This window comes from Hemicordylus capensis, chromosome 5 (genome assembly GCF_027244095.1).
Source record: "Hemicordylus capensis ecotype Gifberg chromosome 5, rHemCap1.1.pri, whole genome shotgun sequence".
Classification (NCBI taxonomy): domain Eukaryota; kingdom Metazoa; phylum Chordata; class Lepidosauria; order Squamata; family Cordylidae; genus Hemicordylus; species Hemicordylus capensis.
In genome coordinates this window covers 106,815,339-106,959,517 of record NC_069661.1, presented here as the reverse complement: position 1 = coordinate 106,959,517, position 144,179 = coordinate 106,815,339, and the positions used below count along the sequence as shown (strand labels likewise).

At 44.3% G+C, this 144,179-nt stretch overlaps 2 long non-coding RNA genes across 2 annotated transcripts; both read right to left on the bottom strand.

Annotated features, from left to right (window-relative positions):
* Positions 1-52,758: 52,758 nt before the first annotated feature.
* On the bottom strand, positions 52,759-74,028 carry LOC128328000 (uncharacterized). The gene is made up of 2 exons (XR_008308938.1): positions 73,891-74,028; positions 52,759-52,954 (listed from the first exon to the last, which is right to left on the bottom strand). It is a non-coding gene; the product is annotated as an uncharacterized LOC128328000 (long non-coding RNA).
* A 34,421-nt stretch (positions 74,029-108,449) lies between these two features.
* LOC128328001 (uncharacterized) lies at positions 108,450-133,738 on the bottom strand. The gene is made up of 3 exons (XR_008308939.1): positions 133,691-133,738; positions 110,392-110,566; positions 108,450-108,753 (listed from the first exon to the last, which is right to left on the bottom strand). It is a non-coding gene; the product is annotated as an uncharacterized LOC128328001 (long non-coding RNA).
* Positions 133,739-144,179: the final 10,441 nt, after the last annotated feature.

The following is a 144,179-nucleotide window of genomic DNA, read 5'->3' as shown; positions in this document are numbered from 1 at the left end:
TGTGTGTGCTCTGTCTAATCCTTTGTCCACCAGCCCTTTGTGACTCTCTGTGTGTCTCCTCTCTCTGTCTGTCTCTTCTCTTGCCTGTATACTGTGTGTTACTTCACTTTACTTTCTTCTTAATTTCCCCCAATTTTCCCTGTTCCTTGTCTGTCTGCTTTTCTCCCCCCCCTCCCCCCCTTTCCCTTCTCATCCTTTGGGCCTACCCTCCCCCTCCCCCACTCCCACCCACTGCATCCTCATTGCTTTAAATCTTCTTCCATTAATTATTGCTCTTTGTCCTGCCTTGTTGTTGTCCAACTTTTTGATTTTCACATTGCATTCCATTGGTTTCAGTTATATATTGCTTGCTGGTTTTGCTTAAATTGTACCATTTTGTTTGTTTCTGCTGACTGCTGCTGCCCTGCGAGTTGGTTCCCTGAATCCCTCCCCCCCACCCCCAGAGGATTCTGTTGTTGTTTCTTGTTGTCCCATATAATCAGTTTTGGTTCCCTGCTCCAAACTTGCCCCTCCAAGTCCAACCACACCCCACCCCAACCCCACCCCATCCAGCCTTCTCCCAAGTTTGCTGCTGCCAAACCGAGTCCAGTTTTCTTTGCTTGGTTCCACTTATTCATTTGCTATTATTAATTTGCAGCAATTGTGGTTTCATTGTCTCTGTTCACTTAGTGGCCCCCCTCAGAGTCTGTGTTTGGTTCCCCCTCCCCACACCCCCACCCCCAAGTTTTTTCTGCTGGTTATAGTCTTTCTTTTAATTTTTTTTTTAAACTTCTGGCTTGTGTTCTCTTGATATATATTGCTTTATATATTTTGCTACCCTCCTCCTCCTCCTCCCCCCCCTGCCTGCCCCCCCCACCCTCCCTCCTCCCAGACCCTACCCTAGCCCAGGCCCAGCTCCTCCCCCAACCACCCCATCCAGCCTAATCGCTGCTGCTGCCCGAGTTGTTCCAGTTTCTCCTTTGCTGTTTGTTGTTGCCCCCTCCCCTTCCCCCCAACACCCCTCTGCCACACACTAGCCCCCAACCACACACACCCTCTCTGCTCCCCCCACCCCACCTCTTTTTCTCCTTGCCCCTGACTCTCTCCACTCACCCCAGGCCCCCTGCCACACACTAGCCCCCAACCACACACACCCTCTCTGCTCCCCCCACCCCACCTCTTTTCCTCCTTGCCCCTGACTCTCTCCACTTACCCCAGGCCCCCTGCCACACACTAGCCCCAACCACACACACCCTCTCTGCTCCCCCCACCCCACCTCTTTTTCTCCTTGCCCCCGACTCTCTCCACTTACCCCAGGCCCCCTGCCACACACTAGCCCCCAACCACACACAGCCTCTCTGCTCCCCCCACCCCACCTCTTTTCCTCCTTGCCCCCGACTCTCTCCACTTACCCCAGGCCCCCTGCCACACACTAGCCCCAACCACACACACCCTCTCTGCTCCCCCCACCCCACCTCTTTTTCTCCTTGCCCCCGACTCTCTCCACTTACCCCAGGCCCCCTGCCACACACTAGCCCCCAACCACACACAGCCTCTCTGCTCCCCCCACCCCACCTCTTTTCCTCCTTGCCCCCGACTCTCTCCACTTACCCCAGGCCCCCTGCCACACACTAGCCCCCAACCACACACAGCCTCTCTGCTCCCCCCACCCCACCTCTTTTCCTCCTTGCCCCCGACTCTCTCCACTTACCCCAGGCCCCCTGCCACACACTAGCCCCCAACCACACACACCCTCTCTGCTCCCCCCACCCCACCTCTTTTTCTCCTTGCCCCCGACTCTCTCCACTTACCCCAGGCCCCCTGCCACACACTAGCCCCCAACCACACACAGCCTCTCTGCTCCCCCCACCCCACCTCTTTTCCTCCTTGCCCCCGACTCTCTCCACTTACCCCAGGCCCCCTGCCACACACTAGCCCCAACCACACACACCCTCTCTGCTCCCCCCACCCCACCTCTTTTTCTCCTTGCCCCCGACTCTCTCCACTTACCCCAGGCCCCCTGCCACACACTAGCCCCAACCACACACACCCTCTCTGCTCCCCCCACCCCACCTCTTTTCCTCCTTGCCCCCGACTCTCTCCACTTACCCCAGGCCCCCTGCCACACACTAGCCCCCAACCACACACACCCTCTCTGCTCCCCCCACCTCTTTGGACCGCTGCTACTGCTGTGTCCTCCCCCCACACCTGAATCCCCCCTCCCTGCTGCGCTGCGCTTCTCCTCTCTCCTCTTTCTCTCTATCATCTCTCTTTCTCCTCTCTCTCTCTTTCTTTTCTCTCTCTCTCCTCTCTTTCTCTTTGTCCCTGCCCCCCCTCTCTTTTCTCTCTCTCTTAGTCTTTTCTCTCTCTGCTCCCCTTCACTTTCCACCTCCTCTCCCACAGCTGCAGCCGCACACAGTAGCCTACCCACCTGGCGGCTGCCATCGGTTTTTTTTTTCTTTTTATAGTTTTTGGTTGATTTTGTCTCTGCTTGGGGGTGAGTTGAGCGACACAAATAGTGTTGTCTCCTCACTTCTGTCCCTCCATCGTTGTTGAACTACCCCGGTTGCCTGTGTGCCTCGTGCGGCCGCCCTGCTGTGTCTCAGCCCAGGGTGGCTGGCTGGCGGCGGCGAATCCGTGACCAGCAGTGAGTGGCAGGAGAAGGACCGGAAGAAGAGGGGTTAGTGCGTGTGCGATTGTGCACCTTTTGTTGCCCCTTTCTCTCCCTAGCTGGCGGTTTTAAATAGGGACACCCCTATTCTGAAATGCATTTGGGTGTGGGGAGGAGGGAGGGAACCTTGGAGAGGAGATGTACTGTTGTAAAACTTGTGTCTTCATGCCCATGCCCAGTAAAGAAATTGCTGCTGTGTGTTGCGTTGCATTGCATGCGTCTTGCAGGTGGTTTTTGAACAGGTGCCTTCCAGAGTGCTTCCTTGCCTCTGGGGCAGTCTGAGTGGGGTCCAGGGTTCTGATGCGATGCTGCCACTACATGCTGGGCCCATGCCATGCCAGAGTGCTTCCTTGCCTCTGGGGCAGTCTGAGTGGGGTCCTGGCTGGGCTCTGATGCTGCCACTACATGCTGGGCCAATACACACGTATGATGATGATCATGATGTTCAATCCATGAGGCTGCCATCAAGTGTTTGCTGCTGCTTGCTTGCCATGGCATTGGGCAGGCAGAGTCACAGAGTGGGTGGGTTCAACCTCTGTGTTGGTGTGACTGGGTTCTGGTTTTGGTTGTGTGCAATTTAGAGTCACTAAATAGGCTGCATTGAGTTTGATGCTCCCCCCACAGGAGCATTACTTGAGAACCACCCCCCAGAACCCACACTTTGTGTTCCAGTTCACTAAATAAGGGTTTCCTCCTTTGATCTGCAGGTTCCCAAGCGTTGACTGCATCCCTCCCCCACCCCCGGTAGGTGCTGTGCCCTCCCCCCATCCACTCTCCCCCCCCAAAAAAGCTAAAAACTTGCCACCCACACCACAACTACTCCACCCAACTGCCCGTGCCACCCTCCCACACCGGGGTTCCACCCTTTAACCCCCTATTTTTCTAAAAAAAACCCCTCCCAGACCCATCTCCCCAATTGGCTTGGTGGTTGACTCCCAAATTCAAAAAGGACACCCTCCCCCTCACTTCGATTGGCTTCCCCCCCCATATCAAAAAGTCTTCCTTTCCCCCCAATTGGCTTCCTTTTTTGAAAACAAACTTCCCCCCCGCCGCCTCCAAATCAGCTGCCTTTTTTTTGGCCCCTAAGCCCCTCCAAATTATTTTTTTGACCCTGTCTGGCCTTCCTCCTAAAGTCTCCCTCCTTCTGACCTAGCAGCATGTCTGAGCGCCGTGTGGCGGGCAGGGCTCGCTCAAGGCTGGCAGGCAGAGGTGGGAGAGGCCAGGTGCGGGGTGCGCCTGCGGCACGGGGAGGGAGAGGACGCGGGGAGCCTGAGGACACCCCAGTTCTCCCCATTGGAGAATTCTTTGCTCCGGCCCCATCTTTGGTGCGCAGGATTCAGTTCCCCACGCCTGCTGCCGCCAATCGCGGCAGAGGCAGAGGCACCGTTAGGGCTGTGGCGGGTCCCTCCTCGCCGGCGGCACCAGGTGCTGCTGAGCTACCGCCAGTTGTTGAGGTGGAGGAGACTGTGGAGTTGGAAGAGCAGGTAGAGGGCGGTGAGGACCGTGCGGCTGGCAGCGATGCAGCCAGGTTCTCCCTCCCTCTGGGGCCCCTTCCCCCTATCCTTTCGCCGCTCAGTGGGGCCCCCCCTCGTGAAGCCCGACACTCTGGTGGGGAGCGGTCTGGCGAGGTGGTGGAGGAGAGGCCTGCCTCTCCGATGCCAGTTGAGCCGGGCCCTTCCTCCGCTGTGGAGGGCGGAAGGGGCGGGTTGGGTGGCAGCAGTGGGCAGGCAGCGGCGGCCGCCCCCCCCCTAGGACTGCAGCCACCCTGCGAGAAACGGCCTAGGACGGCGCCCAGGGCGCAGGAGGCCAAGGGCAGTGGTGCATGGGTGCATTTTGAGGTCCCTCAAGATGCCCCATTCCACGCCCGCTGTGTCCACTGCAGGATGCTTGTCAGCCGTGGAAGGGACCCTGCGCACCTGGGTACGACGCCTATGTGGAGACACCTAGAGCGTCACCACCCAGGTCTCAGGGGACAGGCTGGCAGCGCTAGTGCGCCTTGTGCATCTGCCACTAGGGCAGGCAGCGGCAGTGTGCCAGCCAGCAGGCAGGCTACACTGCCCGTCCAGCGGTGGACGCAGTCCTCGGGCAGCCAGCGTATTGTTCGCGTGGACCATCATCACCTCACCCGCCTCATAGGGGAGATGATTTCCACCGATGACCAGCCGTTTCAGGTGGTCGAGAACAACGGCTTCCGCCGTATTCTCCAATACCTGGCTCCCGAATACGTCATCCCCTCAAGGACGACGTTCAGCCGGAACGTGGTCCCCTCCCTGTACCCCCGGTGCAGGGAGCTCGTGTCGGCCGAGCTGCGTGCAGCTCCGGCCGGGACAAGCGTGCATTTCACGACTGACCTCTGGACCAGTGTCAGTGGGATGCACGCTTCTTTCCTGGCCCTCACTGCCCACTGGTGGGGACCGGAGAGTGAGGGGACCTCCGCGGGCGATGCTTCCGGGTCCGGCGCGGCTCCCGATGCACTACGGCACAGGTGGGCCGTCCTGCACGTGGAGACGATGGACACGAGGCACACCGCGGAGGAGGTGGCGGCCGTACTCGACCGCCAGATAGAGGAGTGGATTGGCGGGTGTCCACACCTCTCCCGCGGCTTCATTGTCACCGACAATGGAGCCAACGTTACCGCCGCTGTCGAGACAGTCATGGACTGTGTGAACATACGGTGTATGGCACACACGCTCCATCTGACCGTCAGGGACGCCCTTGGCATTAAGGAGCTGAGGGCGTCCCAGGAGAAGGGGGCCCGCCCCATCGCAGGTGCTGTTGCTGCCACGGCCACGCTTGTGGATAAGTCCCGCAAGCTGGCCGCCCACTTCCACCGCAGCGAGAAGTCCAGGAGACTGCTTCGCCAGAAGCAGGATGACCTTGGCCTTCCTCGCCATCTCATCCCTACGGATGTGGAGACGCGGTGGAACTCCACCTTCCTCCTGTTCCAGCGCCTGTTGGAGCAGGAGAGAGCCCTTGTCGCCCTGGCGAGGGACGAGTCCTTGGATGTCTGCGACTTCTCGAACGCAGAGTGGAAGCAGATGTCCGAGGCGGTGTCGGCACTCGAGCCCTTCCAGCTTGCCACGAAGGGCTTGTGTGGCGACACCACTCCCTTGAGCCAGGCACTGCCCACAGCTGTTGGTCTCGAGAAGCTGATGGGTGGACTCCATATCTCTCTGACCACGCCAGAGGGTCGTGCTCTGGCTGGGAGGCTGAGGTCTGGGGTTGACAAGCGGCTCGTTGATGTGCTGGGAGACAGGGAGGAGTATGTCCTCGCTTGTCTCTGTCACCCAGCCCTCAAGGGCAATGCCGTGAGTGCCGACGACTTGCCCAGGTGGAAGGGCATCCTGGTCGAGAAGGTTAGGGAGGAGGAGGCCGCTAGGGCCCGCAGAGACCAGGGTGTTGGTAGTGGTGCGGGGGCAGCCCTCGCGGCCCAACCCGCACCCAGCAGCAGCATGGGCGGCCAGCCGGCGTCAGCTTCCCCTTCCCCTCCCTCTTCCCAGTCCAGCAGCGCGGCATCCCAGGCGGCGCCATCGCAGCAGCCATTTGCTACCGACTCGAGATCCGCCCAGTGGTTTCAGCGGTTCTGCTATGGCGCCATGCCTGGTATGCGGGAGGCTCGACCTGCCAGGCCCCCCTCCAGTGCTGAGCAATGCGTTGCGCAGTACTTGGAGGAGCCTGTGGAGGGAGACGGCGTGGACTGCGCACAGTTCTGGGCGAGCCGCCGCCAAGTCTGGCCGGACCTGGCGGTGGTGGCTGTGCGCCTCCTCTCCTGCCCCCCAACCAGTGTCCAGAGCGAGCGGGTGTTTTCACGTGCCGGGGACGTGGTGACACCCTCTCGCTCCCGCTTGGACCCTGGTCTGGTGGAGCAGCTGGTCTTCCTTAAGGTGAACCTCCCCCTGTTGGGCTACCCCAAGCTGCAGTTTGAGACGGGCGAGTGATTACCGTGGGTTGCCCCATGGTTGGTCACCTGCCTGGCTCGAACTCTGTGCTTATCCCTACCCTCCCCCCTTCCACCTCTAGCTGAGCTGACGTGACAGATGCTGAGCCGTGCCAGCCAGTCGCAGCGTGTAGTGTGCCCACACAGAGATGCAGTTGTAGTAGTAGTTGTAGTGCTGCGACTGGCCAGATGTTTACAATGCCCACGCCCACCTAAAAAGAAACCCAATGCTGACCAGCACAGGCCCTTTATCTATCCACCTGTCAGCATTTGGGGACCTGGCGTGGGCACGGCACACCCCCCCAAAGTAGCACAGCCCACGGAGTACTAGACTTAGCGGCAGCGGCGGGTATACGTTCAAAAATGCAGTGTAGATATGTAAATACTGTATGTAAATAAACATGTAAATAATTTTTTCTTTAAAAACCCCATGTCAAAATCAAGCCTCAAAATTATGCAAAAGAAAGAAAAAAAGGTGACAAAGGGAGAACAAAATGATGAATGCCAAATGAATTGATTTTATTGAAAATGTCACCAGAAATCATGTGTGGGGGGCTTGGTTTACATGGAGAAGATGATTGGGTGATTTTTTGAAATGAAACGAATGAATTATTATCATCTTATGTTCATCTTGATTGTGGTCACTGTTGATGTTGGCTGATGGCAAAAAACCCAAAACCATCAGAATAGCAATGAACTGGCTGCCAACACAACATATTGATTGATAACTGTGCAGGGGGGGAATTGGGTCTGTGTGTGTGTGTGTGGTGCAGGCTCAGTCTGTCTCTTCCTGTTGTGTGTCTGTCTGTCTGTCTGTCTGTCTGTGTGAATGGATGCCTAGCACTGTCTCTGTGTGTGGATGCTTTCTGTGTGTAGTGTGGTGTGTGTCTGTCTACATGTTTTTTTTCCTCCCCCCCATGCCTCCCTCCATCCTTCCCCTCTCATCCTCTCCCCTTCCTCTTCACCACCTTCCATCCTCCCTCCCTTCCAGCCCACCACCGCCTCACCTGCCCCCAACCCCGGTCTGGCAGATGATGAGAGTCTGGTCTCTCCCACCGAAGCACACACGTGAGCACGTGTGTGCACAAATATGTGGCTGACCAACTCTGAGCCGGACCCTCCCCCCTTCAATCCCCTCTACATCCCTCTCCCCCTCCCCTTTCCTCCCCCCTGCCTCCCAGCCTCCCTCCCTGCCTCCCTCCCCCCTCCTAGCTAGCAGCGCACACATACACACACAAAACACCTGTGGTGGCAAACACCACCAGCACACATGCACTCACACTGGTGCCACCACCTCTGCCTTGGGCCTCTGTGTCCTTGAGCAGATATGTGGTGGTGGACCAGAGAAGCATTTCTTTCCAGCAAGGCAAAAGGCATGCACTCACTGCACACGCACACACACACACACACGAAGAGGTGAAGACGAGAAGAGGCAACTTCTAGAACCAGCAGCAGCAGGTGAGTGTCGTGTAATTGTGTTGCTTCCCAAGGCCACTGCCCATGCTCAATGCTCAGTCTGCTGAAACTAAAGAACTAGCTACAATCACCCTTCCTCACATGCAGCTCAGCTCAGCTCAGCTCAGCTGCACAGCACACTGACTAACTAGACACTACAGCTGGTGGTAGAAAAAACAGAAGTCTAGATTCTAGAAGATGTCCTGGTGGATTTTAAACTTTCAAATCTGTGCTAGGATTGCCTCGCCCGCCTCCTCCTCCTCCTCCTCCTCCTCCTCCTCCTCCTCCTGCCTGTAATTGTGCCCTCTCCCCTTGCAGTTGCGCCGTCGTGATGGGTTGGTGATGTGCGTGCGCCGTCTACTTGTTAGCTCTCTCCTCCTCATGTTGGCTGGGCTTGCCAGGCACTGGCTGGCAGCAGCTGTTGGCTGTGTGCTAGGCTCAGGCTGTGGCGCGCGTGACTGGACTGGGAATGTTATTGTAGCGGCAACACTGGTTGTGGTGGTAGCAGTAGTAGCTGTTGTTGTTGCTGGGCTGGTGGCTGCTGGCCTGTGCTGACTCTGCGCACTTGGTCTGGTCTGGTCTGGTCATTGGGATGCAGATGTAGGGTGTGTGTGCATCATCCATGGGGAGCATCAGAGCAGAGCAGAGCAGGTTGGCTGGCTTCTGTCTGTCGGGCCTAGTCAGTGGCAGGCACTGAGTGAGGCGGTGGTTCCTTTGGGCATCACGTCACCCATCATGCAGAGCGGCAGGTCTGCTGCTCTGCTGCTCCGCCTCCTGCTTCTTCTCTGTGTGTGCTGCTCTTGTGCTTAGTGTGCTGCTCCGCTGCTGCTGCTGTGCTGGCAGGCAGCACAGCAGTGGCCTTTTTGTTAGATCAGAGAGTGGGTGTTGTCTCTCTGAGTGTCCTCCTCTTACTTGCTTGGATAGGAGTGGTGGTAGTAGGTAGGCATTAAGATGGACTGACTAGGTGTTACGTGTTAGGGCGCCCAGAGAGAGGGGCCAAAAAGATGGGGTGGCAATTGTTGGGTTGCTCCTAGTATTATTGGTGAATTTTTGAAGAAATTTTTTTTTCCATTGGCTAGAATGGGGGTTTAGGGCTGCCCCAGACCCACCTCTGTGGGGTGGCAGCACCACCAAAGTGGGTCCAGGGCCATGGCAAAAATGCCCTCAGTCCCTCCCAGCAATCCCCGTAGAGATAGGAGTGATGGTTCTGTTGTTTTTCTGAGGTGTTCTGAGTGAGTGTGGATTCTGTGATAGCAAATGAGAGTGGATTCATGGTGTCTCATTGGAAATCTCATAAGCTATCATAGAATCTACACTCAGAATACCTCAGAAAAACAACAGAACCATCACTCCTATCTCTACGGGGATTGCTGGGAGGGACTGAGGGCATTTTTGCCATGGCCCCGGACCCACTTTGGGGGTGCTGCCACCCCACAGAGGTGGGTCTGGGGCAGCCCCGAACCCCCATTCTAGCCAATGGGAAAAAAAATTTTCTTCAGAAATTCACCAATAATACTAGGAGCCACCAATTGCCTTGGGATTTTTGGGGTGGAGGACACCCATGGGTGGCTACCACCCACCCCAGCTTTTTTGCCCCTAAGGGCTCCACATTGTGAGTTATGGGCAAAAATTTATTTTTTGAAAAAAATTTGTAAAAAATCAGAGGAAGGTCCAATCGACTTGAAATTTGGGTGGCAGGTAGAACACAATGTCCCCTTCAAAACCAGCCACTTTTTGTGATCCGAACCGGTTTGGTTCGGATCCGAACCGGTTCGAAACCGAACCGGACCGGGGGGGTGGTCTGGCAAAACCAAAACCGAACCACCCCGGTCCGGTCCGGACCCGGTTCGGACCCGAACCGAACCGGGAGAACCGGTTTTATGCACATCCCTAGAAATTTTGGCTTTTTACCCAGGCTTTTATATGATTGTCTCTACGGCTGCTTCTTTGTATTTTGTATGGTTAGATCGTTCTTGTATTTAAATCTTTTTAGTCCGATCTATGTTTTTGTTTTCCAGCTTAATATTTCAATTGTGTAATTTTTGTAGTCTTGTTTTAATTTTTCTGTGTGAACCGCCTTGGGCTTGTTTTAATGAAAGTTGGTATACAAATTTAACAATCAATCAATTAATCAATCAATCAGTCTTTATCAGAGGGAGAGCAGCTGTCCCTATCCAACCTCAGCACAGTATCCCTCCAGTGGTTGATGCTGGTGTCTACTAAACCATTATGTTTCTTTTTAGATTGTGAGCCCTTTGGGGACAGGGAGCCATCTTTATTATTTTTCTATGTAAACTGCTTTGATAACTTTTGTTGAAAAGCAGTATATGAATATTTGAAACAGATGTAGGAAAACCAAACTTAGTTGAAATCAGAAGTGTGCACAGACTGGGGCATATAAAATTTCACGTGTTCATCATTGTGATGCTTTAAATTAATAGCAGTACTCAATTTCTAAAGTCAAATATGCACTTATTGAAAACAAAGTTATGCTGTAAAAAGTGGTAGTTTTAATGAATGATTTGTAGACATCTGTATGTGGCTCAGTCCAATTTAATATCTTCAAATATATAATTGGGCTTGGTTTTAAACTTTTCTTCTTCCAAGACTTGAAAGTCTTTCCTACTATGGCTTTGCTCCATGGTATATATACAGTACTTTATGGTCAACTCAGAATGCTAATAGTGGCTGATGTGATGGGCAGCTTTCTATCAATGGTAGGGACTTATGAGGGTAGCTGCACAACTTAAAAGCCAGCCCCAGTGGCTTCTGTGGAGTGACTCTAAACTTCTTCTGGGCAGGAACACAGAGGTCCTTCAGTTGTTTCCAGTGGAAGGAGCATTGTGCTGTTACCCAGATGTCATTTTAAGTTATTTCAAAGCAGCTCCATACTATACTGTCAGGGCTGCCTTTTAAAGTTGTACAGCAGCCCTGGTGAGTCCCTACTATTGATGGAGGGCTGCCCATCATGTTGGCTACTATTTTTAGTGTCAGCTGATTTCTGCATGAAATCTTGAAACAAACAAGACCAAATATATGGCTCTCCACTATAGTTTGGCACAAATGCGTATCTTCATTTTGCCTCTCCTGACTACTGAGACTCACGAGTGAACTGTGATATTTACTGACATGACCAGAATTACTAAACTATGTGAAAATATTTCCACCTATCAGCTTAGGTCCAGCATGTTTCCCTGTGCCATTTGTTCATTCTTCTCAGTAACCCGATTCAGACATTATGCTGTACAAGTATACAGATGTCTGTACACTCGTACATCTGCTTGTGTGAATGGCTTTACCTGTGTTCAAGTTAAAAGTGGAACTGGGTACAGGCCCCTCAAATACATGGTACAGATAGGAAGTGTACTGCCATTATCTGTGTTCAACATAATGTTGAATAACTGTACCTGTGTAAAGATCTGTATCTGCGTACACTGTACACTCATTGTACATGTGTTGATCATAACATGTGAATGGGCCTTGTATGTTTATTGCTATTGTGACATTTCTTTACATATTTTCTAAAATCAGTGCATTACACATGTGGACTTGAGTCATTCAAACTTGCCAAACTAACTTATCTATCAAAATCATGATAAATGTGTGCTTTAAATCTATATTGAGTTTAAAGCTAGTGCTCAAGTAGCAGTAAGAGCTTTACAATTATGGAAATATGCACACAGGCATAGCTAGAGTATTACATACAAAATCAAACAGATTTATTGTTCAAGTGTGGAATATGTTTTATCTCTTGCAGTTTTTGAAAATGACTTTATTTCTAAGTTGGCAAACTTTCTACACAACTAACTTAAAATTAGTGTAGGGCTCCTGAAACAATGGTTTCGGGAACCAGATTCAGTTGGCTATCCCTAATTTAAACTTTGAAGGCAATTTAGGCATGTGCAGAAACCCCCAGATATATTTTACTTTTCTTATAGGAACTCATTTGGCTCCCCCTGAATGTTATCAGATAGTTGGGAAGACACTTGAAATTTGCTTAAAATTAACTTTCTTTAAATGTCAGTGCCAACTGTAGCAACCTGTCTTCAAACTCAAAAACAGTCAGAAGGATGTTTCCCATGCAAGGGAATATGGCAAAAGGATATTGCTGCTGTGATTATTAGGGCTGTGCAAAGCTTCACTGCCTGATTTGATATGGAAGCCATTTGACCCAATCTGACCACCAAAGCAGACCACAGGTTTAGTCTAAATCGAAGTAGCCCTACCTGAAAACAAGCCCAGAGCTATTTGATCGCTGGATTTCTGTGCAGGTGTATGCATCCTTTACATATAACACAGATCTTCCTCCCTATTTGTCAGATCTGTTCCTCTTGAATGAGTTTTCCCCTATCAAGTACTATTTTCCAATCATAATTCTCATCCCACCAAACTTCAGTGTTACCTATCAGATCATATTTGCCTTCCTATATTAGATTTTCAGGCTCACCCTGCTTGTTTCCCATATTCTCTGTGTTAGCATATGGACACTGGAGACAGTGAGTTTCACTCCTACTAGTTTCCCTGTTGTACTTTCTTGTGGATTTCTAAGCACCAACTTTACCATCCTACTTATGCCTTTTCACATGTATTTGGCTTTAGACTTGGTTCGGGACTTTTGTTCCACATCTGCACACATCACTCCCATAAAGCTGCCATTACCCAAATTAAACAGAGGCCTCCTTTGGATGTAACATGGAACCCCATGGGTCCAATGGACCTGCATTTCCATGCCCTCCTCCCCCCGCTCTCCTGCCTGCATTTGGACGAAATGGAGAGCTATTTAACTGCAGTCATGCTGACTGCAGAGAGAAGGGGAAGCTAGTTTCTGGGGCCTCCTTCTTTAACGAAGGACAGCCCTGGCAGCCAATGGCAGCCAGAGCAAGGGAGGAGCTTCCTCCTTAAACTCTGGTTGTACGAGGGGGAAACTGTGGTGCCAGTGTTTGGATGTGATGCTGGAACTGAGCAACCGGCGTTAGGTGGCAAAACTCCATTATGAACCGAAGGTTCAGATTGGAGTTTGGAAAGGGATACCGCAGGTCCATTTTCCTGCTTAATAGCTGTTGCCTGCATTCAGACATACAGCTACTGAAGGGACCTCTGGATTTATTTTACATGTGAATGCAGCCAGAAAGAGCATGGCAGAAGTTAATGATTCATTTGCAATTGCATTTTTTCACATTATCTAATCAACCATTTTCTGTCTGAGTAGGATGGAATTAAACAGAATTGTCAGTAACTAATTTCTGCTTTGAAACTGAATTGACCCATTAATTCCTACTCTGGGGCTTAGGCAACAAAACTTAGGAAGCTCTCAAAAATTTAACCTATGGAACAAGAGGAAAAACAGATGCAGGTCAAAATGAATGAGAGCATCTTGAAATTCTAAGCATAAAATGGCAATCAGTTAACATTCTTCCAGGAACAAAAATAAGATTCTGGAATGAAAAGGGACCTGTGTTTGAAAGTATAGCCTGAAAGCACATCCAGTCCACAATCTACAGGAAAGCTGAACAGGTGCATATTTCATCAATGATGGCAAAATGCTTCTGTCTTGTCTTTTCCCTCTGTAGGTAAAGGGAAGCCAGTGTGGAAAATCTGATGTGCTTTAATGTCTCATAGTTTAAATAGCACTAAGGGGAATATTTCAATAAGGGGGGAAATTTCGTACTACACCTTGAACAATATTGTGAAACAAGCTATATGTAAAGCAGGGGCATAGCAAAGTTGGAGTGTGCACAGAGACAAGATTTTAAACCCCCCCCCCCCCCCCCGGAGCTCAGCTCATGAAATAAAGACATCTTAAATGAGGCTGAATAGTGGTAACAAAAAGCATGTGTGTGTGTATACACACACACACACACACACACCCCTACCTAAGTGCCACAACAGAACATCATCCTAGATTATCTTTTTAAAGGTTTTGTAAATTGTGGATGATGCAAGTCATTTAATGGTACTAGGGAAAGGCATGCTGTTCTGGTAGCTCCAGGTCTGAACACTCACATCAATTTCGGAGGATGAATACAACTGAAGGAAGCCCGGGCGGCTGCGCGGCTGGGGGAGTCAGTCATGTGATGCCTCTGGGGGGCCCCTCAAGGCAGTGGGCCCCCAGACAATTGTCTCCCCTTGGCCTATTATAGCTACTCCCCTGATGTAAATATGTAGGGGGAATTGCTCAGTTTTGTACCTACTTGATCTCAGTTTTTGGAAAAGAAAACATGAAGCTGCCAGAGTTTGTAACTGTAGTATGCCTGAATACACAAAATCACGGTGAAAGGTCTGAAGTTAACTCCAGTTTGCCACGCCAAACTCCAGTTGGATCCTGAGATTGTCTCTAACCATGGTTTTGCCATCCAACTGTTATGCCTGAAGGCAGATTCAGCCATAACTGAGGGTAAGCACCCATTTCCAAACTCTAGTCAGAGAGGCAGCGGTGCAGACCTGCCTGAGGATGTGGCTACTCCATGCTTTTGGCATTCCTTGCTGGCAACTACTCAGGGGAAAGGCCATGCCCCTCCTGTCAGCCGCTATAAAGTTGCCAGGCTACAGGGATGCCAACATGGACTGACCAGCCTGTCAAGCTTCACAGCTGCTCAGGTGCAACAGTCCTACTAGCTTCCCTGTTGTAGTTTCTTGTGGATTTCTAAGCATCCACTTCACCATCTTACTTCTTCCTTTGTCACATGCATTTTTGTCCCTTGTATTGGGCTTTAGACTTGGTTCGGGACTTTTGTTCCACAACTGGACACATAACACTCTCACAAAGCTGCCATAACCCTACTTAAACAGAGGTTGCCTTCGGATGTAATGTGGAACTGCCAGGGGCATGGAAGTCCCATATATATATATCTACAGAGAGAGAGAGAGAGAGAGAGAGAGAGAGAGAGAGAGAGAGAGAGAGAGAGAGAGAGATAGGGGGGTGCCCTAGATCTCCAAATTAGTGGTAGTGGTGGCAGCAACAGGCAGCAACAACAAAGGCTACCGCCTGCGAAGGCGCAGGCACTCAAGCCTTGGAGGAACCCCAAAATTAAGGTTAAAAAAATGTTGCAGTGCCATAGGCTGTTGGCCCAGGATTTGTGGGCACAGCAACATCCTTGGCTGAAGCTGCCTGAAGAGTTTGGAGAGACTTTTCTTCAACAGGTGAATAGGAAAGGGCCTTCTCTGTGGAAGCAGGCAGGATGTGGAACTCTCTCCTTTGGAAGATCCACATAGAACCCCTAAATATTACTTTATGTGCTTTTGGAAAACAGATCTGTTCGGTAGGTTTTTTAATTTATATTGGTGGTCTTAGGGTTTTCTGTTGCTTTCAAGGCTGATAGGTGTTCCGATTATTTATCTGTCCTTTGTATAATTAGTTTTTAATTATATGTCTTTATCCAATTCTGTGTTCATGATCTTGAATGCTCATCATATAGGTAAATAAATATTTGTCCTGTATAACTCTAAAGTGCATACAAAGGACTGCTTCCTTTACACACCCAGCTGAGGGTCTCTGCAAGCCTGCTTGCTCATGGCCATATATATGGAGCACTTGTATCACATATTATTTTAAGTGCATGGTTGGAGGTGCATGCCACCCCATTCTGCCACCATACAAAGAGAATCCTCAGCTAGGTGAGCATGGCTGATAATGCAATGACCCACCTTGGCCTAAAGAAGATCAAACATCATCTCTGTAACTTATGGGAAAGCAATCTCGGGGGATGACAGGTAGCAAAACTGCAGAGTGTTGGATATGGATGTGCACAAATCGCATTTCAAGACATGATTTGGAACATATCCTCTGCCCCTTTAAAATGGAGGAGAGCAGGTGCATACCTGCTCCTCCAATACTTGCTACCACTTTCTGAATTGGCGGTGCTCCTCCCAGCTACCTTCGCATGGCAGTGGCGCTTTCCCCATGCATGGAGACCATGTGCATGCCAGTGTGGCATGGGGGCAGCTGGGTGTGAGCGCTGTCTGCACGTGAAGATAGTTGGGAGGAGTGCCGCCGATTCAGGAAGTCATGGCAAGTGGTTGAGGAGCAGCTCTCCTCCATTTTAAAAGGACAGGGGATGTGTTCCAAATCGTGTCTTGAAACACGATTGCTGCACATCCCTAATTTTGGATCAACATTTATTACTGGTCTGGTTTCTGCTTTAAAAATGTTGTGGAAGCTCTGGACATCCATCTACATCTTCTTTAAAAAACTTGGCAAACAGCAACACTGTCCATCTGTATCAAAATCTGCACAATTTTACATTCGTTTAGTTTAATTTTCTTTTAGTTCTTTTTTGCAAAAATGGGAATAGTTGCATGGTTTTTCACTCCTTTGATACATTATTTCTTTGTATGAGTGGGATGTGGACGGTGGTTTGATTAAATGGACAAAATGCTTCACATTCCTCTCCCACACACATGACTGTCCCTATTTATTATGTGCAGACTAGATATTATATTCATTTTATTTATTCCTAAAAAAGTATATTCTTCTCTATCACAATAAGCCTCAAGGCAGTGTGCAATAAAAAAAATTAAAACAACCAAGAAAGCTAGAAGCACATAAAGATAATAAAAACAGTATAAAATAAGTAATATATTCAAGATTAACTAAAACTCCTCAAAAGTTTTCTGCCTACAAAAATGTTAGTCTGTTTGGTGACCTTTAGATCTTCTCCCAGATGTGTGCATGTCACTTATCTATGAGCAGCTCCCATGAAGGACCACATGGGTAGAGCTGGTTATGTAGGAAGATCTTTTGAGCTGTTGCTATGACTTGACCTCTGTTACTCAAACTGTCTACTTGGATAGCTTAGTAGAATTATTTAGTGTACTTAGTTACCAGATGAATAAAAACACCAGATTCCAAGTGTAGATCTTCAATGTAAAATTTAGTCCATGAGCTCTCTTAAGTTTTGTCTAGTAACCAGCATGAAACTGAAATTCAAGATGACCAGTATCATTTTACCAGTATAATGGTAATAATTATGTAATTCAGAATGTCCAGATCAAAATTGTGCCTGGAATAAATCACACACACCCTTATTCCTACTATAGAATACTTCCCAGCATGATACAAATTAAACATGGTATGAATGTTATAAAGAAAGTCATTGCCTCTCTCAACACAACACAGATCCTAGGGGGGCTGCCTTTGTATGTTGTCTGGAAACTGCAGTTGGTACAGAATGTGGTGGCCAGGTTGGTCCCTGGGTCATCTAGGAGAGACCACATTACTCCTGTACTGAAAGAGCTACCCTGGCTGCCAATAAGTTTCCAGGCAAAATACAAGGTGCTGGTAATTACCTATAAAGCCCTAAATAGCTTAGGCCCTGGGTTTTTAAGAAAACATATTCTTCATCATGCGCTCCATCGCCCATTGAGATCTTCTGGAGAGGTACGTCTATGGTTGCCACCCGCTCGTCTGGTGGCTACTCGGGGACAGATCTTCTTCATTGCTCCCCCTGAGCTTTGGAATGTACTCCCTTTTGAGATAAGAACCTCCTCATCTCTGGCAACTTCTAAAAAGTAACTGAAGACATATTTGTTAATCCAGGCTTTTAATTAGATTTATAGTTTTAATACTATTCATCTAGGGTTCAAAATGATTTTAATGTTAAGGAGTTTAATGTTTATATGATTTTAATTGTAAACCACCCAGAAATTCAAGTTTGGGGCATTATAGAAATATTTTAAATAAATAATAAATAAATAGTACTGGACCAATCCTATTTGCCTTGGCAAATTTTGTACAATAGAAATACTCAGAGACTCAGGGTCAAAGTATACATTTCATGAATTACATAATGGTCCAGAATGGCTTGTTTTTTATTGCCTAAACAATGTAAGGAAAGAGGATTTATCCCTTTACCCCAATTGCATCACCAATCTGGATTTCTTCTGCTCTTTGCCCCAGGAAGTAACTTATTGATTCCATCGCATTTTAGCAGAAGTCTGAATGTGAATAGGAACAAGGTTAGCTGGATCTACTACTGCTACCACTACTGCCAAGATGTTCCTCATGGTTGCCAGCTGCACCTCAGATGGTTTTTCAATATGATCAGAAACCAAGGATTCACAGCCTAAATTTTATTTTAAGGAATCCATTTAAAAAAAAAACTTTGCATTTTTATACACTGCATAATGGTAATGTAAAAATAAAGAAGATGAGTTATTTTAATTATGCTTCCTGACCTATAATTAAAACTTGCTTGGTCCCCCTCCACCCTGCATACATTTTATAGAAAATAATGTCAATGGGAGTGAAGTATTATTATTTAGAGCGTTCACTAGAATGAAATCCTTTTTTTTTTTTTTTTGGAAAGTTTCTCTTCAAGAAAGACATTTGAAGCATTTTGAAGAAAGGCAAAAGAGCTTTGGTAACACTAGCAAAATATTCACATGACCACGCAACCTGAAACTGGAGGGTTCCAATGAGTGCACGCTCCCAATGGGTGTGTTATGTGAAGCTGCCAACAGCCACTTCCTGTACCACTTTACTGAGGTTCTCCTGACTTCCACCTAACTTCAATTCTTGGTTTCAAAAGTCAGGAGAATCTTGACTAAGGCAGTGCAAGAACTAGCAGCTGGCAGCTTCCACATCATGCCTGCTATTAGCGTGTGCTTGCCAGGAACCTCTGATTTCTGATTTACTGCCTGTTGGGTGGGCATGTCAACCTCTCCATAGCGAGTGTGTGTGTAAAACTAAGGTGACAATGGAATTCAGCTAAAGTGAAATTATAACTATTTTTTGTGGTTTCTTATCTGGCAAAATATTTCAGAAATTTTCAGGAATGAGAAAAGACTTACAATGAAACTTGCAAAATTTATAGGGGGAGATTGCACATCCTTCATTTCATACCCCACCTATAAGCAACATGTTTGGTTTCACTAGATTCATTGAGCACCACTAAACGAATCTTGAACTTATCAGGAATGCTACATACTGTACATTAAACAGGCTATTTATTTTCTACATTCCTGCTGATAAAAGCTGTGTGTCTGTATGTTGTGATAAGGAAAGCTATTGCTAGCATCTTACACACACCAGAAGCCCTATGTGTAATTAAATGAAGAAAATTAAGGAAAATAGAAAAGCGAGTAGTTCTGGGTAAAATTGATACAATGGTGATCAGTTATAAATTAGACCCCCAGCACTGTAAACAACTTGCATGACAACGACGTTTTTAGGTAATTATATTCACTTGTGCCTGGGAAACAAACCTCCAGACTTTCATTATCTGATAGTCATATGTTCAGCTTCCTAAAGACTGCATGTAGAGAGAACTTGATGCCCTTTTGAAACTGCTCTTGAAATTTCAGCATGTCTCTGAGAACAGAATGATGCTGTAGAGGCTGTGCTAATGATATTAAAATTAGGGCTGCACTGAATATTCTTCAGTTTTTATTTTCAGTCTGAAAATAATGATTTTGAATGGGGAACTCAGTTTTCAGAAAAAAGAAGAAAAATTATACAAATTTTTCCTTTTCCTAGTCGTGTTTCTTGCCATTGCTTGCCTGAACTGCTGTTTCTTCAGCACCATTTCCTCCTCATTACTGCTTCTTTCTTCCTCCTGGATTAGTCACCACCCAGGAATCATGTAGTGAGATAGCATTGCTGACCAATCAGATTTGGCTACCCAATAACACAGTTGAGGGCAAATGAAACTGAGAGCAAGAAAAGGCAATATAAAGGACTGTTAGGGAAATGTCAGAGGTGTGGGCATTTTTTTGACACTGCAGAAAAGGTTTCCAAAAGGTAGTGAGCACTTTAAGTCCAGCCTCAGTTTCAAATATTTTAAAAGATACACCAGTCTTCAAAAGAAGGAGCGTCAAAAGAGATACTTTTAAGGGAAGCCAGTCTGACATAAAAACCACATAGTGGTATCTTCCTGGGAACATGTAGTTTCCTGTAGAGGGTCTGTGAAATGCCTGCCTGCCTGCCTTCCTCAAGCTGTGTACAACTAATCATAGGTGTACACGGCTTAATCAAAAATCATTAATCAAAAACATCCAGCTTGGCAGGCTGTCCTGTCAAATCACCCTCAAATCACTCTAATCCATTTAGGTGATTCAAGAGCCATTTTGAGGCCTGTTTTTCTGTGGAGAGCTGGGGAAAGGGCCTCAAAATAGTGCTGTTTCTCCGGGGATTGCTGGTCTACCAATTGGGACTGGTGGATAGAACAGCTCACCACTCCGGATTTAGTTTATCAGCCCGCCTTGGAGGAATGGTCTCAGATCAGCCTAAATCCAGAGCGGAGAGTTGGTCTATCTCCCAACCCCAATTGGTAGACTGGTTCTCCCTGAAAAAACAGCACCATCTTGAGGCCTATTTGTCCAGCTCCCCCCAGAAAAAAATAGGCCTCAATATGGTGCTTGGATCACCTGAATTGATTCGGTTTGAATTGGGTGATTCTCTTCAAACCTGAATTGGGCCTTTTATTTTGAGGGTGATTTGATTTGAGATTGAATCACTGGGTCATCTCTGATTTGACCCAAATCAATTCGAGGTGGAATCAAATTGCACACCCCTATACACATTTACTCCAAATACACTCATCAAGGAGCTGTGAATGAACTACAGTTTGCCTCTGCATAATGTATGAAATGGCCAAGGAAACTCTTTTTTCATCTACAAGAATTTATTTTTAAATCTCCCTTGATATCCCACCATATTCCAAATAACTCATTTACAGGAGGCTATCAAACTACATCTTCAGAACAGCCTGACAAGTAGGTTAGGCTGAGGGTTCAGCCCTCTTCAGTCATTATGTAACCATGTACAGCGGGTACATGATTAGAATGTCCACAAGGATGTACCACCAAGCACTGCCCTGCCACTGCTGTCCGTGAGTAAAGCATTCATCTGTAGAGTTACAGTCATGGAGAAGCGTGTTCTCTGAGAACAACAATTGTCTCTGCAGACCAACACTCTGCTCATGAACAGGGGTGGTGGTGAGGCTGTGGCACTTGTGGGGTCTACTTATGGGGTCACGAATACATCAGTATGCCCAATCCCCCATGCTCTATTTGTGGCAGGGCTGAACTTGCTGGTGTACTCCTGTGGGTATTGTAACTATGCAGTGCTGCATAATAACTGAAGAGCTCTTTGTGGCTTCCCAAATAGTACACTTCATGGCTAAGAAATGATTTAAGCTAAAGCTAAGTGAAAATCAAATTCTCTCTTGAAAACTTTCATCCTAAAATTGGAAAGTTACGTGTTTGAGTAAGGGAGAGGTTTCTCAGAAGATGCCTTAGTTTCTTTTATTTTGCTTCTGCTACCTAGCAAAATCCTGGTGGCAGTGGCATTCCCCACAACTCCAGTTGTCACCATGTTTATAAATGTGAAATTTAAAATCTGAAATTCAAAATTAGAATGAATACATTGCTTTTCTCACTCTTGGGGATTGCTGAGTGTGTGTGGGGTTGGGGGGCGCGGTATCCACCATCAGGACTCTATGGAGCACCACCACCAATAATTTTGGCAGGCTTTCCCACTAAAATAGATAAAATTTCCTTCCTTTGTCTGCAAATGGGGCAGCAAAGTCAGTGGCGAAGGAGAACTAAATCCATGTTTTCCTAGTCAATGCGCAACATTCAGTCCACTAAGCCACACTGGCCTATGTGGAAAGCTGTGTTCACATTTGATGCAAAAGATCTCATGCAGTAAGCGTATAAAATATGTCCTAAAATGTTTAAAACAGTGTTGTTGCAACATAATGGTGATCTTTGATCTTTCTTCTCATAAGAAGGTAGCATATGTCTGAAGAGAGTAGAATTCTGTTTGTACTAATTTAAAGAGGTTTTTGCTTGAGAGGCAAATGGATTAGAAAAATGCATTTAATGACCCAGAAAGCCTATTTGTTACTGCGAAGGAAAAGGCCTCTCCTGAGGTTTCACGTCCATTAATAGGCCATTGTTATTTGGCTAGTGGAACAACATACAATATGTAGTTACCATTTCGCATGTCAGAATGCAATTTCTCCATACTCTAAAATATTCTATTTTTGAAAGGGTGTTTGGTGTCTTCCCTGATTGCAAGGGGCACTCTGCTTATAGTAGCAATGAAGAAAACGCACGCACTCATTCACTTACTCACACCATTGTAACAAAATAATTCAGGTCATGTGAGAGATTCAGAAAAGGAACCCAAAGATATGAAAACTGTGTGTGTGTGTGGGGGGGGTGTCAGCTGCAGGTGCATGAATGAAGGTGGAATAGATTATGTAAATAGCTAGAGAAATGTGCATGTGGGGAAAGGATAAAATACAGGTGGCCATCGATATCTGCAGTTTTGGCACTTGCAGTTTCACAGATCTGCAGTCAGGCAATATATCTCCAACCTTGCTATCTGTAGTTCGCACCTTCGCGTATTTGTGGTTTTCAGCAGCACAATCCTACCCTTACATGGTTGTGTTCTTGCTGCATGTTCTCATGGATTGTGAGAGGAGTTTGGAGGAGAACAGTGGAGTGCTTTGGTCTGCATTTTTAGAGTTTTTTGTACTTCTAGAAGCATTTTTTTGGTAGCATTTGGCAGCGTTTGGTATCCTTAGGGGGCCATTGAGAGCCTTCAGGGGCCATTGCTCTGGAGCTTTTGGATAGGGATGTGCACAAAACCGGTTTGCCCGGTTTGGTTTGAATTTGAACCAGGTTCGAACCAGGGGGTGGTGGTTCAGTTTTGGTTTTGCTTGAACCTCCCCCTGGTTCGGTTCGAATTTGAACCGTTTTAAAACTGTTTTGAACCAGTTTGAACATCCAAACATTGGTAGGATGGTAGCTGACACCCAGGGGTACCTGCCACCCAAACCCCAAAACAATCGGACACTCGTACGATTTTTAATGAATTTTTGAAAATTATTTTTATTTTTTCTCATAGGGTATAATGGGAACCGAACCAGCCCATTATTCCCTATTGTGGAGCACCCATGGGTGCCAACAACCATGCAAACCCCGAAGCAATTGGACACCCCTATGAATTTTTATGAATATTTCAAATATTTTTAATTATTTTTCTCATAGGATATAATGGGACCTGAACCAGCCCATATCCCCTATTGTGGAGCACCTAGGGGCACAAAAGTGGGGTGGGTGGTAGACAACCAGGGGTGCCTACTACCCACAAAGTTCCAAGGCAATCGGACACTCCTCTGATTATTGGTGAATTTTAAAATTATTTGGAATTCCTTATAGAGAATAATGAGGATTGCAGCAAATGTATAGCTTCACATTGGGGAGAAAGGGGTGTCCTACAGTGGAGTGTGGTGGGTGGTAGTTCCCAGAGTGGGCAAGGAAGCTATCAGAATTATTTGAAAGGAATTGGGCAAAGGGCTGATTTTTAAGTGATTTTTGAAGTTTACACGACTTTAAGGTTTTTCTCCATAAAGAAGCATGGAGGTGTCAACAAATGTATAGCTTCATGTCGGGAGGAAAGGGGTGTCCAAGAGCAGAGTCTGGTGGGTGGTAGTGCCCAAGGGGGGCCAGGAAGCTATCAGAATTATTTGAAAGGAATTGGGCAAAGGGCTGATTTTTAAGTGATTTTTGAAGTTTATGTGTCTTTAAGGTTAGCAGATGAGAGTGGATTCATGGCTTGTCATTGAAAATATTATATGCTACCAAAGAATCTACACTCAGAACACTTCAGAAACAACAAAACCCAGTACCCCATGGGTTAGCAACCCATGGAGGAGGTTGGCACCCTCGCTCTGGGCCACCCCAGCACCCCCCAAGTGCAGTTATGGGGCTGCTGAAACCTCCCTTCTTCCCTATGGAGAAAAACCTTAAAGCCACTTGTGGGGTGCTGGGGTGGCCCAGAGTGAGTGGTGGTCTAGTGCAAAGAGGGTGGATTCCGCTCTCACTTCTTGATTCTCACACACTCCTCTGTGTGTTTACTTGAAATGAATTTTGTGCTGGCTCTTTGGCCAACCTACCAACCAATCAGGCCAAGGGGCTTGTGCTGCTAAGCGCTGGACTTCAACAGTGGGGTGAAGAAACATCAAGATTACGCATCACTGGAGAAGCTGGGGGAGGCACTGCTGGAGGATCTGGAGAGTGGGAGAGTGGAAAAGCTGAGATGGCCAAGGTACAGTGCTGTGCTCTATCCTTAATTTTTCTTTTACCCTGTCTTTTCAAGGTGATTTTTTGGTAATCTCTCTGGGCTCTGGAACCTAACTCCCAAATTTCCATTGACTTAAGGTTTCATTACCCACAGTTGTAGGCCAGAAGGGAACCCCCGCAAATAATGATTGCCAACTGTACATATTCAAATAGGTCAGGCTGCACAAATTGCTGAATGTAGGTAGCATAGAGAAAATAGAGGAAGCTTGAGGTGCAGTAGGGCAATCTGAGATTGTATATTGGAATGCATTATTCATAATTCCCATTGTTATTTTCCTTTAACAAGGCCTCTGCTTCAATGGCAATTGCTAAATAATGTAGGTCCAAGCAAATATTTAGAAGCACCTTCTCCCACATTAAATTCACTGGTTGACATGACGTGCAGCATTATAGCTTCATAATGCTCTGCCCCAGTGCTGCTGTGGGCTCACAAAGCAGCCCCACTATTCTGGAGAATGAGCAGCTGTGCAAGCAAGCAGTGCTTCCACAATTTTCCCCATTTGCCTCAATGAGAAAAACAGCAGAAGCACTGCTTATGCTACTTTTCATTCTTATTAGTGTCAGGGCTCCTTTATGAGTCTGCAGCAACCCCAGGGTGCACCATTATGGAGAAGTAATGCTGCACATCCTGTCAGCCATCAGTTATTAAGATATTTGCAGGTGACCTTGCTCTGGATGCCTCTTGCTTGGGAGGTCTGTTTCGTGCATCCTCAAAGAAGCACTGTGATACCACAGTGTGTAACTCACTCTTTTGAGAGGCTTGCCAAGGAACACTGCTATATTATATTCAGCAGTTAGTTAAAACATTTCTTTTGAGACAAGTTTTTGAAGGCCTTGCTTAATTTGCTGCTGCAATCAGGATGTGCTCTCTCTTTCTCTCTCTCACTCTGACTAGCTTGCTTCTATCTATTGTTAATTTTTTCAAAAAAAATCGGTAGGTATCATTTTTGGTTGATTTATTGTGATTGCATTACCTGTTGTTGTCGATGTTGTTTACCATTCTGACATTTATTTATTTTAATGGTATGTAGGTTCATAGGTTTGTAAATACACAAATTCACATACACAGTCAATTTAAACATTCACATCAGTTCAATTTTACTGAACAAAAATAGATTGGGGACAATGAATCAAATGCTGGGTTAGAGCACTTAGCAGAATGACCTACTTAACTATAGACAAGTACAGCGAAATAAACTAAAGACCTTCTTTCCTATAAGACATTGTTGCAATCTGATATCTTTTGAAAATAAGAAGTGTACAGGTGAACCCCATTATCTCTGGGGGTTCCATTCTCTGCTGGAACTGCAGATAATGGGCCATTGTGGCAATGGGAATGTGGAGGGGTTAGGTTCCTGCAGGCTGAAAAAATGGGCAAAAACCAGGAGGAAATGGGGGAAACCATGAACAAAAGTGCCCTATCATGCTCTGCAGGTTTTCAGCCTTCCAGGAATGCCCCTCAAGTCCCAAATTGCTCATTTGTTTATGAAAAATCATGGTGTGTGTGTGTGTGTGTGTGTGTGTGTGTGTGTGTGTGTGTGTGTGAATGATGAGCCACAAATTATTATTATTTAAAATATTTATACCTGAGATATACTATCTCGGTAGAGCAGTGATCGTCACTATTTTGCAAGTGGGTGCCACTTTGGCAAAACCCCTTCAATGTGAGAGCCATTTCCCACTATGCTGACCTCTGCACAGTGCTGTGCTTTTCTCAGTTCTGGGGGTGGCCCTTTAAAAGCAATAGAGCCTTCTCTTAAGAGCTCTATGGGGAGAGTGCTAGGATAGACTACTCTTCCCAGCACTCTATGTATGCTTTCCAAGATTGTACAGGGCTCAAGAAGGCTTCCTAAAAGGAGCTCTCTGGCACTGGGCAGAGAAGAACACTGCACAGTGAGAATGGTCATCTCCACCTGGGGCCAGGGAGACTGGACTGTGCAGAGCATTCAGCTTTGGTTGAAGCTCCACAGAGGCCAAATAAATAGTTAGTCAGAACACTGCATTTAGGATTGATTGGGATTGCCACTGGCCCCCAGATTATACAATGAATAATACAATCCTTAGGAGCTACAGAGACTCTCCGTGTTTGCTAGCAGCATCAACAGGCTTTGCAGCCTCATGGAACTCATATGCACACCCCACTCTTACATTGACAAGGTGCTGCACAGTATGTAAGCAGCTGCCTCTAGTATGCAGAGATGGGATCAGGGGCGTATCTAGGGTAGAGCAGGTAGGGCACATGCCCCAGGCGCCACTTGAAGGGGGGCGCCATTTTGTAAAATTATTTTTTTTAAAAAATGGCTGCCAAAAACAAAATGGCCACCGTGCATGCTCAAATGGCCTCTGTGAGGGCCTAGGTCATGCCAGGCTTTGCAGAGGTCATTTGAGCATGCACAGTGGCCATTTTGTTTTCAGTGGCCTTAAAAAAAAAGATTATTTTTAAAAACAGCCACTGCACATGCTCAAATGGTCCCTTCGAGGCCCTATAGGCCAGCGGGGTGAGGGGGAACCTTTGCAAAAAAACCAACCCCGCCTTTAGGAAGCCCCCCAAAGGGGCTACGGGTAAAAATAATAATAATAAATATATAATATAAGACACTGTACACATATTCACATTGCCACTATGTACAGAGAATCAGGGCTTGTGAATACTGAGCTGACGCTTATGACCTAGGATTGTATTCATTTCCTCTTACTTTGCTTCTTGTGATAAGTGAGGTAAATGTGATGTCTTGCTAATATGGCTATTAATGGTGAGTTTGTCTTTGAATCAGTGTGAAATCCTTAATATTAAGGCCCACAGGGAGTTTCTTGCTCTCTTTCTCTCATTTTAACTGTCTTTCTGAAAGACTAGAATATATTCCAAGCAGTGACACAGTTTACTCCGCATATCCTTTAATTATTTACAGAGTATCTGGGAAAAGTCCAATTCTCCATTGATTTTAAGAACTTATGTAATGGTGATGCTACAATGCATAGTAGAGAATTAGACAGGCACTTCTGTTTAGTTTTCCAAGTACACCTCCACATAGTATTTGGGTATTTCATGAGCCCCAGCATACTGAAATTTGTAGTTTTCCAGCATTATTTGGTCTGGCTAAGTCCACTGCTAAATAGGTTTTGAAATATTAAAAGATTAATGAGCTTGACTTGTATTTTTCAGCTGATATTATGGTAAAGTTATCTGAAAGATGGGTGTCAGATGTTTAGACAGGGGGCACAATTTCAGTGTTTGCCCTAGGCGCTATTTTCCCTAGATACGCCTCTGGATGGGATGCAGCATTTGCAAGGGATAAGCAACGGGGAAGGTTTGCTTCACCCTTTTGCCTGCCACTTTCCCCCTGCAATCTTTCTCTGAAAACACTTTCCTCCAGCTAATCAGGAATGTCACTGGTGGAGTTAAGTCGGGAGAAAGCAACTTGGGAGAACTTGCAAGGCAAAATGGTGGCTGAAGAAAAGGGTTAAGCATGCTGCTGTTCACCACTTCTCCACCGCAAATGCCACTCCACACTGGCTATGTGCTTTGAAAGCATACTCAGATGTAGGAAACTGGTGTGAGCTTAGTTGGCAAAGGCGAAGTTTGGCCCTTTGATGAGAACTGGGCAGCTTCGCTGAAATGTAGGCTGTGCTAAAACAAAGGGACAATATCAAAATGGTCTCACCATGTAAACCTATATAATGGCATAAGATTTATTCACTTAGTTTGCATTCCTTTGTAGTATGGATTGCCTAACAAACTGAAATGTACTAGAAAATTGCCTTTGGGAAGAATAGACGTGATAAGCTGAAGAACATCAGAACTGGACAGGAACAATTTTGATACATGTGAACTTTATAAATGTTGCCCATGACAGCCTTTAATCAATATGAAATATAGCAGAGGTCTCCAAACGGTATCAAAGAACTCTGAAAATGACAAATAATTTGCCATTGCTATTAGTAGCACATTTGTCAACTGCGCTGTGTGGAACAATAACATCTGCTGGGTGATATTTTCTGAGTTTCTGCAGGACGGTGATGCATTACGATGTTACTGCACCAACATTTATCTAATCTCTTGATATAGTATGTTTACAAAGCACTAAGATAACTCACTAATTGAAGTTTGTCAGTGATTCTTTTTAAAACCAGAGAAACCTACATTTAAAAAGAAGGCTGGGTGGCTTTTTCATAGGAACATAAGAAAAGTGCCTTATGCTGAGTCAGACGGTTGGTCCATCTTGCTCAGTACTGTTTAGACTGGCTGGTAGTGGCTTCTTCAAGGTTTCGGGCAGGAGTTTCTCTCAGTCCTACTTGGAGATGCCAGGGGTTGAAGCTGGAACCTTCGGCATGCAAAGCAAATGCCCAGCCACTGAACTATGCCCCACCACATTCATAGCAACCCCCCGCCAACCCACACACACACATTACAGATGTGGGGGGAAATGATCCAAAGTGAAACTTCTTTCCAAATTTCAGGGTTTTCAGGATTCCTCCAAGGAGAAACTTAACTTCTCTCTGAATTTTTTCAGAAGGTTTTCCCCAAGGAGAAATATTGGAGACATTCTTCAGGCTGTTTCTCCACATCCTTGTTTTTAACTTGGGTTCTCAAATACAAAGATAAGGCATAGGCTCCTTAATTCCTGTTCCCACAGCTGATGATTAGAGTCGAGACTTGCAAGCATTTCAACCTGGTATACTCACAAAAAGGCCTGGCCAGAATACTTCCAGTCCAGGGAATCAGGTGACACCAAAAGGCCAATTCTGTGCTACTGCCTTGTATAGAGTCCTAGATTTTCTGCATCCCCCCAGTCTAGATAATGTGTCACCAAGAAAGGCCACAGGTTATTCAGTTTTTAGCCTGCCTGTTGCCTGTTTTCAAGTTGCCTGCTGAGTACCTTTCTGTCAACTGCCTCTCTGTTCTAAGCTACTTCTCTGCCCTTGGGGCTGAGTACCTGACTGGCTCTGTATCATCAGGCCCCATAATAGAAGTGCATCATAGTAATGCATCTACAGATGATCAGAGTCACCTGAAAAAGTCCCATGTTTTTAAGAAGTTAATTAGTGCACACTGGGAGTTTTCAACTGTCTAAAAAACTTAAAAGGAAGAATGGAACGTTTGCCCTGATAAAGCCTTGTGGACTGAAGGAGGAAATGCTTTACACCACTAATGAGCAAAGTTAGAAGTGACCATGCTTTGGTTGCTTGGAGACTTCTGCTTTCATCTAATTAACTGCACAAGCTAATAAACAAGTCAGCATAGCACTAAAGGCATATTTTAAAATTGTACTGGGATAATATTAAAAAGTGACCTCTTTCACTACTGGACAGGTCTTATGGGAAGTCATTATATTTTGCGCTTTTAAAACTCCCAATGCTAATTTGCCTATGAACACTTGAATCTTGATGTATAACTGCAGAAGGAGAGAGAGAAATGATTTGAAAGGGATGAATACGTTACTAAAACAGAATTCAAAATTTAGTCCCATTTTATCTTGTTAGACACACTGTATGCTGCTGTTACAAACTTAGGGCTCATTTGCATGTGTGTGTACATAAGCTGATTACTTGTGTGAGACCTTAACTGATGTTCAGATGGCTTTTTCTTTGAAAAATGAATTTTGTGTGTTTGGAGTCAGATATACAATTTTTGCAAGGAAGAGTTTTTCCATATATATCATATGAAAAATATATATTGCACTAGCTGAACCAGCACAGACCATCTGTGCGCTATTTGGGTTGGCCCACCCCCTACACTGGCATGCCTGGCTTTCTGGCTGGCCTGCCCCCCCCCGGTTTGCCCCTCCCCCAGCTTCCCTCCAGCATCCTCCTCCGCTTGGCCCCCTGTGCTCTTCAGGAGCCCACCGCCTTGCCACCACGGCTGGGCCCGAAACCGCCACCGCCTCACCACCAGAGCCGAGCGCACCGCCTCCCTTCCTATTCCCTCCTGCCACCGCCAACACCTGACTCCTTGGAGGGGCTGGGCCCGCCTCCTCCTCCTTGCCACCACCGCCATTTCCCCTGGCAGCAGCTAATGGCCTCCTGTGAGCCTCTGTTGCCCAGCCAATCCACTGGGTTTCCGGGGCGTATCCCCACAGGCACGTCTATGAGGATTAATATAATAGATAGTATATTTTGCATATCATATATAATGTAGTTTAGGCCCAGATGCAACTATGAGTGCTGTTAATTATGTTATTGGCTTTGTCATGTTTCAATTTCCTTTGGAAAATGACAGCCAGATCTGGCCCTTCCACAGACTGGACCATGGCAGACAGGAAAGTGGGCTTTAACTCTACCTGCCACAGATGTGTTCTGGATCAGGCGCCCCCATGAATGATATTTGCCAAGTGGGGAAAGTCCCCATAGATACAAATGACATATTTTTCCCCCACCTTGGTGAACAGCAGCTGAGGAACTGAATTGAGACTGTGAAAAGGGGTAGGGTAAAACCTGTTATCCCCCCCCCTTTTTTTTTAAAAAGTGTGTTTCTTTAAAAATATTTCAATGCTGCTTAGGGATGGGGAAAGCAACTTAATTAAACGATCCACCTTTTAAAACTTAGGAAATGGATGCACTAAGGGTGTTTCCACCAGAACATCCACTGCAGACACTCCGATGCCCTCCTGGTGCATTCCTTTATTGTTTGTGGGACAGTTCATCTGAATGCCCCCTATACAAACATAAATGCTTGTTTAAACAAGACTTCTTTTCACTGAATGGCCTGGGCCATTCAGATGAACATCCTCCTAAGTAATAAATGGAAATACAGGGAGGTGTCAGAACATCCATGGAAGACAGGTTGATGGGTGCACTCTTGGTGCATCTGTTTTCAGACTATGTATGTTGCTGTCGCATCCAAACCTCATTGATTTCACTTTAGTTCTGTACAACCTAATTTGCTCAATAACATTTTGGGATGTAGGGGGTCTTTTAAGAGTTCTGCCCGAGTAGACACCTAGGAAGTCTGAGTGTTCTTATCTCCTTGTCAAAGGCACTTGTGATATTTTAAGTTCCATACCACACAAAGCCTAGTTCTGACTCATATCTCTTGAGGCATGAATGTGCTACTGAGCAGTGTACTGCAATATGTCATTCTCAAACAATATGGAGGGGGGAAGGACCCCCCCTCACTTGTCTGTCTTGGAAGAACCCCCTCAATTGTCTGTTGATGCACCTAACATAAGAACAGCCCTACTGGATGAGGCCCAAGGCCCATCTAGTCCAGCATCCTGTTTCACACAGTGGCCCACCAGATGCCACTGGAAGCCACAGGCAGGAGTTGAGGGCATGCCCTCTCTCCTGCTGTTACTGCCCTGCAACTGGTACTCAGAGGCATCCTGCCTTCAAGGCTGAAGGTGGCCTATAGCCCTCTGACTAGTAGCCATTGAAAGACTTCTCCTCCATGAAGTTATCCAAACCCCTCTTAAAGCTTCTCACTATGTAGGTGTGAATGTTTCACAAAAAGGTCATTCTCACAATGACACTGGGGAGAGTGGGCAGGAAGGCAGGCTCCTACCAGCTCTGCCACTCATGCAGCACACCGCAGTGAGTGGCAGAGCCAGAAGCAAGAGCAGGAAGTCCTCCGGCATCCTGCAATGCACCGTGCCAGGAGTGCTATGCAATTGGGATTTTCCCATTTCCGGGCACTCTTGCCACCTTCTTCTGTGGATGCTTGGGCTGTAGGCAGCCCAAGTGTTCACATGACTGGGAGTGGGGTAGAAGCCCAGATAAAAAACCCAGGCTACCCTGGACAGAGTGCCAGGATTGGAACTGCTGCTGGTAATCCCCTCGAGCAACCCTACCTGGGTAGGGCTGTGAAAACCCATGTAGGTCTGCTAATGTGAATTACCTTAAGGTCTTTTTGTGTCAATATGCCTTGCTAAACCTTTCTGATAAATTGTAATTTTCAGATCATTCAATAGCTAGGGATGTCGAGGAATTCCTCAGATCTAAAGTAGTAGAATTCAGCTGACTTTCTGAATTTACAGACTCCCACCCCCCACCCCACACAGACATTTCATGTCTTGTAGCTTTTTTTAGCCTACTTTCCTTAAATAAAGTAAGCTTAGGAGATCACCTGGCATTCTGTGAGTGTGTCTGTGTCCCCTTATCAACTTCGCAATGCCTGGACCAATATGAACCAAAATGGGTACAGTTGTAGGTAGGGATGTGCATAAAACCGGTTCTCCCGGTTCGGTTCGGATCCGAACCGGGTCCGAACCGGACCAGGGTGGTTCGGTTTTGGTTTTGCCGAACCACCCCCCCGGTTCGGTTCGGATCCGAACCGGTTCGGATCCGAACCGAACCGGTTCGGATCTCAAAAAATAGCTGGTTTGAAAGGGGACCTTGTGTTCTACCTGCCACCCAAATTTCAAGTCGATTGGACCTTCCTCTGATTTTTTAAATTTTTTTTAAAAAAATTCAATTTTTGCCCATAACTCCCTATGTGGAGCACTTAGGGGCAAAAAGCTGGGGTGGATGGTAGCCACCAATGGGTGTCCTCCACCCCAACAATCCCAAGGCAATTGGTTGCTCCTAGTATTATTGGTGAATTTTTGAAAAAAAAAATTCCCATTGACTAGAATGGGGGTTTGGGGCTGCCCCAGACCCGGCTCTGTGGGGCAGCATCACCACCAAAGTGGGTCCGGGGCCATGGCAAAAATGGCCTCAGTCCTTCCCAGCAATCCCCGGAGAGATAGGAGTGATGGTTTTTTTTATTAAGATTTTCTAAGGCATTAAATAATATCTAATTGGAAAGAATAGAATGTGTGTCACTGGGTGAAAGGTGATAAAAAGCCACATAGAGAGACAGTTATTCATTTAATGCCTTAGGAAATCCTAATAAAAAAACCATCACTCCTATCTCTCCGGGGATTGCCGGGAGGGACTGAGGCCATTTTTGCCATGGCCCCAGACCCACTTTGGGGGTGCTGCCACCCCACAGAGGCGGGTCCGGGGCTGCCCCCCAAAAAACCCCAATCTAGCCAATGGGATTTTTTCTCTTCTTTTCAAGAAATCCACCAACAATGCTAGGGGCACCCATCAATTGCCACCCCAGCCTTTTTGCCCCTCTCTCTGGGCGCCCTAACACTTAACACCTAGTACCTACCACCTACCCAAGCAAGATGACACTCAGAGAGACAACACACCAACTCTCTGATCTAACAAAAAGGCCACTGCTGCTGCTGCCTGCCAGCAGTGGAGCAGCACACTAAGCACACACACAGAGAAGAAGCAGGAGGCGGAGTGTGGATTCTATGATAGCATATTAGAGTGGATTGATGGTGTCTCATTGAAAATCTCATTTGCTATCATAGAATCCACACTCAATACTAGGGATGTGCAAAAAATTTCGGGCACAGAACGATCTGTGCCCAAAATGAAAAATTTTGGGTGATTCGGGGCCGAACCGAATCACCCCCGATGTCCGCCGATATTTTTCGGGCATGAGCCGAATCACCCGAATTTCGGGCATGAAAAATTCGGGTGATTCGGTTCACGGTTGATTTTTGGTGAATTTTTAAAGTTTTAGTGACTTTGGGGCAGTTCGGGGGCATAGCATGGGATCTGGGCAAAAGGAGTGGGGTGGGGTGGTAGTGCCTAATGGGTGCAGACTACCACCCCAATTTCAGGGGGATTGGGCCAAGGGCTGATTTTTGGTAAATTTCTGAAAATTTCATGTCTTTGGGGCAGATTGGGGCATATTGGGGCAGAAAGTGGGGCCTGGGGCAGAATAGTGGGGTGGGGTGGTAGTGCCTAATGGGTGGAGGCTACCACCCCAATTTCAGGGGGTTTGGACAAAGGGCTGATTTTTTGAGAATTTTTGAAGTTTTAGTGACTTTGGGGCAGTTTGGGGGCAGAAAGTGGATCTGCCCCAAAATAGTGGGGTGGGGTGGTAGTGCCTCATGGGTGGAGGCTACCACCCCCATTTCAGGGGGATTGGGCAGAGGGCTGATTTTTTGAGAATTTTTGAAGTTTGGGTGTCTTTGGGGCAGATTGGGGGCAGAAAGTGGATCTGCCCCAAAGGAGTGGGGTGGGCTGGTAGATAGTGCCTAATGGGTGGAGGCTACCACCCATCCCCAATTTAAGAGTGATTGGGCAGAGGGGTGAATTATGGTGAATTTATTTGTATGAGGTTTGTCTTCATAAGGTGAAGTGTGCTAAATTGATTACTTCCTCATATTCATAGTAAGTGTGAAAAAGTGAAAGTGGGGTCATGAGAGTTGTTTAATTGAAAAATATCTCATTTGCTATGATAGAATGAGAATTCACACCTCAGAAGTTTTTTCTGAGGTGTGAATTCTCATTCTATCATAGCAAATGAGATTTTTTTTCAATTAAACAACTCTCATGACCCCACTTTCACTTTTTCACACTTTCCTTTACTATGAATAATATGAGGAAGTAATCAATTTAGCACGCTTCACCTTATGAAGACAAACCTCATACAAATAAATTCACCATAATTCACCCCTCTGCCCAATCACTCTTAAATTGGGGATGGGTGGTAGCCTCCACCCATTAGGCACTATCTACCAGCCCACCCCACTCCTTTGGGGCAGATCCACTTTCTGCCCCCAATCTGCCCCAAAGACACCCAAACTTCAAAAATTCTCAAAAAATCAGCCCTCTGCCCAATCCCCCTGAAATGGGGGTGGTAGCCTCCACCCATGAGGCACTACCACCCCACCCCACTATTTTGGGGCAGATCCACTTTCTGCCCCCAAACTGCCCCAAAGTCACTAAAACTTCAAAAATTCTCAAAAAATCAGCCCTTTGTACAAACCCCCTGAAATTGGGGTGGTAGCCTCCGCCCATTAGGCACTACCACCCTACCCCACTATTCTGCCCAAGGCCCCACTTTCTGCCCCAATATGCCCCAATATGCCCCAAAGACATGAAATTTTCAGAAATTTACCAAAAATCAGCCCTTGGCCCAATCCCCCTGAAATTGGGGTGGTAGCCTGCACCCATTAGGCACTATCACCCCACCCCACTCCTTTTGCCCAGATCCCATGCTATTCCCCTGAACTGTCCCAAAGTCACTAAAACTTTAAAAATTCACCAAAAATCAGGATTTTGCCCAATCCCCCTGAAATTGGGGTGATAGACTCTACCCATTGGGCACTACCACCCCACCCCAAAATTTTGCCCCTGGGCCCCTTTTTACCCCCGAATCAATTCGGATTCGGATTAAATCCGAATCCGAACCGAATCAAGGGTGATTCGGGTGACCCAGATTCGGGCACAAAACAGAACAGGGGTGATTCGGTTCGGGTCCGAGCCGAATCACCCAAAATCCCGAATTGCACACCCCTACTCAATACCTCAGAAACAAGAGAACCCTGTACCCATGGGGGTGCCCCTACCAGAGATCTCTGTACCCCATGGGTTAGAAACTCATGGGGGTGGTTGGCACCCTATGTGCACTATACCACCACTTGCTCTGGGCCACCCCAGCAACCCCATGTGCACTTATAGGGCTGCTGAAAGCTCCATTATAACTTATTATGAGGAAAAACCTTAAAGACGCGTAAACTTCAAAAATCACTTAAAAATCACCTCTTTGCCCAATTCCTTTCAAATAATTCTGATAGATTCCTTGCCCACCCTAGGAACTACCACCCACCACACTGCACTCTACGACACCCCTTTCCCCCCGACGTGAAGCTATACATTTGCTGCAATCCTAATTATTCTCTATGAGGAATTCAAAAATACTTAACAATTCACCAATAATCAGAGGAGTGTCCAATTGCCTTGAGATTTTTTGGGTGGTAGGCACCCATGCCTGTCTACCACCCACCCTGCTTTTGTGTTCCTAAGTCCTCCACAACAGGGTATATGGACTGGTTCGGGTCCCATTATACTCAATGAGAAAAATAATTAAAAATATTTCAAATATTCATAAAAAATCATAGGGGTGTCTGATTGCTTCAGGGTTTGCATGGTTGTTGGCACCCATGAGTGCTCCACAATAAGAAATAATGGCCTGGTTCGGGTCCCATTATATCCTATGAGAAAAAAATAAAAATATTTTTCAAAAATTCATAAAAAATCATACGAGTGTCCGATTGCTTTGGGGTTTGGGTGACAGGTACCCCTGGGTGCCAGCTACCATCTGACCAATTTTCAGCTTTCTGAACCGATCCGAACCGGTCCGAACCGGTTTGAAACGAACCACCCCCAGTTCGGTTCGGATTCGAACCGAACCGGGGGTGGTTCGGTTCGATCCGAACCTCCGAACCGGAACCGGTTCGGACCCGAACTGGTTCGGATCCGAACCGGTTCGCACATCCCTAGTTGTAGGGACACCTCAATGGAGTAGTTTGTGATGATGTCATCTACATTGATTCAAGATGGTTGACACTTGAATGTTTGAGGCACAAGTGGGCTAACTTGTAGACCTGCCTAACCAATTTGAACCAAATTTGGAACAGCTGTAGGGGCACATATGGATTCCTCAATGGTGTACTTTGTGATGATGTCATCCACCCTGATTCAAGATGGCAGATACATTAATAGTTGAGGCACAAGTGGGTTAATTTGTGGACTTCCTAACCAATTGGAACCAAATTTGGTACAGTTAGAGTGTAACGCATAGGGACACCTAAATGGCATAGTTTGTCATGATGTCATTTCCCCAGTTCAAGATGGTATGCGTATAAACGTTTGAGGTACAAGTGGGCTAACTTGGAAAGATGGTAATTATCAATTAAGATTATAGTGAAAGGAAAGTAAGCAGATTAGTTCTAACCAGAACAACTTGTTTGTTAAACAGCTGTCAGCACATCACTCTTATCTTGCTCTTAACTAGCTGTTGTCAAGAACTCTAAACAAGGAATGGGGTAAGGTCCTTTTCCAATCAGTATCTGGGCAGGAAATTCCAGCTGAAATTTGCATTTCTACTTCAGCCTAGGACAGACCTCATTCTTGATGTCCCTATGCCATGTTTACCTTGCTAGGCCAGAAAATTTTGTGTGTTGAAGGCCAACACAGCCTGAGGGCATTCCCAGGTATATCAATATGCCTTGCTTTCTATGTTTCAAGGAATTTGTCCCTGCCATGCCTGAAAAGTTTTACCTTGTCAAAATGGGGAGATTTCAGTGCAAAAATTGAGAGCTGCAACAATTTGGCTATTAAAAAGGCAATAGAGAAAATGGAAGAATTAACATGGGTAAACCAGGCTCAAATCTACACAGCCATGATGCTCGCTGAATTACCTTGAGTAAGTCACTTATTTTTCAGCCTAACCTACCTCACAGTGGTGGTTGTGAGTGTAAAATTAGATGACTCCCTAAAGTACTTAGAGGAACAACATGATAGCGATGTGATAGGTAGCAAACATTTTCAAGAAAAACAATAGTTAAAAGTTTTAAAATATTGTTTAGTTGTATTGCTTTGTTCTATTTATGGTAACCATTTAATTTGGCAAAGAAATTATTGGCAATTATTACAGCTCAAGTAGCAATAATTGTTTTCTTTGTTAATTAAATACTTATTTTATGTACTTCATCTGAAGTGTAACAAAGTATTTGCTAATTTTCCTCTATCAAAACCCTTCTTTGTAACTCATGAGAGCATGCTCAGTGTTTGTCTCTCAGGGATGGCTGAGAAGCAGGATTCTTCTTTTCTTTTGCCAAAAGGAAAACAGCAAAGGAAAGGTGCAAACAAAAAGGGCACATAATTAAGACATGAGATGGTGTGCAACGTTCTTAGGAAGCAATTTATAGCCATTAACGACCCAATAATTGTCCTAACTCTGCATATGTTGAAATTTGCCATTCGGTATGTATGAAGCATTTACATCATATAATTTGCAAATCAACAAGTGCTGATTTGAGAACCCCAGCAGTATTTATTAAATTTACTACATAATTATATTTACACAGGATGATTTCAGTTCAGCAGCCCAGCTCAGCACAGGTGTGACTAACAGTCATATTTTTTTCATTTGCTTGTTTCCATATAGTATGCCAAGCATCTACAAGCAATGACTAGCTGTCACATTTTTTCATTTGCTTGATTCTATGTAGTATGCCAGGCATCTACAAGCAATTTATTTTAATTCCCATAATTGTCTGAGGCTCTGTTTCCCCTCTACCTTGTTGGTCTGGGAATCTATTCATAGCCCATGAGGGAAATAGCCAAAGATAAAGGATTTATAATTATATGATTTGAAGTGTATCCACTGAATTTGAAGCTAATAGAACTTAATGGTCAATCTTGTTACCTTTCCTTTTGCATTAAAAATAAAGTGTGAAAAAGAGGAAGGAAAGGGAAAGAAATAAGATGTTTTGTGTTTCACAATTAAAGGACTATTGAAACATTATGAATCTTGTAATGGACAGCTGGAAGATAGGACGCTAGTGTTCACCCTGCTAGTATTGTATTAGGCAATGTATTTTGGGTTGCCAACTTTTCTTGACTGGAATCTGGGCCTGTAAGGGACATGGAGAAATTATCTGAGAAAATTCTCCAGTGGTTCTCCTTGAGAGAAGTCCTGAGTTATCTTTGGAATTTCACTATGGATTCATTTCAGCTGAGGCCAAGGACTTATAGCACCATTAACTTTCTGGTTTCTCCAGTGCTTTAGCTAGTAACATCTGCGCCCAGAAGAACTGGGACAAGTTCGGAGCAGTAATGAACCTAGAAGAGTACTACTGCACAAATGCCAAATTCTCACAGCTCATAAAGACTGTTCAGAGTAGTTGTGCAGAAAACCTGCTACATACTACAGAATTCCTACTGTCTCCTGTCCACCCCACCCACCAGCAGTTTTCCTTGGCTCAGTGTGGTTTTCTGTGTTGGACTGTGAACCCAGGGACAGTTAGAAGCATAGTGGATGCTGCCTATTAAGCGTCTGAGCAAACTGGCACCTCGTGGTCCATTCCCCACCACCTTTGTGCCCCCATAACTTCCTATCACTGGGAGAGGGATGGGTGATGCATGAGTGCCCCCATCCCAGGCCCCCATGCTCCTCCATTGACATCAGAAGCATGCTGGCACAAGGGGCATGGCTGGCTTCAGAGCACACAGTGCTCTGAAGTGCTCATCTACCCCTTTCTCAGTCTGAGAGTGTTCCTTCACTCTCTGCATGCTTCTTTTCTCTCCCTTGCTCTGAGCCAATGTGGTCTAGTGGTTAGAGTGTTGGCTTAGGACCAGGAAGACCCAAGTTCAAATCTCCATTCAACCATGAAGCTCACTGGGTGACTCTGGGAGTCACTTATCTCTCAGCCTAACCTACTCATGGAGTTTTTGTGAAGATACATGTAACCATGTCCACTGCTCTGGACTCCTTGGAGGAAGAGCAGGATATTAATGAAGTAAATACATAAATAATGTTGTAGGTATAGGAGCAGCAGTGTGGACAGACTAAGAACAAACTGCAGAGATGTGGCTACCTGCTTAGGAGTTGACTTTGGGAGCATTGACTTTGCATGGCACACCCTTCAGTTCCACACCTGGGAACAGCTCTGCTGTCCTCTTCCTTTGGTGCACAGTCCGCTTCTAGGGGCATGTGAGTTGGTCACACAAATGGCTTCTGTGCATTTGTGCAAGTAACTAAAATGACCTCCATGCAAGCGCAGAGATGTGCACTGGGCCGCAACCAGCCCGGCCTACTCTGGGGGAGGCCAGCAGGGGTGGAGGAGAGCTGGCACCCCTGCTGCCCCCTCTCCCATGTGGCCGCAGTCACCGCTGGAACCTCTAAGTAGTTATTTACTCCCCTCCTCCCCACTCCACCCTTAGGGAAGCCCCCATGTTCCTTTACTGGTAAAGGAGGATCCTCACTGGATTCCCCTTTACCAGTAGAGCTCCAAGCCAGTCAAACTGGCTCAGTTCAAACTTGAACCAGGTCCGGCTCAACAGGGCACAAAAGCAAGCTGGCGCCAATTCAAGCCAAACCAGCAAAAACAGTTTTGTGCACATCCATATCCACTTCTGATCCCTGGCTAGTTTGCTGCTATTTTGTTTCACACTTGCCTTTTTTTCACTCTTCTATTTATATATTTTTTTAAAAATTGTATGCCATATATATTCATGTTTGCACAACCCTACAGACCTACCAGATGTAACATCTATGTCTGGATTTCTTGGGATTGACTAGGGGTTGCTTTATTTATTTATTTATTTATTTATTTATTTATTTATTTTTGCATTTATATACCGCCTTTCGTTAAAAAGATAACCCCAAGGCGGTTTACAAAAGTTAAAAACATACAATAAAAAGACAATAAAAACATCATGTTAAAAATATAAAAACATAAAAACAGGCATAAAAACAATACAACAAATACAACAAATAAAAACACAAAGAAGCTGCAGTAGAAAACGATCATGTAAAAGCCTGGGTAAAAAGCCAAGTCTTTAAAAGCTTTCTAAAAGCCGTGATGGAGTCCGAGGAACGAATGGCCACTGGGAGAGCATTCCAGAGTCTGGGGGCAGCAACAGAGAGCTTTAGCTCTGGGTTTTTCACCAGGCATGTGTGCCTTGTTTAATCCTGTATGTTTTGTTTTTTTTAAAATAGAGACACGCATTTTAAAGCAGTATTTGCACTAAGGTACCTTTGCACAAGCAGGCAAATCCACTTCAGGTGCTCAGCATTCCACCTTCTATATTCATAACATCTCTTTCCTGTTTTCTTGGTTTTAGCTCTGGGTTTTTCCCTGGATACATGTGCCTTGTTTCCCCTCCTCCTCCTTTAAAAATATTTCTACACAGTATCTGCACTGATGCCCCTGTGTCAATGAGTGCCTTTTCCAGGGTAAACTGCAGCCTATTTGCGGAAGGCCATGAATAAGGACCATGGCAAGTGCTAGCATTAAAGCCCTGCTGCAAACCCATTCCAGCTGCTTCCAGCTAAAAGAAGACGAAAAAGGGGGGAAAGCATAAGTCCACCAGGGCTAACAACACTTTAAACATCACGTGTAATTTGACCCTTTCATTGGCCATAGAAGCTGGGAAGGATGAGTGTTTGAGTGAGGGTAGTGGGTAGAAGGCAGGGAGAGCAGAGGTTAAGTGAATGACTGTGTGTCTGTGTCTGAGGAAGGTAGATATTAGTGCAGTCTATGTTTTGAAGTGCTTTTTCAGACAAGACCACTATATTGCCATTCTGAAAGAGGCTTTTGATTGTAGGCACTGTATCTAAGTATCAAGCAGGGATAAAAGAAAAACAACCCAGACATCGTTAGGCCTCCACGCAAAGCACTTACTCTGTAGCAGCCAAATGAAGATGAAAAAGAAGGACATTATAGAAATATAAAAGAAGAAAAGAGTGAGTGACAGAGAGAGACTTAACAAATGTCAACAGAGAATTCAGTGTGTGACAAACAGAGTTCTGGAAGCAACTTAAGAGTTGCCACCAAACTTTACTGAAAGCAAAATTTAAGGCCAAGATCACATAGACAAGGTCAACATAGATTAAGCTCATTGAATTCGCCCCATAGTATTTAGTGGAAGCCACTGAAAATAAAATCAGCATCTGTGATGATAGTGTGACAGAAGCACTGGGCAAGTGACACATTATGCTGTTCATGGACACAGCACTTCTCCACTTGGGAACAGTTGTCTGTACACATGTATACATTTCTGTGAGAACTTCTGTGCCTGGGATCATTTTCAAAGTCAAGCCAGGGACTGGAACTCTGAAAGTCCAGAAGAAAGAATTCAGATACTGCTCTATCTATGGTGCCTACACTGGGGTACAATCATCTTGGGCCTTGTACCATCTTGTGCTTTGTAACCATGCAGACATTCTCCACTATTGGTCTGTGTATGAAGACAGCAATCATCACATTTTCACTGCAGTTTGGATCATGTGATCTACTCATTACATTTTTACAGTGATCATATTATTTGTACCTATGCATGTAGTCCCTAACACGTATGTCCTACTGTATGCATGAGGAGGTAAGATGTAACACCACGATTTCTATTCCATTTATCATGATTGTGATCCCTCCTCCATACATCATGGAAAATGAAGAATTATCTTCATAAGGTTAAGGAGAGAGAATGTTGGGAACCAGCTGTTATGTATGGAGGGTACCCATCATACTGGACGGTTTTGACACGATCTTTGCTTCAGTCTTCCATTGCTGTACTGGGAGTTGAGTACTCTGCAGATAATTGAGCTCTTCTCATGATCAGTGAGAAGAGCTCCGGGGTGGTCTATGGGGAGAGCGGGTCGCACTCATCCTCCCCACAGACGAGCAGCTGTCACTTCTTGGGCGGGTGGATCACCTGCCCAGATGAGCACTGGCTCCTGCCAGTAACTCTGGGGGTCAGGGTTCAGGGAAGCGCCATCACATGTCACCCCCCCCAAGCTCCAATAATGCACCACACAACCATGCAGTGCATTATTGGGATCCCCTTCCCAACTTGAATGTGCCAGCCGTGGCTGCAAGCACAAAAATGGGGTTAAGGGAGCACTTGGAGGTTACTTAGTCAGGCTTGCCTCCATGTAGTCACCAGGATCGGGCCCAATCCCGGCGATTCACACATGTGTGCAAAGCCAAGCTGGGCTCCCTTAGCCCGGTTTTACATGCATGTATGAATAGCCTCAATATTTAGTTGGTTTTGGCTAGGGCTGAAGTAAAAGGTATTTAGCTATATGAAGCCTTTATGTTATTAAGGCAAACAATTCAATGCCAAATGATCCATTGTGAGTGCGACATAGGCACTGATAGATGAGTAGCGATCTTTCATTGTCTACATTGTCATGCATCAGAGCACATAAAAGACCAAGTGTTAATTTTCATCAAATGCTTAGCTATAATTCATACTTTGGTAATGTTCTCAAATTGTTAATTGAAATCTTTAACCTTGCAGAAGGTTCCTCTCATAATCCCTTGGATGAGCTTTTGCAGTGACAAATGGAGAAGTGACTGTGATATTGCCAGATTGCCAGAACACAATTCTCAATAGAACAGTAAAGTCTGTTGCTTATATAGACTCCCAAAAGATAATCATTGCTTTAGACATTTGGAAAACCAGTTTGGACAAAGCACTAGGAAATATAATGTGGGAAATAATGATCTATTGGATGGGGGAATGAGCAGATGTTCTAATTGGTCTCTCCTAACATGTGTTTCAATGAATTGATGCTGTCTTGTGGTGGTGAATAGTCCAAGCAGGAGACATTTGCTTGAACTGGGTGAAAATGCAGCAACATAACAACTCTCTCAGTTAAGCCAGTATGCTTCCAAATTACCAATGAAGGGTTGGGGTGTGAAAGCGTGACTAAGGCCACCTAGCGAATTAATGACTGAGGTGAGATTTGAATCATGTGTGTCCTTGCTCACAGCTCATGCTCTTAGCCATTACAGAAAACCAGCTCTCAAAGGAAGCAAGGAAGGAAGCAAATGTATAAACAGACAGACAGACAGACAAACAAGGGGGGAAGGACAAGCTAAGTTTGTTAGGGCTAGTTTTCTCTAAAATTTTATTTCTGGCTGTCTACCGAATTGTGTTTGACAGGGCAGTTTGTTTCAGTGGGAGATTAGCTTCAGGTGAGTCACAGAGCTTATGGGAGGGGCCACATTCCTGAGGTGTCTTGGTTTGGAAGCAACTCTTGACAAATCAAGGTTCAGACCAGGGAGATTTGCTCCATGGAGTTTGCAAACAGATATCAAAGAGGTTTTGCATGGAGTTTATTGGGGAGGCACACAAGCAATCCCCCTTTATCACAAAAGACACTCAGCACAAGGAGAAGGTGAGTGCTACCCCACTTTTGTAATTTTCTTAGGAGACAGAGCTTAAAAACTTTATTTGACAACTGAAGCTAAAACCTAGATTTCAATCAGATAAGCTCTATATATTCCAAACAGCCAATAAAACCAGTTATGAAGGTAGAATTCCAGCAGGGGAGGGGGTACTTCCCAGTATATTGCATGGAATGTTGCATGTATGACTATTTGCCTGAGGAAGCAAAGAGCACCTGTCTCTCAGGGAACAAGCCAAGCTCGCTGACCTGGAGAAGCTCTGGGAGGCAGAGAGGTATGTGGGTGAGACCCTCAGGAATGTGATAGAGGCATTCCACTCCCAGGCTGACAGTTTCTCTGCTGCCATGGGAATTAAGGTCTCAGGCAAGGAGGACATCAGTCAGATGAAGAGGGGATGATCCCTTAGAAGGGAACCCATCCTTGGGTGATGCACACTTATCCTCTCACACAGGATACTCCTCTGGGGGTTGGGGACCTCCTAGTAGTGGGTGATTCAGTCATTAGGGATATAGAGAGATGGGTTTGTGACCTGCACAGTGACTTGCCTATCTGGTGCAAAGGATGTGGACATCACATGGTGTCTATATAGGCTCTTAGGTAATGCTTGGGAGGAGTCAACTGTTGTGGTGCATGTTGACACCAACGATGTTGGGAAATTCTTTAAATATATCATAAGCAAAACACTTCCAGGGAGGCAGTTGGACTTGATGATGAGGGCGCAAAAGGGATTATTAAGGAGGATAAGGAGAAGCTGAATGAGTTCTTTGCATCTATCTTCATGGCAGAGGATACTGACTATATATCCACTCCAGAACTGAGCTTCACAGGCTTGGAGGCTGAAGAACAGGGCCAATTTGAAGTGTCAAGAGAGGATGTTCTAAACTATCTTCAAAAACCAAAAATTAACAAATCGCCAGGGCCAGTTGGCACCCACCCCAGTGTTCTGAAGTAACTTATTTATTTATTTATTTATTTATTTATTTATTTATTTATTTATTTATTTATTTATTTATTTTTTATACCACCCTTCCATAATGGCTCAGGGTGGTTTACAATTAAAACAGAAACCATTAAAACCAGCAACAATTAAAACAAAAATATAAATATAAACACCAATTAACAATTAAAACATCTTAAAAACAATTAAACTATCAGAACAATTAAAACCCTGAAAACCAGGTTAGCATTAAAACAATTAAAAATAATTAAAAATCCTGAAAGGCCAGGCCAAACAGATGGGTTTTAAGGGTTTTAAGATGGGTTTTAAATATGAAATTGCTTATCTCCTATCAAAAATATGTGACTTGTCCCCGCAATCAGGCTCTATACCAGAGGACTAGAAAGTAGCTAATGTAACTCCAATTTTCAAAAAGGGGGGATCTGCGAAATTCACGGGGGATTTGGGAAATTTCAGGCCAGTTAGAGTTAGCTTAACTTCTGTGCCAGGTAGATTGATGGAAAGCATACTTAAGGACAAAATTGTTAAACACAGAAGAACTGGCCTTGCTGAAGGAGAACAAGCATGGCTTCTGCAAGGACAAGTCTTGCCTCACTAACCTGTAAGAGTGTGAGTGTGTCAACAGTTAGGTCAATAAAGGTGATCTGGTTGACATAGTATACTTGGACTTCCATAAAGCTTTTGACAAAGTTCCCCAGCAAAGTAAACTTAGCCATCATGGGATAAGGGGAGAGGTTCATGTATGGATTGGTAACTGGTTGAAGAACAAGAAACAGAGGGTAGGAATAAATGGGCGTTTTTCACAATGTAGGGAAGTAAGAAGTGAGGTCCCTCAGGGATTTTGACTGGGGCCGGTGCTCTTCAACTTGCCCATAAATCATCTAAAAGTTGGGGTAAGCAGCAAAGTGGCCAAATTTGCAGATGACACTAAACTATTTAGGGTAGTGAAATCCCAAACAGATTGTGTGGAGCTCCAAAAGGACCTTACCAAACTGGGTGAGTGGGTGACAAAATGGCAAATACAGTTCAGTGTAAGCAAGTGTAAAGTTATGCATATTGAGGCAAAAACCCACAACTTCACATATACACTGATGGGGTCTGAGCTGTTTGTGACTAACCAGGAGTGAAATCTTGGGGTTGTGGTGGACACCTCTTTGAAAGTGTCGACTCAGTGCATGGCAACTGTGAAAAAGGCAAATTCTAGGCCCTGGGTATTTAACAGAACGTCTTCTTCAGTACAAGCCCTACCGCCCATTGAGGTAATCTGAGGAGGTCCGTCTCCAGTTACCGCCAACTCGTTTGGTGGCTACACAGAGACGGGCCTTCTCAGCTGCTGCCCCAAGATTGTGGAATGCGCTCCCTCATAAGATACAAGCCTCCCCATCTCTGGCAATTTTTAAGAAACTACTGAAAACGCATCTCTTTAACAAAGCTTTCTCAGCTTTTTAAAACTTGTTTTTAAGTTGTTTTGGCTATTTAATTGGTGTTTTATGATGTTTTAATTGTTAATTATTATTTTGCCCGGAAACCTATTGGCAGCCAGTGTAGCTCCATCAACAGAGGAGTAACGTGGTCTCTCCGAGATGACCCTTTCAAAGGGGCTTAGACAAAGTCATGGAGGACAGGTCTAACAATGGCAGCTATAGGCTACCTCCAGCCTCAGAGGCAAGATGCCTCTGAATACCAGTTGCTGGGGAGCAATATCAAGAAAGAGGGCTTCTCAGAGGCATCTGGTGGACCACTGTGTGAAACAGGGTGCTCGACTGGATGGGCCTGGGGGTTGATCCAGCAGGGCTCTTCTTATGTTTTAGTGACTACTTCCTGAAACCTTGGAGAAGCCACTGCCAGAACAATACTGAGCTAGATGGACCAGTGGTCTGACTCAGTATAAGGCAGCTTCCTATGTTCCTAAGAACAGCTATCAAGTATTATGGCTGTGTAGGATCATCACAATCACAGACCACATGATCTTTCTGAGAATTGCTTTGCATAAGACTTTTCTCTCCATAGGATAAGCCATTTTGTGACATGTTGTTCATAACAACCTTCATGCAGGGACATTAAAAAAATTCTACTTGTTTTGAAAACTGCTGGCATCTTTGGGTGAACATATGCAGAGTTCCTTTCCAGCTCCTGCTCCCCTCAAAAGAAACCTTTCATTTTTAAAGCACCCTAAGGGAAAACTGTCTCTGATCATGTGAGGAGTATCGGTGAACAGCTCATCTATCCTGGGACTGTGTGAGCATGCCTAGAACAAGGGCAGGCAACTTTATCCAGATGTTGAACCACAACTCCCATAATCCCCTGTGAAAATTTATTTTGGCTAGGGATGAGGAAGTTGTAGTTCAACATCTAAAGAACAAAGGTTGGCTACCTCTGCCCTAGAATTGGTTTCCTGTGGTATTTTCTTGTTTCTTCAGCTAAAGGTTTGTTTTATGGAGGACAGGTCTATCACTGACTACTAGTATTAATGGTTTTTGGCTGCTTCCAGGCTCAGAGGCAGGATGCCTCTAAATACCAGTTACAGGTGAGGAAGATCAGGAGAGGGAGCATGCTTGTGGGCTTCCCATAGGCATCTGGTTGGTCTATGTGAAACAGGTTGCTGGACTGGATGGGTCTTGGGCCTGATCCCATAGAGCTGCTCATAAATTCTTATTAGCGTTCCCCTATTCTATCTCAGTGACCTCACCTCTCACCAGGATTACACAGCACGTAATTTCACTTTGCTCAGACCATGCAGCACCTTTCCTCAAATCCTCTTATTCCTTTTGACTTCTAGCACAAACTTCTTGTACTTGCAAACTTGAGTTTTAAAAGCTCTCCATGGTTCCTCCTCATCTGTTTGCTCTCATATTGCAATATATTCCTGTCTTCATTCCTCCAATTCTATCACCCAAAGGGCTCGTGGTTCCCACCCTTTCTCCCTTGCTGCCCTTTATAATGAAGGACCTCATAGAAGCTGTGCCACTTCTTTCTCTTCAAATCCCTTTTCAAAACTCATCTCTTCCACAAAGCTCTTGGTCCTAATTAAGGATGAGTACTAATCCTGATTGCTGGGAGTAACCTTAATTGAAGTGGGGGGGGGACCCCTAAGTGCAACTCACTGCTTTTGCTTGCCTTCATCCCACATAATGGTCAAATTAGATGTTACATCAAGCTTGTTTTTCATTCAATAAAGAGAAGCTGGATCAAGCTCCTTCTGGATCTAGCAAGTTGCAAGAGGGGAGGTAGTTAACCACCCTGCTGGGTTTGTCAGTACCCCATTGGTTGTTATTTACATGGTGGCACCACTGGGAGCTTTTTGCCTAGGTCAGCTACAAGATGGAAAGCTGATCTGGATTTAGACCATCACTTGAGCAGAGGGTTGGACTTCCCTCTCCTTGTGCCATGGACCTGATACATGTGGGAGTTCTATAAAGTTGTTATTTGATTGATTGATTGATTGATTGATTGATTGATTAAGTGCTGTCAAGTCGGTGACGACTCTTAGCAACCACATAGATAGATTCTCTCCAGGATGATCTGTCTTCAGCTGTCTTCAACCGCCCAGAGACGAAAGTTTGGGCAGTATAGAAGTTTGAAAAATAAATAAATAAAAATAAATAAACTTGGCCTTTAAGGGCTCTCAGTGGTGCATTCACTGCTGTCATAATAGAGTCCATACACCTTCCTGCTAGTCATCCTCTTCTTCTCTTTCCTTCAACTTTACCTAGCATTATGGACTTCTCAAGGGAGCTGGGTCTTCGCATAATGTGTCCAAAGTATTATAGTTTGGGCCTGGTCATTTGTGCCTCAAGTGAAAATTCTGGATTGATTTGTTCTATGATCCCTTTGTTTGTTTACCTGTCTGACGATGGTATCCTCAAAAGTCTTCTCCAGCACCAAAGTTTAAAAGAGTCACTGCTTTTTCTATCTTGCTTCTTCAAAGTCCACCTTTTGCATCCATAGAGTGTCATGGGAAAAACCATTGTCCGAACGATTCTAATCTTTGTAGGTGTACATCACAGCATCTAAATATCCTTTCCAAAGCCTTCATTGCAACCCTACCAAGTGCTAGTCTGTGGCGTATTTCTTGACTGCTTGATCCTTTACTGTTGGCGGTCGATCCTAAAAGGCTTTTAAAGATTTCTAAAGATTTTTAAAAGCACATTTGCATCAGTCCCATCTATTAGGACCCTTAATCCTGCCTCTCCTTTCACCCTGTTGTCTCCCTCCACAATTTCAATTTAACCTATAGGTTCCATAGGACAGAGACCTGTATTTTATGTTACTCAATAAAGCATCATATACATTAACAAACAAGGACACACTACAAACCTTGCTAAAGTTCTTTTTCATTTGGCATTTTTCCCTGCTTGGGGATGTTATTAAACACATTGTATAAGTTCTTCTCTGTCTCACTGTTTGTCAATGTGCTGAACAAACAGCATGTGAAAATAATTCTTGCAGGCACTTGTAAAAGACAAACTGAATGCATGCTGTGTTTCACACCATGATGTTGCATCAGTTCATCTGTGAAGCCTGGGATGAAATCCTTACTTTGCAGAAGTTGGTAATGAAACTCCGGTTAATGTTTGCGAACCCCCACCCCATTAACTTTAATTAAAGGGGTACAGCCAAATTGTCTTATGTTACCATTGTAATGCTTTTTAGGTTGATGTCGTATTTTAATTTTGTGGGTGGTTCTGTTCCTTTTAACTTCTATTTCATTTCCTTTGTGATGCTCAGAAACCCAAACTGCAATCCGCTTTCGAGTTGGGGCAGACTCTGCCCAAACTCCAGAGTGAAAAAAAGCAGTCTGCTTATCCACAGAGTCAAATCCTGACACTGTCTCACATACCAAACAGAGAAACAGGAATGGCAACAGTCTGCCTGCTCTGCTGTATTTTTAAAACATATCCATGCTGCTGCCGAGGTGGGTTTGTTTCACTCCTACTAAGTCCTGCCCAGTGGCAAGTTGTGACAATACTTCCATTATTCTCAGTGGAAATATCATTGCAACCTGCAATTGTGCAGGAGTAAACAGGAGCAGACCCATGTTGGCAGCAGCATGGGTGTTTCCCCCCACAAATCCTTATGGCAGCTCAGCCAAGTCTGCTATCATCCCCATTTCTCTGCACAGTATGTGAGCCAATGTACTGCTTTCCCTTTTTCAGTGCCTCTTGTTGTAACCCTGTTAACTTCCAGGGTGTGTGGAGTGATCCTGCAGGGTTAGGTCTCCCTGATCCTGTCTCCCCTCAGACAGCCTTAGGACACACAGAGATGGGCATCTAGAGCGCCCGTCTCATGTAGACATCACCCAAATGCACCATGTTCATTGTGTGGTGCATTGTGGAATTCCCGGAGTTGTGTGCGTGCTCAATAGCATGCCTGAAGAGGAGGGCAGCAGTCGGTGGGGGGAAGTAAGTCTGGTAAGTTTCCCCTGCCAACCCACAGGGTCCTGTGGATAGGCTTATCATGTTGTATGAGTGTCCAGCTATCTGTACACTTGTACACGCTTTGGTGTGAATAACTATACCTGCATTTGTTTTGTTTTATTTATTTACTGTTCTTCCTCAAGTGGCTCAGGGCAGTGTACACTAAAATTAAAAAAATATATAACAATTAAAATCAAAACACCAATTTAAAACAGATTAAAATTACAATGAAAACTGAATATCATTAAAAGCCAGGTTTAAAAGATGGGTCTTTAAGGTTCTCCTAAAAGCCTCCAAGATAGACAATCATTTTATATACATGGGGAGCATGTTCCACAACCTAGGAGCAACAACAGAGAGGGCCCTATCCCAGGTCATCACCAGATGAACTGGTGGCACTTGAAGATGGAGAAGTAAACATGGGTACAGGCCCCTAAAATGCATGGTGCAGATAAAGGAAGTATAGTGTTGTACTGATCATGAATATGATGTATAAATAACTGTACTGGTGTACAGAGTTGTACCTGTGTACACTGTACACTTGTATGTGTGTTGAACATAATATGTGAATAGGGCTATAGTCCAAACTAAATTGTACCAAACTAGGCTTGACATTCAAGAGAACATTTCATATTACAGAGCGAGTGAGCAGTTCTTTAACTTGTTTCTTGTTCACATTTGTCATCCATCTTGTCAGTGCCATGTCCTATGGAATTATTGTACATTCATTCCGAATGTTTTCACATCAAACATTCAGTCATCAAATCGCTTTTCTTAGTGCATTTCAGATGATCAAATGTGATCATATCTTTTCTGCAACTCCTTTAGCTCCTTTTTATTGTATTGTGGGAGAAAATTTAGCTTTCTATGTTTTGTTCAGCTGTGGCATGCATGGAACAGTTGATGCTCTTTATGCATCTGTAATCATTAGATCTGAGACATAAAACTAGACATGTACAATTAGTCACAGTCGAAAAACAATATTGCATGCTTTTGTTGGTTGTGCAAACAGTGTACTGATCCTATTAGTTGAAAAAGGGAGTGATTAAACTGAAATGGGTGTTCTCCAATGGAGAAAAGGCCCATTGTAGCATCAGAAAGCTGGGACAAAGGGGTTTGTGATGGTGCAGGGGAAGAGATCATTTCTCTCAAGGCTTGCAAGAGATCACAAAGCTTGGATATGGTAAGGCAGGACTTTGTCTAAGGTCTCATGAAGTGCTAAGCTGAAATGATCATCTTAATTCCAATGCTCAATTTCTAAAACTACAGGGACATTTTAGTAGTTTCGGAGGTGGCCGTGGAGGGCAATTTTCAAGGGGGTAACTTACTGACAGTGTGTTCGCCCAGTAGCCAATGTGATGTAGTATAACAATGAAGGGGCTTCTGAGGAAAAGTGGTGACAGGAGATGAGCTAATGGCCACTGGGAAAAATTATCCGTGCTGCAAAACAGACAGTGGTTTAAAAAAAAAAACACAATGCTGCAGGGCTGATTTCAGCTCTTCATTTGCTCCCTTCCAACTACAAAATTTGGGCCACAAATTATTAGGTTATGCATTTTGGCTCAGCCCTAAACCCATGAGATCTTCTCACCTGAGAAACAAGCATTGGACCTATTCAGCTTGAGGAAAATTAGATGAAGCCAGTTTTGAGAGAAGCATGGTCCTCCCAACATTCTAGTGTTTTGGGAACATATCATAGGTTCATTGTGAGTTTCTCACAATAACTTGAGTTGTTCAGAAATTGACATGTTTTCACCTTACCCCAAATGTCCTGCTTTTTCCTCTTTTAAATTCTAAAATCCTGGAATCTCACAGTTGGATCTTGTAAGACAAATCACAACATATATTACCTATAACCCAAAATCTTATAGTAAAGTAATAAAATAAGACCTTATTAAAAAACATAGGAGGATAGAGCATGATGGAGAATGTAGTTTGTAATGACCACTAATTAAGGATAATGGTCTTGTCACTTTTTTCAGAGGTTTTCTCAATGTAGTGAAAACATCTTTTTCTTCCAGACCTTCACAATTTGATATAAGATGTCACTGTACAGTGTATAGATGATGTTGATTGTTTCCCTGTGCTAAAAAGGCACAACTTAGCCTGTTGTTTCTATTCCTAGTGCTTCGCTTTTCATCGTAAATCTAATGATCTATACAAAATTAAATTGTCTTTATATGAATAAATATATGTCCACCATAGTGAGGCTAGCATATGAATACGCATTTATGGTTCTACAGTTGGAACATTATATTGATATAAGCACATTAAAGTCAAGAGTAGTAGACCAATAGAATTCATAGCTGAGTCTCCCTAATGTCTGAACACATTGCTGGTCCCTGTTCAGCTGAGCAAGACCACTTCTCTCAAAAGCTTGAGGAAGCTGACCAGGAGTTCATTGTGGATTTCATCGAACAGTTCTTGAGAACATGTGTTCAATTAGGATTATCAGGACAGACATCTATACTAGTTTCATCATCCCAGGACAACAAGCAAGATGGCATTGCCAAAATAAAACAGATATAATTGCTAGACAAGACTTCAAGTAACAAATTTCATTTAATCACACGGGGGGAAAGAAAGCTTTCAAACATTTTTCAATTACAGGAAGCCATTTTATTATTATTTTTCTCCAGCTGGGTATCCCTGCTGCTTCTTGAAATTACATGCAAGTTGTCCCAGATTTTTGAAGAGGCGTACCTACTGAGGTTTTTCTTTTGTCAGTTGATGAAGTGCCTGTAATTAGAGAAACCAACTAAATCAGCAGTTTGCCCCAACCCTTGTATTTTTAAGGCAAGATTAAGAAGTTGAAATTGAGAAGGTCTTGGCAATCCCTGATGACATTATTCTTGCTAATTAGGTTTTTTGCAGACTGTTTACCTTTTCTGCAACATCAAATGGCTATATAGGAACCAAGGTTTAGACATGAGAGTCTTGTTGAGTGTTAAGGAATACGGTCAAAAACCCTTGTTCTTTAAAACCGGTATTAGATAAATTGATTCTAAAAATGAATATGTGGTGGAACTGAATGGATTGCTTATTGCTACAAAGTTAAATCTCAGACATCTTCACCACACATGTTACAGAAAATGGCGAATATTTAGTTCTAATTCTCATTGAAATAGTAAAACTGTGCCTGGGCTGTACCACTTTAGATGTGGATGGACTGAATGCCCCTCCATTAAAAAAATAAAAACCCTAATCATTAAAAACTGGCATGTCTGGGGAGAAAGCAAGGCCACAACTTTCATCTTGAGATCTGCTTTCTATGTGAAAAGACTGTTCTGAAGGAAAATTCAGTTGTGTAATCCCCACAACTGCTATCTCTAGCAGACACAAGTTTACAATTTCATTGAGAAGGCCTAGCTGCACGCGATCCTCAAGAGATCAGCCCCTGCAGCCTGATCTCCATCTGGTGACCTAACTTTGCTCCTCTAGGTAAGTCTGTGCCACAGGACTGATGTGCCACATCTTGGTGGGACATGAAAATAACCTTCATTTGAAGACTGCTTGCCCACTGCTACCAATGTTGCCCTACAATGCTCAGCTATGGAGAAGTGTTGAGTATGTTGTGTTGAGTATGTATTTTGCATGAGGCAACAATGAGCTTCAATAGGTTTGTGACCAGCATCCTGCATGAAACAACTATGAACACTAGAACACATACGTCCCTGAATCCTTGACAATATTCAGAGTTATTGGCAGAGGCATATCTAGGGAAGATAGGACCTAGGGCAAGCACTGAAATTGTGCCCCCTGTCCAAACATCTGACATCCATCTTTCAGATAGCTTTACCATAATATCAGCTCAAAAATACAAGTCAAGCTCGTTAATCTTTTAATATTTCAAAAACTATTTAGCAGTGGACATAGCCAGGCCAAAAAATGCTGGAAAACTACAAATTTCAGTATGCTGGGGCTCATGAAATACCCAAATACTATGTGGAGGTGTACTTGGAAAACTAAACAGAAGTGCCTGTCTAATTCTCTACTATGCATTGTAGCATCACTATTACATATGTTTTAAAAATAAATGGAGAATTTGGCTTTTCCCTGAAAATAATTAAAGGATAAGCAGAGTAAACTGTGTCACTGCTTGGAGTATATTCTAGTCTTTCAGAAAAACAGTTAAAATGAGAGAAAGAGAACAAGAAACACCCAATAGCCTTAATACTAAGGATTTCACACTGATTCAAAGACAAACTCAACATTAGTAGCCATATTATCACCAGAGCCCCTGGTGGCGCAGTGGTAAAACTGCCGCCCTGTAACCAGAAGGTTACAAGTTCAATCCTGACCAGGGGCTCAAGGTTGACTCAAGGTTGACTCAGCCTTCCATCCTTCCGAGGTCGGTAAAATGAGTACCCAGAATGTTGGGGGCAATATGCTAAATCATTGTAAACCGCTTAGAGAGCTTCCAGCTATAGAGCGGTATATAAATGTAAGTGCTATTGCTATTGCTATTATTAAGACATCACATTTAACTGACTTATCACAAGAAGCAAAGTAAGAGCAATGAATACAATCCTAGCTCATAAGCTTCAGCTCAGTATTCACAAGCCCTGATTCTCTCTACATAGTGCCAAACTGAATATGTGTATAGTGACTTATATTATATTATATTTTAAAAAAACACCCTGTAGCCCCTTTGGGGGGGCCTCATAAAGGCTGTGGGGGGTGCCTGCAAAAATCCCCCCTCAACCTGCTGGCCTCTTAATTCACCGCTGCAGCCCGCCCCGGGCTGATTTTTGGGCCTGTTTGCGCCTGCAAAGATCAGTGTGGTGGCCATTTTGGAAGCTGCCACGCATGCTCAAATGGCCTCTGTGAGGCCTGGCAAGGCCTAGGGCCTCACAGGGACCATTTGAGCATGTGCGGTGGCCATTTTTAAAAATATTTTTTTAAAAAATGGCCACCAAAAACATAATGACCACCGCACATGCTCAAATGGCCTCTGGGAGGCCTGGCATGGCCTAGGGTCTCGCAGAGGCCATTTGAGCATGTGTGGTGGCAATTTTGTTTTTGGTGGCCATTAAAAAAAATTTCATTTTGAAAAATGGCACCCTCTCTTCAAGTGGTGCCTGGGGCACGTGTCCTGCCTGCCCCACCCTAGATACACCCCTGGCTGTGATCAGCAGGCTGAGGCCAGAAACCAGAAAGTCAGAGTCTGAAACAGGAATCTATGTCACACAGGCTGAGGTCAGAACCAAGGAATCCAACAAGGAACAGACAAAAGAGAATGCCAAATAGGCCACAGTCAGGAATCAGCTCTATGTAGAAGCTGGGCTAAGACAAGGCTTCTACAACAATGTTGCTTCAGCAACTGCTTCTCCTAAACTGAGGATTTCAATATCCACTTTCAGGCTACTCCCTCTAGTTCCAGCAGCAGTAGACATTTAAAGGGGTTGAGACCTGTTTCTTAACCATAGGCTCCTGTGATGGGGTGGTGGTTCCTCAACCTCTGGCAGGGTTACTAGAGAGTCCTTGGAATCAGATGATATGGGTAAAGAGGTGTCCTCAGGGTGTGTGTGTGCTGGTGGGGCAATGGTTCTGGTTCGGCTGTCTCTTGCAGTGCCAGTTCTTCTGAATTCCCCTCTTGGTATCCTAATACTGATGGTTGTTCATTTGAGTCCATCATTAGCCCTTTAGAACTGGGATGCAATCCATTCAGCAACCTCATCCTCTGAACTCTCTTCCCTTGAGTCAGATGTGTGGGATGGCAGGCTCAGGTTCATGACAGTTATTTACCTTTTTAAAGAGGAGCCCCAAATAATCCTCTGGGGCACAAAGCTTTCCCCAGAACACAGTTTGCAAATCATTTCCATATCATATCTTACCTTTGAGGAAGATAATGCATATATATCTATATCTATATCTATATCTATATCTATATCTATATCTATATCTATATCTATATCTATATCTATATCTATATCTATATCTATATCTATATATATATATATATATATATATAACACTGGAAAATGTAGGGGCTTACAAGGTGAGACGGCGTTGTTAGATAAGGAGGTTCTCCGTGAAGATTTGATTCCAGTCTTAATAAAGTTAGAGTTTATATCAAAGTGCTTTCTTTGTATTTTCCTTTCACCTTGAATGCCAGACTGTGTTATATTAATAATAATGGACTGAAGTATTAGAATGTGCATGAAGTATTCAGAAAGTACATAAAGGAACATTATGCAAACCATAATTACAGGACAATGCTAGTGTGATGCTTGTTATCTTTGGTATAGGTTCCTTTGACATTCATATGAACTAATTACATTTTTAAAAGAACACATGATTAATATTAATGCTTTTGAGAGTTGCCTTAACATTCCACCTAGAAAAATAAAAAGCAAATACTTCAGATAATACTCCGAATAGTATATTAAAAGAGAAATTCTACAAATTGCAAAGACATGCAAACAAGGGAAACCAAGACAGAATAAGAAACATTGTTAGCTCTGCAGAATGAAGCCATACCAATCCCCTTGTGGCAAATGTGGGAAAGGCAATGGAAAGGCAAGCATTAAAATGAGCACGAAAGAAGCCTCAATGAAAAAAAAGAGAACCTACACTAAAATGTTGCCATCCAACCAAGCTTGTTTAGGGTGGGGCAAATTTGCCCCACAGAGCCTTGAATAATTCATGACACTGGTGGAGTTTTCTAATTTTTTGATGGACCTGGGGGAGCAGAGGAGGTGCGCAAACTTGTTGAACAATCATTCTACAACATCAAGCAATGGCTGTTCCACAGCATCATTACACATAGTAAATAAATACAATTAAATAATCATTGTGCAACCCTTGTTTCACAACCCTAGATGTACAACTTTGTAGTAAAACCTTGTATATGTCCTGCAGAAAGTCTTCCACTTGCAGTTGTACAAAATTGTGGAGTACTACAATTTTGTACCACAACCTTCTTGTGCAAGCACAAGTTAGTAGAGCAAACACATCAGAGTCAAGATGTCAGTCAGTATTTATCGCACCAAATTAACTTACAACAGAACAGTACAAATATAATAACACAATCCAAATGCAATTATATAAGAACTGCAAATTTGTATATAAAAGCTTATATATAAAGTTTATATATAATAACAACAATAAACTGTGTCAAATGAAACCTTCTTCATCACCAAAGCAATAAAACAGCAGAAGAAGAAATGCAACCTGCCACTCACTTAGTCAGGGCCCAAATGAGTTAAGGTTTTGGGGGACAAAGCATCCTTTAGTGCCTGCCTAAAAGTAGGCAGAGAAGTAGGGATGTGCAAACTGGTTCGAATTTGAACTGGTTTGAATTCAAACCAGGGTGATTCAAAGGTTCAAATTTGAACCGAACCAGCCATCAGGTTTGAGCTGCAGGTTTGCATTTGAGCCGAACCTGGGGTGGTTCGATTCGAACCGGTTCAAACTGGTTTGAACCTCCAAAAGTGGGTGTGGTGGTAGCTGGCAGCCATGGCTACCTACCACCCAAACCCCAAAGCAATCAGACACTCATATGATTTTTAATGATTTGTTGAAAAAAATTTTTTTCCCCTCATAGGGTATAATGGGACTTGAACCAGCCCATTATTCCTTATTGTGGAGCACCCATGGGTTCCAACAACCACCCAAACCCTGAAGCAATCGGACACTCCAATGATTTTTTATGAATATTTAAAATATTTTCAATTATTTTTCTCACAGAGTATAATGGGACACAAACCAGCCCATATACCCTTTTGTGGAGGACCTAGGGGCACAAAAGTGGGGTGGATGGTAGACAGACAGGGGTGCCTACCACCCACAAAACCCCAAGGCAATTGGACACTCCTCTGATTATTGGTGAATGTTTAAAGTATTTTTGAATTCCTCATAGGGAATAATTAGGATTGCAGCAAATGTATAGCTTCACGTCGGGGAGAAAGGGGTGTCCTAGAGTGGAGTGTGGTGGGTAGTAGTTCCCAGGGTGGGCAAGGAAGCTATCAGAATTATTTGAAAGGAATTGGGCAAAGGGCTGATTTTTAAGTGATTTTTGAAGTTTATGCGTCTTTAAGGTTTTCTCTCAAAAGCTCTTTGCACTAGACCACCACTCACTCTGGGCCACCACACAAGTGGCTTTAAGGTTTTTCTCCATAGGGAAGAATGAAGGTTTCAGCAGCCCCATAACTGCACTTGGGGGGTGCTGGGGTGGCCCAGAACGAGGGTGCCAACCACCTCCATGAGTTGCTAACCCATGGGGTACTGGGTTTTGTTGTTTCTGAAGTGTTCTGAGTGTAGATTCTTTGGTAGCATATTAGATTTTCAATGACAAACCATGAATCCACTCTCATCTGCTAACCTTAAAGACACATAAACTTCAAAAATCACTTAAAAATCAGCCCTTTGCCCAATTCCTTTCAAATAACTCTGATAGCTTCCTTGCCCACCTTGGGAACTACCACCCACCACACTCCACACTAGGACACCCCTTTCTCCCTGACGTGAAGCTGTACATTTCCTGCAATCCTAATTATTCTCTACGAGGAATTCCAAAATAATTTTAAAATTCACTAATAATCAGAGGAGTGTCCGATTGCCTTGGAACTTTGTGGGTGCTTGGAACCCCTGGGTATCTACTACTCATCCCACTTTTGTGCCCCTAGGTGCTCCACAATAGCAGATATGGGTTGGTTCGGGTCTCATTATACACTATGAGAAAAATAATTAAAATATTTCAAATATTCATAAAAAATCATAGAGGTGTCCGATTGCTTCGGGGTTTGCATGGTTGTTGGCACCCATGGGTGCTCCACAATAAGGAATAATGGGCTGGTTAGTCCCATTATACACTGTGAGAAAAATAATTAAAATATTTCAAATATTCATTAAAAAATCATAGAGGTGTCCGATTGCTTCGGGGTTTGCATGGTTGTTGGCACCCATGGGTGCTTCACAATAAGGAATAATGGGCTGGTTTGAGTCCCATTATACCCTATGAGAATAAATAAAAATAATTTTAATAAATTCATAAAATATCGTACGAGTGTCCGATTGCTTTGGGGTTTGGGTGGCAGGTACCCCTGGGTGCCAGCTACCACCCTACCCATTTTTGGATGTTCTAACCAGTTCAAACCGGTTTGAGCCAGTTCGAACCAATTTGAAACAGTTTGAATTCGAACTGAACCAGGGGGAGGTTCGAGCAAAACCAAAACCGAACCACCCCCTCCTGGTTCGAACCTGGTTCGAATTCGAACTGAACTGGGCAAACCGGTTTTGTGCACATCCCTACAGAGAAGGGGACTTGGGGATTCTCCTTGGGGAGAGAATTTCAGAATTGCAGTACTGCTACCAAAACAGCCATGTCTCTCATAGCCAGCTGAATATCTGTCAGAAGCAACACAAAAAGCAAGGCCTCGATTAAGTTCTGGGAGGTTCAATGGAGACAGCCAGTCCTTGAAGTAGACTGGTGCTCACAAATTTAGGACTTCCCGCCCATAACTGTTCCCAGTTGTATGACTTCTTCACCAATTTAATATGTTGTTAGGTTTGCTCTGAAGTGTAGTAGTTTCCACCCTTCATGATTATGCTTTGGCTTAATGTGGGGAATTTAACTCAATTTAGTGCAAACCTGCATATAACCAAATCATTCATTGAAATATTGAGAAAGCTGATTGTGACATAGATAGGATATACCTGTGTTAGAGCACTCAGAAGGGCACCATAAAACACAGTCATGTTTCTTGAAAGCAAGGTTAGGTTTTGTGTGTGTGTGGGGGGAGATTTGCAAGTGAAAAGCAGTGGTTAGCATCTCAGCAGATTTTCTGGCTATGATCTTCCCTTAAGGGGTTAACATTCTGAGAATGGCATAGAGTTTCCCCTAATACACATTTGCATGTTAGCGCTGAGGGAGGGGATAAAGGGGATAGATTTGCAGACTTTAGGAAACAGGAGTGAGGGGGCGGAAGTGGAGAGAGAACAGTTCTGTAGCTACTTGTCTTGCAGCTTTGTCTTGTGTACAGCGATAACATGAGTGATTTGCCTGGTGATGGAAAACTCCAGACAGGTTTGTGGCTTGCAAGGAATGGAGGGGCCTGAAAAAGGTGATTTCAGCTTAAAGATGCTTATACTTGCGACTCTCTAGGACTCAGAGAATTCACACTCTTCCTGAGCTTTCCATGGGGGAATGGTTGAATTAGTGAGAGGTGGGCAACCTCAATCCCTGGGAGCAGCACAATGTGGAACTATTCTGGGTGATGCTGTACAAATTGTTAACTCTAAAGAGGGTTTTTAAAAAAAAAATCATAAGGATGAAGTTTTCTGGTGGCAGGGCTGAGCACCTTGCATCTTCTAGAACTCTAATCTCATAATTGAAGCTCTCCAGTGGCTGGCTATTGTTTCCACGGAAAATTCAGATAAGCCTGGTGGATATCATGATAGGTGTGAGGCTCAACCAGTGAGCTAATTATGAGGCTCTGATCTTCAAGTCCGAACAGTAGTGAGGAACAGGTTTTATACTTGAACAGGGAGTTTGCTCTATTGTGAAATGTCTTTACTAGTAGTTATTATCTTTAATTTCCTGGGGAAGTTTAAGTTAATTTCCATATGGGTGTTCTCTTAGCATTCCTCTTAAAACAAAGGGCTGAATGGGTGATCTCTCAAGGGAGATACAGGGAAGCAGGGCACTGATTTTCAGCATGGCATACTTTATTGAATCTGAGCCTTATCTGTGGGAGGGAATTTGTCCTTGGTTCCTTGGCTTATCTGGGTGTTCACTAGTTAAGAGAGATTGATTTTGCTATTCAAATTTTAAATGAGAAATTTCAAGTTAAAAATTCACATTTAGATTTTGAATGTGGAAGTTTTACAGCAGTATTAAAATAAATGCTTTAGACCTGATGGTATTATATTTTGATTTTGGTAGGCTTTGATATTTCAGACTCATGATTAGATTGATCTCACCAGTTGAGCCTCACAACCATCATATCATCTTGATATCATTGCATGTTTTTCTTTTTATATACTATAACATGTTTTTAACTTAATTTTAAAAACAAAACATCATAATATATTGCAGACAATATGTTCATAGATCAATAACAATATCTCCTGCTAACTGAGAGCAACTGGTCCTGTCCATCCCCAGCACAGCATTTTTCATTTGGCTGTGTGTACACACACACACACACACACACACACACACACACACACACACACACACACACTTCTTTGAGAACTTTTTTGAAAAGCAGTATATAAATATTTGTCATATTAGTATTAGTAATATTTCTGAATAAGGAAAGAAAATGCAGAGGATGTGTCCATTGAATGAGTACAAAACTGTATTGGTTGTCAAAATGTAGATACAAGATTGTCAGTAAATAGCTTATATGTCTATACTGTGAATATTTAAATCACCTTTAATCTTTGATAGCTAGAATGTCTATATTCAAATTAAAATGTAGAGTGGCAGAGGACGTCCCCGACATATTCCTCTGTGTAACTGAATTTTAGCAGACAGTCTAACCACATTAATCATGCTACTGGAAAACTGTACAACAGTTCAATCAATTTCTTAAACCAATCCCCAGATCCAAACACCATTAAATTCTGGCTCTACAAAATATCATTCTATCCTATCAAAAGCATCTTTGGCATCTAAAAATTACATTAAAGTAGATTCTTCATGTTGTTTACAGAGATTAATGAGATTAATTATCTAGTATTCTACAATAATTGCCTTCCAGAGATGAAACATTTTTGATGTTCCTATATATCATGCTATAACTTTATTACAACATATTGCCAATATAACATTAAACATTTGTTATCAATATTGCAATGTTGAACTACTTTTATCCCTATGAAACTGATGCTGCAATATAGTCAGTGCATATATGGTACCCCAAAGTAATTCTCTTTCCTTTTGATTCTCATTTAAAAAATATTTTCCCTTTAACTCTTTCATCTACAAAAGGTTCTCTAGAGCATTTTCAATCTGTGTTCGGGACTGATTTGTGTTTGGGACTGATCTGGGAAATTCCCAGAACCTCCCTGGGTTATGGGGATCCGGGAAATTACAGGCAGGTCAGCTTAACTTTGGTGCCGGGTAAATTGATGGAAAGCATACTTAAGGATAAAGATAGAAGAAAAGGCCTTGATGAAGGAGAACCAGCATGGCTTCTACAAGGGCAGGACTTGCCTCGCTAACCTTTTGGAGTTCTTTGAGAGTGTCAGCAGGAATGTGGATAAAGGTGATCCTGTTGACATAGTATACTTGGACTTCCAAAAAGCTTTTGAAAAAGTTCCCCACTGACAAAATGGCAAATGTGGTTCAATGTAAGTTTCGACTCAGTGCATGGCAACTACAAAAAAGGCAAATTCCATGCTGGGGATAATTAGAGAGTGCCTTCTTCTGGGGATAATTAGAGAGCGCCTTAGAGAGCAACTTCTTCTGCGTGATCCCCACTGCACATTAAAGTCATCTGAGGAGGTTCGTCTCCAGTTACCACCAGCTTGTCTGGTGGCGATTCAGAGGCGGGCCTTCTCTATAGCTGCTCTGGGGCTGTGGAATGCACTCCCTGCGGAAATCCGCAAGTTGAATTCTCTATTAGCCTTCAGGAGAGCCCTTAAAACGTATTTGTTTGGCCTGGCTTTCCAGGGTTTTTAAAACTGTTTTAATATTCTAACCCGATTTTGGGGCTTTTAATCACTGTAATTGTTTAATTGTTGTTTTAAAATGTTTTAAATTGTTAATTGTTGTTATATTGTTTTTAATTTGTTTTTAGCTCTTTATTGTTTTAGTGGTTTGTTTTAATTGTAAACTGCCCTGAGCCATTTTGGAAGGGTGATATATAAATCCAATAAATAAATAAATAAATAAATAGGAAGGGGGTTGAGAATAAAAATGCAAATATTATCATACCGTTGTACAAATCTGTTGTGTGGCCACATCTGGATTACAGTGTACAGTTTTGCTCACCATATCTTGTAGAACTGGAAAAAGTGCAGAAGAAGGCAACCAAGATTATCAGGGGCCTGGAGCAGCATCCTTATGAGGCAGGGCTACAGCATCTGGGGCTATTTACTTTTGGAAAAGAGGTGACTAAGAGGAGATATGATCAAGGTGTATAAAATTATGCATGGAGTGGAGAGAGTGGACAGAGAGAAAATTTTCTCCTTCTCTCACAACACTAGAACCTGGGGTCATCCGATGAAACTGAAGGTCAGGAAATTTAGTACTGACAAGAGGAAGTACTTTTTCACACAGCACATAACTGAGAGCCAGCATGGTGTAGTGGTTAGAGTACTGGACTAGAACTGGGGAGACCCGAGTTCAAATCCCCATTCAGCCATAAAACTAGCTGGGTGACTCTGGGCCAGTCACTTCTCTCTCAGCCTAACCTACTTCATAGGGTTGTTGTGAAAGAGAAACTCAAGTATGTAGTACACTCTGGGCTCCTTGGAGGAAGAGTGGGAAATAAATGTAACAACAACAACAACAACAATAATAAATCTATGGAATTCCTTGTCATGGAATGTGATGATGGCCACAAGCTTAGACAGCTTTAATCGCCCTGAGCCATTTGAAAGGGCGGTTTATTAAATAAATAAATAAATAAATAAATGAATAAAAAATAAAAATAAAATATAAAATATAAAATAAAAGGGGTTTAGACAAATTTTTGGAGGACAGGTCTATCAATAGCTACTAGTCTGGTGACTGTGGGCCACCTCCAGCCTCAGAGGCACAATGCCTCTCAATACCAGTTGCAGGGGAGCAACAGCAGGGCATGCCCTCACCTTTTCTCTGTGGGCTCCCCAGAGGCATGTGGTAGGCCACTGTGTGAAGCAGGATGCTGGACTAAGATAGGCCTTGGGCTTGATCCAGCAGGGCTGTTCTTGTGTTCTTATTAAACTGCCTTGGTCATCCTGGTAGATGACCTACACTGGGAACTAGAGAGGGGGAGTACATCCCTGTTGGTTCCACTGGACCTCTCAGTGGCATTCAATACCATCGACCATGATATCCTTCTGGACTGCCTCTCAGGTATAGGGGATGAGAGTGGTGCATTGGAGTGGTTCCATTCCTTTCTTTGGGGGGAGATTCCAGAAAGCAGTGCTGGGGGACTTCTTTTTACTTGTCTAGGTTTTTACTCCTTAGGGGCGATCAGATCTCTCAGCTCTCCTGCTTCTGTTCTCTTTTTATGGTTGCTGTTTTATGGTTTTTACTGTTTAACTACTATCTACCCCCAGCACAGTACTTCCAGTGACGTTGCTGGTGTCTATCTTATGTTTTGTTTTAGAATGTGAGCCCTTTGGGGACAAGGAGCCATCTTATTTATTTATTATTTCTCTGTGTAAACCACCCTGAGCCATTTTTGGAAGGGCAGTATAGAAATTGAAATAATAATAACTGATTTTAAGATTTTTAATGATTTTAATGGAATTTTATTATATTTTAACTTTTGTAAACTGCCTTGGGATGCCTTATGAAAGGCAGTATAAAAATTGAACAATAATAATATGCAAATCCATATTAATAATAATAATATGCAATAATATAATAATAATATGCAAGCCCTGCTGGATCAGGCCCACGGCCCATCTAGTCCAGCATCCTGTTTCACACAGTGGCCCACCAGATGCCGCTGGAAGCCACAGACAGGAGTTGAGGGCGTGCCCTCCCTCCTGCCATTACTCCCTTGCAACTGGTACTCAGAGGCACCCTGCCCTTGAGGCTGGAGGTGGCCCACAGCCCTCCGACTAGTAGCCATTGATAGACCTCTCCTCCATGAAGTCATCCAAACCCCTCTTAAAGCCATCCAGGTTGTTGGCTGTCACCACATCCTGTGGCAGAGAGTTCCACAAGTGGATCACGCGTTGTGTGAAAAAGTACTTCCGTTTGTTGGTCCTAGACCTCCTGGCAATCAATTTCATGGAGTGACCCCTGGTTCTAGTGTTGTGTGAGAGGGAAAAGAATCTCTCTCTCTCCACTTTCTCCATGCCATGCATGATTTTATTGACCTCTATCATGTCTCCCCGCAGATGTCTTTTTTTTAAACTAAAAAGCCCCAGGTGTTGTAGTCTTGCCTCATAAGAAAGGTGCTCTAGGCCCCGATCATCTTGGTTGCCCTCTTCTGTACCTTCTCCAGTTCAACAATGTCCTTTTTAAGATGTGGTGACCAGAACTGTATGCAGTACTCCAAGTGTGGTCTCACCATAGTTTTGTATAAGGGCATTATAATGTTAGCCGTTTTATTTTCAATCCCCTTTCTAATGATCCCTAGAATGGAATTGGCCTTTTTCACAGCTACCGCACATTGAGTCAACACTTTCAACGAGCTGTCAACCACAACCCCAAGATCCCTCTCCTGGTCTGTCACGGACAGCTCGGATCCCATCAGCGTATACCTGAAGCTGGGGTTTTTTGTCCCAATGTGCATCACTTTACATTTGCTAACATTGAACCGCATTTGCCATTTTGTCACCCACTCCCCCAGTTTGGAGAGATCCTTTTGGAGCAGCTCACAATCTGTTTCGGATTTCACTACCCGGAAGAGTTTGGTATCATCTGCAAATTTGGCCACATCGCTGCTTACCCCTGCTTCTAGATCATTTATGAATAAATTAAAAAGCACCGGTCCCAGTACAGATCCCTGGGGGAAACCCACTTCTTACTTCCCTCCATTGTGAAAACTCTCCATTTATACCTACCCTCTGTTTCCTGTCTTTCAACCAGTTAGCAATCCACACATGTACTTCTCCCGTTATCCCATGACCGCTAAGTTTCCTCAGGAGTCTTTGATGAGGAACTTTGTCAAAACCCTTTTGGAAGTCCAGGTAGACTATGTCAACTGGATCACCTTGATCCACACACTCGTTGACACTCTCAAAGAGTCCAAAAGGTTCATGAGGCAAGATTTACCTTTGCGGAAGCCATGCTGGCTCACTCCCAGCAGGGCCTGTTCTTCTAGGTGCTTTACAATTTTACCCTTGAGGATGCTTTCCATCAATTTGCCCGGAATGGACGTTAGGCTAACCGGCCTGTAATTTCCCGGATCGCCCCTGGATCCCTTTTTGAAAATCGGTGTTACATTTGCTACTCTCCAGTCCTCTGGTACAGAGCCCGATTTCAGGGATAAGTTAAATATTTTAGCTAGGCGGTCGGCAATTTCACATTTGAGTTCTTTGAGGACTCTTGGATGGATGCCATCCGGCCCTGGTGATTTGTTAGCTTTCAGTTTTTCCAGACAGTTTAGAACATCATCCCTTGTCACTTCTATCTGACTCAGCTCTCTGGCCTCCATCCCTAAAAAGCCTTGTTCAGGAACAGGTATATGCTTAGTATCCTCTGCCATGAAGACAGACGCAAAGAACGCATTCAGTTTCTCTGCAACCTCCATATCCTCCTTAATAATCCCTTTCACTCCCTCATTGTCTAATGGCCAAACCGCCTCCCTGGCAGGTTTCCTGCTTCTGATGTACTTAAAGAAGTTTTTGTTATTCCCCTTGATACTTTTGGCTAAATGTTCCTCAAACTCTCTTTTTGCCTCCCTTATTGTCACCTTGCATTTCTTTTGCCAGAGTTTGTGTTCCTTTCTGTTCTCTTCGTTTGGACAGGCCTTCCAATTTCGGAAGGAAGTCTTCTTCCCTTTTATGGCTTCTTTGACGGTACCCATTAGCCATGCTGGCATCCTCCTGGAATTAGTGGTACCTTTCCTCCTTTTGGGTATACAAGCAGACTGGGCTTCTAGTATTGTGGTTTTGAGTAAACTCCATGCATTCTGGAGTGAAGTGACTCTCCTGATTTCCCCCCTCAGCTTTCTTTTCACCATACTCCTCATTTTGGAGAAGTTTCCTCTTCTGAAATGCAAAATGTCTGTGTTTGACATCCTTGGTGATTCTCTCCCCGCATGTAAGCTGAATTTGATGTCATTGTGGTCACTGTTCCCTAAAGGGTCGATGACACTGACATCACGCACCAGGTCCTGGGTGTCACTCAGAATTAGATCCAAAGTCACCTTCTCTCTGGTTGGTTCCATGACCAGCTGTTCTAGGGCACAGTCTTTTAGCGTATCTAGAAATTTGACCTCTTTGTCCTGACTTGAATGTGAATTTACCCAGTCTATGTGTGGGTAGTTGAAATCACCCATAATTACAGCCCTGCCTCTCCTTGACGCCTCCCTGATTTCCTCCTGCATCTCCCAGTCACTGTCAGCATTTTGATCCGGAGGGCGATAGCACGTCCCCAGTAGCACGATTCCTTTCCGGCCTTGTATAGTCACCCACAGGGTTTCTGTGGAGGACTCCAGTCCACTTAGGTTTTCTAGCTTGTTAGATTCTATCCCTTCTTTAACATACAGTGCTACCCCTCCTCCAAGGCGCCCCTCCCTGTCCTTTCTATAGAGTTTATACCCAGGGATAACAGTGTCCCACCGGTTCTCACTGTTCCACCATGTTTCTGTTATGCCCACTATGTCTATTTCTGCGTTAGCAACCAAGCACTCCAGCTCACCCATCTTGGCTCGGAGGCTTCTGGCATTGGCATACAAGCACCTATACACTGAATCTCTCCCCGATGTATGCTATTCTTTTGACTCTTTGACCTGCTGGCACAGGCTCCCGTCTGCTCTTTATGCGGTTCTGCTCTGTCCCCTTCTGTTTTATTTGAATTCTTTGCAGCCTCACACTTTAAAGGATGGCTTTTGCCAAACGGGATACTGCCCAGCTCCCATCGGCTGTTCCCCAGGTGTCATTTTAAAAGCTGTTCTGCAACCTTTTTTATTTTAAGCGCCAGCAGTCTGGTTCCATCTTGGTTCAAGTGCAGCCTGTCCCTTTTGTACAGGCCTTGCTTGCCCCAAAATGTGTCCCAGTGCCTAACAAATCTAAACCCCTCCTCCCGGCACCAACGTCTCATCCACGCATTGAAACCCCTCAGCTCTGCCTGTCTCACTGTACTTGCGCGTGGAACAGGTAGCATTTCAGAGAATGCTACCTTGGGGGTCCAGGACTTCAAAATGCTACCTATCAGGCTAAATTTTGCTTCCAGGACCTCCCGACTGCATTTCCCCACATTGTTGGTGCCGACGTGCACCACGACAGCTGTCTCCTCCCCAGCACTGGCTAGGAGCCTGTCTAGACGCTGCGTAATGTCCACAACCTTCGCACCAGGCAGGCAAGTCACCGTGCGGTCAACACGCAGGTCACAAACCCATCTCTCTATCCCCCTAATGATCGAATCACCCACTACAAGGAGGCCCCCACCCCCCTTAGGAGTATCCCCTGTGCGAGAGGATATGGGCTCATCATCCACGGAAGGGGTCCTTCTAAAGGAGCATTTCCCTCTTCCTCAGACCGATGTCCTCCTCGCCCAAGACCTTCATTCTCCCTGACAGCAGAGGAGCTACCAGCCCTGGAGTGGGATGCCTCTATCACATCCCTGAAGGTCTCGTCCACATGCCTCTCTGTCTCTCTGAGCTTCTCCAGATCCACCACCTTGGTCTCGAGGGAATGGATTTGTTCCCTGAGAGCCAGGAGCTCCTTGCACCGAGCACACACCCATGACTTCTGCCCATGGGGCAAATAGTTGTACATGTGGCACTCTGTGCAATACACTGGGAAGTGCCCCTTCCCCTGCTGACCTTCTATCTTCATACTGTTTTAATTGGCTCTTTACAGTATTTAGGGAGCTTATTGTCTGTTTATTAGAAAGTTTACTAGGATAGGTCGCAGCTGTAATGGTCAGCTATTTAACTGTCCAAACAGCCTTTCCCAAGAATATGAGGGATACGAGGGAGGGATATGTACTTACGTTCTCTTCTCCACCAGGCTCCTTGTGCTCCTTGTGATCACAGGGGATTGTTCCAGGCTCCCCCGCACACTTCCCGCTAAACTCCTGCAAAACTCCTATGTCCTGTTTGCAATCCCTGTTCGCTATGCTCTGTTCAAACTAATCCAAACTAATGTTTTATTCAATTCACTATCCCTTTAGTTCTTGTTGTTGAAGCATGGAAGATCTTTCAGTTATAAATGGTTTTTATTTATTTATTTATTTATTTCTCACATTCCTTCCTTATATGCACTTTTTGGATGCAAACTATATCAGGCATTTCTAATACAATCTTTTACATTAAAAAAAAAAAAGATTTCCCCTCTTTTTATTAGACTATTCAGTCCTGCAATATTTATGGTAAAAGCACTAACTAGTGCTGTGCTTCTACAAGTTTTTCTACAAGTTCAATTCTGTTGTACTAGCTAGTTGTGCTAAGTCTGGTGCCTGCACTCTATACTAAGGCTATGCCAGCACAAGTGTATTTGCCAGGAGCAAGGTTGGAGTGGGCCCAGAGACAAGATTTCAAAATGGGGGCCCCCTCACTGAAGCTCAGCTCATGAAGTAAAGAAAACTTAAATGAGGCTGAATAGTGGTAACAAAAAGCATATATATATATATATATATATATATATATATATATATATATATATTCATCCTAAATTATTTTTTAAAAGGTTTTGTAAATTGTGGATGATGCAAGTCATTTAATGGTACTAGAGAAAGACATGCTGTTCTGTTAGCTCCAGGTCTTAACACTCACATCAATTTCGGAGGATGAATACAACTGAAGGAAGCCTGGGCGGGTACATGGCTGGGAAAGTTAGTCATGTGGCTTGCCTCTGGCGGGGGAGGGGGGGCAAGGCAGTGGATCCCCAGAAAACTGTCTCCCCCTGCCCTATTATAGTTACACCCCTGTTTGCACTTGCAAAATAGGTATTCAACCTGTGGTATGCCTAATACTTGTTAATGGGATCTTTTTGCAATGGTGCAGTTTTGAAAATCCCTGTGATTTTTCACAGTTATGCCATCTTCTTGTACTAGTGACACTTTCTTCATTGTGGAAGCACAGCATCAGCCAGTATCTGTATTTTGTTAGTCATATTTTATAATATGACTGTTATTAGTCATATTTTATTATTATTTCAATGTTTTTAAAAATTAATATCTAAAATAGTCATATTTTAAAATTGATTCTACAAGTAGTTGCACAAAAAGTCTAACAAAAGCTAAAGAAGAAGAATTAAAAGAAGAACTCATTAAGAATAATTAAAAGAAGACTAATAAGTATTAGTCTTGTCTGGACTTAACATTTAAAAATCAAGGATCCTATTTGGTTAGATTGACATTGTTGTTCTACAGTAGGATCCGGTGTCGTATTTCCCTGTAATTATTCATCTGCATCATTAAAAAGAGTAGCCTCTACTCTATTTGGATCTAATCTCCAGTTTCCTTGGACGCATCTCTGAATTCAGGAAACCAGAGTTGAAGGCAAGAAGGGACCCACGCTTTCCCTTGCCAAACTCCAAGTTGGATCCGCTGTTTCTCTCCCCAAACTCCAGTTGCAGTGTGGGCACCTCCAGCTCTAGTTCTGCAGTGCCAGTGTTACATTTGAATGCTGACAGTGCAGCTTCAGCCTCATGGAACCAGAGTTGAAGGAGGAAGCTCCTCCCAATTGGCTGTGCAGGCTGTCCTTCTGTCAAGAAGGAAGCCTGCACAGCCAGCTCCTCCATCTCTCTGCAGTCTCGCTGACTGCAGAGAGGCAGCTCTCCTGCATATCCGAAAGCGGATGAGATTGTGAGGGGAGTGGAGCATGGAACACTTGAAGTTATGTCTGAACGTGTGCATTACATCTGGAAGCAGCCAATATCCCATTAAATTTCTTTGGTTTTAATAACTAATAACTTTCCTCTGTTATTAGGACAATAATAGTAGAAGAAGAAACTGAAAAGGGAAGAGATGTCTGGGTTCCTCCCAAGGAGAAGAATCAGAGAATTATTTTCAAACACTTTCTCTACAAACTTGCCCCAGACAGACACAATGTCCAGGTAATTGTGTGGGGAAAAGATGGCAGCTACCAGGAGACTGTCAAAAGGAGGTGCTCGGATGCTGCTTCTATGCTTTGAAATACTTTTTTAAAAGGAAAAAAAAAATCATGCCACACAGCCACACTACTAAGGAAGATCCTGTACCCCCAAACAAATGGGGGTAACAAAATTAATGTGACATTCACAAATCAGTAATGAAAGGAATGCAAATTGAATGTGTGACTAAATGAATGATGGTTCTGATAATGAAAATAAATAGATTAAATAACATATTCCTGAATTTCCTCCCCCCCTTCAATGCATAATAGAATGTACCAAGTATACATTTCAGGAAAAGCTGACTATTTTAAGTCCCAGCGGGAAAGAGTTAAACACACGCGCCTTCAAAATGTTTAACTCTGGTTGGATCATACCCTGATTGATCAAAACAGATTCATTCTATAAACTTTTAACATTTAGAAGGTAGGCTATGTTGGCTGAAGGCAGTCTTTGTTCCATTTGGTCTTTGTTCCATTTGGTATGCTAGAAATGTCAAAAGCAGTGGCATTCATTTTTTTTCTTTCATTAACTGTCTTCAGTATAACTGAAATAACATCTGTAATAGCTGCTAACAACAGTAGGCCTTTTAAGAACAATAAGGGAAAATAACAGATAAAAGGGAATGTGTTCCCAGTATGCTTCCCTGGAGTCGTGGAAATAAACAGAAGCTTAGCACAAAAGGCGGCAACACATTATTTCCAAAATGAAAAACCAGGCTGCAAGCAAGATCTTTACCATAGCAAAGGCACTTTACTAGATGCCCTCTGGGTAGAGGGGGTGTGGAGAGACATTTCCAGCAAGGTCAAAAATAAATGCAAAAAGAAACACTGGAATAGATTTAAAAGTCTTCTTTTGAAACTAATCAAAGAAATACAACTGGGGTGGGGGATTAGCTTTGCTCTCTACTTCAGTAGATAGGATAGAGTTAATAGTTGCATACAGGGCTAGTTCAGACATTCAGCAGATGGTGATGTTTCTCCATACTTCTCTCACTGACCAGCCACCATGGAGGCAGGAGGGAGTGCATGAAGATTTTCCTTGTCTGTGTGCACTGTGTAGGGATGTGCACAAAACTGGTTCTGCTGGTTTGCTTTGAATCCAAATCGGATTCGAACTGACTTGGCCCAGTCTCGATTTTGGTTCCAGTTGAACTGGTCCCAGGCTGCAGAACTGGTTTGAACCAGTTCAGAGTTCTATTGGTAAAGGGGAATCCAGTGAGGATTCCTGCTTACCAGTAAAGGGGCAGTTGGGTTTCAATAAGGGTAGAGTGGACGTAAAGGCAGTCAGTTACTATTTACAAGTACCACTGATTGGGGCAGCAGCGGCCATGGGTAGGGGTGGGAGTAGTGGCAGTTCCCCCCACTGGCCTCCCCAGAGTAGCTGGGCCTAGTGGATGGTGGACTGGTATGGGCCTTCTGTGGCCCAGTCCAGACCTCTGCACATGTGTGGAGGCCATTTTAGTGACCTCCGCGCATGAGCAGAGGCCATTTGCATGACCACACAAATTTAAATGTTACAGTTGGCTTACATACACACTGAATTACTCATGAGTACTCCTATCCTATCCTAGTGAGCCAGCGTGGTGTAGTGGTTAGAGTGCTGGACTAGGACCAGAGAGACTCGAGTTCAAATCCCCATTCAACCATGGTACTAGCTGGGTGACTCTGGGCCAGTCCCTTCTCTCTCAGCCTAACCTACTTCACAGGGTTGTTATGAGGAGAAACTCAAGTATGTAGTACACCGCTCTGGGCTCCTTGGAGGAAGAGTAGGATGTAAATGTAATAATAATAATAATAATATCAAGCAGAAGGTTGCCAGTTTGAATCCTCGCTGGTACTATATCGGGCAGCAGTGATATAGGAAGATGCTGAAAGGCATCATCTCATACTGCACAGGAGGAGGCAGTGGTAAACCCCTTCTGTATTCTACCAAAGAAAACCACAGGGCTCTGTGGGTGCCAGGAGTCGAAAATGACTTGACAGCACACTCTACCTCTGCTCCTGTCAGAAGAGGGGGGTCTTCACCCTCCTCCTCCGCTTTCTGCAATGAACACATTGCTGAGGATGCATCAGCTTCAAGCTGGTGATCCTCAGAGGGGAACCACTAGTGCAGCTGCACCATGGGGAGGCAGAAAAGCTCCAAGTACCCCTTGGGGGTCCTTTAAGTACCCCTAGGGGTACTAGTACCCTCCGTTGGGAACCCCTAAAGTAAGGTATTTGAGAATTTCAGTTTTCATTAGGGTAATAAGCACAACATAATATTATGATAGCAAGTATCTAGAGCTTGTTTACTGGACAATACTGAAGCCTTTCCTTCTGGGTTATAAAGGAGACTCAGTACAACCAGAAAAGTCATTAAAATGATATGGATTTGCTTGGAAATTCACCAACAATACAGTTCTTGAGTGTTTTAAATATGTGGTTTTTTAGCTTGACAGTGGGAAAATTTACTTCGGGCTAACTCCAAAGGGAGAATGTTTGGAGATTTAGGTTTTTTGAAGTTTTGTAATGTAACCCCCACACACCTTATCTCAAAAGACAACAAAAGTTGTTCACTGATTAAGAGTGAGCACAAGGCTTTCTGAATCCTGCTTTGTTTGCTCTCAGTGACTGAGTGGACTAATCAGTGATAGGTCTGATTGGCTACATGGCATCACGGCATTATCCTATGCACTATATGATTTCTGATTGGCTGGAATTGACCATGTGACTATTCCAGAAATAAAACACCAATTTTTAAAAAAAGATGTTAAAGCAATAGCAGACTGGGGAAAGAAATGAATGGGAACAGACCTGAAATAATGTTAAGTGTTCTCATCATGAGATAGGGCATGTTCTCGGACATATTCTTTTCTCCTTTCCTGGTGTGCTGCTTTTATGCCTTCAAAATGGAAAGGGTGAACATATGTTCAGTCCTAATGTTTATCACTGGAAGAAACAATTTTTTTTGAGAAACTTGAATGCTGGTTGCTAACAATTACTAACAAACAACAAAATTTCCACCACCCCCCACTCCATTTTTTTTTTAAATGACGGGGTGGCTGGTTTCTTGTATTCTGTGACAACCAGCTAAATCCAATAAGGATTCAGTTGCATGAGCAACTGAATTCTACATGATATGTTTGTTGCTGATAGTATCAGTTCTTGGCTGGAGGGCAGAGGTGTATTAAACCACATGTTTCAATCAAAACATGATAAGCTACCAACCATGTTAGGATTAGTGAGTACACATTTTTTAGCAGACCTTGTATAGGTCAAAGCAAATGAAAGGAAATTGTTGCCAGCCAAAGGTTTTCTCACCTGTCCCAAAATAAAATGATACCCACAATTATAACTAAATATGATGAACATTGCCATGAAGTTGAAATATAAATGCTATTGTCCTGAATCAAAGTTATAACTATCTTGAGGCTTTTGTATAACTAATCGCTGGAGATTGTTCTAGATCAGGAATTCTTTGGTTGTCCAGCTGTTTTTGGACAACAACTCCCATAATCCTTAGCCACAGTGGCCAATAGTCATGAACTATGGGAATTTTATGCAAATCAAATCTCTTTATTTCAGTCAGTGACCAGCATGAGATTTAAACAAATGTAGACGAGAAGACAATCAAACTTCTACTATAAACAATAAAACCAAATGAATTTTTTAAAGTCCTCCTTAGCATAGATCAAGGTACTGAAAATACTACTAAAAATACATAATTAAGAATAAAAGGAGGCAGCAGTATATTTCATACTTATGAGACTATTACACACAAATCAAAACTCAAACAGTTGCCTTCCTGACTCCTGAATCTGAGAGGGGTTAAACAGGAATTGTATGCTGTTACATACAGCTACAGGAGGACCAAAGTTGTGCAATCTTGTTCTTGCTGGTGGAAGTCGGATTTTAATGTCAGTATAGTATGTGAGGTTGCACAAAGTCCCTATTGCTTATATGGTGCAGAAGTTAGGACTACTTTAACTTGCATTTCCTTGCTTTTTGGAGCACAAGTGAAGTTTGCAAACACATTAAGACCTGAATTTCCAAGACATGGGTTTGCTGATGCACAAATCGAGTTTTGGAACCAGGTGCCTGCTAGGCACACAGCAGTTTAGTAACCTTGGATTAAATTGTCACTCTAGCAGTCTTCTCCAGTCATTGTGAAGAACTTGCTGTGGTGTGGACTAAGGATCTTCTGGCTGAAATTCACCTCGCTCTTTTCATTGATCCAGGGGTGTAGCAAGGTCAGCAGAAGACTATTCAATGAATGAAAATCTCCCACTATATTTTTTCACTGAGCCAAAGGAGGCACCATTTTAAAAAACTTTATTTTTTGCCCACTGTTGCTGCTACTCCTCCTCCACTACTACTACTACTACTAGGGATATTTATATACTGCTTTTCAATGAAAGTTACTAAAGCATTTTACACAGAGAAATAAGAATAAATAAATAAAGATGGCTCCCTGTCCCCAAAGGCCTCACAATCTAAAAAGAAAGAAAGACAACAGCAACAGCCACTGGAAGGAAGCTGTGCTGGGGTTGGATAGGGTCAGTTGCTCTCCCCCTGCTCACTAAAGATAATCACCACTTTAAAAAGGTGCCTCTTTGCTGAGTTAGTAGGGCCTCCTGCCCCGCCACTTCTTGTCCCGCTGCTCCTCACCTGACCCACTTGGTAGCTGGTTTGTTCAGTGGTGGGTGGTTGTGGGCCTAAATGGCTTAGGCCCTGGGTATTTAAGAGAGCATCTTCTTCGCTATGAGCCCCACCACGCATTGAGGTCATTTGAGGAGGTCCGTCTCCAGTTACCGCCAACTTGTCTGGTGGCTCCGCAGAGACGGGCTTTCTCAGTTGCTGACTCGAGATTGTGGAATGTGCTCCCTACTAAGATACGATCTTCCCCATCTCTGGCAATTTTTTAAAAAGTCTGAAAACCCATTTTTTTAACCAAGCTTTCTCAGCTTTTAAAAATTTGTCAGTTTTAGTTCTGAAGTTGATTTTAAATTGTTGAATTGTTTTAATGTTGTATATGTGTTATAATTGCTTTATGTTCACTGCCCAGAGACGAAAGTTTGGGCGGTATATAAATTTGATAGATAAATAAACCAACCAACCAATAAATAAATAAGACTTTCATTTTTCTTTTGAAAAGCTTTCTACTCCTAATTCTTTTTGCCCCTTTGGAATATTGTTGTAAACTGCCCAGAGACTTGTGTTTTCGGCAGTATACAAATATCTCAGATTCATAGATAGATAGATAGATAGAGTAGATAACCTAGAGTGATGATTTATTGTCCAGACCTGAGTGGTACTTATTCATATTTAATCATTTGGTGCTATTAAATCTGGGCCCAGTCTACTGGATGGATAGCTGCTTGCTTCCTTGACTGTTTAGGATTGGCGGGCAGGAAAGAAAGCATTCTCTTTGCATCTGAGTAATTCCCCTGTTTTAAAAGCAACTCCAGCAGAACCAATTTAGATGTCCCAGCCATAGACATGCCACCAGATGCACATAAGGCACAGGCCTGAGCAGGCATAATGACACAACCTTTTTTAGAAAGAGTGGGGGAATAATCTCTCACACACACACACACACACACACACACACACACACAGCAAACAGCCCTGTAGCCAGTCTTCATTATTAGGTGGGACAGTCACATTTCTAGGTGAGCCTTCTTTTTCTTGGCTGACACACAGCACTGTATTCCCACCCCACCCCCCTCACTGCCGGAGAGGAAAGGGAAAGACAGTGGTCTCCCTCCCACTCTTTATGTGTGCTGAGAGAGTATTAACTTACATAACTTACCCCTTAGAGTCTGCCATTTTTCTTTGCTCCTCTTCTATCCTGTCTCTTTTTATGGTTGGTGTTTTTGGTAGGGTTTTGGGTGGGGGGGGGAATATGTTATGGTTTTTATAGTTTTAACTGATTTTAATGTGATTTTTATGGAGTTTTGTTGTATTTTAATTTTTGTAAACTGCCTTGTGTGTCTTATGAAAGGCAGTGTAGAAACTGAAAAATAAACGAATAAGATAAACAAGGGCTATGTAACTGTTGAGTTAACTGAAAATTCATTATGAACTCCAGCAATTAAATGACTGGCTTTTTTGTTTGTTTGTTTGTTTCATAAGAAATAAAGAAGGTAAACTTGGCTTTGATGCTGGTCCAGGTATCTCGGTTTCAGATTCCATTCAGATAACAAGCTGGTCCATATTTCAGCTCCTCATAGTTTCTGGAAGGACAGAGAGGAAATGAAGACCTTGGGGTGAGCTTTAACTCCTTCTTAAGGTCTTTCTTCAACTCTTGTTCCTGATTTCTCTTTCGATCTCCTTCCTCTCAAACAACCAGGGAAACCTTTCAATTGGCTGCCGTGTAAATGACTACCTTAGGAGTAGGTATAGACACAGAGATGACAGTGTGCCTGGTATGTCAATTCAGTCAGTGACTAGGAGGTGTTCTGACTGTATTACGGTGGGGTTGGTTGGTCCTTTGGAACTTCCTATTGTCCTACTACTTGTCTGGCTGGCAATTTAATCTCACAAGAGTGCTGGGAGTGGTTTCTGTGGTTTCAGGCTCAGATCATAAGCTTTTGCCTGAGTAATCATTTCAGTATTCTGAAATGGAGGCCAGTCCTCCTGTTTTTACATAGATCTTTCTATTATTTCCCCTTCTTATTAACAGTAGAATTTACTGCAGGGCAAACATGTAAAGAGCTGTACTGTTAGACAGCTGTTGCAGACACGAGAAGCTCAGCATAAGCCTCTGCTCTGAACAAGAGTCAAGTTAGACACACACGTCAGTTTGTTATGATGGCTCAGTTGGTCTGGCAGCTAAGGAGAAAGGCAGGCAGGAGCCATATTATTGAAGAAAAATATTGCTATTGGAAAGAATCAATCAGGTTGTTTGACGTGTGCTTTTCTGTGTGCCTACAGTTTATTAACTTGTATTAGTGATGCTGGCAGTTATCTGAGTTTGTTCTCTGGAAATAATTTTGGGACCTTGTAAGGGCTCACTTAAAAGAAGAGATGAACTCTGAAAATTCTTCTCTATTCAGATAAATTTACTGACATTCTTTGACCCATAGAAAGAGGGTTTATAATGATGAAAGAACCTAATTATACAGGCACCACTGTGCCTGTACGATAAAGCTGGCTGGAGGGGAACAGTAAGAAGTTGGATGTGTGGTATCCCCCAAGACAGGTCATTAGTATTTTCAAAAATCTTCTGCATTCCTTCAAAATTCCTTAGATGTTTAATCAAAGAAGAAACATCAATTTCCTTCAAATTTCACAATAGGCAAAATCCAATGGCAAGCTAAGGGAATGCTGAATTCTCATGAAATTTCACCTGCCATGTAGAATCTCTTTCAACTTATTTCAAAATTTTAGTTGAGGAGACATGCCATAACTTGATTCTGAATTTCATTTTGGAGACATGCCATAACCTGAATCTGAATTTCATTTTTGGTGAAATTTTGTTGGCAATTTCATTAAGACATTATGACTGAAAACTTATCACTGCTGAAAACACTGAATGCATCCATCATCTATTGACTTTCTTTTTCTGGCTCTGTTGGAGCTATTCCTAAATGCTTAAAATATAACTTTCAACAGGAGAAGGATGATGTGTGGCATATGGTGATAACCTGCAGCATATGTACTATGTGATTTAAGATGGCACAAGAACTACAGATGTCAACTGCTATCTGCTCATGATAAATTATTCCATTACATATATGGGGGGGAAACACCTCTAACTTGTAAGAGAATTCCAAATACACTTTATTGCCTTGGGTTGTGCATCAATCCAGCCTGACTTGAATAGTGAAACCCTGGGCATCTACCATCCCCCTGATGCAAAGAAGCCTTCACATCTAGATAGATGCAAATGGAAAAAACAAAAAAGAGAAAAGAAATATGACAATGCCATAAGATAAGAGGCTGGAGGTTTTTGCTAAATTGGACACCTTCAAAAAGAAGAACAGAAACATACCCTATAAATTGTCAGGGTCATTCAACAGCCAAACAGAAAACCATATTTAATTGTGTGTTTTGTTTGATGAACTAAGGCTCCACTGAAATTTTCCTTTCAGGCTGCACTAAAAGATTTCCTGAAAAATGTGTAACTATGAGGGGTGTGAAAAGTTTCCCCACAAAAGACATCTCTGCCTTTTATAACTTCCACTTTTTCCACTACTGTAGCTCTGATCTGTTACTGTTCTTCATATCTTTTTGTTTTCTTCTTCATCTTTGCACCACCACCGTTGTTGTTATTGTTATCACAGTGAGAAATCATGCAGTGAATGTGATGACATGATTGCACCATGATGCTGGTCAAACTTGGGTCTAAATGATTATGTCAGCAGGTTCAGGCCTCCCATGAGGTTGCAAGGTACCACCCCAAGCTCAACTACCCAGTACTTTGAAGAGTGTTGGTCCTCTGCCGCTGCCTCCTATGTCAGCACACACTTTCCTAATTCCCTAACTGGGCTAGAAAAGATGAGCTAAACCGGGCTAGAAAGAAACAAGAGAAAATGATGAAGAAGCAGTAGAGAGCACCAGCGGTGTAGTCACCACTGAACTATGGCAGACAAATGTCAGCCCACTGCTGGTGTCTAGGGGCTGTCTGGGACCCTCTCAGTGTGCCCCCCCGGCACCCAGCTGGTGAATTCAGTGCTTGCTGGTTGAGAAAGGGCAAATGTAGACGCGTGCCTGTTTCCAAACCAGCCATAACACTTGTGCCAGTGTCAGAAAGCACAGTGATGCAGAGGATGTAGCTGGCAGCGGGTCATGAACTTTCCAAATGGTGAGTGCTTTATTTGCTGGTTGGGTTCTTCCTATCTCTCCCTTGCTTCCCATACCCAGCTGGTTTACAAGCACTCACCAGCTGGGAAGAGGATGATGGGTGGCATGTCTAAGCTCTGATGCCAGCCACGCCACTTGTACTGGTGTGCTTCAGACCCCACAGCCGTTAAATTATTTGTCACCAAAGTCCATCCCCAATTGTTGTACGGTGCTCAGTTAGGACCGGCCTGAAATTTCCCATCTTTAGAAGCTCTGCAATCTAAATTTCTGAGATCAGTATTAGTGGTCCCTTGCTGTGTTCCTACTGTTGTGTTGAGAAGAGAGGTGGGCTTGATTAGAATGGTAACCTGTTACTGGAGAACCATCATCCTATTTTGGTTAAAATTTGTATTTTCCTGTGTGAGTTTGGCCTCTCTCATAAAAATTGATTCGTTTAGGTTTAAGTGGTCCACCCTGATCAGTGGCAAATTAGCACATTATGGGTTCTCTACAGAGGAAATCCTTAAAATGGGTTATGACTGGGCCAGGAAGGAAATTAAGCAATGTATTATAGATAAAGATCTCCAGGAGGAAATTGCTCTTATGCCTAAGAATGTTCCTTGGGGGGAGCAAACATTTAGTTTTAAGCCTGCAAGTTATCTCCGTCTTGTTATTGTCCCTAAATTTAGATGCGCTTTGACTTTAGTGTGATTGGATGTGCTTCCCTCCGCTGTTTTGGAGGGTAGATTTAAAGGCATTCCTTTTCCCACCTGCCTATGTCCCTGCAGAACAGGCCAAGTGGAGACCAGTAAGCATTCTATTTTATATTGTGATTTTTATAGGGATGCCCGTTTAGGATTAATCTCCCCTTTGTTGATTGATTTTATAGGGCATACTGATGATTTTTATTTGAAGTTTTTATTAGCCAATCCTGATGAGAATGTCATCAATCAATCAATCAATCAATCAAAGTTTATTACAGTCTATGACCAGCACAACAAGGGGGGGGAAATACAATTAAAATATAAATAACAGTTAAAAAGATAACAAATCAACAGTCTAACCCACCAACAATATATTATATTGTGTGTGTGTGTGTGTGTGTGTGTGTGTGTGTGTGTGTGTGTTGTACGCTGGTCTATGACCGTAATAAAGATTGGAGTGAGCTGGTTTGCACAAGAATCTGCCAGTACACATGTTCAGGGTGGGGACATACCAATAACTCACCCACTCTGATGTCACTAAAGGGTTCTCAACATGTCATCATGGCATCCTTTAGTCTCATGAGAAGGACATTAATCAGAATCGCCCCTCTACATGTGCTCCAAAGCCAGGGTTTTGGAGCACATATAGAGGAGCGATTCAAATTATCACCCCCTCATGTGATTAAAGGATGCTCTGACAATGAGTCAGGATGTCCTTTAATGACATCTGGGCGAGTGTGCTCTCACCTTGTCCCTTCCCTGGTCACGTGTGATGGGGCCAGTGATAATCTGAACCAGCTCTATATGAATCCATAAAGGCAATGTTCACTGAGCACCATTGATAATATTGCAAAATGCTTTGGAAAACATAATGAGGTTTCTCAAAAAAATGAACCAAATGCCAACATCATTGGATAGCCCATACACAGATATTGCGTAGTGGGACACTTGGGATTAACTTCTTTAATTAAAACACAAATGTACTCTGTCTTATGAGCTCATGGTCTTTAAAAGCTTCTTTTATATGAACTGATGCCCATTGATTCTAGAGGTTTGCTTTGTACTAATGCATGTTGAACGAAGATTAGCAGTGACACACTTCTAATGAAAGATCAGATGAATTACCAGAGTTCTCATAACAGTAAGGGAATTTTTTGTCACTAAAATGTCATTGTAGTCTACCACTTAATCTTAATTAAATAAGTGACAATGAGCCATCTAGTCAGCTATTAAAATTCGACACAACTCCATTGATCGAAATATAGGTATGCTTCCTTGCACTGATGAGGGTCTCTTCATTAGCTGTACTAGTATGATGAATCACACAGATATAAAATGCAGTACAGATATGCCTCAACTATGAAACTAGTCTAGTAATGCATTAATGTTATGAAGGTCTGTCCACATTACATGTTCAAAGCAGAAGTTAGCTAAGTCAATCTAGCATCTAATCAAACCCGTGAATTGGGAGGCTGGTAAAATTCATAAATTACCTCCAATTGATGTAAGGATGAAGACAATACATTTAAAGGATGGATACAATCCTTTAAATTTGAGCAGCTTCTCACTCCGGATACAATCCTCCTTCCCTGTCAGGACATGCACTCAGATAAAATGTCCAACTGGAAAGTGTATAACTGGAGCTCTTTTCAGTAGGGACACATGAACACTATTTAGTGTTCATTTATTTTAAAAGTCAGCCTGGGTATAGGTAAAGGTAAAGTTGAGTTGGTGTCGACCCCTGGCGACCACAGAGCCCTGTGGTTGTCTTTGGTAGAATACAGGAGGGGTTTACCATTGCCACTTCCCCTCGCAGTATGAGATGACGTCTTTCAGCATTTTCCTATATTGCTGCTGCCTGATATAGGTGTTTCTCATAGTCTGTGAAATATACCAGCAGGGATTCGAACTGGCAACCTCTGACTTGCTAGTCAAGGCCCCCTCAAATTCAGGGTACTAACAGGAGGTGTATTACTCAACATGCCTTGAACGTAATCTGTGAATAACTGTATGTACATACATTTCCTATGTAGAAAGCAATCTTCCTTCAGAACATCATTCAGTGGTAGGAACCAGAACATCCAGCACAAGCTGTTCTTCTTCTTTACAACCCACTGAAATCTGATTATAGCTACTTGGTTCTATTTCTAAATTTATAAATAAATAGATAAGGATATGGTGTTGTTTTTAAAAAAAATTCTAATAAAGAATGCTTTTTAAAATGAACAACACATTTTAATTGAATAGTCTGCCCAGTTAATTTGATAATGATTACTATTAAGTGGCGCAGCGGGGAAATACTTGACTAGCAAGCAGAAGGTTGCTGATTTGAATCCCCGCTGGTACTATATCAGGCAGCAGCGATATAGGAAGATGCTGAAAGGCATCATCTCATACTGGCAATGGCAATGGCAATGGTAAATCCCTCTGTATTCTACCAAAGAAAACCACAGGGCTCTGTGGGCACCAGCAGTCGAAATCTACTTGATGGCACACTTACTTTACCTTACTATTATATTACTACTACTATTATATATTTTTCAGCCCCCCCAAAAAAGTTCTCAAAGTGGTTTACATAGAAAAAAACAGCAATAATAAAACGGTCCCCTGTCCCCAAAAGGCTCACAGTCTAAAAAGAAACACAAGGTAGACACTAGGAACAGTCACTGGAAGGATGCTGTACTGGGGCTGGATAAGACCAGAGTCTCTCCTCCTGCCCTGCTTAATATAAAGAGAATCATGACTTTGAAAGGTGCCTCTTTGACCAATTAGAAGGAGTGCCCAGTTAGCAGGACTCGGCACTGTAGCACAAGCCCAGAGTTGTTGGGCAACAGATTAGTATTTTCTGGCTACTGCAGGGGTTCCCAATCTGTGCAGATGTTGCGGAACTACAACTCCCATCATCCCCAACTACAATTTATTGTGGCTGAGGTTGATGGGAGTTGTAGTTCAGCAACACCTGCAGTAACACAGGCTGAGAACCCCTGGTCTACTGCATTCACACCACTGACATCCAAAACCCCATAACTGAGAATACAGGTGGCCCACAATCCCAGCTCTTGCAGCTTTGCGTATCCATAGATGGGTCCTAGAGACACAGTTTCTTTCTCTGCAGCACTAAAATAGGCTAAAACTGGCCTATTCGTGGTAGCTGAGTGGCTGGAAATAACCCAGAAATGACTTCTGTTGTCACTTATGGCTGCCATTTTACAACACAGAGCCATTTAGAGGCTCTTTCTGTTAAAAAAAACACCCCAATGATTCGTATGAGGCGCCTCTCCCCACTCTGTGGGGAGAGTGGGCTTAGCCTGTTCTCCCTGCAGACGATCATGCCTGCAGCCCTGGGTGACTGGATTGGCCGCCAACACGACTACCAGCTCCGAGCCAGTGGGGCTGTGGGAATCAGGGGCAGTGCGGCCACTGGAAGTTCCAGGATGCCCCGCTCAAGCATGGAGGGGCATTCTGGAGAGACTCCCAAGTAGGGGTGTGCATTTTGGAATTTTCTTGTTTTGATTTGTATCTGAATCGAAACACCCCCGTTTTGTTTTGTACCCAAATTTTCTGAATCTGAATCAGCCATGTTTTGTTTTGTAGCCGAATTTTCCGAATCCGAATCCGAATTGATTTGGATTTTTAAAAAGGGTCCCAGGGCAAAAAGAGTGGGTGGTGGTGGTAGTGTCCAATGGGTGGAAGCTACCACCCAAATTTCAAAGGAATTAGGCAAAGGGCTGATATTTGTGAATTTTTTAAGTTTACACATCTTTAAGAATTTTCCCATAGGGAAAAATGGGGATTCTAGCAAATGTATCGCTTCAAATCAAGGGGAAAGGGATGACCCAGAGTGTAGTGTGGTGGGTGGTAGTGCCCAATGGGGGCAAGGAAACTTCCAGAATTATCTCAAAAGAATTAGGAACATAGGAAACTGCCATATATTGAGTCAGACCATTGGTCTATCTAGCTCAGTATTGTCTTCACAGACTGGCAGCGGCTTTTCCAAGGTTGCAGGCAGGAATCTCTCTCAGTCCTATCTTGGAGAAGCCAGGGAGGGAACTTGAAACCTTCTACTCTTCCGAGAGCGGCTTCATCCCCTGAGGGGAATATCTTGCAGTGCTCACACATCAAGTCTCCCATTCATATGCAACCAGGGCAGATCCTGCTTAGCTATAGAGACAAGTCATGCTCAGCCACAAGACCAGTTCTCCTCTCCATTGGGCAAAGGGCTGATCTTTTGTGAATTGTTGAAGTTTACGTGTCTTTTAAGATTTCTCCCATAGGGAATAATGGAGGTTTCAGCAGCCCCATAATTCCACTTGGGGGGCACTGGGGTTTCCCAGAGCGAGGGGTTGTGTAGTGCACATAGGGTGCCAACCACCTCCATACCCACAAGCCTGTGGAGTACTGGGTTTTGTGTTTCTGAGGTGTTCATTGTAGATTCTCTGGTAGCATATGAGATTTTCAGTGAAAAACAAGAATCCACTCTCATATGCTACCAGAGAATCTACACTCAGAACACCACAGAAACAGAACCCAGTACCCCATGGGTTAGCAACCCTTCCCCTGGCCAATGTGGGGTCAGTAAAGAGTGGCAAGAAGCAAAAGAGTCAATGGGGAACAAGGAGGGAATTGTCAGCAGGTCAGCCCATGATTTAGGTCACCGATCAGAAGGCTGGAAGGGTGGGAAATTCAAAGAGATGTCAAACACAAAATGGAGACTGACTCAGAGATCACTACAAAATGGAGGTCAGAAACAACAAAACGTTTTGTAGCCGAAACAGGGACGTTTTGTTTTGTATACAAAACTTTTGGATCTGGAAAATGGGTGTTTTGTTTTGTCTACAAAATACCTGAAACAGGCTGTTTTGGGTACAAAACGTTCTGTATCCGAAACGTTTCGCACATCCCTACTCCCAAGGCTGGGGGTTCTACTCGTGTCTCACCGCGTGTCGTGGCGGCAAACGAGCAATGCTTGCTCCATTAACCTTATTTAAGGGGAGGGGGAATTAGGTGGGCTAGCCAACTTGGTGCCACTGGGCTCACCTGGTAGTTTCCATGATCAGTAGAAAGTGGGCTAGGATCCCTTAGCCTGCTTTCTACTGATCGTGGGAATAGCTTCAACATTTTTCTGGTGAATATTCACCCAAAATTGAGCCAATTTGGGCATTTTCGGGGGCATTTCTGGAGTCCTGGAGCCATGGAGAGCAAGGTACTGTTCATTTCTACTCTTATTTCTCCCCCCTTCCCACTTTTTCCCTCTGTGTGTGTGTGTGTGTGTGTGTGTGTGTGTGTAGGAATTTAACCCCTAGATTCCCATAGAGGTGGTTCCTTTATTATGATTTCTGCACTCACAGTTATAGGTGAGAACAGAATCCCAACAAATAACGAGGGTCACCTGTATGCCCACTGGGTCTAATTCTAAGTACAGTTGCCCATTCCTTGGCTTGCTCCTGAATACCACTTTCCATTATCTTTTTTCAGTAAGAGTGATTTTGAAATATATGGCTGCTATCTTTCTTGGTATTTGCAGCCTACTCTAATTATTGGCTGTTCCAAGACATTTGTTGTTTATTAGGCTCACTAAAGGAATATATATATTTAATATAATAGCTAAATTTGATCTCTAGACCAGTGCTTATGGTTTAAGAAACAGGATAACAAGTGTGGGGTTGTGCTATGTAAAGCAAAATCAATAAATAAAAGGTCAGAATCATCATCATGTAGCAGTAATAAGACATTCTGAAATGGTGTACATATTCTCAGTCAAGGCCTAACATTTAATGGTACTAGTCACTCTGCTCTTGGAATAATGTGCAGGAAACATTGTGTGTGTGTGTGTGTGTGTGTGTGTGTGTGTGTGTGTGTGTGTGTGGACAAACAGCCATGTTTGCTGGTCAATGACCGAATAAACTTATATCTATCAAACAGCCATGTATTGGAAATGCACCAAACTTTGAGGTGAATTTGGAGTTCCCGCTCAAGCAACACATGAGAACTTTCAAAGAATGCTGAAATGATTTGGTAATCCTAGGAACATTTCTCACTGGGAAGTTGCACATCCCTAGTTTAGTCTGCAAGTCAGATATCATAAAACATTTTAATGTTGTTGGGACTTACTTTAAAGCAGTGCTTCTCAACGTTTTTGGAGTCATGGACCAGTACAGCATTCATGCACAGTTTAGGCACCCCCACCCCCCAAAAAATTTTGGGCAGCTCTCCGGAGTTCATTTCCAGGCAGCCCTCGCTGTTGCACAATATTCATTTCAAGGAAGTGACATGAACGTTATCCAGCAGCAAGGGCTGCCTGGAAATAAGCTCTGGAAAGCTCCCAGTTGCCCCCCGCCAGCACAAAATTCATGGGGATTTTTTTTGGGGGGGGGGTTTAATAGTGATGCCCCATGGACTGGTACACAATGCCTTGCAGACTGGTACCAGTCTGCAGACCAGTGGTTGAGAAACAGTGCTTTAAAGAATGTGTAGAAAGAATGTTTCAGGGAGATCCAGGGGATGCTCATTATGGCCATCTGCGAATGTTATTTCTTATAGAATCATTTCATTTCTGCCTGTTAAGTTATTCTTTAAATCTATTGGAAGCTAGCTTTTGCTTAATTAGTCATGCAAGGAACTCTGTTCTGTTTCAAAATGTAATCCTTACTAGCTCCACTGTTGTAACATTCTTACTCTTTGTATATTTATTATTTATGTATTTCATTTATATTCCACTTTTTCTCCAAGAAGCCCAGAGCGGTGTACATAGTTAAGTTTATCCTCACAACAACCCTGTGAGGTAGGTTAGGCTGAGAGAGAAGTGACTGGCCCAGAGTCACCCAGCAAGTATATGAGAAATACTTATTTTTTTATTGTTATTCAAAGCTCTTGGGTGAACCATGGAACTTGCAAGGCAATCAATGTGTAGAGTGTTTTGCTTCAGAATCAGTGCCCTTCAGATTCAGTGCAGTTAGAAGCCCAGCAGAGAGGGAAAGGGAGAGTCCATCTACCTCCCACCCAGTGCTGACTGGAGTGAAAGACCAGGTGGGTGATGGAGTTCCTTCTGCTGTTGACTGCCTGCCTTTGCTTCCCCTGTGGGGTTGCAGCCTCAGGTTAACATCTGTGGGAAGCATGGGCAGGATTGGGACCAGCCCCTGAGTGACTCAGCTATTCCTCGGGTCGCCCGCTCAGTTTTGGGCTTTATAGGAAGGATCTTTGTGGCGGTGGGCCCACCACCGGCAGGGCAACACCAAAGGGGGTTGCCCCTTTGAGGAAGGGCGAGGGCTAGAGGGCTTCTGTTTAATTAGTTTTAAGCTATTTTAGACTTGGGTTGAAGTTATATTTGGGTTTATCTGGAGAGGGGGGGATAGGGGGCACCTTCATTGACCATGGGGCAGCTATTCCAGGGGTGGTGGGGAATAGAAGAAGTAACATTGGCAGGTCGGCAGGCCATTCCAGGGGAACGGTAGTCAGAAATTTAATAGCTATCTCCCCTTCTGGCTGTCCTGCTAGCTCTTTGACCACGGGGAACACTGCCAACAACCCACATAGCCTTACCCTGCTCCTCTGTAATGCCAGGTCAGTCCAAAATAAATCTGAACTCATCCATGATTTGAACATGGATGAAGGGGCTGACCTGTTATGTATTACCGAGACTTGGTTGGGGGAGGCTAGTGGTCCTATTTGGTCCCAGCTTCTCCCCCTAGGATATTCTGTAGAGGAGCAGGTGAGGGGATGTGGGTGAGGAGGTGGAGTGGCTGTGGTCTATAAGGATAACATCTCCCTTACCAGGGTCCCTGTTAGGGTATCGGACCATATTGAATGTGTGTACTTGAGTTTGGGGACCAGGGATAGATTGGGACTTCTGTTGGTGTACCAATCACCCTGCTGCCCAGTGGAATCCCTTACTGAGCTCACGGACTTGGTCACGGAACTCGCGTTGAAGTCTCCCAGACTCTTTGTGCTGAGGGACTTCAGTGTTCATTTCGGGACCAATCTGTCCAGGACAGCGCAGGAGTTCACAGTGGCCATGACAACTATGGGCATATCCCAAGTGGTCTCTGGACCAACGCATATTGCAGGTCACACACTTGATTTGGTCTTTTACTCTGATCAGGGTGCTGTTCCATAGGTGGAGACTCCTGTGATTTTCCCATTGTCATGGAGGGACCACCGTCTGGTTAAGGTTGGATTTACAACCAATTCCCACCTCCGCAGGGGCAAGGGGCCCATTAGAATGGTCTACCCGAAGAGGTTATTGGATCCAGTAAGATTCCAAGAAGCCTTGGAGGGATTCAATGTTGGCTTTGCCGGTGATCCTGTTGATGCCCTGGTTGAGAACTGGAACAACTTGCTCACCAGGGTAGTAGACACGATTGCTCCCAAGCATCCCCTCTGACCCCCTTCAAAATTGGCTCTTTGGTATATGGAAGATCTACAAGGGCTGAAGTGGCAAGGTAGGCGACTGGAGTACAAATGGAGAAAGACTCGACTTGAATCTGACAGATTACAACATAGAGCACATTTAAAGATCTACTTCTCCATGTCAACTTCTTCAGGAGCTGGTATATCCTCCCTAAATGCCTCCCTGGAAGCAGTAATGGGCTGGATGAGGGAGAATAAACTGAGGCTGAATCCAGGTAAGACGGAGGTACTTATTGTGCGGGGTCAGAACTCTAGAGACAATTTTGATCTACCTGTTCTAGATGGGGGTCACACTTCCCCAAAAGGAACAGGTACGCAGTCTGGGAGTACATCTGGATTCACACCTCTCCCTGGTTTCTCAGGTTGAAGCGGTGGCCAGGGGTGCTTTTTATCAGCTCCAGCTGATATGCCAGCTGCGCATATTTCTTGAGATCAGTGACCTCAAAACAATGGTACATTTGTTGGTAACCTCCAGACTTGACTTCTGTAATGCGCTCTACATGGGGCTGCCTTTGTACGTAGTCCAGAAACTTCAGTTGGTTCAGAATGCGACAGCCAGGTTGGTCTCTGGGTCATCTCAGAGAGAACATGTTACTCCTTTACTGATGGAGTTACACTGGCTGCCAGTAGGTTTCCGGACAAAATACAAAGTGCTAGTTATAGTTCTAAACAGCTTAGGCCCTGGGTATCTAAGAGAGCATCTTCTTCACTACGAGCCCCACCGCCCATTGTGGTCATCTGGGGAGATCCATCTCCAGTTACCACCAACTTGTTTGGTAGCTACACAGAGACGGTCCTTCTTGGTTGCTGCCCCGAGATTGTGGAATGCGCTCCCTGCTGAGATATGATCTTCCCCATCTCTGACAATTTTCAAAAAACACCTGAAAACCCATCTTTTCGCCCAAGCTTTCTCAGCTTCCTAAAATTTTTGGGTTTCAATCTCTGGTTTATTTTTAAATTGTTAAATTGTTTTTAGGTTTTTTGTATATGTTTTAAAACTGGTTTTATGCTATTGTTAACCACCCAGAGATGAAAGTTTGAGAATAAAATTTCTTATGCAAGTGATAGGGCAACCCTTACTATGACCCAATATTCCAACACTGTCTTGGTTGTTTAATAGTGCTTTAAATAGGCTTGCTGCTGGTTTTAAATAATTATTTGGACTTTTATTTGTTTTAGAAGGTAAATACATCTGCATCATTATGGATTCCTACTAACTGTGCAAAGACGTACCTCAAAGGCATGATTTTCTTTATATTAAGCAGTGGGAGAGCAACTGGCCCTATTCAGCACCAGTGCAGCATCCTTCCAGTGGCTGTTGCTGGTGTCTACCTTGTATTTTCTTTTACACTGTGAGCCCTTTGGGGACAGGGAAGGAACCATCTTTTTATTTTCATATGCTTTGACAAGCAGTATATGAATAGTAGTGGTGATAGTAGTAATTATTATTCCTACACGGGGAAAATAATGCAGCTTGCCAGCATTGATTTTAAAAAGTAAATTTTAGTGGAATAACATCTGGATTAGAAATAATTCACAAGTGCAAACAAGTATGGATCTGTGCACCCAGACGGTCCTTGGAGATTGTCTGCATGGAAGGTGGGCTTCTGAAGGTGGACTTCCCTGCCACCTGCCCTCTGCCCTGCCCGCTTGGTCATGAGAACAATCTCAGGATTTAGTGTTAACTCTGTATATAAAAATGCAGAAAATAATCGGAAAATAGTCAAGCGTTTAGTGGCCCGGGGGAATATTTGACATCACCATTCACAAAGGAGAATTTTGGGGAGCAAATTCATTTCAGCTCTAAGAAGATGTTAGGGCTGTCTTGTATTTTAGCCAATATGTTTTATAAAATAAGACATCACTTAGAACTGGAAGGGCTGTTTTTTATCTTGCCATATTCTTCTGACAAAGAAATTTAAGTCTGCCAGTCCTGATACACACTTAGTTACAAAGGCTTGTGGATTTCAAAACAAACCCCATTCATTCACGGTAACAGCGAGACCTATTATGCAGTTCATTTCTAGGTGTATTTGCAGCCCTTAAATGGGGTGAGAGGGCAGCTACCAATGATTTGGAAGACTGGTTTCTTTTCTTTAGCAAAAAAGGATGATGAGATGGAAGGATGAAATACAATAATGTCACAGATGGCTACCTGATATTTCCTGTAGAGAGCTATAGAAGATATTGTACAATTGATCTATTGCCTCTTTGATGGCTGTGATTGACATAAATATTTTATTTGCAGAAGCAGGATTGTCACATTGCTAAGCGGTTTCAGTTGCATCACAAGTGTCAATTTCCCCCTCATGTTGGTTACATCACAGGAAATTATACTGAATTTGCTGATAGCTGTAGAGTATAAAAACTGGTCTAATGTCATCAGCATTTTGGTATAGTCGCTAGAGGTTACGAATACAATGTATGTCATATGTGCACTTGCTTTTGTTGGGGACTGGCTGGTTTACATGTTTCTCTTTTTTTTTTGCTGGGGAGTTGTAGTTTATAGAAGATCAAAAGGAACTGAGTCTGGCTCAGGATTTCTCTCCTAATACAATCTGAGGCCAGGATACCGATCCCTGACAGCTCATTGAAGCAATATATCCCAATTACTTTCTTCTCAAAAACTCTATAGAGTTTAAAGCTGCATGGTAACTCTCACATACAGGACATTATGATTAAAGTCGGTACAATGAAATGCTATCTTGAATGAGGGGGATTAAGCACTTATTGGCCCTCAAGGTGATGCATTTATGCTTGAAAGCATGAAATGTATTTATCCCTATATTAACATTCATATCCAGAGATACTAGTTGGCATAGAAATTCTCCAATGCTATATAAGCTCAACTAGTATCATGCTTGTCTTTGACCTCCTGTTGCAGTGAATTCTGTATGCTGACTACAGCTTAGATAATTTTTATACATTTGACAATACCTGACAGTTTGATTCCAATTTATATGCAAAGCATCAGTCCAAACGTGATTTGAAACAATAGCATTTTCTATTCTTTTTCTTTTTTTAATCCAAACAGGATTATAAACAGAAACAGTGCCAGGCTTTTCAAAAAGAACATTTCGATTTCCAACCTGTTATTGAAGCAAGGTGACTTTGCTCTTGGATTAGTTAATACAAAGGCAGAGAATAAGAATTTGGAAAGCAAAAAGGAAAGACCCAGTAGCCTTTTCAGTTTGGAGATCTGTTCCATTTCATATGATAAATATGCACTTCTGTATGTGGAGCATACATGCAGCTCTTGAAAAATCCAACTTGTTTATTTGGTTGTCTGTAATGTCAGTTTGGTGAGCTCATTTATAATAAAAGTCACTTTGTTAATAGCTAAACTTACAAAGACATCACCAGTTCGTTAAATAATCTTGCTTTTGTCCTAATCATTTACCTCTAGATGAATTCCAATCTCTTGGAATAAATCCAAGTATTATAGAAGCTGTAAATTCAAAATTAGGACCCAATAGTAATGACATCCTTTCAAAGATCTCCTTCAGGAAGCTAGTAACAAACTTTCAGTCCCATAGAAGATGTATAAATTCTGCATCAGCTACTGAGACCAACAGTTCTATTACAGAGATAGAGACAGTTTTATCCTTCAGAGACCTATTACATTACCAACAGTTGTTGATATTTGAAAGACCTAATTAATGAAGTCTTTTTGAAGTCCAGTATGATCTTAATAGAATTTTCTGCTGAATTAGTCTTAATTGAAAATTCAATGTTGATTTGCTAATCAAAATGTTGATTTGCATGTGATATTGCCATGGAGCAATCAAGTGGCAATAAATTCATATTTAAATCATTACTTCATTTATCCCTTTCACATTTAATGTAACAGAACACTCTGATTTGATAAAAACATGAAATGCTTTGTTTGCTAAATCTGTAGAAACTATTCTCCAGAATCCTTGTTTTTAACCTTTAAAAATTTCTGTGGTGAAATAGATGCACCCAGTTCTACTTCGTGAGAGAAATTCTAGAGGGGAAAATATCAAGTTACTAAATGTCATTGAACAGACTTTCCCCTTTTCTCTGATCTCTTCTCTCAGTATTGAGAAAGAAACATTGGTAGACTTACCGTGAAGTGTTCTTTTTTGAGGTATGGGGAGGGCATCCTAACTTGATGGGTTGTCAATCCCGACATGCTTCGAGACAGGGCCAATCAGAAGAGTTTTCTGAGATCTCTATGCCACGCCAGCCTCTATTATCCCAGTTCCGGGACTGTGACTGTGAATGGAGAATGCACTAAAGAAAGGATGAATACCAAGTAGAAACAATCAAAGAGGTAGTAAAGGTAGCTGATGGCAGGAAAGTCAGGAAAAATCAACAGGGATAGCCAAATCTGAAAACCCTGGGAGTCGTCCACCACCCAAAAGGCAGAAATGCAAAGGAAAGACCATAGCATCCGCTAAAGAACACTTCACGGTAAGTCTACCAATGTTTCTTTTTCCGAGGCATGGGGAGGGCATCCTAACTTGATGGGACATATCCAAGCTTAAGAGAACTCACAGGGAGGGATAGTCGGATGCTCAAACCACCTTTTGCAGGATCGTGCGCCCTGCCGCTGCTTGGGAGTCGTACGCGGAGGGGATCTTATAATGTTTTATAAATGGCGTGATGGAGCTCCAGGTGGCAGCCTTACAGATCTCCTCCAAGGGAGCCCTAGCCAAGAAGGCAGCGGATGTAGCAGCGCTTCGTGTGGAATGCGCAGTAATTCCACTAGGGGCCGACAGGCCCCTGACGTCGTAGGCCAAGGAGATGGTAGCTCTAATCCAACGGCCCAAGGAGACCTTTGAAGCCCTGGTACCCAGTGAGCGTGGCTGAAAAGACACAAACAGAGAATCTGTCTTCCTAAAGGACTTAGTTCTAGCGATATAAGCACACACAACTCTTCTAACATCTAATTTGTGCCAGGCCCGCTCCTTCGGGTGCGCAGGCTTTGGACAGAAGGAAGGCAGAACGACCTCCTGACTTCTATGAAACAGTGAGTTAACCTTCGGCAGGAAGGTTGGATCCAGTTTTAAAACCACCGCCTCCTTCTGGAACACACAAAGTTCATCCCTTATGGACAGAGCGGCCAGTTCCGACACCCTCCTCGAGGATGTGATAGCCACCAAAAACAAAGTCTTGAAGGACAACAAACGCAAGGAAATAGAACCAACAGGCTCAAACGGAGCCTTAGTCAAAGAATTTAAAACAACATTCAGGTCCCAGGTGGGAAACCTATTAACTGGCGGTGGAGCCAAATTGTTGGCACCTTTCAGGAACCTACTGAGGTGAGGATGCAGGGCCTGAGAGCCCGATTGCCTGAGATGCAGAACCGAGGCAAGAGCCGACACCTGGCGTTTGAGGGTATTGGGACGTAGCCCTTTATCCAGACCTGCCTGGAGAAACCCCAAAACTTCTGGGACCCCCGCAGCCAAGGGGGAAACCCGGTGCAAGGACGACCAAGAAACAAAGGCCCCCCAGGTGAACTGGTAGATACGAGAGGTGGACGGACGGCGAGATGCAAGGATAGTGTCCTGCACGGCCTGGGAATACCCGCTGAGGGCTAGACCCCGGCGCTCAATCGCCAGGCGTGAAGACGCAGCCACGCCGTGTCTGGGTGAAGGAGGGGCCCCTGAGACAGGAGATCCCTCCTGAGGAGAAGAGGCCATGGAGGACAAGTCGACAAGGTCACCAGGTCCGAGAACCAAGGTCTGTGCGGCCAATAGGGAGCAACGACTACGACCTCCGCCTTCTCCGTCTGGACTTTTCGGAGGACAAGACCCAGGATGGGAAAGGGTGGAAAGGCGTATAACAGACCGGGAGGCCACGGAGACACCAGCGCATCCACCTGTTCTGCCTGCCCGCAAAGGTGTCTGGAGAAGAACCTTGGAAGTTTGGCGTTGGTTGTGGAAGCGAACAGATCCACAAGCGGAGACCCGAATCTTGCTGATATTAGATCGAAGACCTCCGGAAGCAGAGACCACTCCGACGGATCCATCCACTGACGACTTAACCAGTCGGCTTGCACGTTTTCCTGGCCGCTTAGATGTTCGGCTGTCAAGGATAGGATGTGGGATTCCGCCCAGGCCATCAGCAGATCTGTCTCCTTCATCAGTGCTTTTGATCTGGTGCCGCCCTGATGGTTCACGTGAGCCTTGGCCGTGATGTTGTCTGTCCGTACCAATACATGATGACCCAGGACTAGATCGTGAAACAGTAGGAGCGACAGATGAATGGCCTTCAATTCCAACCAATTTATGCTGAAACGGAGATCTCTCGGCTCCCACACTCCCTGCGCGTGACGACCAAGACAGTGCGCCCCCCAGCCAGACAGACTGGCATCCGACGTGACTATGATCTTCTGAGGGTCGTCCAGGGGGACCCCCCTCTGGAGAGCCGGAGACAGCCACCAATGGAAGGAGGCTCTGACCTTGGAAGGAAGGACCAGCAGTTTTTGTTCCTTCTCCATTATCGAGGACTGAAAGGGAAGGAGGAACCATTGGAGAGGTCTCGAATGCCACCTGGTCCAAGGGGTGCAGTCCAGGCAGGCGATCATCTGACCCAATATTTGTGCCAGGGACATGAGGTCGCCCCTTCTCTTCACCATCCAGGGAGAAATTGCTGACTTGATCTTGTTCTGACGTTCCGGGGGGAGGGACACTGACGCCACCACCGTGTTGAATATTACTCCCAAGTGCTGAAGGACTTGAGATGGGCGAAGCTGACTTTTGGTCTTGTTTATCACGAAGCCATGGTCTTCTAGGATCTGCACCACCTGGGAGACATCCTCGGTGGCCTGCTGTCGCGTCACAGATCTCAGAAGGACGTCGTCCAGGTATGGATAGGCGTGTATCCCCTGCTGGCGGATATGGGCTATGACAGCGACCATCAGTTTCGTGAATACACGGGGAGCCGACGACAGGCCAAAGGGCAGCGCCCTATACTGGAAATGCCGGTGACCGTAGGCGAACCTCAAGTAACAACGACAACTTGGATGAACAGGAACATGAAGGTAAGCCTCCGATAAGTCTATCGAAGAGAGCCAATCTCCTGGGTGAACCGCCTTCTTGATGGACTTCAGGGACTCCATGTGGAAGGTCCTTCTTCTCACGAACCTGTTCAAACGCTTCAGATCTAGTATCGCCCGCCAAGAGTCGTCTTTCTTGGGAACCAGAAAAAGAAGGGAGTACACCCCCAGACCTGATTCCAACACCGGGACCTGCTCTATCGCTTTGATTTGCAACAGGTGGTCGATCGCTTGCTCCATCAGTGCTCGTTTGGGTCTGAGCCTGGAAACAGGTGTTAGAAACAGAAAATCGGGAGGAGAGCAAACAAAGTCTATGGAATAGCCGTGGGTGACTGTTTGAAGCACCCACCTGTCGGTTGTGGAGAGTGCCCATGTGCTTGAGAAATCCAGAAGGCGACCCCCCACTTGAACTAAGTCATTGCTTACGGTTCTTGACGTCACGAGGGTTGGCGAATTTGGAGGGTCCGCTACGGTAGTTTCCCCGGCCTCTGCCCGACCAAGGAGACCTCCAGGATGAACGGAAGGAGAAAGGCCTCGCATCTCTATCTCTGTTGCTGTCTCTGTATCCAGAGAAACCGCCTCGTGCCGAGCCCCTGTAGGGACGAAAGGAACCGTGAAAGGGAGACCCTCCTCTGTATCCTCTACGAGAATCCCCCCGCCCAGAGGGCATTGCCTTTTTCTTATCGCTGGTCTCAACGAGGACAGGTTCCAGCGCCTCCCCAAACAATTTTTCACCATGAAAGGGGGTTGCCGCCAAGGCCACCTTCGACTTATGGTCGACCTTCCAGTGTTTTAGCCAGAGCCCCCTCCTAACAGTAACCCCAGCGGCCATGACCCTGGAGGCGTGCTGAAGACAATCCAGACCGGAATCGGCTATTAAGGCCGAGGCTCGGGCTAACTTGTAGAGACCCTGACGCAGCTTAACATGCTCAGGGGGAACCAGGCTCATCAGTTCCTTAGCCCACAAGATAGACGCCCTTGCGAAGATGGAGTTTGTGGCAGCAGCTCTGATGACAGTGGCAGAAGCCTCGTGCCCTTTCTTGAGCAGGTGGTCTGCTTTCTTCTCCTCAGGAGCTTTCAGATACTCGTCGCCCTCCTTGTTCAGCAAGGCGCCCAACACCAATTGCGCCACCGGCCCATCTACAATATGAACAGCTAATAGGGACATAATGTCCGCAGGTAAGGTATACAGTTTTTTAGGATACGAAATAACAGACTTTGAAGTAACAGGGGCCCCCCACTCTGCCAACATGACGTCTTTAAACAAACTTGGAAACGGAACAGTAGCTGCAGCTGTGGAAGTGGAGGGGAACACCTCCTGGTCTAGACCTGAAGCTGCGGACGCTCCCTGATCAGGGGTCACATCCTTAATAGCCCGCTTCGCTTTGGCCAAAAGGACCTCAAATCCAGAGACCAAAAATAGCCTGGTGGTACTGGGTTTCTCCGGAAAGGGGGATTGTTCATCAGACAACTCCCCTTCCTCCCTTTCTGCATCAGAGGAGTCAGATACTGAAGAAACTCTGGGTGGACGTTGGGGAACCACAACAGGCGCTGCTGGCGCTGAAGGAACAGCTGCAGGAATAGCTGCAGGGGCCCCATACACAGAACCCGAGGGAGAAGCCCTTCTCCGTTTTTGCTGCCTCCTCTGAGAAGTGCGATAAGAAGAAATGCGTTCACCCGGTGGAATGACCGCCCGTAACGGGCTTGAATCAGGGGAGGAGGAGAAAGATGGGCGTCTCGGGCGCCTAACAGGGCGGGCAGGAGCACGTCCCCTCTGTGGGTCCAAAGGCTCGGGCACTGGAGAAGCGGCTACCACGGGCGCAGGGTGAGGGAGAGAACCCGTGCGGTCCAATAGGGGAGCCACCAGAACCAGGCATTTCTTAGTAATAAACTCCCCCAGCCACTGTAACTCACCGGGAGAGAGCAGTTCTCCATGCGGCCCCTTAACGTGGTCTCCCACTGGTGCTACACTGTCTGCTCCTTGCGAGCAGTTCTGCTGCTGTAGGTCGCTCCGAGAATCGGCGGCAGGAAGGGCCTCCAAAATGGCCACCGGAGAAAGGGCGGGAGAATCGGCAACGGCTGAAGCGGGCAACTGAGCCCGAACTGCTCTTAGCTGCAACCTCTCACTAAGCGGAGCCCCGCTGGAGGTCAGCTTCTTTTTCTTTTTCCTTTTTTCCCCGTTTGGCTCCTTCAGATGTTTGGTTTTCTTTGCTGCTTTTCGCGGCGGAGCCAGCCGTCTCAGAGCTTTTAACTGTCGCGGGGACTGCCGCGCCTTCAGAAACCAGCCCTGGAACAGCGGCCGCTATAGGAAGCACGGGCGGCCCGAGAGGGGGGGCTGGAATAGCCTCTGATAAAGTGCCCTCCGAGAGAGCCCCCTGCAGCATATCACCACAATGCGAGGGATCCATGAGGAAAAGGAAGGGAAAGAGCAAAGGTTTTTTGGTTTTGGTTTTTTTTTAAGACGGAAAAAACAGGGAAGAAAGAATCAAGGACCAAACGAACTCCCTTCCCACCCTGCACACAGAGAAAGAAGGAAAGGAAGAGAAAGGAAAATTCCTACTGAGGAAGGCTGGCAAAGGTGACTGTCCAGAAGCAAAGACAGGACCGGAACTGGGATAATAGAGGCTGGCAAGGCATAGAGATCTCAGAAAACTCTTCTGATTGGCCCTGTCTCGAAACATGTCGGGATTGACAACCCATCAAGTTAGGATGCCCTCTCCATGCCTCGGAAAAAAGACTTGTAGGGATGTGCACAAACCAAGGTCTGTGCACATGTTTGATGCCACAAGGAGGGAAGTGGGGAGCAGGATCTTTTTGAAAAAGGAGTGCAGGTTCTTACCTGCTCTCTGCTGCTGCATACAGCTTCCTGCAGGGGTGACACTTGTCCCAAATACCTATGTGTGCTGCCAGCAGGCACATGGCACCCACACAGACACCATGTCTGTGCTGGTGCTAAATGTGAGTAATTGGGACAGGCATTGCTGCTTCAGGAAGCTGCATGTGGTGATGAAGAGCAGGTATGAACCTGCCCTCCTTTAAAAAAAAAAATCCCACTTCCCTCCCCACTGTGCTGAATTGGTCCAGACCTCATCCAAACCAGTTCAGTGCCAAACCTGTGCACATACCTTGGATCATTCACATCCCTAAAGGCTTGTACTTTCCAGATGCCAGCACCAGAAGGATTTCAAGGATCTTCACACACCTGCTCTTTTAACCTCTTACTTATTTTCTCATAATACTACGGAATCTTCAATGACTTTTGAATAACTGACACATCTTGCCCAGATTTTCTATCGGTGAAGATCCAACTCATGAGAGTCTCACTGAGATAACAATACCACTTCCAAGAAATCTATACTGTTTACAAAACAATTGATGTGCTGCATTACTTGAGATGATCGGACATTTTGAAGTCATTGTAATGACTGAAGCAATATAAAATGAAAAGCTACAGAAATGCTAATTACTGAACATATAGAGCATAAATAAAATTTAACATCTCTACAAAAGAGAATTAAATGGCATAGACAGTAATAGTAGGCTTCAAAATGAATGCCAGCAAAGTATACAGTCAAATGAAATATTTCAAGGACAAATTGGTGTGGAAAAAGATGGGGAAACATTCAACAAATTGCAACAGTACTCAGTTTCAGTAATGAGATAAGAAAGAACCAGAGGTAAGAAGTTTCTTAAAAAGAGATGCTTTTAGATGCTTTTTCAAATGGTACTTTCAAACTTTCAGAATGCTTTTTCAAACTGTACTTTGGGAAACCCTGAGTGTCCATACAAAGCTTTTAGTAGCCCATTTCAGACATTAGCCTGATTCAGACATTATGCTCTGTGAGTATACAGATATCTGTACAGTCATGCATGTGTTTGTGTGAATGACTTTACCTGTGTTCATTTTTAAAGTGAACCTGGATACAAGGCCTTCAAATGCAAATACTCCGACTGACTTGGACACCCTTGCTGACTTGGCAAAGAGGCACCTTGTAACGTGGTGATTCTTTTTATTTAGCAGGGGGAAAGTAACTGGCCCGATCCACCTACAGCACAGTACCTCCAGTGACTGTTGCTGGTGTCATGTTTCTTTTAGATTGTGAGCCCTTTGGGGACAGGGATCCATCTTGTTTATTTATTATTTCTCTGTGTAAACCTCCCTGAGCCATTTTTGGAAAGGCGGTATAGAAATTGAATTAACAACAACAACAACAACAACAACAACAATAATAATAATAAGTACAGATAGGAAGTATACTTCTGTATCTGCTTTCATCATAACATGTTAATGAATGTACCTGTGTACAGATCTGTACCTGTGTATACTGCACTTTTTTTGAATACATGTTGAACATAACATGTGAAGGGGCCTAGTGACTGATTCCTTAATAAGAACAATAATGGCAGCAGACACATTGGCCCAGTTCACATGTAATGCCAAACCGGAGTTAAACGTGGCAGAGGTTGGAACTCCACTATGTCCAAACTTGTGAAACTGTGGTTTCATGACAAAGGTGACCTCTGGGTTGGCTTGCCAAGCTCCAAATTGAACCTTCAGTTTGCGCAAAGGTTCACCACTGAGACCTCCAGTTTGGCTGCCGAAGCATTACGTCCAACTCTGGATTCCACCATAACCTCAGTATTACACTGATTTTCAAACCACAATCATAGAGGTGGTGCGTGCCACCCAGGGATGTGGCAGCTCTACGTAGCACTTCTCACTGTCCACCTCTTGGAAATCAGCCCCTCCCCTCCTGTTAGCTATATAGCTATGGAGTTGCCCGGCAACAGGGATGCTGCCACGTACCATCCCAGACTTGTCAGCCTGTTAAGCTGCGGAGTCACTCGAAGGCATTAGAAACATAGGAAGCTGCCATGTACTGAGTCAGACCATAAGTCCATCTAGTTCAGTATTGTCTACACAGACTGGCAGCAGCATCTCCAAGGTTGCAGGCAGGAATCTCCCTCAGCCATAACTTGCAGATGCCAGGGAGGAAACTTGGAACCTAGATGCTCTTCCCAAAGCAGCCCCATTCCCTAAGGGGAATATCATACAGTGCTCACAAATCATGTCTACCATTCATATGCAACCAGGGCAGACCCTGCTTATCTAAGGGGACAAGTCATGCTTGCTACCATAAGACCAGCTCTCCTCACCTCTCCTCATTCCTTCTGACCATTCTGTCCCCTGTCCCCTCCACTTTGTAAGCAGGAGAGAAAGGGGATGGGATGACATGATGGGCACTACATGCTTTTCTTTGCCAAAGAATTTATTTTGTCTGCTATTCTTATGAACATTTAGAACATATTTCACTCATTTTAAAAAGAAAAAACCCTTCTGAAAATGAATTATGTTTGCAAGGCTTTGAAATTATACACCCGTAAATGGGAATGGATGGACATTTTTACTGGTTTTTAAACACACTGGCTGCCATGATGTGCAAGCCCAATGGAGCCATAAGGCTGTGGGGCTGCAGCAGAACCATAAGATAAGCTGCAAGCCTCCCTCTCCCTTGCTACTCTCATTGTGAGACTGAAGTTTTTATTTCTGAGGAAGGCCTATTAGATTCTTCCTTCAACCAGAATGTGTCTGGGTTCAAGACTGGAGAGTTATACTATGAGTATTTCCCTGATCTCTCCCCCACCCCATCCTAGCTGTGGCTAGTTGTGAGACTCAAAACTGAGAGAATGAAGCATACCTGAACAAACTCAAATATTAGAATAGATCACTTTTGGGACTGGTTCATGGCCACCATTGTACTCAACTTAGGACAAATGCCAAACAAAACAAACTGTATCCTGCTCATGATGTTTTATCCCACAAATATACATCCCTGTTTGGGATGGATGGTTGCATCCTGCAAAGGTTGTGTTGTGTTCTTATAAATAAATATGTTTACCTGGATTTTTAAAAACTGTAGTACTCTATTGGTTTCTTCACCCAGCCCACCTACCCTTTTTAATCAACTCTTTTTCTCCAAAACATAAGTTTGTAGCAATGGCAATCCCATTTTAATTCCATGTGGTAAAACTCCATTGACCAAGTTATTTTAAACTCTACATGTATTTGTCTCAAAGTCAAATAGAAAAAGCTCCTTTCTTCATCACTCCCTGATTAAACTGACAAATATAAACTGGTAGAGTCACTAGAGTAATTCAGACTAAAACAACAGAAGATGTACAGTGAGTACTTACATAACATGAATGTAGTTTTTATATGGTAAGAAATATTGCCATTGCCCAATTGTGTATTTGAAGGGGTGGCTTTGCTCCACCCCCACTTGGGAAAGGCACATTGCTGTGGAAGGGCTTTCAGTTCAAGGGATGCTTGAGTTTTGCACCAGTTAATGGGTTCTTCCCTCCCAGTGCCTAATTTGGCATCAAGCAGAGTTCTTCCCACCCTCTCTTGAGAACAGAATGGGCTTCCCGGGTCATCATATTGACAGAATGGGCTTCCCGGATCATCATATTCCCAGGTCATCATATGTAGGAATATTTTTGCCTTCTGGCTGATTGACCATTTCCAATCCTCCACCCCCCATCTACTTCATGCTGTTCTCTACAGTTAGGTTAGTTTTCTTTTTTAGGTCACAACAGGCAGGTACATTGAAGGCAGTAGCGGCCAATGAGGCAGTAGCGGCCCCCCCGGCCACTGCTGGGGGGACAGGAGGCAAGAGGCACCCTTAAGTGTATATGAATTGGTGCTTACCTCTACTCTCACCGAACCTGAATGCTGACTGGAGAAGCAGCACACCACCCAGCACCCATTGAAGTGGGGGATCACCACCACCAATCACCTGATCATGGGTGGGGTCTGAAGGAACCTTTTTTCATATGTGGTGGACCTGTAGGAAGGCTAAGGCCTATTGGGACATGATATACAATGAATTAAAGAAATATTTAAAATGACATTTCCTAAGAAGCCAGAATCCTTCCTGCAGGGGATAACACAAGGAGTATTTTCTACAATTAATTTAACATTTTTTATGTACGCTACCACGGCAGCCAGAATAATATATGCACAGAAATGGAAGAGCAATGAACTGCCTTCAAAAGAAGATTGGCTGATAAAAATTTTGGAATATGCGGAGATGGCAAAACTTACAATATTGATAAGAGACCAAAACTTAGAATGTTTTAAAGAAGATTGGAAACCATTCTTGCTGTATCTAAAGAACTATTTTCCTACTATTGATTTTACAACAGGGTTTGAAGTTTAGTAATAAGTGCAGGTTGGGTAGATTAAAATCGTGTTTGTAAGGTTTAAATTTATGCTTTGAATTATTATTATAGCAAGGGTTAACTTTATAACTGATGATTCACGAGGAGGTGTGAGCGGGAAGTCCATATCTGTTTATTTGTTGTGAATGTTAATGTTAACATTGGGGAATCCAATGGTGGGGAATCAAATCCATGGAGGCCAGGTGAGTGGCAGAGGTGATCCCCTACCGTAGGGGGTGCTGGGCAGCACGCTGCTTCTCTGAGCAAAGTTCAGGTGCAGCAAGAGTGGAGGTAAGCACCAATTCATTTACTCTTAAAGGTGCCTCTTGCCACCGCCCCAGCAGTGCCCTCACCAGCCACTACTGAGCGCAGGTAGGGGAAGACAAAACTAGAGCTGATTGGTGAAACACTCTGAGGCACTTTTGAGTTTGAGCCAAGAGAGATGATGCAATCGATCCATTGAGGCTTTGCAGTGCAAGGGATATCAGCTGGGACTTCCCTCTGGCTTGAGTGGGACTGCCGGTCTAAAAAGCTGATCAGTTTGTGTATGTGTGGGGTGGGGTAAGGCTACTTGGAGATGCTCTTAGAAGATTGGCTATGATGAGCAAGAGAAGACAAGTGCTGATCTGTTCTGATTCATGCTGTGGTCACGTGACAAGGGTATATGGGTAGAATGTTGCATCTCGGTTCCCTGCCTGAAGTTAGTGCCTGCACTGTCTGGAGATGTTGAGTTTAGATCCACTGCAGCTCTTTGGTTTGCCATTCACTGATTTGTTAATAAAATTGTGGCCGTTTTGACCCACACTAATTTATCACATTATTATTGGTGTGGGGGCACAATGGTTTCCCTTTATCCTAAATGTTTAGTATACAAATAAAGAATAAATATTGCATTCTGAACTTAATCGGCCATAAAAAATATGGAGAGAATGTTACCATTATTTATTCTGCAAGTATGTTGGTGTGTTTTATGCATTTTTTCCTGCCTTTCAGGACAATGACTTCACAAGGTGACTGTTAAATTATATTGTTCATAAAAATAAGAATATGGAATCAGGTTTATTTATTGCCAACATATGGTAAAGGCAATTTTTTAATTTTTTCCCCCTGGTTATACACATCTTGGATCCCAAACAAAAGGCTGATGGTTCGGTTACTACTAGATTCCATATGTCCAGTCTTGCTTGATAATAAGATTGCCACATATCCAGGATTGGCATTGGACAGTCCAGGAATCACAATGTAGAAAAGGTGTGATCTGGATATAAAATATTCAGGAATTTGAGTGAGAAGATTGCTTTAACAAATTTTGGCCATTTTTTCTGGTGCTTTTCTCCAGGCATAGTAGCTACATGGTGGTAGTAGTAGTAGTAGTAGTAGTAGTAGTGTTTATTAGGGTCAAAAGACCCAAGTAGCTACATGGTGTCAATGTTTAAAACACTGCATATTTTTATCCTTTCTCTGGCACCAGTGCTGCCACCTGGCTAGGTTGGCTCCCTCTCTATGGATCAGTGAACCCCTTCCCCTGCTTTTTGGATTATCTCTCAAGTTAACAAGGGTGGTAGTGGGCCTCTGGGTTTAGCTGTGAAGTATGTGGACAGAGAGACTGCCCCTTTTTCCCCCATTGGCATTGTGTTTTGTTTTGTTTATTGAGCTGAAATGCTCCTAACCATCTCCTATGCAAATAAAACTATAGGAGGAAATGTAGGAAACAGCCACCAAACTCCATTGTCAAGTCTCTTTCCAATCTCAGTCAAAAAGTAGGGTTTTGACATTAGCATCCCCCCATTTTGAATTCTCACCAACAAATGTAGCAACCCTGCTTCATACTGTCCCTTGCGAGCATATTGTAAACATTTTCTGCTGGTTTAACAACCATAGTTTTTTGAGATGGTAACAAATTGATACAACTCAGGTCTATAGGAGCAGGCTTATATTCAGTAAACCAATAATTGTTGAAAGTTATTTTGAAACCTGCTGTGTACACATTTTGTGCCTGTAATGAAACAGAAACTTCCCCCATGACTTGCTTTCTTTATAATTTTACAATAGGAGAAGAGGAAAGAGTGACATCATTAGTGATAAAATGGTAAAGGCAGGAAAGAGATTTAGATTCCAAAAGATTCCGAAAGATTGCAGGCACAAGTTCCTGCATTCACTATTAATAAATGTAGGTTGCAATTGTAGAGGATGGTTTCCTAATATTTGGTCTGACTATAGTGGACAATTGTTTTTATGGGCAATCTTTTGATGTTTCCAGAACTCTTCTTCAAGCTGCACGATTTGTTCTGGAGAATTCAAAAGCTTGCTTACTATTTTGTGGCCTTTTAGTTGTTTCTCATAAAGATATTACCCTATTTTAAATTTGGGATATCTCTACAGGACCAACATGGCTACTTACAATGTTTAAAATTGGTATCAAGCCTTGGTTTCAAATTCTCTTTTGAGTAACCCTAGGGCTTCTTGGAAGTCTAGGAGGGTTTTCTCAGTGAGAAGCTCTTTAAAGGCACCAAGCCTCCTCCAAAAAGCAGCTTACCCACCATAGTATACCTTCTCCCACAATGTGTAGTTGCTGGGGAGCATGGGAATAGTACAATGGTGGAGCCAATAGGCCAAGCCAGTGCCTTGTATAAACTGAATCCCACTTACCCTATGCTCCTTAGCTGGTCAGCAGGGAGGTGGGCTTGTACCTGGGGCCGTCAGAGGCCATGTGGAAGAGTGTTCTATCAGGAACAGGGAGGGAGGATTCTCCTTTCAGGGCCTACCCGCTCATCCTTTTCAGCTTCAGTCCCACCAGGGCCAGTCACCAGTTTTGAGGCTGTGTAGGAATTTTGCCCCTCCTCACCTATTTGGATCCAGAGGTTGAGAAGTTTGCCTACTTTCCACTGGTTGCTTGATTGGTGCTGTTTTTTGTGGTGGTTGCCTTGACTGTTAGTATGGTCATGTTGGCAGGTGAGTGTGGGCTGGGGTAGGTAGTGCTGATGTTATTGGTGTTCAGCCAGAGGCACCTGGAGGTGAAGAGGGATTCCATGGAACAGTCTGTCAGGGTTATGGGGCTCATGACAGCTGGGAATGGATCCTCTTTGGGGAGATGCTCGCCTCGCCCACTCATGTTGTGGCGTGGGGAGGGGGGTGACACGGGCAAGCCTCCCCCAACACAGTAATTGTGTTGGGGATGAGTCACACAGCTGTCAGCCCCTAAACCTGGCTGATTCACCCTGGTGGGATCATAGCTGGCTCTAGGAAGCAAGATCTCACGGGAGCAGAGATCCACCTAGGTACTTTTGGGGCCTGGACCTAATGGCTTGTTGTGGGTGGGCACTGCCAGATAAGCTGCAATGCACTATTTTTTTTTACACCAGAACATGCTCAGGGAAAGCTATAAACTTTGTGTGTGGGGGTATTTTTAGAAAAGATTCTGAATAAGATGCTTCCCATTGATTTGCAGAGAGATACCATATTTTGAATGGATAATCCTGCCACTTAATTTAGCAGGCTGCTCACCATTTGGAGGACCCCAGGCCTGCAGGGGACTGGACCTCTGCCCAGAAGTCTGGTCCAAAGAACACCACTGCCGGGAAGAGTTGCCCGCACTTAGTTTTAGGAGTTATTTTTATTCACTTTGTTGCAGCTGTTTTGAGTTAATATACTGTACCTAGTTTAAATCCCATTTGTGCCTTGTCTTTCTTGGGTGTCTGAGTGCAATGCTCATTCTAGAAAACACTCCTAGAATCTTCTGCAACGTGCAAAGGTTTCATGACAAATATTTAGGGGTTCCTCAGCAGCAAAGTGATGGAAGTGTTCTCTGACATTATGAAGTTTGAACATCACTGGTGCAGAGTATGCCATGTGGTAAATATTCAAATAATGTATTCAGTGCATGAAAGCGATGAAGAAAAATACTTTACTGTGCCAAAAAGGAATGGGATAATTTGACCATTGAATAATTCAGTGTCTGACATAAAGTGCAATGCAGTGCTGGCAATACCCATCAATTGGTACTGCTGCACAAGTGCCAGGGAACCCCAACAGTGTTGTGCAAGTGGACAGTTGTGCAGATACATAAAACTACACACCCAGATTTGCATAGCACTACTTCCATTAGAAACAATGGCAGTAGTTCTGCACAGCTGCACAATTTAAAGTAATAGCACAACTGTGCACTTGGGCAACACCGTTGGGATTGGCTGGCACATATGCAGCTTGCCAGATGATGGACAACGCTGGTGTTGCACTGAGCATCATATCAGCTTTTTAATTCAACAAATAAATCTCTAGATCACATCTAAAACAGTGATACTAGCAACCCAACCTAATGTTATGTGACACTGCAGTTAAAGTAGCATCTGAAACCTATTAGTTTGACAGTCATACAATGTTGCACCACTTGTCCCTGCCTCTGTTTCATTCTGGCTGATCTACACAAGTCTCTGTCAAGGAAAAGTCAGCTTGGACCTTTATTCTAGAGCCTATGAGCTCCTGAAAAGGTTATATGTTTCATTAGGATACACAAAATGTGCAAGTGTTAGGACTTGCATCTGGCAAGTAAGTCAGCCGTTCACAAGGCTCAGCCAGGGCTTTCGGGCATTATGTAGCCGCTCAACTAGCACTCAGTAATGAGTTGTTCTCAGGAGCCAGGCCAAATAAGAAGTCTAACAACTTCTAATCTAAAGAATCTAGATTCTAAAGAATCTAACAACATAGATTCTGTAGTCTTTTGTTTTAAACTGGCATACATCTGGATGAACGCATAGCAGGGACACCCAAATTATTATCCAAAGTTCATTCTAGGAGAAATGGGCAGCTTCCCTAATACTAATTTAAAATGACACATTGATTTTAATCAAACTTTATGCATGCTAATGCATTCTTAATTTAACATTTTCCCCTGAGTAGGAGGTCCTCAGATAGGGTGATGTACTGCGCATGCTCGAGACAGAACTGGAATCATTTGATTTGATTGTAGGCGTGGCCACCTCACAACCCCAGTTCCAGTTCTGTCTCGCTCGGGATAGGACTTAGTGGAGAGAGCTCTGGTCAGTTTCATCTTCAAATTCATACTGGTTCATTTGTCTATTGTCTCCCTCTCCTACTCCTTTACTCTAGCTCTGCCTATTGTGCAAGGGTGGGAAGGGAGCAGTCTCGATTGGCATTTCAAATTATTGTTTCAAAATTACTTCTTTATTTCTGATTACATTTGGACATCCAAATTCCGTTTGTATTTTCTTTTGGCGCTCGAGGGGCTTATTATGGAGGCGGCTCATGCCACGGAGATCATGCAGGGCTCCCTGTCAGAGAGTTCGCAACTACCACAGCAGTTGGGTAGCTTAGCTCCTCCGTCGCCCGTCGCTGCCGATTTTTCGGTCCCTGCAGCCCCGCAGGCTTCATTTCCTCTTGTGACTGCAGCCGTTGCAATCTCTCCGCCGCCATTTTGTGACACTGACGATCGACCCCGGACTTCAAAGTCCACGGGGCATCGTCCTTCAAAGGCTCTTAAAAAGAGCAAGCACACGGGTACCCCGTCTTCCCCTCCTAAAAAGAAAAAGCGAAGGGAAAATGTAGAGGGGCGAAAGCGTTTGAGCGAGTTTTTACCCTTAAGGCGGGCAAAAATGGCACCAAGAAGAAGGATTCCTTGAAGGGGAGTGTCAAGCATTCTAAGGCTGATTCTGGTGTCCGGAGCCCGGTGGGCAACCTACCGGCACCAGTTAACTTTACTATGAGGAATATAGCGGCAGAGGGGGAACCGGCTGGTCCGCGCTTTCCTCCCCCGCTCCAAAGCATTGTGTGCGCCACTTCTCCTCCCCGGCAACCGCACAAAACTGTGAGTAACGATCCGTTTTCGCCCCAAGCCACGCAATGGCTTAGGGATTTCTTCGCTAGGGAGTTCCAACTAGAGCCAGCAGCTCCGTGTGCACTTTCGGGAGCTCAGCCTTCCTTAGAGCCACCTGCGGCTCCGTGTAATAGTCTGGGGTCAGAGCCACCTGCGGCTCCGTATTTTAGTCAAGGAGCAGGGCCACCTGCGGCTCCATGCACTATTCAGGCAGCTCCCGCTGACGTGCCCGTTACTGAGGGAGCCCATTCTGGCATTGTGCGCCTTGCCCAACACGTTCCAGGCGCTGTGGCTCTGGTGAATCAGGGAGATCCCCTCCTTCAGAAGGACAGAGGTCGTAAAAGGGTCAGGAAAACGGTCACTGACCGTCTATCTTCATCCTCTCCGGACTCAAGTCCGAGACGTAGGGCCATCCCTAACTGGGAGCGCGGCCTGTTCATGCCTAGACCTCCCGCTCGTAGGTCCAAACACATGCACAGGGGGCATTCATCCTCTTCTTCTGATGTGCCTGGCAGTGACTGTGTACCAACGCGACCGGTCCTTCCCCAGGTTGTACCTACTCCCAACCCTCCCCCTATACCCATTCTCAACCCTCCTGCTATTCCTCTTAATACACCTACTAACATTCCGGTCAGAGCTGAAAAACCAGTGGCTCCCTCCGCGTCTTCTGGGGAGGAATCCTATGATTCACATTCCTTGATTCCCAAGGATCCGATGAGATCAGATAAAGAGGAAGGGGAACTCTCAGAGGAGGACATAGCTCCCCCTATTTCCAATTCCACAAGGCTTTTCTCATCATCAGATTTCGACATATTGTTGGCTAAGGCTAAGCGCACCATTAAGGATGTTTCCCCAACAGATCCGCCAGCGGGTTCCACTGCGCCTACTCTGGACCAGCAGGTCTTCCCTCCTACAGATCCGGTTAATCCAGTGGTCCCCTTCCCTTCGCTGTTTCACAGAGTAATGTGTGCTGAGTGGCAAAAGCCCACCTCCTCCAAGCCCATAGGCAGCTTGCCTAGAAAGCACTATCAATTGCCATCAGAGGTTTCTACACTTCTTGCAACACCTAGAGTAGACCCCCCGGTGGCCCAGATGGTGTCAGGAGCGTTGGTCCACTCAGAACATCACGAACAACTCAAATCGCAGGAGGACAGACGCTGTGACGTACTGTTAAAGAAGGCACACGAGGCTTCTGCCACCTCCATAAAGATGGCCACCACAAATTCTATTTTTGCTCGGGCCGCAGTTCTTTGGGCGAAAGAGCTAGTGCAGATGGTCCCACCTGAGTTGCCCAAATTACGACAGGGAATTAACAAGATGGCCAAGGCTGCGGCACTCACAGCGGATTCTAGTCTGGATGTTATTCAGCAGTCATCAAGGGCATTGGTGGCAGGCGTGGCGGTTCGCAGGATTTTGTGGCTGAAGTCTTGGAATGTCGATCCCAAATCCAAGTTGGCACTCACCTCGGCTCCATTCGCTGGGGCTTCCCTCTTTGGCGCGGCACTAGACCCCATTCTAATAGATACAAAAGATAAAAAGAAGGTCATGCCCTATGTTCGGAAGGACTTCAGAACTTCCTTTGGTAGCGGACACAGTTCCTTTCGTCCCTACAGACAGCACGTCTATCAACCATTCCATTTCAATCAATCCGCCCAGCCCAGGGATTACCGCCCCCAGTTTGCTAGAGGCGTCGGCAGACAACAATGGAGGCAGCGTAACAGGGGCCAGGGACGCGGATCAGCACCCTGACCATTCTTCCCATACCACCGACACCGAAAACAATGACTCCCCTCCAGTAGGCGGGAGGCTATCATGCTTTGTACTTACATGGATGTCGACGGCCTCCAACAAGTGGGTTCTGGATACAATTTCCAACGGTTATGCCATAGATCTGGTTTCTCCTCCACCTCCCCGCTTCATCCCTACACCAGGATCTTCTATGCCACGAAAACATCGTCGGATGCAACAGGCGGTGAGTCATCTTCTTCAGATCAAGGCAATAGAGTATGTCCCCTCGTCCCAAAGGTTCCAGGGGGTATACTCCATCCTTTTTCTAGTGCCAAAGAAGGATGGCTCCTGGAGGGCGGTACTGGACCTGAAGTCTTTCAATCACTTCGTGCGAAAGAAAAAGTTCCACATGGAGTCGCTCCGTACCATAAAGGAGGCTGTGCGGAAAGGAGACTTTTTGGCCTTGGTGGACCTCTCGGAGGCCTATCTCCACGTGTTGATCAGACCCTCACATCGGAGATTCCTACGCATTGCCTACGACGGAGGTCACTTTCAGTACCGTGCCCTTCCCTTCGGCCTGGCCTCCGCTCCGAGGGTTTTTACGAAACTAATGGTCTCCGTAGTTTCCTTCCTCCGTCTCCAGGGGATGGGGATCCACCCGTACCTGGACGACTTACTCATCCGGGCGCCCTCCAGGGTCCAGGCCATCAGGGATATTCGCACTACCCTACGGGCCCTAAGGGATCATGGGTTCGTGGTCAACTGGCAAAAGAGCCACCTAATACCATCACAGGAACTGGTCCACCTTGGGGCCCTATTCAACACAGCGCAAGACACAATTTCGCTGCCCCCAGAACGCAGGGATCGCATCCTCAAGCAACTGCGCCCCCTCTTGTACAAGGACCGGGAGGACGTTATGGTACTGACTCAGGCCTTGGGCTCCATGATAGCCTGCCTGGATTGCACCCCTTGGGCCAGATGGCACTCACGCCCGTTGCAATGGCTACTTCTACCCTGGCAGGATCAGATCATAGCCGCTCAGCATTCGGTCATTCACATTCCAAAAGAGGTCAAGCACTCGTTCCATTGGTGGCTGTCGCCTTCCCTTCTACGAGGGCTGCATTTGACGGAACCCCGGCGAATAATTGTGACAACAGACGCCAGCCTTTCCGGCTGGGGAGCACACTGTCTCAGAGAAGTTGTACAGGACACCTGGTCTCCACAGGAAGTATTATTACCCATAAATCTGCTGGAACTTCGGGCCGCACGTCTAGCCCTACTCCACTTCCAACAGATCCTTCAGGGCCACCACGTACTACTACGGACGGACAACATCACCGTCAAGGCTCATATCAATCGCCAAGGGGGTACGAGGTCTACGACCCTCATGCGGGAGACAGACCGACTATTCAGATGGGCGGAGCGCAACCTACGGTCACTGGTAGCCGAACATCTCAAGGGCGACAACAACGAGCTAGCGGACTGGCTCAGCAGGGAGACGGTGGATCCGGGAGAATGGGCCTTGCATCCGGAGGTCTTTCACCAAATGACCTGGGTTCTAGGCAACCCACTGGTCGATCTGTTCGCGGCACCAGGAAACAATCAACTTCCCCGATTCTTTGCGAGGTATCACACTCCGTTGGCAGAGGCGATAGATGCGTTGAACTCCCAGTGGCCAGCCGTTCTGCTGTACGCTTTTCCACCAATCTCCATAATAATGAAGGTCCTCCAGAAGCTTCGTCTGGAAAGAGCAGAGTTGATATTGGTGGCTCCCTTCTGGCCCCGTCGTCCGTGGTTCCCAGACATACTCAGCCTGGCGACTCGGCCCCCATGGTGACTACCAAATCGTCCAGACCTCTTAAACCAAGGTCCCTTACTACATCCGGACCCACATTGGCTGCAACTAGCCGCCTGGAGGTTGAGCGCGCAAAACTAGCAGCTCAGGGTTATCCCAAGGGTGTACAGGACACTATTCTGGCTTCGCGGCGACTCTCCACTGTCAGAGTGTACCAGGCGACATGGTCGGCCTTTGTGCGATGGTCCAAAGATCGAAGGAAAGAGCCCTCAGAGTCGGGAGTCCCAGAAGTCCTCGAGTTTCTACAGGCCGGCCTGGACTTGAAATTACGACCAAGCACACTCAAGCGTCAGGCCTCGGCATTAGCATCTGTGTTGCATCTCTCGACATCGACGTCGGGTACAGTCCATCTACACCCGCACATCTCCAGATTTCTGCGAGGGGCAACAAACCTAGCTCCTCCCCCACTTAGCCGCTTTCAATCATGGAACCTGAATCGCGTCCTAAATGCTCTCACGAAGGAGCCCTTCGAACCGATCTCATCTATTCCATTAAAGCTCCTCTCAATGAAGGTTCTGTTTCTAGTGGCAATAACATCAGCCCGCAGGGTCTCAGAGCTAGCTGCACTCTCCGTGCGTAAGGAATTTTGCACATTCCACTCCGATTCAGTGGTCCTTAGATTAGACCCCACCTTCCTTCCGAAGGTTAATTCCACATTTCATAGGTCTCAAGTTCTTGTCCTTCCGTCTTTTTGCCCGGCCCCAGTACATCCGAAGGAGCGCCTGTGGCATAAACTCGACGTCAGAAGAGCATTAAGATCTTATATCAAACGTACCAGAGGCTTTCGCCGTTCCGACGCTCTCTTCGTTTCGTTCCGGCCAAATAACATCGGCGAGAAGGTGTCTCGGGCCGTATTGGCAAATTGGATCAAGTCCTGCATTCGGTTGGCGTACAAGGCACTTCATCTCCCTCCTCCGGGCGGCCTGACGGCGCATTCTACCAGAAGTGCTGCCGCCTCTGCGGCCTTCTCGGCACACGTTCCATTAGCAGAAATATGTCGGGCGGCGACTTGGTCCTCGTCCACGCCCTTCATCAAGCACTACAAAATCCCTGATTTCTCTCAGGACCAGGCGGCCTTTGGTCGCACCGTCTTACAGCAGGTGGTGTAAGCACATCTGTCCCATCCCAGGTCATAACTAGCTTGGGCACGTCCCTATCTGAGGACCTCCTACTCAGGGGAAAAAGGAACATTGGTCTTACCGTGAAGGTTCTTTTTCCCTGAAGTAGGAGGGCCTCAGCCCCACCCAGATGTGCTATCTAGGCTCATAGAGTGGGTTGGACAGTGTTATGGTTTGTTTTCTCCTTTTCTGAGACTGTTCTCAGGGTTACAGTTTTTCTTCTCAATCCAGCTGTTATCTATCTTTTCATGCTACTCCTGTCAGTTGTTATTCACACATGTTTAGGTCGAGCTCTCTCCCGTTATGTCTGTATACCTCGCTCGTCTCCACTGGAACTGGGGTTGTGAGGTGGCCACGCCTACAATCAAATCAAATGATTCCAGTTCTGTCTCGAGCATGCGCAGTACATCACCCTATCTGAGGCCCTCCTACTTCAGGGAAAAAGAACCTTCACGGTAAGACCAATGTTCCTTTCTGTACTCATTCTTCAGTATCACAGGTGTGAGTTTAAACTAAAGTCAGTTCTGAGTCAATGAATGAAGAAGCCGTGTTTGCTGACATGTAATCTAGTATTTATATACTGTTTACTCAAACCCTTTTCACAGATCCATTGAAGCAGTCTTTCAAGTGACAATTGTATAGAGGACTGGAAGTAGCCATGAGGAGTGGGCTGCTGGGGCCTTTTCCCCTTAGGAGTGTTCAGTTTCCACATCCCAAACTGCATGAGGGAATTGTTCATGTAGTTCCCCAGCCCAGTCAAATGGTCAGGGCTGGGTTCATTTAGTCCTTTAACAAATAGCGAAATTCCGTGGTTAGCTGTTTGGGAAGGAGCACAGCAGAGTCTGGAGCAGGGATGTGCATGAAACAGATTTAGCGTTTCATTCCAAGTTTGGAATGGTACACTAAATCAGCAAAACGTTTCGTCAGAACAATCAGTTGAGCTGGTTGTTCCAACAGAACAACCCTGTTCTGACTCAGAATGCTCCGAGAACCAATTTGGATTCCAAAATGGCATTCTTATGGTCTCTGCACATGCATGTCAGCCATTTGCATGGTTTTGCTGACCACACAAATGGCTTCCATGCATGAGCAGAGGCCAGAAGAGTGCCATTTGGAAATCCAAAATGGCGCTTGGAACACTTGGAATGTTCTGACTCAAACGTTCTATTCAAAGCTCGGAACATGTCCTTCATTTGAAGGGTGTTCTATTTCAAGCTTGGAACACTCAAAACTGCCTGTTTCAAGTTGGAATGTTTCGCCAATGGAATGTTCTGCACATCCCTAGTCTGGAGTCTATCCTATTCTCTTTCCTGCCAATATCATACTCCCCCCCTTCCTGACAAGATCAGCCCCAAACTGGGTAAGACCTCCTTGGAAAAGTATCCCATCACTCACCCTATCAACTACTGGGATCGGGGGGAATCAGCAGTCACTGATAACCCTCTGAAGGCCACCACCTAGCCTTTAGCTTCCTAGAAGCCATTTGCAGCGCCACAGCGGGGAAGCGAGCAGGCGGCTGAGAGCTCTCCCGCCGCCCGCTCTAACTTTAGAGCGCAGCCGCCTGGGGAAGGGGACGGGGTCGGCAGGGGAGTTCTCCTGCCGACCCCTTGAGAATGGGAGCATGGGAAGGGAAGGGAAGGGGCGGCAGGGGTCCTGGGGCGGCAGGGCCATTTAAGCCAAGTCGGGGGGCATTGAAGAGCTGGGCGGCAGGGGCTGGGAGATACCCTGCCGCCCGATTGCGTATTGATTCAAAGGTAGCAGCAGTAGCAGCCGCGGAGGCGGGGGAATGAAGCGGGCGGCAGGGAGGTATGCCTCCCACGGCTTACTTCAAGAAATATGGCGGCATTCTTGAGGGGTAAGTAAAGCCCCCTGCGAACTTGTTTGGAATCCCCCCACCCGAACCAAAACCACGCGTGCCCGGACCGGTCTGGAGGCCTTTAGAATGGCCTCCGAACCGGTCCGCGCACATGACTATATCTGGCAGCATGGGGCTTCTCATTCCAGAGCCCTGCTTGGAAGGAGCAGAGATGCACCTAGGTAATTTTGGAGCTTGGACCTAAAGGCCTTCGGAGCCCACCCCTGCAGCTGCAAGGGGTGCAGATGCACCACCCCCCTACACACACACACACATACACACACACACAGAGTGACACACACAGTATTTTTAACACAGCATATTTAACACATTTTTAACATGACCACACCACCCCGGGAGAGACTAAAGAGGATATGGGGGCTCCCAGAAGTCCAGGGGTAAGAGTGCCTTTGGGAAGGAGGATGACAAAGACAACACATGCTCTAGATTAGAGCCCTGCTGATGCTCCAGGAAGGGGTGGGGCAGAAGGATCAGCTGCTCAGTTGGTGCCTAGAAGTTACTAATGCAACATCTTGATTACCTCACAATGCCTTCTGAGCTGAATTGATTTCCTGCTATTCGTAAGCCTTGTTACCTGACAGGCTGGTAAGTGCCTCAGCACTGCTGATAGCTCAGAACAGTGAGCCACATGGCAGTGGGGTGGCAACAAGACAGCCAAATTAGGAGATTTCCGCTTTTTAAAGAGGTCTCTGTCATACGAACCTGGCTGTTCTGTGCAGTCTTTTAGGAAGATATAAGGAGAAGTGCAGACTTTTCATTATTCCCAGTTTGTTTATTCAATAGCCTGCCCTTCTGACTATGTAACTACAAGGACATTTAAGACACATGAAACTTTTCGAATACAAAAACCATCTGAAAACAGCACTAAAAACCTAATGATAAGACATTAAAACAGCAAATTCATAAGCATAAAAAACGACAATAGATTAGCACTCATTCTTCTTTTAACTTCCACTTTTCTAGCCAGTTGGTCCAATGTGCTTGGATTATTGACAAGGATTTGACCCATATCATATTTTTTATTAAAAATATAACTATATTTTTTAAAAAATGTTTTATACATTAAATTCCTTTAAACACATACTACTTGTTAGGTTTTTCTGTCCTGCTCTAAATGATGATACACCTCCAACAAACACTTAGACCCCTCCACCACAAGAATTCTGCTTATCAGATTAAAGGAGAGGAACACATACCAGCCACAATCCATTGGAGAGTCAAGTACTCTCAAGCCCTTTGATATCAATGGGGTTAAGCACATCTCACTCTTTTGATTGATTGTGACCATTATAACTAACTAATTTGATTATCAGTCAAGGAGTGAGAATGTTAGCATTTTATTCAATCCACGCTGATAAATAGGTTAATATTTTTGAACTGCTCTGCAGTCTGCACTAGAGACCTGGGAGCTTGAAGCACATTAATGCTAAAGCTGCCCCCATGATAGTCATCACAATGATAATAAACAGATAACCTGCCTTCCAACAACACATTTTCTTCACTATAAAAAGAAGGGGCAAGGGTGTACTTTCTGTATTGTATTAAACCACAGCACTCAGTATGTGTATTTTGCTTATATATGAGCATGTAGAGGTGAATCATGTCAATATGGCAAGGCCTAATTTCCTAGCTTAACAATGGAGACAAAGCTTCTGTTTTAAAATTAAATGTGTCACTCAAAGTGCTATCCTCCTGTGTATTTATTTCTAATGCATGAAGAAGAGAGGCAAACATTAAATAATTGGATAGGTCTTAAAGGAAGACGGGGACTGTTTGCTGCTAAATATACTCACAGTACTCAACCCTTCTTCCACCATTTTATGGTCTCTTCAGCTAGATCTGCAAAGTGACTAGGGCAGTAGCCCACAGATGGCTTTCCATGTGCATGGGCACCACTTGATTTCTTTTCACTTCTTTACATCACACAGAGGTGCACCTAGTTAATTTGGGAGTCTGGACCTAATTTGGGAGCCTGGCCTTTGGAGCCCCCGCCCTCCCCTGCAAATTAAGTTTCATCATGTTCAGCCAGGTGACCACATCACCCAGGACAGACCAAAGAGGATTTGTGGGGTCCCAGGCTGTGGAGGGACTGTGGAGGCCCTGGGCTTCAGTCCAGAAGTCCAGGGATAAGAGTGCCTCTGCCACAAATGTTCTCTCATTAGATACAGAACATTTAGCAAACACTTGCAGTCACTGCAAAAAATTTACTTTAAAAAACAATTCAGATTCCACCCATGAGTCAGTCCTGCCCGCCTCACCTGCCAAATTTATGCTTTCCCTGGTGCTCACCTTGTATCCTATTTCAGTTTGGAGTTGGCCCTAGACAGTTTTCCAAAGGTCTTTCCTAAGACCTTATTCTCACAAATAGCAGATGAGGTGGTAAACCTGTATCTGGACTTTTGGTGTTTGGTAATGGCTCACATATAGGTAATGAAATGTCCCCCTGTACACACAAAAATACGCACTCAGTCCTGCACAAAATTTACAAATTCACCTGTAAACCCTTAAGAGCATTTGAAAGTCCAAATGTGAAGATACCCCTGCTAACTGAGCAAAGAGGCTTTGTTAGTTAGTTATTTTTATTTACGGTCAATGACCAAACAAAACAGCACCTGAACAGTAAGTACACATTTAGAAATCTAAAACCAAATAAAATAAATTTAAACACCAGTTTGCAAGCATCTTATTTTGCACGCCGTGGCACAAAAACATGCAACTGAGCAAAGAGGCACCTTTGTAGAGTGGTGATTTTCTTTATTTAGCAGGCGGAGAGCACCTGGCCCTATCCAACCCCAACACAGCATTCCTCCAGTGGTTGGTGTCTTTCCTATGTTTATTTTTTAGACTGTGAGCCCTTTGGGGACAGGCAGCCATTTAATTAATTAATTAAATTAATTGATTTCTGTCTGTCTGTAAACCACTTTGGGAACTTTGGTTGAAAAGTGGTATCTAAAGATTTGCATATAAATATTCGTTTACGATGCTGAATCAGATACATTTCAGATACGTCAGGTACAAAGGGAGGGGGGAGTATATTGCCTGATTTTTAAAAAAAAATTATCTCAGCATTTGCCAATATATCCAGGTATCTCTGTGTGTTTAAATATATGAACGTATTCATATTTGTATTTCTGAGCCTGATACCTCTGATACTTCTGTCTTCCTCTGAGAATTGACCCTGATACCTCTGTCTTCCTTGAGGATCATGACATACCAGGAACAGAATGGGGTGTCACTGTGTGCGGAAACTCATTGTATTGCTTCCAGAGAACACATTCTTCAGAGAAGAAGCACACTAGGACAGGTGCTATAAAGGGTCCCAGAAAATAGCTGGGTATGAAAACCTACATTCGAACCATTGCATGTTCAGATCCTTACATTAAATAAAAGGAATGATGATGTGATAGTGCACACCACTGCATGCTAAAGAAAACAAAAAACCAAACCTCTCCAGTGTCTAATTGCACACCATTGTTCCTGTCTTACCTAAAGTAATGGGGTGGGTGGATTATGTGATAAAAAGGAACAAAGAGTGGCAAGAATTGCATGTGCACAGTGGTTTTTACCATTAAAAAAAAATCATGTCAAAAGAATGACAAAAAGCCAGTTCATTACTGCCACCACAGAACCAGAACAAGATAAATAAGAACCATTAAACTGAGCAGGGTGAATTTTTGAGAGGGAAATTTTGAAGTCTAGCAGGATTCTCGCCTCTCCTTCTTCCTCACTTGCTCTTTGTTTTATATGTACTAATATTTTGTTTCTGGTGGAGTATATATAACTATATATATATTCCATTTATATCCGTGGCTGACATCCTGACTAGCAAAATGATTGCAGAAGGATATTGTGCTAGCACAAAACTGTTGTGCTAGCTACTTGCGCTAACTCTGGAGCTTTCCTTCCAGACTAGTGTTCTGCTACTGCAAGCATGCTTGAGCTTGCACAATTGCAGCACATCTCATTTGTTTTAAAGGGAATCTTTGCTCAATTGCACTATTCTTAGTACAACTACATGGTCTTCTTATGCTTCTTACACAAGCACTTCAATCATCAAGATATAAGCCAGTGTTCTTTACTTTTGGAAACTCAAGGTGTCTAAAAGCATCAAAACAACAACAAAATTATAAAGGTACACATCAAAACTAGTTGGATTCTGTAGCTCAGCTTATTGAAACCAACTGTAACCATTAAATAAACTATCAAACATGCAACTAGGGATGTGCAAACCAGCTCAAATTCAAGGCGGTCCAACATCAAGCTTGGCCAGCTCGAGGGCCCACCCCCAGCTTGCCCTTGAGCCCAACCAGACCTGATTCAGCTTGAACTCAAGCTGAATCCCCACCCCCACTCCCGGCCGGCCCAGGACTTCTAACACACACATACACACACATACACAATTTTTAAACAACTTACCACCTGTGGGAATTACTGTCATGGCTGTGGGGGAGGGGGTTCGGTGATTTCCCCTTCCCCCCACCTGCTTCCCTCCAGTCTCCAATCGGTGTGGTTCAGGCCATTTTAGTCTGCATGGGGCCTGATCTGGGCCTCTTCATGCTGCGTAGGCCATTTTGGAGGCTGCCATGCATGCACACTGGCCATCCAAATAATTAGCTCAATTACACTAATCCCATTTTGTTGATTGTGTGCTGCTGTGCTGCGGCTCCGCACTGTGGCAACACACAAGAAGAAAGCTGCCAGGAGGCTGAAATAAAACTCCCAGGCCCAGGGGTCTCTCCAGAAGGCCCCGCTCACTTGTGCGGGTCATCCTGGAATTTCTGGGCCCCCAATCCCCACCGCCCCTGCCTGCTCCATGACAGAGCTGGCAGTCGTGTGGGCGGCCAATCCGGCTGCCCAGGGACAACTCCCTGCTCTCCCTACACTGCCCCGAATGACGCTTCACACTGATTGTGTGAAGCGCCTCATTGTCTTTTCTGTACCTGTTATGTCTTCTCCCCTTTTGTTCTAGTGATACCAGCCCAGACACTCTCTCTCTCTCTCTCTCTCTCTCTCTCTCTCTCTCTCTCTCTCTCTCTCTCTCTCTCTCTCTCAGTATTTTCCCTGCCCTAGCAAGCCTAAAAGTCAACTTGCACTTAGGGATTACTACAGTTCATCCTGACCAACAATCAATCAATGAACACCAGTTATAACCACTGAAACAGCAGTGCTAGAAAAAGACTGGACTGATCTCTGAGCTCTGAATCAAATTTAGGGTATATCTGCATATCATGAATTGGATGTTCTTAAAGGTCTGCCCTGTGTGGTGGAGGTATAGGTGTGCTTCCCTCATTTCTACAATGTACCTAGTAATATGTGGGGCAACTGCTCTACATGGAAGCCTGATTCATGTGATTCGTCCTCTCCCCCAAAGGGTAAATATATAAAACTCAGCTTGGACCTCACATGTCAAGTTACAGTATGCGGGGGAGCGGGGGCAAAAGCAGCATCTTGGGCTGGGAAGTGTGTATTCCAGGCCTGCTCAACTTTGGCCCCTCAGCTGTTTTTGTACTACAGCTCCCATAATCCCCAACCACATTGGCCAATAGCCAGGGGTTATGGGAGCTGTAGACTGACATCTGCAGGAGGGCCAAAGTTGAGCAAGCCTGGAGCAGACCAAGCATCCTTCAGTCTGCCAACTCCATGTTCCACATACTATGAGAAGTATCATTCTGATCTTATGGCCAGTCCAGTATTTGTCCACACAACTATTTATTATAGGCCAGATTTGCAGGCCTGACTATTCTACCCTTAGTTTTATGGCGAGGGCTTTGATGCTCTATAGAGAATCCTAATGTATAGTTTAACTGTTATGGACATAAATAACTGTTTCAGGTAGTTCATCAACATCATGAAGACCACAACTCTTCACAGATCAGCAGAGTGGCAAAATGTTTTGGATGAGTTCTTCAGCTATTAATTTGTGCCAAGTATTTTATGAAACTCATTTAGCACTGATATGTGTCTCATCCATTTAGGCTAGTAACAATTACCTGAATTAATTGCATGAGTATATGATCTTACCAGAATATGGTTGTTAACAAACAAGGTAATTCATCATTTGGCTGTACTAATAAACATAAGAACTATGCTTTTGCTTATATTCAGTTAAATTCTACATATAGTTCTTCTTATACAACTAGTAAGTAACACTTTTAACCAAAATAGTAATTCAACAGAACAGCAAGATTAAAAAAAGAATATAGTGCACTGATTGTTGTGCAATGTCAGTACAATAGAGTTGTCATCAAATTTCTCAAGTGGATTTTAAGGCAGATGGAGGGTCTTGCTTAAGCAAAACATCCTTGGCAATGTTTAGGGAAGTCAAAAGAATCTTGTTAGTTAGCAAAATTTATTAGGAGCATTCTGCACATCGCTGGCTACTGAGCACTGGATTTTGTTTACAGTTAATATTTTTTAACATTAATTTGGGAGGTCTATTTAGAGGGGGGGGGAGAAACCCTAACTATTTCAAGGAACGTTAATGAAGGTTAGCCTCTTCTTCTTCTTCTTCTTCTTCTTCTTCTTCTTCTTCTTCTTCTTCTTCTTCTTCTTCTTCTTCTTCTTCTTCTTCTTCTTCTTCTTCTGTTAGTATGTTTCTAACAGCAGTAATTCTAGTTAATATTCCAGTTATAACCTGAAGCTATGCAAAGTAATTCATGCTGGAGATCCAGCTCCAGATGGCATCGACCTTTTGCACCAATAACCCTAATGACCTCTAGGGGCATTGGGAGTAGAGATAGCCAGGGTCTTCTCTTTCTTGTTTATCTCTGCCTCTATGAGCCCTCAATTGATATAATGTACTCAGGAATGTCCTGGGAGTGACTTCCTTCTTCTTCCCTGAATGCTTCTATAGGTCTCTCTCTGACCACCATGGAGCTAGCAGTTAGGATATAGGTCTTTCCTATCATCATGTACTTCCAAATAAAGTAGAATGGTTTAACCTTAAATCAGTCTCCATGCTTATCATTTATAAGTTGTTGCCCCTAGGACCCTGTTAACTTCTTCTGTAATGGGTGTGAGTTAGGTCCTGAAATACTATATGTAATGAAGTAAAGTGTGCCATCAAGTCGATGTCAACAGTCACTGGAGGTACTGTGCTGGGGGTGGACAGGGCCAGTTGCTCTCCCCCTGCTAAATAAAGAGAATCGCCAAGCTAAAAGGTGCCTCTTTGTCAAGTTAGCAGGGGTTATGTATGTGCATTTGGGGAAAGGTGTGAAAGAGCCTGTATGCAAACAGTTTGTATACAGGCAGGAAGACCTTTTAATAGGCTGGGTCCACAGTCACATGGAAGACTCATGCATATTCAGTCTGTACATGTGTAGACTTTTCACATCTTCTGCTGAATGTGAACTCACATGTTGAGGCTAATGCTTAATTGAGGCATCCCAGGTTCTGCCCACCCCACCTATGAAGTCTTAGGGGCAGCCAGCCTTTTGGCCTGGAATCTCTTGATCCTTGTCCTTTACATCATTTCTCTTCTGGCCTGTTCCTGGAATTAGTATGCAGGCACTGGGGAGCATGAGGTTTCTTGTGTGAAAGAGACAGATTCCTCAGGGGGCTCAAACTCAGGATGTGCGGTCTCTGGATATGCCTGTACCATAGTTTCTTGACTGAGAAGCTTAGTCTATGGCCTGAGGTCAGGTCTTGGTCTAATTTGAGTCCTTCTGATCCAGCTGCCTCTTCTCATTGGGATTGGAAACCAAGTTGCTGCTCATAGTGGGGTCATGGCAATGAATATGATTGGCATCATTTTCAGTTAATCATTTCGATATTCTTCATGCTGTTTTACAATGGTTTTGCTAATCTTATTTATTTCCAAGATGCATGAAAAACGTTCTGACATGGCTTAATTGCAATCGGCTTAGAGAAGTCTTTAGAGTTTAAAGACTCGGGCACGTGTGTGTGTGTGTGTGTGTGTGTGTGTGTGTGTGTGTGGCGGGGGAGATGGCAACCATGTGTTTTGTGCATGGCAGACCTTTTGTACATTCCAGCCTTGGTTCTATTCACCTTATCATGAAAAAAGAGATCCCTTGTGGAAACATATATAAATTTAACTATATATCAAGTGCATTGTTTACTGATTGTCCTGTTATGAAGAAACATATCACCCCATCGATCACTAGCTGTCAAAGAGGCGGCATGAGTAATGGTACATTTTGGGAGCTTTGATTAAGATAATCATCTAGTCAAGTGATAATATATGATAACTTTGCAGCTACTTGAATCCATATTCAAGGAAGTCACCTTCATTGCCTCAGCATTGCCTGGGCAATATCTCCTCGAAAGTCGTTACAACTGTTATGATGCATGGAATGCAGTTAAAACTCAATATTGACAACATTAATTATTTTATTTTTAAAAAGTACTTGGGTCTACAAATGTCATTGAATTTTAGTTTGGGAAATCAACATGTATCACTAGCTTGAAAATGTCAAGGACAATTGAGGTGCTCTTTGGTTCCACTTGTGTATAGCTCTGCATGCACACAATTGAATCTTCATACTGCTTAGAGCTGTGAGTACATGCACAACTGTGTGCACTCATGTGATGCACAGGACAAGGACTGGATAGTCACCTTATTGTGTGACAGCAAAATATGTGATGGAGATATAGACCTATGGTGGAATTGTATAGCTGTGGTTTAACCATAAAATAAATTAATTTTGACTGCAAATATTCAGCAGAGCCCAAAGCTATGACTCTAGTAAAAGCTAGACTGAGAAGTATGGCCCTGGAAATATTATCTGTGTCTTCTTATATTGCTGAGTAGTAAGAGGAATTGATTGTTATCAGAGTTGCCAAACCAACATTTAAATTTTAAAAAACCCACCCTGTTAGTCAAAAAAATGAATGCGTCAGTGAACACAGCCAGGATCAAGTTTTGACTGGTCATGGATAGAACCCAGATACATTTGATGCATCAGGAGTGGAAACTAGTGTGTAGGCATGGAAAACTAGTGTGTAAGTGTTAACAACAAGAAAAATGTAGAAATCTCTCTGGCTCAAAATGCCTGGTTTATGAAAAGAAAAAAGAAAAAACCAATATCTGATCCAAATATAAAATACTAATTTGGCAGATAGAAAAGCAGATGCTTGATGGTGATAATCATATTACACCCACAACTTGTGACTAATTACTAGGTCAAACACATTCCATCAGCCATGTATTGTAAGCTGCCAATGCTGTGGCAGTCCCAGACATGCAGCAAAATCAGGTTTATCAAGCTCCTGGAAGACCCTGGTACATGGCTGGTGGGTTGCACTGGGCAGATCTACTCAAGGGGTTCTCAACAGTGGGTACTAGCACCACTAGGAGAACTTGAAGGGCTCCCAGGGGGTAATCAGAGCTCTCGTGCCTCCCCACACTACAGCCACACTATTTATTCCCCATCTGAGGATAACTGACTCAAAGCCAATGCTTCCTCAGTGATGTGTCCACTGCAGAAGGGGAGGGAGGAGGGTGAAACCCTCCTCCTATGTTCCTGATTGGCTGCTACACGCTGAAATTCAACACACACCTCTCCTCAGCTTGATCGACAGGCTTCAGAAAGTTAGCACTGAGTACTTAACTTGTCCTATTAATTTCAATAAGAATGCTTATTAGTGTGAATATTAGCCAGTGACTGTTGTAGCCTATCTCCCTAATTCTAACACCTAAATTTGGTTTTTTAAAAATGTATATAAGCTTACATGCACACAAATTTAAATGTTACAGTTATGAGAAGGCCAGTCAGTGGCCTACATCCAGATTAAGCTACGTATAATTAGTCTTTTTAGCATACTTTCCTTAAGGAAAGTAATCTTATGAGATCACTCACATTCCCTGTGTGTGGTCTGTGTCCATGTGTCTGTGTCTGTGTTTCCCTCCCATCAACTTTGCAATGCCTGGACCAATATGAACCAAATTTGGAAAGTTGTAGGGACACATATGGACACCTCAAGGGAGTAGTTGGTGATGATGTCATCCAACCCAATTCAAGATATCAGATGCATAATCTTATTTATTCTATTTATATTTATTTATAATTGTATTTATTTATTAATAAGATGGCATCTTATTTATTTATTTATTATTTCTCTGTGTAAACCATCCTGAGCCATTTTTGGAAGGGCGGTATAGAAATCAAATTATTATTATTATTAATAATAATAATAATAATAATAATAATAATAATAATAATAATCTTATTTATTTATTAATAAGATGGCATCTTATTTATTTATTTATTTATTATTTCTCTGTGTAAACCATCCTGAGCCATTTTTGGAAGGGCGGTATAGAAATCAAATTATTATTATTATTAATAATAATAATTATAATAATAATAATCCCCCAGTGAGGCACTACCTTGGCGTGGTTGTGGGGCTTGCGTGCTCTGAGGAAGGTGAGAGCTATGCCAGAGGTCCAACCATACTGGACAGGTCTCACCAGAGGAGCCAGACAAAGAGTGCCTCTTCCATCAACAATATGGTGAGACATAACTTTAATAAATCTATACCTGATCGGTCGTCGCCCGGGTCAACAAGGACCGCGCCAGATGCTATACAGGTAGTCCCTGGACATCTGGTGGCAAGTGGGCAACAGGACTCAGGATCTTCAGTTGAGCAACCAGGGCTGGAGACAGCAAAGTTACTGGAAGAAAGGTCGCTTAACCGAAAAAAATATACGGAAAATGCCAACAAGGAAATAATGATCTGCTATTACAAGTCCAGTCCAATTAGAAGAGGTTATTGAAAAAGAATGTACCAAATTTGAAAAGAGAAGCATTCAGACACAGAAATAACAGAAAAAAAGGCTAGCAGACCAGAGAAGATTCATAATAAGAAATAAAGTATTCACAGGAGTTGAGCTGGAAGAACTGCAAAGAGCAACACAGGCTCAAGATATGGTTGAAGAATTATCACCAATTGAAGAAGTTGCTCAGGATCAGGTGGAGGAAGTGGTGGAAATCGAGGATGCCACTGTTGCTGAACTGTTTCAAAATCAAAACCAGGCAACCTCCCCTTTGCCTTCACCTCAAAAACCCAAATGCCGTTTAACAGAAAAGCAACAAGAACTAAAGCAAAAAATAACTGAGCACATGAACCAAACAACCACCAGGGTTCGACTTCCAGCTCTAAAAATAGTTGCCAAAAAACAACTTGCTCAGGCATTAAAAGATGTCAATGCTGCGCTTGCAGAAATAGCAACCAATAATTTGCAAGAAACAAACCAACTAATGTACAGTGCAGCAACAATAACAACACAAGAGCTCGGATATAAGATCAGTGGACCTGTAAAAAAAGAAAGTAGTACATCACCTAAATGGAAGATTAGATTAGAAAATAAAATCTCCAGGCTTAGATCAGATGCTAGTAAATTGAAAGATATGAAAGACAAGAAGCTGAAGAATGAAAACACCAAACAGTATCTGATCCAAAAATACCACCTAGATTCAAGGAAAATTAGAGAAGTCCTGGAAATATTAAAGCAGCAAATAACAGCAGTGTCAAAGAAGATTAGAAGATATGAAGCCAGAATTACCCAACACAGGCAGAAGCTCCAATTCCAGTTGAATCAGAGACGTTTCTACCAAAGCATAGAAGGAGAAACTGCAAGAAACCTAGAAACACCAAATAAAGAAGAAACAGTGCAATTCTGGCGGGAATTATGGGACAATCCAATAGATTATAATAAAAAAGCAGGCTGGATGAAAGAGGTCAAAAAATGTAACCAACAAATGCAAGATCTAATCATAACACCAGAATTAATAAGTGAAAGAGCAAAGAAAATTAAAAATTGGACTGCGCCAGGCGACGATGAACTGCATGGCTTTTGGCTTAAACACCTAACAAGCCTTCATAAACAACTATCAAAACAGTTCAATCACATTTTGCAAGGAGGTGATATTGAACAATGGCTAACAACTGGGAAAACTCATCTCATCATGAAAGACCCAGCCAAAGGTGCAGTTCCAAGTAATTATAGACCGATAACCTGCCTGCCAACCATGTTCAAATTATTAACTGGAATAATAGCATATGAAGTGATGCAACACTTATTAACTAACAAACAGCTTCCAGCTGAACAGAAAGGAAATTGCCCGAACACCAGAGGCACAAAAGACCAGCTGCTGATTGACAAAATGATTTTGGAAAACTGCAAGAGAAGAAAAACAAACCTAAGTGTTGCATGGATTGACTACAAGAAAGCCTTCGATTCATTGCCTCACACATGGATACTAAAATGTTTAGAAACAACTGAAGTCAGCAAAAACATTCAGATATTTATTTAAAAAGCAATGAGCATGTGGAGTACACAGTTAACAATCAATGGCGAGGCACTTGGACAGGTTAGCATTAGAAGAGGCATTTTCCAAGGGGACTCACTATCCCCTCTATTGTTTGTAATCGCCATGACCCCACTTTCACAAATACTAAACAAAACAGGCCTCGGATACCAAACATCTAAAACATCAAGTAAAATCAACCATCTGCTGTACATGGACAATCTAAAGTTGTATGGAAAGTCCCAGGCAGAAATCGAATCACTGCTAAACACTGTCCGTATATTCAGTAGCAATATAGCAATGGAGTTTGGACTAGACAAGTGTGCTGCATTAATAATGAAAAGAGGAAAAATAACAAAAACAGAAGGAATAGAACTGCCCAATGGAAGCAACATCAAGAACCTGGAAGAGAAAGAACCTTACAAATACTTGGGCATTCTCCAGGCTGATAACATTGCACACACTGAAGTTAAAAGAAAAATTGGAAGTGAATACATCAGGAGAGTTAGAAAAATCCTCAAGTCCAAACTCAATGGCGGGAACACCATACAAGCCATAAACACCTGGGCTATACCTGTTATCAGATACACTGCAGGAAAAATAGACTGGACCCAGGCAGAGCTAGAGACGCTAGATCGTAAGACCAGGAAAATCATGACCATCAATCATGCTCTGCACCCCTGCAGTGATGTAGATAGGCTATACCTCCCTCGCAGCTCAGGTGGAAGAGGAATGCTGCAAGTCCATCAAACAGTAGAGGTGGAGAAAAGAGGCCTTGAAGAATATATCAAGGACAGTGAAGAAGATGCACTTCAAATGGTCAATAACGAGAAACTATTCAACACCAATGAAACAAAGCAGGCCAACAAGAAAGAACAAGTCAAGAACCGAGAAGAAAAATGGAAAAATAAACCACTGCGTGGTCAATGTTTGCACAATATAAGTGGAAAATCAGACATCACCAAGACCTGGCAATGGCTTAAGAATGGCAACTTGAAGAAAGAAACAGAGGGTTTAATACTGGCTGCACAATAACAGGCACTAAGAACAAATGCAATAAGAGCAAAAGTAGAAAAATCCACAACAAACAGCAAGTGCCGCCTTTGTAAAGAAGCAGATGAAACCGTGGACCACCTAATCAGCTGTTGTAAAAAGATTGCACAGACTGACTACAAACAAAGGCATGACAAAGTAGCAGGGATGATACACTGGAACATCGGCAAACAATACAAGCTACCTGTAGCCAAACATTGGTGGGACCATAAAATTGAAAAAGTTGTTGAAAGTGAAGATGTAAAAATATTATGGGACTTCCGACTACAAACAGACAAACATCTGCCACACAATACACCAGATATAACTGTAGTCGAGAAGAAAGAAAAACAAGTCAAAATAATCCACATAGCAATACCAGGGGATAGCAGAATAGATGAAAAAGAAATAGAAAAAATCACCAAATACAAAGATCTACAAATTGAAATTGAAAGGCTGTGGCAGAAGACCAAAAACAAGAAGACTTGTTCAACTGGTGAGATAAATTTGCTTGTCTTATTAATTTCAATGTGAGTACCTATGAGTAACTTAGTCTGGATGTAAACCAGTGACTGGAGTAGGTTGTCTAATAACTGTAACACTGAAATGTGTACACACACACACACACACACACACACACACACACACACACATCCAGGTGATCTCATAAGCTTACTTTCCTTAAAGATAGTAGACTAAAAAGATTGGGAACCCCTGAACTAGACAATATTCTGCTTTATATCTAGATCTTATCTTCAAATCCATTTTTCTTATAAATCACCACTTTATCTGACCAAAGAAAACTTGACATCCATTCTTGTTACATTCCCATGATATGGGAACTCCAGAGAATGAGAAATTTAGAACAATTAGAGATTGACTAAGTAACAAGCATCTTAGGGACACTTCATCATGAGAAAATGAACTTTATTAGCTCATTTTTATTATTAGCTCATTTTATTAGCTCATGCTTGCTTTGTTTTGTTTTGTTCACATGTGGCTTCAGGGAGGGAAACCTGCCATGCCGATGTGCTCACCTATTACTTCACATATTAAATCCAGTGAGAGGTTTATTTTGAACTATTGAGAATATAATGTACAACAATTATGTCTTCCAGTATATATTATGTCTTCCAGTATATCCTTAACCAAAAGAAGAAGAAAGACACCCTTCTTTTAAATAAGTGCAAACTATTTTAGAATGACTGAATACAAGATGCAGAAGCATATAATGGGGCAGGCAACTCAATCAGGCAATGATACTTATGGTGAGAACACTATCTACCAAGTACACAAGAAGGCCTCTTTTTGAAGGTAGAATGTTGGACTGTATGATATGAGTATAAATCCAATGCAGTATGTTCAGGTTTAGTCGTTTCAACTTGCCCATTCCATTCAAAATCTCATCATATATATTGTTAAGAACAATTTCCAGATACTTTACTTGTTGCTCCATGACCTTTTATTGCACTGGATCCATCTCTATCAACTATTATGCCCAAAACTTTGTTTCCTTTCCTCCCCTTTTTGTCCCTTCTTTAAAAAAAAAAAAAAGTACAGCTAATCACTTGCTGCTTTTGCAGTTAAGACTTAATTTATAACCTTTTCTATTTGCCATCTCCTAATCATGATTTAGCAATTAATCTTCAGATTATTAATTACTCTCGTTGCACCTAACCTTAATTAAAGTGTGTTCTATGAGGGTGTATGGAGAAAAGAACTTTCAAAGGAATATGCTAGAGAAGAATTTCAATGAAGCTGAATGAAGTAGTCATGTGGATGAAAGGATACCATGATTTACATTGTGATTCTCAGCAGGATCTTGTGATTTGTAGGAAGAATAAGACTGAAGTAATGGAACGCCTTTTACCAACTTTGGCTTGTATGTAATGGGCTGTGCCCTTTGCCAGAAGATAAGGAACTCGCCACTGTCATCTCTGCCTTGGTGAACCAGAGGCGTAACTAGGGAAAATAGCGCCTAGGGCAAGCACTGAAATTGTGCCCCTGTCCAAACAGGAATGATGGGACTTGTAGTCAACAATATCTGGAAATCCTTGTTAAAAGGAACACTGTACCATCTAGACATGGTTGTTGATCAAAACCTGAAAACATGAGCCATCTCTGTAAAAGACTTAGGACAACAGTCAGGAGTTATGCGAGGATTCCAATTGTCATTTTCTCTGTCTCATCTCATTCTTTTTTTAAAAAAAACATGACTTTGTCCTAGAGGATCACCTGCCCAAATAGCCACTAGCAAAATAGGGGAAGAAGGTGGTGGTGGTGGGTCTATAAACCAGTGAATGGTTCCTGCCAGCCTTTGTCTTGTGATGACTGTTGGCTCATGATGGGGTATTTGTGCATTCACCACACCAGTGCTTACTTTGACACCAAGAGGGAGGAGGATACATTAGTTTGCCAAACTAGACAGAGGCATTTGCAACAGGAGCAGACAGCCAAGTTCTGCCAGGGCCAAAACCAGCCCCTGCCAGACTAAGAAATCGTTGTAATTTGCCCCTTCCTGTCACAAGCAGTGTGCTGTTCTTTTATTATTGACTCTAACTCTCAAATATCCCAGTCATGGATGGAAAATTCAGGGTCAATTTACAAGAGACACATTTTCTACATGGAAGTTTCTTCTGTGCAGGTGTTGTGCAGAAACCCATGTGTAGTGACCACCAGGGGCATAGCAAGGTTGGAATGGGCCAAGATGAGATTTTAAAATGGGCCCCCAGCCCCTCAAAGTCCAGGGCCTCCACACATCCCAGGCCCCCAAGGATTTAAGTCTGATATTTCAAAATAAGTATGCTGCCTGGAAATACATTTCACTGAATACACACATGCACACTTCACAGTATATAGTGATATACATTGAGTTATATATATATAACTTTTAATGCCTAGAACACACTAGCAACGCTAATTATTAAAATGGCCCCCTCGCTGCAGATTAGCAAAGGAGACTTTCAACCATGCAGGGTGAGCCTATGTTTGTTTTCTCAGAATTCTGAACAAATTCAGTAAAGTTTGATTCCAGGAGGTTTTTCACACGAGGCTTTTAAAGCTCTTTAACACACATCTCCTCTGGAATGGAGGTGCTGCATTCACATGTTGGCCAGATTTACCCTGAAGTCCCTGCAAGTTATTGGAGAGCAGTTCACACACAAGAAAAATAAAATAAAATAAAAGCACAACACATGCTTCACATTTTTCACTCAGACCTTCTGGGTTGCAAAACAACTTGAACATAAGTGCATTTATAAATGAATGAAATAATGAATGAATAAATAAATAAATATTTGTTCCAGAAGTTTTTGTAATTTTCTGACATGAAACAAGCCACTTATAGGCCTTAGATAGTTTTTGTTTTTAAAGCCAGCACATTTTTCAGTCTGTTTTAAATTAAATATTCAGAGACCTCTCAGTCTTGCCCCACCCCCCATATCAAAGCCCTATGGCAAGCAGATCCCTATATACGGGGGTAACCACAAAAAGGAATTCACAGCCTACCTTGCAAAAGCTGTGCTGGATGGTCTGGTCTGCTGCAGGGAGCTCTGCCAGCCTCTTTCCTGGCTTGCTGGGGCCTGCCGGGTTCAGGCTTCAGGGAGGCCTACTCAGAGGCCTCTCTGGAAGCCCCGCCCACCCGCCGATCAGCTAAGAGGCCGGGTGAGAAGAGATCTGCAGTTTGTAGGATGCTCCGATCCTAGGCCTCCTCGCCGATCCTAGGCCAGAGCTGGAGGCAAGTGGCTGAGCGGCCTTGGGGCTGGGCAGGTGGGCAATGTGGTAGGGGTGGCAGGAACTGGCATGGCGCCCCCACCTCAGTGGCACCTAGGGCACGTGCCCTGCCTGCCCCCCCCCCCCAGTGCCACCTATGTGGTGAACACATTAGACGACATGAGTTTGGACTCCCAGCAAAATATTACTGCATATCCCTGGTGATCATATGTCACCTGAAGTAAGAACTTTGGTCTTCCTTCATATGCATTTCCCCCTGTTTTCTGGGATTTGGGGGAGGGGTGCACTAATGCTCATTCTCAGCTCTTTTCATCCTATAAATAATAATAATAATAATAATAATAATAATAATAATAATAATAATAATAATTCAATTTCTATACCGCCCTTCCAATAATGGCTCAGGGCGGTTTACAAAGAGAAATAACAAATAAATAAGATGGATCCCTGTCCCCAAAGGGCTTATAATCTAAAAAGAAACACAAGAGAGACACCAGCAACAGTCACTGGAGGTACTGTGCTGGGGGTGGATAGGGCCAGTTACTCTCCCCCTGCTAAATAATGAGAATCACCACGGTAAAAGGTGCCTCTTTGCCCAGTTAGCAGGGGCTATTGTGACTGTCTTGTGGGAGCAGTCTTCAAGCTAAGGAACATCTCACTCTTTTTGTTCAAGTCATCCTCTAACCTGGGTCTTAGTTCATGTGCACAAACACCCATTTTCTTGTGGTTTTATGGGGGGGTGGGGTGGGGTGGGGTCTGGTCACGTCTCCTTTTCATCCAGCTCTAAAGCTTCAAGGGCTAATGTTAATGTTAATGTTTGTGTAAATGCTACAGAGTGGGCTAAGGCACTTTTCTTCTGTTAAGTCTTACTGTGGTTATCTGAACTTCCAGAGTGTTCCCACAAAGCTGGGGAGTTGTGAGGGAATTCCTTCAATACATGCCTGTCAGCACCTGGGAGGGTAATACTTCATAAAACCAAGAGATTGACTGTGTCAAATTACTTCCCCTTCAGAAACAGAACTGAGTTACCTGACAGGTGGGGGAGTCACAGAATTTCAGCATAGTCTTCTGTGGAGACCATTAGAAAGCTCCTCCCACCTCAAAAGCAGAAGGGGTGACTGTCTTGTGAGCGTATTCTCCAAGCTGAAGAATTTCCCACTTTTTTGTTGAAGCCCTTCTTCTTCACACCCTTCCTCACCACTGAATATAATCAGCTCTGTCCACCTATAAACCATCTAACTCACAAACCTTCTGCCCCGTTGATTAACATGGGGGCAGTCTGGGGGAGAGGGATGGCCCTCTTACTCCCCATCCCCAGATATTTGTAAAACCAACATATCTGCAGTTCACCCTGAGTTTCCCGCCACCTTCCACTTGCCCGCAGGTGCTCCAGTTCTTTGTCCATAAGGATTGTAACATTTCCAGCTCTTTTGGAAATAGATATCAAAACACAACTACACACCAGGGGTGTAACTATCATAGGGCAAGGGGAGACAGTTGTCTGGGGGCCCACTGCCTTAGGGGCCCCCCCAGAGGCAGGTCACATGACTGACTCCCCCAGCCACACACACCCGCCCGGGCTTCCTTCAGTTGTATTCATCCTCCGAAATTGATGTGAGTGTTAAGACCTGGAGCTACCAGAACGGCATGTCTTTCTGACTATTAAATGACTTGCATCATCCACAATTTATAAAACTTCTTAAATGTAAATTTTACTAGGCTTTTTGTTACCACTATTCAGCCTCATTTAAGATTTCTTTACTTCGTGAGCTGAGCTTCAGTGAGGGGGGGGAGCATTTTAAAATCTTGTCTCTGGGCCCACTCCAACCTTGCTACACCCCTGCTACACACTTAGGTGTAAATTATCTGTGGGGAATAAAATAGCCTTGTTACAAAATTAAACATAGTTTGGAGAAGCTGTGCACTCTCCAGGGCTGGAGGGAAGGCAAGCACTCACCTGCTGGGCTGCCCTGGGCTAGGCTGCACATGTGAACAACCTCACAGTGTTTCAGATGGTCCCCTAACCCCCTGACGAGGCTTTTCAGGGGCTTGAAGGGACTGCAGCTTGTGGGGAGACCTGCTGACCTCCCCTCCTCCACCACATGCAAATGGAAGTTCCTTCCACTCAGACACTCTGGATGAAAGCCTTTTTGTTTTTGTGGAACGGGGGTTATTTCTTCATTAAATATAGAGGTGGAGAGCTTTTCTGTAGTGTTCTTTCAACACCAGAAGCTGCCCGAGAATTATTACAGACCAGATGGAGTTTATTAGAAGTGCTGTGAATGTTTTGAAAGTGTTAGGAATGGCATTTGCCCTGCAGAAATCTTATCATTAGATGCTTTCAGAGGGTTAAGAGATCTTATTTGTATTTCACCCAGTCCAGATTTGTCTTTGGCAATTTTTTAAAACTCCATTTCTAAAACTGCACTACACTGTCCCCAAAGGCAGTAATTGCCAGAATTGTTCACTTTCAAGCTAGAAAGATTACTTAGAAGGGTTTACCTTGTCACTTGTTTTATCATTTGTAACATAAATGTACAAAGCACATCACTAGTGGCAGAAAAGAATAATTGGTCACATGTTCATTACTGAAAAAAGTGTGATTATTTCTTCCTTTTTAGTATTACAATGTAGCAGCCTCCTTTTTATTTTCTTCATAGTGGTGGCCATTTTTTATCTATGGTGCTCTGGGATAATGCTGCATTCAGGGGAAGTTATGGGTATTTAAGGTGACACTCACTTCCTGCTGCCACAACATGCAGCAAAAACCAAGTTAAAGTAAGAACATGTTTAACTGAAATCCCTGCCCGCTTTTTCACTGCAGTTTCTTCTTGTGAAGTTCCATATGTGTGCTTCCAAAAAGAGAGGTGTCTGGAAACTCATATGGGAGAAAATTGCTTGTGGGTTATTTCAAGTAGAGAAGTGGTGGAGAAGAGAAGGGAGTGCTTGATCTTTTCCTCACATGCTGCTCATCTGGTCTAAATCACCTCATCCCGAAAAGGTACTTTGTCTAAAAACATGAGTGTCAGGATGGTATACATACTTGCATGTAATGACTGTTAGGCCCTCAGAGTCTGAGACAGTAGCTTTCTAAATAATTTTTCTAAGAATCTTCAGTAATGTTCACAGCCAACACATCTGACTACAGGACTAATGCAAAAATAAGTTAGAGATTCAGGCAGAATCCACAGAGGAGAGGAGAGAGCTGGTCTTCTGGTAGCAAGCATGACTTGTCCCCTTTGCTAAGCAGGGTCCACCCCAGTTGCATATGAATGGGAGTCTACATGTGTGAGCATTGTAAGATATTCCCCTTAGGGGATGGAGCCACTCTGGGAACAGCATATATGGTTCCAAGTTCCCTCACTGGCATCTCCAAGGATGGGCTGAAAGAGACTCCTGTCTGCAACCTTGGAGAAGCCACTGCCAGTCTGTGTAGACAATGCTGAGCTAGACGGACAAATGGTCTGACTTGGTATATGACAGCTTCCTATGTTCTTATTTTCCACAGTTGACTTTAATCTAGAACAGTTGTCCTTAATCTAGAACAGGAACTGTATCCCAAAGCAAACATTCCTACTCTGGAGCAAGCATTCATGTTTCACACTAAAGACAACTGTGGATGCTACCCACAGTACATTATTGTGTTCATCCTGAAGATGAGGATATGTATAATTGCAGCCTAAAAAGAACAGCTTTATCTAGTTGCTGAAAACTGGGGATATGCAAACAGGTTCTAAACCAAACCAGTTTGAAGTTGAACTGGTTTCAAGCCGAACCACCCCTGCTTTGGCTCATCCCTGAACCAAACCTGTTTAGGGGGTCCGTGGACATTCAGGTAAATTTACCAAAAAACAAAAAACAAAAAAACACCTTACCCCCTCCGGGAGAGGAGTTTCTCCAAGGTGGTGGTGGTGTCTGTGGAGGTTCCCCTCCCCCGCTGACCTCCCTGCCTTCTAAAACCGGCCTGTTTGGCCATTCTTTGTCCTGTCTGGGCCTTTCCGCACTGCAGCGGCCATTTTGGAGGCCACTGCTCCTGCGTAATGGGTCTCTGCATGGCTTGGGCATGGCCTTGAAGAGACACATTGCTGACTGTTGGAGGGCGTTTTCCAGACTAAGAGATTTGTAATGCTTAAAGTGTTGCAAAGTGTAACAGAATGAAGCAGCATTTGAAACCGTGAGAACAGTGATTCTCAGGCAGCATTATATGCAACATGACAAAGTTTTGCCCATTCATATTGTCCGTCACTGCAGTGGTTTTTCCAGGCAAGGAGCATCCATATTCCACCTCTGGTGGAATTCACTGGCTCCGCCTCCTCCTCAATTTCGGGCCAATGGGGTTGCGGAGGGAGAGGGGGATCACTGACACAACTGAACAATTTTATTTTTTAAAAAAAATTCTCAGTTCACTTGTGCAAATCCACCAGCAGGGGGAAGCACCATTCCAAAACAATGCCTTTTGTCATTGCAGACTTGCGCAAGCAAAATAAAAACATTTTTAAAATCCAATGGTGGAGAAGGAGGGAGGAGACAGTGGGGGGAGCGAGCTGCCTGGGAGGAAGTCTGATCTCTGTTCCCCCACCCCTCCACCACCACACGAACAAGAGCAGCGGCTCCTCTGGGAAAAGCAGCAGTTTTGCAAGGGGGAGGAGGGGGCATGAGAGGGAGGGAGGGCTCTCTGGAAGGAGAGCAAAATCAGTTGGGTAAAATTATTTCATGGATGGATCTGAAAATCAACCAGTCCTCACATTGCTATCTATCTATCTATCTATCTATCTATCTATCTATCTATCTATCAATACATTTATATACTGCCCCAAACCAAAGTCTTGGGGCGATTCACACCGCTATTGCAGTTGGGATGGCATGCAAGTAAATGATTTAGTTCAATGGGCTTCCAATTCAGAAAAGTGCCAAGGGACACATATTTGGCTGGAAGGGAGCCTCTTGACCACCACCACCACCACCACCACTGTAAGCAGCGCATGCCCCCTTCCTTCCCCCACCACAAAAAAGAAGATAACAACAACAACAACAACTGTCCACACTGCAACAGCCTGCAAGCATACATAATGTGACAATCTTCCCTACAATGAAGAAAAAAAAAAGGAAAAATACAGCTACTTTCCTACAATGCTGTTACCATGTTATAGGGCAATAACAAAACAATTAAATCCAAAACAGGGCATGGGAAATATGAACTGTCCCCTGCTGACAATCCAACAACACTGTTGTCATAACACAGGCAAAATGGAGGGGCACTTATTGAAAATGTTACGAAAATGTTACTGCGTGTAATCTGGAAAACACCGAGGAGAATACAGGACTAGATGGATCAACAGTCTGACCCAGTATGCGTTCTCCAGCCACTCCAAAGTGCAGAAGAATCAAGGAGATACATGCGTGTAGCAGGAGACTTTGGGCATGATCCAGATTAAATTAGTCATCACTAAATCCCATTGGAAGTAATATGGCTTGTTACTTATGACAAACTTGTATAATTGATTGAGTAGTACTAAATCATGACTCACTAGTCTGGATGCTGCCCTCTGATTCTAGATCACCAAAGGTTTCTAACAGTGATTTTGATTTGTTGTAAATAAAATAATTTGATTGAATAAATGAATATATTTGCCCATATCATAGAACTACAAGGATGCTCCTTCTCAATTTTATTATCTCCTTGCTCATTAAAGGCACAAGAGCCATGTCACTTATTGTATTTGGCAATCCTGCACACACAAATTATGGTGTGTGCAGGCTTATTTTTGCCCTTAAAGGGGGAAAAACAACAGTATTCTGTCACTTCCATTGCATTATCATCCAGGGTTATTATGCTGGAAGGTTTATTTGTTTGCTTCTTTATTTATATTTTCTTCCCACTTCAGCACTTTCATCCATGACCTTTAATGGAAACTTTCTAGGGGGTAGACGATTAAACTTCAGAAGTGCTACCAACTTTGCAGTGTATTTAATTTTAATGTGAAAGCCTATTCCCTTCCATGTCCTTGTAAAAAAATCTTTTAAATTGCTGGACTTAAAAATGCATTTACCCAATCATATAGGTATTCAAATCAAGGAAGAGATGAAGGGCAGAATGGCAGAGACTTTCACGGAAGCAGGACAGTAGAGGAAGATGTAAGGAATTAGGACAGCTTGATAGGCAGGGAAGCAATTAGAACTCTGCAAGCCAGAGATAGCGAGATGATGCTACAGAGGACAAGAGATACTAAAATATGACAGATGAAGAATGAGCAGGCCTGTTATTATATGGGGAGAATGACAGAGCAGGAGGATATGGGGAACAGAATGAGATTAACATCTGCTGATTTGGATGTATGTGTCAGCGACCCAATAGTAGATAAAAGACAAAAAAAAAATACAATTATTAAAATGATCAGAATAGATATAATGGAGGAGGATTAGTCATAGCTGCTTCCCCCGCCCCCCCACCATATTTTGATATTAGAATTGCCCTATGGAGATTCTTTCTCACTATTTATATATTTTTACTCTCCATCCCGCTCGTGTAGCTAGACTGTGGGCAAGGCGTCAGCATATCAGTAAAGGCGTCTACACATCAGGGGCATGCTCAGTGCAATCGGGCCTTTTCATCAATGATCACCTGCCTTCAGCAGGGCTAAAGACATCATAACTCTTTCCTCACAGTGATTGCACCTCTGCTTTGCAAGAACTCCTAAGCTACACAGGCATGCACAAGCACAATTAATTAGGGATGTGTAAAACGTTTCGGGCACAGATCGATCTGTGCCCGAAACGAGCAATTTCGGGTGATTCGGGGCCGAACTGAATCACCCCCGATGTCCCCCGATATTTTTCGGGGCCGAGCTGAATCACACCTGATTCGTGCCCGAAAAATTCGGGTGATTTGAGATGACGTCTCTTTGAATTTCCTGCCTTTTTGCCTCCATTGATTTGAATGCAAAAAGGTCTGATGTGATGTCAGCTCGAATTTCGGGTCCCAGGGGCAAAATAGCGGGGTGGGGTGGTAGTGCCCAATGGGTGGAGGCTACCACCCCAATTGCAGGGGAATTGGGCAAAGGGCTGATTTGGGGGGAATTTTTGAAGTTTTAGTGTCTTTGGGGCAGATCGGGGGCATTGCATGGGATCTGAGGGGCTAGTCACTCTGGATGGTCCGGCAGCAGGACATCTCCCCTCAACCTGCAGATGTTGTGAAAGATGCAGCAAGCTAGCTACTATGACCTGTGGAACCAGCTTCTCTCCCACATCCAGCAAGGTATAGGTAGAGGGTACACTGATGGGATGTCAGCCTCCCAAAAGCCCACTCCATGATCATTCTTTAACTGCTGTGGTGGAACTTGAACTTCCTCTCCATGCCGCTCTGAGATTCCCAGTAGGGATGATGAGACACTTCTGAAGGCTGCATCCCTGGCTTCCAAATGTCACAGGATTGGCTGCAAGGCCACTGACAATGGTGGGGACGCGGGTTGTACAAAGGAAGATCCAAGCCCTCAATTTTATTGCAAGAGGGGATGTCTAGAAGATCGCTGTGTCATGGTTTCTTCTGGACACCCTCACGTATACATCCATGAAACACTCTGTGGAATCCACCAGAGATTGCAGGGTCATGCTGTAGTAGTGCTTGCAGTTGTAGTACTTGTCATGGAGGTGAGGGGGTGCTAAAATTTTGACATCTGTGCCATCTATACCTACCTTGCTACGGAGGAGGGGGCAGGTGGGCATGTGTGCTCTGTGAGTTCCTTGAACAGCAGATTAGAAGAGATAGTGTCCCTGCAGAGAACAAAATGAGCTGAAGAATGCTCTTTGTTCAGCTGAGGGTGGGAAGAGATGGATTTCCAGTTCATTGTGCAACAGCAAGCACAGAAAAATGATTCTATAAACTTTGGAAATTAGGAACCTTCCAGGGTGTGGGCGCGGGATGACCCCACCTAGGAAACTTATCTACTGAACCTCACACTGCCCTGCTGCACTTGTAACTTTGGGTCAGGTGGTGGTATCAAGGGAGAACCTTCCAAAGAAAGGGCCATAGAGACCATTGCATCTTTCTGCTTCCACTGTGTAGAAGTCTTTCCCCTTTAGTTTTGTCATAAAACCGCACTTCTGGGAATCAAGCAGGCATGGCATGTGTCCAGTTTTTTACATTTGGATGGGGAAGAAAATGCAGGCAGCAAACCCAATGGGGATGTTCCCAGTTGCAGCAGTTACCCAGTTCACCCCCTTTTTGCGGGGGGACACCCCCCCAATGGGTAAGATAGCATTTGGAAAACCTGCAAATTCCCTCCCCTTTGTGTGGGGCACAAGTGAACCCCCTTGCTTGGGAAGCAAGCACTCACAGCTCTTGGCAAGTTTATCCCCTCTACATGCTGCCTCCCTACAACACCCAATTGGGAAATGAGCAATTTCAACTGTTACCCAGTTTCTTCCCTTTGGATGTTGGATACTGCCACACCTCCCTCAATAGGTAATTAACCAGCTGTAGCACTTCCCTAATTTCTCCCCTTTGGTTAGGGCATAAACCTCACACCACACCCATACCCAATGGGGAAACCAGGTGGTTGCAGCACCTTTGAAGTTAGTCCACTTTGTTAGTCTGCTCCCTTTCCTCACCCCAATGGTTAATAGGCCACTCACAAAACTAGACCAGTTTTTCCCTCTGGGATGTTGTCCCCCCCCCCCCCTTAATTGGCAAGTAAGCATTTGAAACACCAGGCAAATTTATCCCTTTTGTGTGAGTCTGAAAACATACCCCAACCCATGGGGAGAAGCAGGCAGTTGCAGCAACTGACCCCCTTTGCATGTCCCTGCCCCCACCACCCATGGGGTATCCTGTTAAAGCACTTGGGCAGTCTCTTTCCTTTGATGTGGCAAAAACCATGCCATTAACTAAGTTGCAAATAAAGACTGTGCCGCAGGTGCACTTTTTGCATGCGATAAAACAGCAGCACACCCGCTCCCATTCCATAAGGATCGAGAACAACTGATGCCAGCTTGTCATATTGCGACGTGGTCCTTGGCTCCACTCTTGACATTTGGGTGTGGGTGGTCACCTCCTTGAATTTCTTCTTCAGATACTGAAGTTTTTCCATGCACTGTGCCTCAGTGCATTGGAAGCCCCTCTGCACCATCTGCCTAGAGATCCAGTTGAACGTGTTCTCCTCCCTGAACTACTGCTGCAATTGTGCCTGGACATAGTCAGAGGTACGGAGGTGTCCATGAACACCCCCGTGTCTGCCTCCATCGACAACTTTGCACAAACTTTCCTGCCTAGAGATCCAGTTGAACGTGTTCTCCTCCCTGAACTACTGCTGCAATTGTGCCTGGACATAGTCAGAGGTACGGAGGTGTCCATGAACACCCCCGTGTCTGCCTCCATCGACAACTTTGCACAAACTTTCCTGCTTCCATCCACAGTCTGGCTGCTTTCCATGGTGGTGCTGGTACCAATCATGGATGGTGAAGCAGTCGTGGAATGCTGAGATTGCTTGGCTGGTGGTGATTTCCAAAGTTGGCAATTACAGGAGCAGGGCATGGGTCACTACTCATATCTCTTCATGTGAGGTAAAAGGAAAGGGATGGGGGTGTCTACCCTGTGCATGCAAAGCAAGTGGCATGGAATACAGGTGGGACACAGGTCTGGATGGAAACCTTGTGCCTGGAAAGAAAGCTGTGCTCAAGCCCTCATTCTTATGATAGAAGGATGGGGAAACTGAGGTCAACTGAGATTTGTGTGTCAAAAATGCTTCCATTTGTTTGTGTTTGTGCACAGAGCACTGCAGTGATGAATTTTTGCACACACAGTTGTTTTTTGTCTTCAAAAATTTCCATTGGGTCCTTTCATCCATTTTTTACTCAGGGACCCGCGAGGTCCAAAACACATAGGGGGGAGTGGGCTTGCTGCAATGTGGTTCTGTCCCTTCAAATGCATGAACTCTAGGGATGTGGCATCCATGTTGCCAAGCAGCAGGAGGAGGAGTAAGGAGATAGAAGAGGGTGGAGCATCAGCTCTGAGAGGTGGCCAGTGGGAAATGTGGCTGCCCTAGAACTGATGCATTTCTGGGCTGCTCTCAGCTGGCCTCTCTATGCAGGTGGGAGAAACTTGTGCACAAAACCCAAGTTATAGCGGGAGCAGAATTTGAATGACACAATGGTGCCTTGGAACCTCAGGTTTTAGCAGCAAAACTCACTACAAACCAAGGGTTCAAATTCTGGTTTTAAGGCAAAAACAGAGCGGGAGACAGAACTGCAACTTCACACATTCTGACAATCACAAACTCCAACCTCTGGCACACTTATCTCTAGTTTGGTGTTGAGTCTGAATGGGCCCATTGTTTGATTGCTGTGATTTGCAGGTACCAAAAGTGAGGAAGATAATGCTTTGTAGTCAAATATTTATTTATTTATTTATTTACTAGAACTGGTTGGGTTTCCTCATGCTCACTTTGGATTAATATGAAAACAATCAAAGATCTTCCAGAAAAATGACCCATCTCCCCCTCTTCAGTGAATTGATTTCTGTTACATTGAATTAAGGGTGTATTCAGAGGCTGCAAGGGCAAAATCTGAGGGTAACCCCACCACAGATAACCCATAGGACTTCCTCATTTCCCTCAGTTTTTGCATCTGCACTGTCTGAATCAGCCCCAGTTCAAAATGGGAGCTCCATCACTACATTACATTTAATTATAGCATAATTCAGATGCTATAGATGCTTCAGATGTGGGGAAAACAAAGAAAAGGAAGCTAATTTCTTATGGAGGAGAAATGAAAGAGTGGGTCTCCCCATCCTCCATTTCTGTCCCTGCAACATCTGAATTTTTTCCTATTTAATGAAATGGAGACACATTAAATATTGGGTGAGGGAAGCTGGCAATTGTTCTCAGCTCAGATTTTAATCCAAGTCAGAAAATAGTTAAGGGATTAAAGTTTGCCTCTCCTTTGAGGCAGGCTTTAATGAATCTTTGAATTTTGTTTCTGAACCTCTGAATTTTGTTTTCTGAGCCTGACTCATGAGAATTTTGCATCCCTAAATTGTAATCTAGTTTTGCCTGTAGTAAAAGGTGAGTTTGGAGAGTCCTTCTCAGGGATATGTGGAACACCATTACATTTCTTCCATCAATAACTTTTTATTCGATTTTTCCACAACGTAAGACACATACACACACAGGGGGGGCGGGAGGACTTCCATCTCATCATTAGAACAGGTATCAGTTACAGTACCCAGGTCTTGCCCGTAACTTAGTCGATCTCTCCCTGTTAAATCATACAAAAGTCAGCTCTAGGGCACCATTACATCTCTTTAGTCTCACAAAAACTGCTGCACAACTGCGCAACTGCTGCTCCACAAAAACAACCTGAAATTGTTCAGATGTGTCATGTGTAAGGAACCTCCAATTGCATTTCTAATTTCCCTTCAATGAAATCTGGTGACAACCTAGAGATGTGTGAATCCTCCCTTGAGAAATGTTACTAGATTAATCAGAACTCTTGGCTTCCCTCAGAATTCTTCAGATGCTTCATC